This window comes from Culex quinquefasciatus, chromosome 3, assembly GCF_015732765.1.
Source record: "Culex quinquefasciatus strain JHB chromosome 3, VPISU_Cqui_1.0_pri_paternal, whole genome shotgun sequence".
Lineage (NCBI taxonomy): Eukaryota > Metazoa > Arthropoda > Insecta > Diptera > Culicidae > Culex > Culex quinquefasciatus.
The window spans coordinates 170272105-170416283 of record NC_051863.1 but is presented as its reverse complement, the minus strand read 5'-3'; the positions used below and the strand labels follow the sequence as shown (position 1 = coordinate 170416283).

The following is a 144179-nucleotide window of genomic DNA, read 5'->3' as shown; positions in this document are numbered from 1 at the left end:
CTTGTTGACACTCAGCGTCAGGGTTTTCATCGCTCAGCACATGAATGAGAGCCGTCCCCCAAATCTCCAACCACCGGCAATGTGTTTTTATTGGTGGGTTGCACAATCCCATTGCAAAAACAATCACTAAACTGCCACCAAATCAATAAAATAACTAATTAAAGTTGCTTCGTCCATATCGGAGAGAAATGGATATATTTTCGGTACATTTGACAATTCTACAAACTGTGGCAGTGTGTGTGCGCTTCTCGAATTCTACAGTCTTTCTTGCATATTACGAGCTCGTTGTTTGGCTACGCAACAATTGTTTAATTATGTTTAAAACTCGTAAAGAATAATATAAATCATGTCCAAGCTAATTATGCACGTAATGCAAGTGAAATCAATCATTCTAATGTTTATTTGTGGCTTAAAACATCACAATGAATTAGCATATTTGTCGACCGAATTTGTGCGGCTGTACTGTACGATCTGGGGCTGAACCGTACGTCAAAAAAGTTCGCCACGTGCTTCGAGATTTCAACCAATCAGAAGGTAGGCCGAAAATATGCACAAAGAAGGTCGTATGCTAGGAGCAGTATCCCCAAAATAGGGGCAAAAAGTGTTTTAGTTTTTCGTGCTTTTACAGCGATATAAGGTATTTTTATCAAAATGTTGATAATGTACGAGCTTAAGCATTAAAAATCCAACTTATTCATGTATAACAAACTAGGCAGCCAATAGCAGTCTTTGAGAATTCATGAAATTAAAAGTGCGCTCTGCTTAGTAGGCCCAAAATAGGGACAAATACCCTACTAATATTGTAAAAAAACTGAAATTTTGAGTATTTTTTTTAAATACGTAGTTTTGTGAAAATTTGGAGTTTTTTCAAAAAATGGTGTTATTACGTTCGAAATGTATGAAAAAATCCGATCATTTGATACCCATATTGCAATAACAATAATTTTGAGTATTTTTGAGAAACATTGCAATTTCAAAATACAGGAAAAATACGTATTTTTTGAAAATGTTCATTGAAGTATAATTGCAATGGATAGCTGACATCATCCCGCTTCCAAACACTATAATTTTTTGAAGTTTGGATGATTTTTCATAGGACTATCGCCAATGTCTCCAATATAGCCCAAATCCCATAAGCTCTGTGTTTCAGTTAAGCACTGGGCCGTGCTTAACCGAAGCAGCTGAACGGTGCAAAACCGGGGCAGTGCAAAACCGAGGCGTGCAAAACCGGGGAATGACTGTACTTGTTTTGAATGACTTGACCATTTACTGCCTTTTGTCATTTAATCTTTTGAGCTATGTCAAAGAGTTCTGACAATTTGTTTTCCCAAGTCAATTTTTTTTTGAAAAAATGCTGAAAATCAAAAATCATTTTCGAAAAAAATACATCATGATTTTTACATGCAAATATTGAATATGTAATCCAAAAGCACTCTACATTATTTTTCCAAAAAAATCCTTTACAGAATTTTTGATAACGTCCATCGTTTTGGAGATATGGCAACTTAAAGTTTGATTTTAACTAAAAAATTGCAGCTATCCATTTTTTTTCTATGGAGCCCATGAGTGACCATTTCTTTTAAAAAAAAATTAAAGTTCAGAAAAACTAACAAAAAAAAACAAATTTTCAAAAGTTCTAAAAAAAAAAATATTTTTGAAAAAAAATAACGATCGAATAGAAATCCCCATGTCAATTTTTTCTGAACAGTCCTTATGCAACTTTACCGAAGACACCAAATTTATCAGAAAATTCCATTCATGGCTGCCAAAACCAGTACCACAAAATGACTTCTTTGGTAACAGGGAAGGACCCCAAAAAATGTTTGAGCCAATTCAAAAAATACAAAAATAAAAATACATAGAATCGGCCATTTTCGTTTAGAATTGCTCAAGGAAGCTTTTTTTAATCAAAGAATCACATACTCTATTCGAAAACCATGTCTTGATTTTCAATATTTCCGTCTGATACCTGAAACTCACATCTTCACGCTTCCAGCTGTAGGAACACGCGTTCCACGCATTGTCAGTTTGATTTTGTCAATATTTGCTTTCGTTGGTAACGGTTTCAGCAGAATCCAGTCAGGCAGCCAATATCTGCGAATGTTTGCTTTCGGAGAATAAATACAGTTTGGTGCTCAAATTCTTTTTTTAAAGTTGTTATATTTTTTTAAATAACTTCAACTTACTGAAAAATATGTCATTTCAAAGAGCACCTTATTTTGTATGCACCAAAAAAATATTTTCAGGAATACTGAATATTTCAATTCATAATGAAATTGCAAATTTCAAATTAAATTGCTCCCAAAATGTTATGCACATTTCTAGCAGCTTGCTTCAATATAGGCCCAAATTGCGTTGAACCGTTTCCTCCGAAATAAATAAATTCCACTTCATGCCTTCCAAAATCTATTCCCACATCGCAGAGAGTGGGAAACAAAATTTTGAATTTAACATAACAGCCCCCCACTCCCTCCACTTAAAATTCCCTTCGAGACGATAAGGATTCAACTTCAAGCACAATAAAGTGGGAACGAGAGCAACCGAATCCTTTAGGGTTTACCCCTATTCTTAAAGCTTACTTCGCTGGCAATATTGTACTTTGCAAGGATTTATTTTTCTTTTTTTTATACAGACTGATGATCCTTGTCAGCGTAAGGGAAAACTGATATTCGTTATTGAGAGCCATCACGGAGGAAAAATAACGCAACATTTTTCGACATCTTTTTTGCCTGCAAAAAAATATGCTAAAAATTCACACGGTGCTGGAAATCAATTTCCCGAAAACAGGTGCCATTCATTTTCATGAAATTATGCGTCAAAAATGTTCCCCTCTCCATCATTTTTTTTATTTTTTGTCCTCTCGCTCTCTCTTCATTTTGGCACTCGACCATGCATTTCATTATCCCTTCTTTGCTCGGCGCGACAACGTGCTGACAGCCATTGTGACATTGATGAAGATCTAGAGGCACGCAGCCAAGCCGCTTCTGCTACGTTCCTCGGAGGGGTTTCTGTCGCCACGCGAAAAATGAGAAATTTCCACCACCGAAAATGGCGTCACAAAGCGTCGGATTGTTCATCTTTTGACACGGTGGCGCTTGAAGCTGCGGAAAATGGTTTGCAAGTGATATCTCATCAGACGGTTTCACAGAATTGTGAACCAAGTTTTACTATTGGAAGCAGTGTTAGTTTTGAAAAACCCATGGTGAAAAATATATCAGTTAATTTCATGCCAAATCCAAAAGTATATCGATGATATCGATGAATCTGAGATTGAAAAGTAGAGGTCCCAAAAAATTATAAATATTTAATAATGATAAGGCTTAGTGATTTTTCACACTCAAAAATTGCAAATTTCACGGAGACTTTAATTTCAAACCATCAAATTTCACGGAAATTTTGCGGAACGTGAAAATCATTAAAATAACTCTGAAAATCTTATGTTAAATAACAGAAACATTACAGTCATTACAGCAACATTTAACATGTTCTGCTTCATTTTATAATATTTTTTAATAAACTCAAAAAAAAGAAACTTTCCGCATGGTTTATGAAGATGATCCATATATATTTTGAAACGAAATTTTATTGAACTGTTTTACGTGCGTTACGTTTTTCTAATTTGGTAATTTCTATGGAACGACGCAACATTTTTACAGTTGTTTTAAAAGCAATTTGTAGGTTTTGTTCAGATCTACAAAACGCTTTTTGAAGCTTGGAAACATATTGTATAGTTTAAGAGCGATCTATGAAACAAAAAGCGTAACGCCACCGCGTAAAAAGAGTTTTCTCTGCATTCGACTAATATAGTTAAAAGTTGTCGCAGAATTGCTTCTTTTTTATCTTTTTAAAATCAATTGAATTTCATTTTACAGCAACATTTAACATCTTACCCAACCATAATACTTGAATTTTATACGACATTTTGCCAAGTAGATTTTTTTAAAGTTTTCATCTCACTTTTCAAAAACTACTTCCACTGAAACTATCCACTGAAATAATCAAATATCGTAAAAATTAAACACTTAGAAAAACTTAGATGTTCTTAAAACGAGATTACAAAAATCACTAATTCTATTAATTAAATCTTGAATAAACCAAGCCTGAATCTTAACATTTCTTTTCACATAAACCTTTAAAATAAAAAAAAAGTAGTCAAATTGTTATACGTGTGAATGGAAATATTAATAAATAATTTTAGTTTCCTAAGAAAAACTGTCATTGATTCTCTAAACTCAATTTTCATTCTATATTCTGGTTGCTTGCTCCTCCAGTCAATGATAAATTGACTCAGGGAAGAGAATGTTTCTACTGAATGTTACTTTTATATGAAAAAAAAATCTTTTATATGAATGTTTGCATTTAATTGATATCTAAAAATAAATTAATTCAAATTTAACAAAAATCTATGCAATCGCAATTAACTTGTTGAGTCCAGTCCAGTCCAGTCCAATTTTTGGTTGAAAAGGCAAAAATTTGTAAAAAATAAAACTTTCTGGTAAGAGAATAATTGCAATCAAATAATTGATAAGATTTATCATGCTTGTGATAAGCTGATGATTCCGAGAAAATGATTTACTGATTTTTGTTAACATCATATAAGTATTCAGCAGCATTCACTTCTAAGTAAATGTGGTAACAATCTTTTGTTAATGTTTGTTTTGCCAACAATTGTTAAAATGCTTCAAATCATGCTTTTAATTTAATACTAATAAAATTGATTTAATATGCCCTCATGGATAACATTATTATTATGTTGTTATTTCAAAGAATTGATTTGATAAAATTGATAAATTTCACGGGGTTTCACGGAAATCTTCAAATTTCACGAATTTCACGCTGTCCGTGAAATCGTTAAAAATTCACTAACCCTAATAATAGTCATGCATTTTAATTTGCAGCTGAATAAAAAAAAATGGGGCGAATTTTCTCCGCAAACCTTTTCAAAAACATTTAGTATGATTGGTTTAACTAAAAAAAAAATGAAAAATTCAAAACATTACATGACATAAAAAAACCTAACAATAAAGCCAAGATAGTTTCAGGATTTTAGATTAAAAACAATATTAATAGTCGTCTAAAAAATTAACTTTTATTACAGTATGTAATGAAAGTATTTACACCCCTTGGGCACTATGCACATATTGTGATGAAACATCTAAACAATTTAATGTTGACAGAAACTTAGTACTACGTTTTGTTCAGAAACTCAAGCCAAACATTTTGCTACAAAAAGCTAATGAAAAGATGATTTCTATAAAAAGTTATATAACAAATACTATTACAAAAATCAAAGAAGGTGCAAAAAAAATTTGTACACCTTTCAAAAAATTAACATAAATAAAGTTATGACAAATCACCATAAATCCAGTCTCCCAACTCCAAATAGGCATCCTTGACTGATTAAAAAAAATAATTTAGATTGAATATAAAGTTTACTAACAACTTAGTATAGAAGTTTGTATAAGTAAAAAAAGTAAATCTTTCCCAGTTCCTGAGGGGAACACCCTTGAAGAGTATCGGGGCCGGCATTTACAAAACGAAAAATCTATTTTTGCGATACAAAGACCCCCAAAACGGCGTTGTAGCCACTCCAAAATGTTTGTTTAGCAATTCTATGGTAATATATTAACATTTAGTTGAATTAAATGTTTGCAAAATCAAGTTTAGATAAGTTTTATATAGAATTTCCAGAGTTATATAAACTTTTATACTAAGTAGTTAGTAAACTTTATATTCAATCCAAATTATTTTTTTTAATCAGTCAAGGAAGCCTATTTGGAGTTGGAAGACTGGATTTATGGTGATTTGTCAACAAATAACATTATTTATGTTAATTTTTAGAAACTTTTTTTGCACCTTTTTTGATTTTTGTAATAGTATTTGTTATATAACTTTTTATAGAAATCATCTTTTCATGAGCTTTTTGTAGCAAAATGTTTGGCATGATTTTCTGAACAAAACGTAGTACTAGGTTCCTGTCAAACATGTTTTTACATGTTTCATCACAAAATGTGCATAGTGCCCAAGGGGTGTAAATACTTTTTTTTTCATACTGTATATTAATTTATTCTTGTTTGTTCAAATACAAATAAATAATAAAACGTCGAGGAGCGATTCTCCACGATTCTTTTTAATGAAAAATAAGATTTTTCGGAATTTTGAGTACGCTATGAAATTGGGCGTCCAATTTTACATAAGAGTCCCTGACACCAAATTTCCATCTCATCACCTTTTCAGTCATTTTTCGCATGGTTAAAAATTAATGGGGTCGTCCCTCCATCACGAGATTTCAAAAACGGATATCTGATTCGTGATCAGGGACAAAAATGACATCTTAGGACAAAGTTTCATGCAAATCGAAGAGGGGTCGGGGGAACTGCTGTGTGAGTTAGCGGAGAATGACCCATCAGTAAAAAAGATTTCACCACTTTTTGGCTTCAAAATATAAAAATATTTAAATTACTAAAATGTCATTCTCAAGTGCATCTGGCTTCATATCGTCAGCTGTGTGCTATCTTGTGACATAGACCATTTTGGTCGAAAATGAGTTAATGATGACGTTTTGCTATACTTAACAAACACTACAAGATGCTTTAACCCGATTTTGGAAATTGGGTCCTAAAATGAAGCTTCGATTGCTGATATTATTGTTTACAGCGATAAAGGTTATTTTTCTGAGTACAATGACCCTTTGTACGACCACAAAGAGTTTAAAATGGATTTTTAAATCAATTTTGAAAAATTGACTTCGCGGTCCTTCTTGACAGAAAAGCTCCTACTTGACAACTCGTTCCAAGGGGACCATAGTTGATCCATCGAAAAAATGTTGTCTTGTCGAAAAAAATTTTTGCATTAAAATGAAAAAAAGTTATCAGAAATGGTTTTTAATCGTGTTTTTTACTGTTGTACATAAACATTGACATAGGGCTTTAGTACCCAATTCGCTTCCGTTTCCCGGATATCGCAATACACACTTGTGACATAGACCATTTGTAACTTATGGGGTTGTCCGACTACTGAGCGTCACAGAGACTCCCAGAGTTCAAGGCCCTCAGGGTCGGCACGCCTTTAGTCAAGTCGCGCAGCTGGGGAATGCTTGTGATGTCCAATGTAAAACTCCAGGTGTGCGGTCCAAAACTCTACACACTTTATTCTCTCTCTCTACACTTCTCTTTATTCCTCCCACTTTCTTACAGACTAATCTGACCTTTTTCTTCACTTCTTCTTCGGGGCCCCGTCGTCGATCGCAGCTCGCCGGCGATGTCCACCTTCCTGTTCCTGTTACACACTTCCGCTCCCTCCTTCTTCTCCTTCTTCACTTCCGCTTCTTAAAGCTGGCGCACGCGTGCACGACCGCTTGCCGTCCAAGGTGGTTCTCCCACGGCGCGTCGTCGATGGACCCGTCCGCTGCTCGTCCTGGCCTCACCACAGATGGTTACGGCTGTGGCCTTCGGTACACCGTCGAGGGTGCCCGGAATCCCCGGATAGGCACAGGTCGAGCAGGTTATCCCGGTAAGGGTTGCGTTCGGGGAGACTCGAGGTGGTTTGAGTTCCCGGTAAGTGTCAGCGACACGGGTGAGCCGTCGTTGGTACTGAGACGGTTATCACCAAACACAAGGGGTCCTGGTGTCCTCCAAATCAACTCCTGCACTCTAGCAACTCGGTGTTGCTCTCTTACTGGTCCAGCTGGTGATGCTGGGCACTTCTGGGCACTGATGGGCACTATTGGGCACTATTAAAAATAACTTGGCGGAACAGATGGTAGTCGATCGATCTGTTCGCTTTGGCGTCGTCCGGGGAATAGAACGATTCCGCGGACTCCCAGAATAATGGCGGTCCTAGTTCTTCCCCTTGCCTCCCCATCTTCATCCGAGCCTTCACCCCTGATCCCCATCCTTCCTGTCACGACTCCTTTCGCCTCCCCGCCCACAGCTAACGGCTCCTCTGGTGACGGGTTATGGAAGTTCGTTGGTAGCGCTGGCTGCACACTGGGATGTTGTTGGTGGACGATGAGCCGGGTCTTCGCTGGGAGAAAACCACCAGACACACAAACACTACCCAAGCATGGTATTTTTACGAATTTACTACGCGATAGCCGCGGAGACCTTCACTAGTGAAGTCCCGACGGTTACACATTTTATCATCAAAATGATCATGCACACTTGTGACACGTCATACATGTTGTTGGAAAATGTGGAAAATTTTTCTTGTTTTTCACAAATTTATGTTGATACACATTTTCTGAAGGCAATGCAATCTTTTGTTTTTGAAAATATACTGATTAAATCGGTTAAACTATTGATTTGAGCTTATTTTAGTTTGTATGGGAATTCTGTGCACACTTGTGACACGTAGTACAATTTTACTTTCGAAACACACTTGTGACACGTGCTTTTCAGATTTTTGATTACATAATTTACTGTATCTTTTAACTGGTGTAACCAAATTAGTTGAAACTTGGAGCGTTTGTTTAGCGATAGTATACGAACCGATTGCTTCAAAAAGTTTGACTCTACCATTCATAGTTTTGAAAATATTTATCATCAAACTTTAAAAATCGATTTTCTCGAAAAGTATTAAAAGGTCGTTGTCACAAGATAGCACACAGCTGACGATATATTAAAAATGTAAAATAAATAAAATAGTACCTTACAATTTAATTTTCCAGCTTGAATTGAATCTTTATTTTTTTTAAATATTTCTTTGATATTTCTTGTTTTTTGCAGCTCTTTTAACTTTTGCTAGTTACTTAAAGTTAAACTGCATCAAAATATAATTTAAAAAAAAGTACAAAAGTATCAATATGGGTCTAGTCACTAAACTAACACTTTATCTATGGGTAGAATTGTTACAAAGTTACAAAAAGCATTATTACCGTTCCATACAACATCACAATAGCAACCAGTTTCACTTTTCCCACATTATCCGTTGGCACCGGCCACAATAAATTAAGTGGCTTTATTAAATTTCCCCCATTATAATTGATATTTTCAATTTGCAACCATCCTGTCACTCGTAAATGCCCACCGAGCTGTTATCATTCGATTTGTGCACTAATTATTCACTTGACCACCACCCGTTCAGACCAATAATCATAATTGTGCGTATGTGTGTGTGTCGGTGTGTTTATGTTGGCACCAATTATGGCAAACCAATTACAAATGCTGTGCAACAAAGCGTGTGATAACACTGTGTCAGTTTTCCCAGGACCTGAATAGGTAGGAAAATAATGTGATTCTCCCTTTCCATTCAAAAGCGCTTGAAAAGGGTCAGACATTCAAGCGCAAATAATACATTTTCAGGTACTTAGCAATTCACTGCACGCACATCAAAGTTCATCGATTCCAAAATGTCATCCTCAAAACTCTTGCCCAAACCTTACTCACCGTTGAAAGGAGCCCTCATTAAGGTGTGAAATTTAATTAATGCCCCATGAAATTACTTCAAAAATCTGATTAAGATCCGCGTACCAGCATCATCAGTCAATTAAAAGGGGAAAAGGGAACTTCAAAGGGTAGAAGAGAACGAGCATCTCATCACCTGAAAAGATAGACAGGACGGCCGCTAGGAGGCTCTGAGAGTTAATGGAATGCTCTGCATATTTCTCAAGACTTGACGAAAGCACCGAGGGAAGTTTAAAGCACTTTTTTGGCACGCTCGATGATGCACAGCACAAGAAATTATCACGTGTAAAGTTTTCCACTTAAATTAACATAAACATTGCTCGAGTCGAAAACCGCACGTGTACGTGAGCTGCTTAAGCTCTCGTCTTAATTTCGAGCAGACGTAATTCATCAGTCTAACGCTCATCATTGTTCGTGGAATTGGGTTACCTATCTTGACGAAGATAATTTTTTTTCTCATTTTAAATTTTGATTTGTGCAAGAAATAAAATCAACTTTTGTTTAAGACTAATCATTATCACATTTAGAAATGTCAAGAAAGTTACATCACCCTGCACAGTGCATTAGTCTCATCAAGTAGCGTCACGTTGTTTCAAAATGGTTTCTTAGAGAGTCATGTTAATGCATGCCAGCGACTCTCTTCTTCTGCTCCCTCAGGTTGAAGTTCAATGTTTGGATTTTCACTTAAATACACACACACATTTGGCAATATTCCTCCCACTCCCCCTTTAAGAGGCTTATTCCGCTAATTAATTGAACACTTTGGATGGTACTTTGCCGCCTCATTGAGGGTCCTTCACCCCTCCTTCATGGTGGTGCAAAATCAGGACAATGACGACGCTCTTTGGGCGCGCAAAATCGATCGTTTCTGGAAGGACGTGGAGAGGGTCCTGAAAGTGACGTGTCCAAGTATATTGTGAAATGGGACACTAACTTGTTCTGTATGTTCGTTCGGTCATTTTTTAAATATTAAAATTAACTTTGTCTTTGTCTTTGTCTTTGTCTTTGTCTTTGTCTTTGTCTTTGTCTTTGTCTTTGTCTTTGTCTTTGTCTTTGTCTTTGTCTTTGTCTTTGTCGTTGTCTTTGTCTTTGTCTTTGTCTTTGTCTCGGTCTCGGTCTCGGTCTCGGTCTCGGTCTCGGTCTCGGTCTCGGTCTCGGTCTCGGTCTCGGTCTCGGTGCAACGACCTCAAATTTAAATCATTAAATTTGTCCATTTTTCGAACCTCACCACAGTTCTGACCATGCGCGCTTACGCAAGCATAAATAATTTTACCCGTCGACTCGCGTTGCGCGACAAATAATTAAGCTTATGTACAGGTGTGGATCATGAGTCATCCTCACCTGAAAAGCCCTTTATTAAATTTCGCCAATTGTTAGGCAATCAAAAAAATGGTTAAGCTTTCAATTATGAATGTGCGATGTTATTACACAGGGGAAATTGAGGGTGTGGCTTAACCAAATTCATTGGCATGTTTGTTCAATGGAGAATTCGACTTTCTCATTATTGACCAACATTTTGAGAATGTTTTAGGAACATAATTTTGATATTCCAATAACATAATTTAAAGTTTCACGACAGTGGATCGAACCCATGACTTCCGATTTTGAGGTGTACTCACTACACCATACGGAAAGTCATGAAGAATCGCAGAGGTCTGCATAATTTAATTCATGAGGTTCATCGATGCTTCTCATCGAAACGGACCACTTTTAGTAGAACAAAATTTAGTAGAGTTTTCGGGGACTGACTATAAAAACCCCAAAATTCTTGAGGAGGGCAGTTAGTTCCAGTTAGTTCCAGCCAGTTCAAGCCCAGTCCAGTTCCAGATCCTGAAGAAGCCCCAGACCAGCCGGACCCGCCAGCAGCCACCAGTAGCAGAGGCCCCAGTCCAGCCGGACTTAGCGGTGGAGGCCGCAGTCCGCCGGGACTTAGCCGCTGTGAAGAGTCCGCCGGGACTTAGCCGCTGTGAAGAGTCCGCCGGGACTTAGCCGCCGTGAAGAGTCCACCCGGGACTTAGGAGTTCGGGGTCTGGCATGGCTCGGCGAAGAGGTCTGGAGGACAAGTCTGGCTTCAACGTAGAGAATTGGCTCGACGAAAGTCTTAATGAAATTAGCAACAAAAAGTTGAGTGATGTGATCGCGTAAAAGTTAAGAGTGTTACCAAAAAAATGTAATGTTTAAAAAAGTGTAATACACAAATAAGTGAAGTTTACTGATCTGTTTTGACTCTACAAGTAAATATCACAAAAATCCTGAAAGCCTAAACCGCTCGGGCCGTTCACTCGGTCTCGGTCTCGGTCTCGGTCTCGGTCTCGGTCTCGGTCTCGGTCTCGGTCTCGGTCTCGGTCTCGGTCTCGGTCTCGGTCTCGGTCTCGGTCTCGGTCTCGGTCTCGGTCTCGGTCTCGGTCTCGGTCTCGGTCTCGGTTTCGGTCGCGGTCTCGGTCTTTTTTTTTGTTTCTTCGGGGTCTTAGTATTTAGTATTATATGTTTTTTTTTGTCAGTCTTGGTCTCTATTATTTTGTATTTTTTTTGACTCAGTCTCGGCTTTTTTGTTTATTTTTTCTCGGTCTTGGTTTCGTATTTTTGATTATTTTTTGTATTTTTATTATTTTTGCCAGTCTTAAGGTTTTTTTTTTTGACTTGGTCTCGTCTTTTTGTTTTTTTTTCGGTCCGATATTTTTTAGTTTTTTTTTCAGTCACGGTCTCGTTCTTTTTTTTTTGTTTCTTCGCGGTCTCAGTCAGTATCTTATGTTTTTGTTTTGACAGTCTCGGTCTCTTTTTTGTATTGTTTTACTTGGTCTCGGCTTTTTTCTCGGTCTTGGTCTCGTCTTTTTTATTGTATTTATTTTTGTCAGCCTTTTGGTTTTTTTTTTTCGTTTTTTGGTCTTGGTTTCGTCTTTTTTTTCGGTTTTGGTCTTTTGTTTTTTTCGGTCTCGATTTCGGTCTCATCTTTTTTTTCTCTGTTTCAGTCTCGGTCTTTTTTAAAAAAAATTTCCCCTATCTCGGTCTCGTCTTTTTGTTTTTTTTTGTTTGTGTTTTTGTTTTGTTTTTTGGGTTTTTTCGTTTTTTTAGGTCTTGGTTTCGGTCTTGTGTTCTTGTTTTTTTTTCTCGGTCTCGGTCTTTTATTTTTTTGTTTTGTTTTTTTTTCTCACTTTCGGTTTTAGTCTCATCTTTATGTTTTTTTGTTTTTGTTTTTTTTTGGTTCGGTCTTTTCTTTTTTCTGATTTTTTGTGAACCGTGATTGTGATTCCTTCAACTACCCAAGTAACCGCGAGGCACTAAATAGCGGCATTAAATCAGCATTATATTGGCATTTAATACCAGCAAATAATGCTTCAAAACATTTATAAGCACTTTTCCCTTGAGAAATATTTCAAGTGGCGCACAGTGATGCCGATTTAATGCCTCACCGAAAGCTCAAACAAAAAAAACTGCTTTACCGACGTCAAGGCTGGGGGAAAAAAAAGGACAGCTAGCTGCTCCACACACTTGGTGGTGGGCCTCCTTTGTTTTTTTCTCCTGTTGCGTTTCATGTGTGAGTGTGACACTTTTATGTTATTCTTGCATTTTTCTCGTCGATCTCCAGGATGCGCGCCAGCCAACTGATGTATTCTGAAATGAGTGTTTGTTTTGAAAGTTTTAATCGATTTGGTTGATGCATCGAACATTAAGGAAGACTTTCTTTCTGCTGTTTCGAGTTTCTGGTTCATGAGAAAAACCCGTTGTCATTTTGTTGGACGAAAATTATTGACGAGTCACTCAGCAAATTGCGGCCATCCAGTCAAGTACAGTACAATCAGTTACGGAAGGCTTGGGGTTAATAGGGACAAGTAATGGCTAACGGCTAACCTAAACTGTTTTTCCGAGGAGTGCTTGGTCCACGGTTGGCAAAATTTCACAAAGTGTATCAGACTTCCAGATAGCAGCTTTTTGCTTGCGAGAAAAGTCATTCAATTTACCAGAGAACTTTTGATAATGTCCTTTGTGCTATGGGCATATGTTTTGAAAAATTTGGCTTAATTACAGGCTGCAGTTTTCCACAAAAAAAAATAAACAAAAAAAAACACTTCAGTCAGCGGGAATTGAACCCAGTTCACGCAAAAATAAAACTGTTGCACACTGGGGGAAATGCGCCTTAGCCCGCACGCTTATTGGAACAGTATAATGGGAGAAGGATAAAAGTCAATAACAGCGTGACTGGCTGAAATGTTTCCCGTATGGATGGGTTACTTTGTTGATAAAAATCAAATGCTTTGAAGCACATTTTCAAGGTCGTAAATGGTGATTTAATGCCAGTTGTAATGCTGCAAAGTTTTGGTAACGTCATGATTCGAATTCCCGGATGCTTCGAAACCCGGACACTTCATCTTGTTTTATCAATTATTTGGATATAAGTTCGCATTATGAATGTCAAAACTGTCTTATTTGATGAATTCCAACATCAACTTTCATTTAAAGTTTGTTTGAACGCTGTAGTTAATGCCAAAATAATTAAATATAATAAAATTATAAGTTTACCAAAAATGCGAAACATTTCACTTGAAATATTTCATAGGCGTTCGAAGCACAGGGAAGGCAAAGCATAAATTTATGGTTTCGATTTCCTTAAATTCTAGCAAATTTTTATATAAACTATCGATTGTTTTGATGTTAACAGCTTATTTGAGACCTACTGAATGCCATTCACTAACATTTCAGTCCAAATTTGTGCGATTCATAAGTAAAATCGAGTGTCCGGAATTCGAAGCAAAAGTGTCCGGATTTCGAATCAGCTTTTATCAGTGTCCGGGATTCGAAGCACAACAAGTCATTTTAATTTTAAAATTCTGATGAAAAATTGTTAGAAAAGACATATTTTGCATGCATTTTCTTGAAACTGACTGTTTATACTACATCCTTACGATATTTCTACATTTCCAACTTATTACATGATTTTTTGCCAGCTATAACAAAAATGATATGCTACTAAGTGTCCGGATTTCGAATCATGACGTTACTTTGAGGCATTCTCGAAGCTTATTTACTACTTCAAAGCATTCGAGTGCTGATTTAGTACTGAATAAATACTTCAATTTAGTGCTTGTGGTTACTTGGGTAGTTTGGAACCCAACCGAATTCCCCGTTCAACATTTAATCCTACCAATTCCCCCTCCCTCTTGACCAGCTCGAGGAATCTTCCCCAAAACCCCTCATTGAGATGACAAAATTACGGAATGATGGAAATTGTTTTGTAATCTTATTGCCCTGTGTGTATTGCTGGTGGGGGGAGAAAAGAGCAGCAAAAAAGCTTTTCCAGCAAGAATAAAAATACAACAACATTATCCGACCAAGTTTTCACGGATCATGGGGGAAAGAAACTTTTTTTGCGGGGTTTTCTTTGAATATGCTTCCTCCAGTCGAGGCGCTGTAGATAAAGCAGTTTTGAAAGGAAATGAAACAGCTGCTGGGCTGCAATAATAATAATTTTGGAGGAGAATACCGTCGCTGCTGTTGGAACATTAGTGCGGTGTTATTTCAGACAGGAGATTTTTTTGGGGGAGGAGCGAGAAATTAAGAGTTCGTTTTTATTTGGGGGTTTTCTTTAAATTAAATGACAGTTTATGCCAGATTAGGGTTGTTTCACGTTCGTATTTAAGTTTGAAGGTTTTGAAATATCAAAGCAAAAATGATTCAGCAACTTTGTATGCTTGATGGAAATCTTTATTCATATTTCCCTTTGCTGCGTTTCAATGAACGTGGCATGAATAATGTATCAAATTAAATATGGCAACACAAACAATCGTTAATTTTCTCTGAAATATCTTCCACGTAAGCTCAAATCGATGCATTTCATCCAAAATGATACCCGCCAACAGCGGCGTAATCCGCGAGGCCTGCAAACCGAATTACCATGATAATGGAATAATATTGATCGATTTATTTCTGCCACTCAATCAAGCTGAACCGAACAAGCTTGAACGGATAATCCATAGAAACTATCCGTCGACCGGATTCCGCGAGACAGACCGTTGAATTTCCACGTGGTGGTGGTGAAATGCCACGACCCACTCAACACCCACCCCACCACCCCCTAGGAAATAATAGAACATTTGATTGACATCGTTTTGCACGGTTTCTTCGCTCGTCGACGTTCACCTCCAGCAGTAGCGCAACTGTTGATTGGAATGTCCACCCTCCGTGGGTGGGGAAGTGGCAAATTTCTTTCCAGATATCGCACTAATCTGTGACGGGTTGTCACACAATTTGGATTGCGTTCGGTGTCGCTGTAGGATTTGGAGCTTTTGATTGAAATTTTGGGGGGTGTTGAAAAGACACGTGCTTGTTTGAAGATCAAGAGTGATGGAATGAAATTTTTGAACTTTTTGCTAAAACTTTTTCTGACACCAAAAATACCATGACAGATCTTTGACTTCTTTTCAGAACACGAAAAAAAAATTACGGAAATTTCTTCTAATGTACCATCATTAAATATGTCATTTCTTTCAACTAGATGTCCCATCATCACATCATTTCAGCATCCAAATTTAAGTACCTAGATGTCATCAACCTCCAAAAATAGAGCCTTTTTCCATGCCGATTCACTCACTTAATTCCGCCCTAAAAGCACTCTCATCAGACTCCCATCAACACAACTCAATCACCGCAAGGCATTTTCGACTTTGACTTTTTTTTTCTCCTTCTCACAGTAACTCATGTTCACTTTTTCTGGGAAGAAAGAAAAGCCTTTTTTCCCCGGTAAAAGAGTTACACACACAGGGAGAGATCGTTTCGTTCCCCAGACAGCTGGACGGCGTCTCCTCGGCAACCTGCAGAAGCCTCAGTGAAATCCTATCCCGGTGGCCATTCCATATGGGGACAAACTGGGTCACAGACCCATTAACAAGTCAACTGGAAGTGATTTGTTAAATGGCCGTCGTGTCCGTCGTGGTCTTTCGGGATGTGTCCTGGTCCCCAGGAGTGGAGTCCTTTTTAGAGACAGACTTGTAGAGAAAGATTTTTGGAATTTTGAGCAACGATTTTTTATCCAGTGTATTATTACTTATATAGGTAGTTAATTAACAAGTCCAAAAATATTCGCGATTCAAAGTTACCCAAACCAACATTACCCGAGCAGGGGTAAATAACACGGGAATACCAAATTTTGGTATTACTTGGGCAAATAACAGCGACCAAAATGTGCCCTTGGTTGCCCAGTAATAGATGGTAAAATACCATAAAATCATACCAAAGTCTTGTATGTGGAAGGGCACAACAATACCAAACCATGTTATTCCAAGGGTAAAATAATACCACAAAATAAAACCATTTCAATACCAAGTTGAGGTCTTCTGGATTTTTGAACAATGCTTGAATACCAAAACTTGGTATTGCCATGGTTTTATTTATAGGTATTCCCGCGCCCTTGGAAAATCAGATTTTGGTATTCCTGTGGTCTTCCACAAACATGATTTTGGTATGATTTCATGGTATTTTACCATCTATTACTGGGCAACCAAGAGCACATTTTGGTCGCTGGTATTTGCACAAGAAATACCCAAATTTGGTATTTTCTTACCATTTTTAGTGCAGCAGTTGCAGTTTGTGAAAAAACGGAAATGATCCATATGCAACAGTCAAATCTATTCACCTGATGATTCCATGTTGTTCTTAGTGATATTCTTCACCACACCGAATGCATTTGTCATTGATGAACGGCCTGTGCTTAAAGTTCTTGAAGCTTCTGAAAAATAACAAGATTGAAAAATAAGTGTTATTAAAATGAAACCGGATTGAAATTCACCAAAATTCAATAATCTGTTGATTGACTCGTTTTTCAAAGTATTTGGTTATCCCGACTTAAAGAAATTTCAACGTCTTTGAAAAAATTATTAGTGAGTATATCACAAAAAAAATCAGCTTTAACATTTTTATGTTTCAAGTCATTTTAGCGCAAAATAAATTATCTCGCCAAAATTTTTACAAAATTTCATAGTTTCAGAGAAAATTGATGAAACCTTTCAATACCAAAGTAATACCAAAATGTGGCATCCTGACTTAGAAAATTTTCCACAATTTCAAGTCATTTCTGTAGGGGGTATATCAAAAATATTTAAAATCAAGTTTGAAATTTCCGGTTTTCAATGAAAGCATTCGCTTTGAGACATCATTTTAGCGCAAAATTAATTATTTTGTCAAAATTGGTCAAAATTTTCCCATAGTTTCAGAGGAATTTGATAAAATACTGTAATACAAAAAGAATACCAAAATGTGGTGTTCGACCATTGACAAATTCTGCAATTTTTCAATATCAAAACAATACCTTAAATTGGTATGATACCACATTTTGCTCTTGCATAATCCTTAAGACAAATTTTCAAGAGTCCAGGAATACCAAAATTTGGGATTGATACCAGAGAAAGGTATTATTATGCATTTCCCTTGTTATTTACCCATGCTCGGGTACAAAACTAGCCATCAGTCCAAAAGGGACCTTTGTCTTCGAAGAAAAAACGAATGTGACAGCAGTTTAGCATCCTTTCAAAAGAGGAGTCGTTTTTGTATCGTTTTGCAATTCACACCAGTTGTACAAACACATACGGCTTTTTTTTACTGTTTGATTCAAAGGATTTTCAAGTGACGCTTTCCACACTCTCAAGAAGCCTAACAAAGCACCATCGGGAAATGTGGAAACAGGAAAGTGACCACGCAAACATAAAAGATTTTTACTTGGGAGTAACTTTTTCAATTTCCTGCAGACGCTTTAGCTGGAATCCACAGTTGAAGCAATTGATTGTGCAATGTTTGTTTTAAAAACGTCAGTCCAAACTGGATTTAAAATTAACTTACTGCATAAAAAAACATTTTTTGACATTTGAAATTTTATTAAATTAATATGGGATTACATTTCGTCGCCGTCGTGCTTACTTGTCGTTCGTGAATTTTGGGCCAAATTGAGTAAAGAACGCCATTTTGTGCAGCTCATAATGCCTCACCTTTTGATCTTCACAGATCCCCAAAATTCGATTTCAATCCCGTGCATTTTTGTCACTTTTCATATGAAAGAAGTTTCAATCTTTTCGTGCTATCTTGACACAGCCTGAAAATTGATGTAAGTGCGAAAATTGGCCAAAGGGATTTCAAGTCAGAACGCGTTTGACGCACGTACAAGTTAGATTACCGTAAACATTTGTAATTATAACTCGGGAAATTTCTAGAACGGGCAAAAAAACTTTGACCGAGTTATAATTTTTTGAATAAATACTGATTATTTCAAAAAAATCGAAATATTGGTCGCAAAAAAAAAATTATTGCGTTTTTCGATGCAAAATTGAATTTGCAATCAAAACGTACTGCAGTGCAGACGTGCATCCTTTCTAACTCCTCTTTTAGAAGAACTTGTTTGGCATTTCGCGTAGATGATTTACAGTATGTTGTGCCAGTGTTTAGAGTACACTATTTACGCTAATCTTTAAAGCTCCCGAAGACCCTGAGAGGCTATATTATAAACCAAGTGAGATATAGGGTAAGAACCGTTAAGTGCACGCAAAGAGCTTTAAAGAAGTTCTTCTTGAGAGCTTATGAGAACATTCACATGAAAATATACCTGAAGTCGGTTTTTCCAATGAACCAAAGTTTTCTACACATTATTCATGCTAAAAACAAGACGTTTTTAACTGGCAACAAGCATAACATTACTCTGAACGGAAATGCCAACTAGAACAAGCTGAGTGCCGTTGAAAAGAGCTCTTAGTGCCGATGCATGTCTGAAAATAGTCGCAGTTATTCATTTTGTATAATTAATGCTCATATTTGCCCACACCGGAAAAAAATATTTTTGAAAAGCTGAGAAAATTCTCTATATTTTGCTTTTTTGATCTTTGGTCCCTTAGTTTGAAAAAAAGAAAATTGATGTTTTCTAAGTCTCACTCAAACAATATTTTCTAAAAAAAAAATCTAGACTAACATTTCAAAAAGGCCAAACATACGCCCTTTTGAAATGTTAGGCTTGATTTTATTTGAAAATGTTGTTTTCGAAAAGATCGGGAAATTTCAAGAATGTTTCATATTTTAACATTGAAAATCGGACCATTAGTTGCTGAGATATCGACACTAGAAAATGGTGGGTTGTTTGGCTGAGACTTAGAAAACATAAATTTTTATGTTTTTAAACCTTTGCATGGCAATATCTCAGCAACTAAGGGTCGTATGGACAAAGTATAGATAATTTTCTCAGCTTTTCATAAACATTTTTTCATGACTCATAAAAAAAGATTTATATGAACAGAAATCCTTCGATTTTCAACAAAATTTTCTAAAGAAATATCCTTTAAAATTAAAAAAAAATAAAATAAAAATTTATCTAGACACTTCGACGAAACATTTCGATGCAGTCCGCCAAATGTCGAGAAAGAGCCTTTCTTCCATGTTGGCAAATATCAGACCTGCTGAAATTTTTATTTATCTTGGGCCGATGCAAATATAACTTGAAAAAATTTGTACCAGCCTTAATATTCTCGCAAAAAAATTGAACACCTCGAATTTTAAAACGTAACTGTGCCTTAATTTGATTATTTTTAATAAAAATATGCCTACTTTCAGAGTAGTACTCTGTGTATGAATTTTAACTACCATATTCCAATACAATAGTTTGATTTGCTTTGATTTTCAACTATAAATTACATCCTCATGATCACCCACTCACTTTTCCGAGTACTTCATGCACACAAGTGTACCAACAAGTCGAAAGTTTTCTGTTTTCTCCACCCAAACTTGCATTCGCTCAAAGCTCAACCGTCACAGCCAACTTTTCCTGAGGGGTTTGTTTACATTTGGTGATCGTGGGCAAACTTTCAACCGAAATTGTTCCTCTTCGGTCCACAAATGAGTGAGTGAGTCGAAGCAGTCGAAGCTTCTAGAAGAAGACGCAGTGGAAAATTTTCCCAAACACCCCCAGAAGCTATTTTGTTAGCTGCGAAGAAATACGCCAAACTTTTCCTTCGCCCAGTCTAAATGTCACCAAGAGTAAAGTGTGACACCAGAGAGAGAGAAGCAAGAAAAGTTCCACGAGACAGCGTACGAAAACAGCACTCAAATCAGTGTCATTGATTTGGGCTTGAATTTCAAATTACCGTGATGAGTTTTCGGAAGTTCATGGTCAAAGTTTGGACTCACGGATGAGTGAAGGCCGAAACGAGGGAGCTTTTGGTAATTTGTTATCGCTGACCGTCACAATAAAGTCACTTTAGGTAAAGTTGATTGGTTTGGGGCGAATTTGATGAAGCTTTTGTGAAGCACCACGCGCCCCCATTGTTTGGAAGATTTCAATAGAATACCATGGCGACGCAGGATGATTTCAAAGATAAGTTCTCAAACTGAAATCCTACACATTTGAAGTCAATAAATTAAAGCATTTTTACTCATCTTCAAAATCCAACCACACATCGAACACCAAAACCAAACAAAAAACTAGCAGAAAAAAAACTGGAAATCGTTCAACTCCAGCTGCGATAAAGTATGTCACTCCAGCGGTGCTGCCAGCAGAAGAGTATTTGTTTTGTCGTCCCCCCCTTGATGGACAGACATCCCCCGGGCGGGGAAGCCACTCCAGGGGACATGCATTCTTCGGCAAGGGCCACTGGCACACCACACTTGAAAATGTCTCGTTGTCATTTTGAAGGGTGGGTTCGCGAGGAAAAATGGGTCCAAAATAGGGTCGATAGGATTAGCAATAGAATTCTTCTAAATAATATTTTAACTAAAAAAAATTAAGTCTTTTCATCATGGGAGTGAAAATTTGTGTTAAACCCCAGTGGGCCCATACTATGTTCAGCAAATCTCAACAAAATGAATGAGTGATGTTGTTGTGTTTGGAAGTCGTGCTAACATATGCCTTCTCCAGAAAATAAAAGAAGATCAATTCAACTAAATTTGTTTACATAAGAAATACCAGTTTTTTTAGTATTACTGTAATATTTTTGAGTAGATAAAAAAAAACTTCCTGTGCAATTCTCTAGAATTTGACACAAATTGACTTTTCATTGTATTTGTTTTTATTTGTATTAAATTTTTTCATAGATTCTCTATTCAAATAAGCCATTTTGCATCAAGAAATTCTTCATAGAAGTCTCCATACAAATTTAGGAGCTGTCCATTGAAATATGCTATGAAAACATTCAAAAATCTGTATCTCGAGGTAGGATTTTCTAATAGAATTGGTGTTTTCGGCAAAGTTGTAGGTTATGATTAGGACTATTTAGAAAAAATAGTTATACTCTACAAAAAAATTACCCATTTTACAATAACTTTTTACTACAACACTTCGATTTTAATTAACTTTTACCCCTTTTGATTTTTTTTATTTAATTTTTCGATGTATTTTAGTAAATAGAAGATTTAAAGTAAAAATATATATTAGAAATTATTGAAAAAAATATATCTTTAGGTGTAAAATTGAATTCTAAATCAAATAGTACATTTATAAAATTTTGATGAGGTGCACCGTTTTAGTATTAGAGCCAATTTTAGGTTAAATTGTTCATAAAAGTTGTCTTCTTCTTCTTTAAAAGTAGTTTAAAAGTCTTTTGAAAAAAATATATTCAAAAATCTGCGAAAATTCAAAGTGTGCATATTAGGGTGACAGTAAAAAAAAATACATCAGGGATACCTTCTGATTCGATTCCTTAGGCAAAAATAAGTATCTGTGCAAATTTTGAGCCAAATTGGTAAAGGTAAAGGGGTCGCTTTTTACCGTTGATATTTATATGGGGAAAATCGCAAAAATGTATGCAGAAAAACATCGTTTTAATATTTTTCTGCCAGGTGGCGCGGGTCTCGCCCAAATTTTTCCAAGAGTGAGATTCTTGTAGGAAATTTAATTTCCTACAACTTTGTCGTAGAGTGCAAAACGATCCGAGTTGATCCTGATTTTTGATGATTTTTCTAGTAAAAAATATTTTCTTATGTACTTCTTATATACCCCTTATATTCTTTCAAGTATAAAAATCAATTTCTTTTCATCGCATTGCTAATAACTCATCAGGATCAACTCGGATCTGTTTGCACCCTTCGACAAAGTTGCAGGAAATTAAATTTCCTACAAGAATCTTACACTTGGACAATTTTGGGCGAGACCTGCGCCACCTGCTGCCAAAATCCTGAAGCGATGTTTTTCCCCATACATTTTAGCGATTTTCCCCATATAAACTTCAACGATAAAAAGCGACCGATTTGACTCAAAATTGGCACAGTAACTTATTATTGCCTAAAGAATCGATCCAGGAGGTATCTCTTCAGATTTCCCAAAATTGTCATTTTTTCTTGTCACCCTAGTGCACATTTCTATTATTTATCAAAAATGTCAACTAAAATAGAGTAACAAAATAAAAAGTAAACAGTTCTGATCATTTCCTAACTTTTTATTTTATTTTAATTAATGTTTGTTTCTTTAATAAAATCTTTTCCATCCATTCTTATGTACATAGAAGATATGTCGGATTACACTTAAAAAACTAATTTCACTTTAACTTTTTTGTAACAAAAAGTCGTTTTTATTTTGGGAATGTATGATATGTGTAGTGAAAATACCATCTATTAACCTGCAGTACATTACTGACATGCTTTTTGGCCAAGATTTTGAATGAAATCATAATTTTAAAAAAAGTCAAGCAAAGTTAAAAATATTTTTGGGGTTAGAATTGACAAGCAATCGAAAAATACACGTGTATGATTTTGACCGAGAGTTTCATTTTGATGTCTCAGAAAATTCTGAGATTTTTTAAAGTATGCATTTGTTTAATTCTATAATATAATATATTTTTCCGAATCGTGAGAATGTTTTTAACAGAAAAGAGATGTTCGTAGTATTATCCATTTTGTCCTCATTTTTCAATTGACGATATCTTTAAAACAATTAATGAAATTATTTTTGTGAAATTTCTCTTACATTACAACAAATCAGAATATTTAAAATGCCTATCATTTCCAATGCTCTCATACCTTTTTTGCGCTTTGGAAATGTCAGGCAAAATTTAATTTACCAACCAAAGGTTTAATTAACAATGTCAAACAAACGGTAGAGAACTTTTTTTTTACTTTTCTAGAAACATTTTGGAAAAAATAGTATGGAAAAAAACAAAAATTATGTTCAAATACAAAATGCTGTGAAATCGTCAAAAATATTTTACCGTCATCTGGGGCGAATCGGGACTACAGTATGAATAGGGACAGCAGTTTTTAGAGCACTTAAAGCTTTTAAATTAGGAAATGGATTTACACATTTTGTTGGCCTGAATCTGTTCTAACCGAAACCAACCAGAAAAATCAAAATATTGTGCTCTGACATGGTTAAAACTACTGTCCCAATTCGCCCCAGTTGACGGTACGTTTGATTAAATAAGACTGCTGAAAATATTTGTTTGATTATATAAAATCTTCTTCAATCACTAGTCAACAAGTTTGAATTTAATGGTCACGACATCATGCTTATTTGGCAGTATTTTTTTTAATTGGCATAACATTAATTTTTAATTAAATTAATTCAAATTGATTAATTTTGTTTAAAGATATACTAACATTGTTTTGAAACCTATCAATTTTGATTCAGCTAAAAATTAATATTTGATGCTCAACCAATAATCAACAAACAACAAAACTTTTCCAAATTTTATAAAGAAAGTTACCAAATCCTGCCACATCGCGTATTTTGGGACAACGCCATCACCCTGCGCACTCCTGCGGCTTCCAGCTGGTTTGACAGATGAGTAGGAGTGGACAGAAAAAAAGCTGGCACCACATCGTAATGTGTGGTGCTGTCCGTCAAGGATTTGTGGGCGATGTGTGTGTTCCCACCGTCGGAAACGATTTGAATCGAAATAGCTTCATTTTTTTTGGTGGTGCTTGTGGAACTGAAGAAGCGGACCAAAAATCTGCTAACGTTTGCAAAGGGACTTTTTTGTAAGGTGAGAGTGAAGTTTGCTTTTTCATCGAAATTTCTAGGTAGCCTCCCAGTCGAGGGAGTGCTCAGCAGAGTCAGATAGCTATAAATTTGGGCATAAATTTGGGGGGCCCGTAAGTGCGTGTAATTTGCATTAAATCTCCAAGGGCTGGAAAGGTGTGCCAACTTGGCACTGCCAAGCTGATGATGTCTCTCTTTATGCCGAGTGGATTAAGAGTCCTGTGGGGAGCTTTATCACAATTTAACAGGGATGTTAGTTTTGAGGATAAGTTTCTACATGATGTAGAATATTTCGAAGTAAATTGGTAAAGAAAGCAATGTTATATATGACCAGTTCTCTCAGATTTCGGTCATTCGATTTTTTTGTATTTTTTAATCCGACTGAAACTTTTTTGATGCTTTCGGTATGCCCAAAGAAGCCATTTTGCATCATTAGTTTGTCCATATAATTTTCCATACAAATTTGGCAGCTGTCCATACAAAAACGATGCATGAAAATTCAAAAATCTGTATCTTTTGAAGGAATTTTTTGATCGATTTGGTATCTTCGGCAAAGTTGTAGGTATGGATGTGGACTACACTGAAAAAAAATTGATGCAGGGGGAAAATTTTTTTGGTGATTTTTTATTTAACTTTTTCTCACTAAACTCGACTTGCAAAAAAATAATATTTTTATTTTTTTTCATTTTTTGATATGTTTTAGAGGACATCAAATGCCAACTTTTCAGAAATTTCCAGGTTGTGCAAAAGATGTTTCACCGAGTTATGATTTTTTTAATCAATACTGATTTTTTTCAATTTATCGAAATATTGGTCACAACTTCATTTTTCGGTGTAAAATCAAAATTGCAATCAAAAAGTACTTTTGGGAAATTTTGATAAAGTGCACCGTTTTCAAGTTAAAGCCATTTTTAGGTAACTTTTTTGAAAATAGTCAAAGTTTTTAATTTTTTTAAATTAGTGCACATGTTTGCCCAGTTTTGAAAAAAATATTTTTGAAAAGCTGAGAAAATTCTCTATATTTTGCTTCTTTGAACTTTGTTGATACGACCCTTAGTTGCTGAGATATTGTCATGCAAGTATTTAAAACAGGAAAATTGATGTTTTCTAAGTCTCACCCAAACAACCCACCATTTTCGAATATCAATATCTCAGCAACTAATGGTCCGATTTGCAATGTTAAAATTTGAAACATTTGTGAAATTTTCCAATCTTTTCGAAAAAAATATTTTCAAAATTTTTAAACCAAGACTAACATTTTAAAAGGGCGTAATATTCAATATTTGGCCCTTTTGAAATGTGAGTCTTCATTTAAAATTTCAGAAAATATTGTTTTCGAAAAGATCGGAAAATTTCACGAATGTTTCATATTTTAAAATTGTGAATCGGACCATCAGTTGCTGAGATATCGACGTTAGAAAATGGTGGGTTGTTTGGCTGAGACTTGGAAAACATAAATTTTCATGCTTTTAAACCTTCGCATGGCAATATCTCAGCAACTGAGGGTAATATCAACAAAGTTCAGAAAAGCAAAATATAGAGAATTTTCTCAGCTTTTCAAAAATATTTTTTTTTCAAAACTGGGCAAACATGTGCACTAATTTAAAAAAAATGAAAAACTGCGACTATTTTCAAAAAAGTTACCTTAAAATGGATTTAACTTGAAAATGGTGCACTTTATCAAAATTTAACTAAAGTACTTTTTGATTGCAAATTTGATTTAACATCAAAAAATGAAGTTGAAAAATTTTTTGCGACTAATATTTCATTGTGTGTGTGTGTGTGTGCAACCAACCAAACGGGACCACGCGGTCACTTCTTACAAATTGAGTTGTTTCCATGTATTTTTTTTAAGATCTACACTCTATACATGCAAATAACTCGCATAGGCATTTGGAAGGTGTTAGCTCTGCTGAGCTTCGGTGACCCATTTCTACGCTGGCTAGCCGAGCGCGAGGTACTTCTGCTTTATCGACAAGCCCCGCCCTGAAGAACGTTTGCACCAATCGGGTTCAAACGTTATTTAGAACTTCCGAACCCTTGCCAAATGGACAAGGACCCAGCGCGTATATAGTTGATAGTAACAGTATTCCTAATTCCAGTCATAGCTCACCAAGCCGTGATGGCCTAGTGGTTAGCATTTTTGCTTACCGATCCAAAGGACGGGGGATCGAACCCCGACTCGAGTGACTTTGATTTTTCGTTCATGTTCAGAGTTTCAAGATTAATATTTCCTATACTTTCTCGTTGGGAGCAGATGGGAATCGAACCCAGAACCATTCGCTTACAAAGCGAACACCGTAACCAGTCAGCCACGGCCGCTTCCCTTTGCGACTAATATTTCATTTTTTTTCAAAAATCAGCATTGATTAAAAAATTCATAACTCGGTCAAAGATTTTTTGCACAACTTGGAAATTTCTGAAAAGTTGGCATTTGATGTCTTTAATAACATATCAAATAATGAAAAAAAATAAAAATTGTGTTTTTTCGCAAATCAAGTTTTAGTGACAAAAAGTTAAATAAAAAATTACCAAAAATTTTTTTACCGTGTAACATTTTTTTCCAGTGTAGTCCATATTCATACCTACAACTTTTCCCAAGACACCAAATCGATCAAAAAATGCCTTCTAAAGATACACATTTTTGAACTTTCAAACATCATTTTTGTATGGACAGCTGCCAAATTTGTATGGAAAATTATATGGACAAACTAATGATGCAAAATGGCTTCTTTGGGCATACTAAAGGCACCTAAAAAGTTTCAGTCGGATAAAAAAATACAAAAAAAAATTAATAACCGAAATCTGAGAGAGCTGCTCATGTGCCACATTTTTTATGTTAAGTTGCGAAAAATAGCAGAATTTTGTAAAAAAATATTGTTTTGTTTTTGATGAAAAATAAGTTTATTCGGAATGCTCAATACGTCATCAAACCGGGCGTCCAATTTTACATAAAAGTCTTTTTGAACACCTCATTCCTATTTCATTACCATATCAAGCTGAAAATCATTTAAAAAAACACTTCATGATGTCACAAGATATCTTAAAATGGAGCGTAGATTCGTGATCCGGAACATAAATGACCTCTTAGGACAAAGTTTCACGCAAATTGAAGAAGGGTCGGGACAACATTTTCCGATTTCGTGTGAGTTGGCGGAGAATTACCTAATTAGTTTTAATCGATTGCAAAATACTAATATCAATTACATGGTTTGATTATTTTCATTTTTCGATTGATTCTAGCGGTCACCTCTCAATCAGATCAATAAACATAATTGGAATTGTTCATCTAATAACACTCCATTGTCTTTCCCAGAATTCAATTGATGTCAGCCACAATCGAATCTCAATCATCTCATTATTCACACCATCTCGATTTCAAAACACAATAAACTGATTAAACTATTTCAATCAAACTCACCTGGCTTTTGATTATCCGTCTGAATGCTTCTCATTCGTCCTCGTTTCCACCACCTGCAGCACTGCACCACTTCCACGTGGCTCAAAACAGCACTACCACCAAAACCAGTCCCCGGAAGCCATTCTCGGGGAGCAACAGTCTAATTAAAACAAATCCAATTACCTCAGCCCACCAATCAAATCCAGACTTAATGCAGACTAGGCAAAATGACGAACTCGACGAACGTAAATTGGGTCACAATTTATGGCCGGTGCCTCCGTCAGCTAAACACACACACAAAATAGAACTAAACTAACATTCCCTCCCTGTTCTCTCATTTCACCACCCCCAGGGGAGCAGCAAACATCATTGAGTTAAAAATAAAATAAATTCCACCTTCTTCTTTTTTTCGCTGAGCTCCACTCTATTTCACCTTTTTTTCACTGCATCTTCTTCTAAAACCCCAGGTAAATACAAACACTCACACAAACGACGATACTATTTTATTTCACCACCAAGATCCTTTTTACCACCCCACAGACAGTACACACAACAATCGCCTTATTTATTGGGTTATTCCGTCAGAGCGTGCACAACTATCCCGTCCTGGAATCACCTTCCGGAAAGTGGGTGGTGGAGAGGGTTGGGGAAGGTGGCCTTGTCTAATCCCAAATCCTATTAGTGGCGACGGCGACGTTGGCGGGGACTGAATCACGGCCACAAATTGTTGTGGTGGTGGTGGCACACACGTGGGTTCACTGCTGAAAAAAAGGGAGAGGAAAATTTGTGTGAGAAAAAAATACTAAGGAAAAGTTGCAAGTTTTCCACCGGAAGTGGATTGGATGGGATGGAAACCGATCCCAGCTGAGACAGACAAGAAGGTAAAAACTGTCACGAGTGGTTTTTCGGGAGTTGGTTTGAAGCGAACAAAATGCAATAAAATCTAGAAGAAAATCAAACAAACACAAAGTTGACAAAGTTTCTACAAAAAAATGAAAAAAAAGAAAAAAAATCTTAAAAGTATCTGTGAAACTTTTTTCCACAACGATTGCAAGCAAGTTGTGCATGCGGAAAAAATTACAAATTACATTACAAATATTTTCCAAGTTCCGTAATTTTGGAGCAAAAAACTTCTAACGCGCTTCTAAATGTGATTGTTCAAGTCAGCTAAAAATTACCTTTAATTTTTTTTAATATTTTAAATATTTATAAAATTTTGGTGAACATAAAAATTTTCAACAAATTTTTATTGATCATTTTACAGCTCTTATTTCATTAAAATTTCAAAAACATGGCTTAAATTTCATTTCACGTTTTTTATTTATAAAACCCTTCATTGACATGTTAGTTTTGATTTTTTTTTCAAAATTACAAAAACTGATAATAACAAAATGTCCAATAAATTATGTCGAGAAAACCAAACCATCATTTAAGATCACTGAGATATGATCATGTGATTTGAAATATATCCATATTCAACAATCAACGAAATTACTTTTTACTAAAAACTGTAAATTTTCAATTGAAGTATATATTTTCTATGTTTTCAAAAAACATCTTCTTTAGATTAACACCTGAATTGGTAAAGTTTGTCAAAAATAACAAACTCAAGTTTTTAATCATTTCAAATATGCGTTTCTAAATCAAAATTTAAAATTGATGAAAAGCATTAATTTATTTTTGTATTGTATTTTGTTGGAAATCAGTTTTGTTTCCAACATTAACATGTTTTAGAATCCTATTTGTTTTTAAAGATTCAAAGAGCAACTCAACAGCAATTTTTGACATTAAGTGTAATTTTTTTCATTATTCGATTTTTTTCAAATAAATTTACTTCCTTTTTGTAAGTTTAAGGTATTTCGCCTCTTCAGGTAGGCCTTCAATTTTGTAATAAGAAGACAACAACTAAACAAATTGACAAATGAAATACCGTAAACCGGGGTGACTTTGATAGGATTTCAATTTGTTTTTTGAATATTTTCCAACAGGTAAGATTTTTCTCAAGCTTATGATTTTTAAAACGGGTACTGGGGTAAGCCACACAAAGTTCATGCACTTTTATGGAATAAAAAGTTTTTTCAATAGTGTTCAAAAAAATAGTAACGTTAAAAAATCTTAGTTTAAATTCCGGGGTGACTTTGACAGCAATAGTTTTTCTTGTTAAAATCATATTTAAGATGATCAAACTTTATTTGTACGTTAAATGTATAATCACTAAAGTAGCTGATATGTTTTTAAGATAAAAAAAAAATCAATGTTTATATTTAGTAAACAAATTTTATAAGCTTTTAAACAAAATTCATAAAAATTTAAGGTAAAATTGTCAAAAGGTCGGAATTTTGCCTGAAATTTGTTTAAACTAGTTTTGATTATAAAATTATCGATTTATATTGCATTTTATACTGAAATCGAAGCAAGAATCGATAGTTTCCACATTTTACATGAAGTTTGTTCTACTGAAAATGCCTATAAATTGGGAGATTTTTTTGAATTATGTTTCCAAAACACATAATATCAATTATTTACAAATTTATTTTACCTTCTCTTAGTAGAAAATTGTCCAAGGAATCCGAAAATACATTCCATTTTTTGATTCAAAATTAGGTTCGTTGAGAAAATCATGACACTTTGAGAATATAAAAAAATAATGCTATTTATCGACATTTTCTTAATTATAGTTAACTAACTATAAAAACTTTTCAAAATTTTATGAAAAATTCTTTTTGAGGTACTTTGAACACTTCTCTGCCACGGTCAGTATGATTCTAAACAATTCCGTACGTATTTTAATTGTATTTTTCATTTTGCGAAAAAATCGCAAACCTATCAAAGTCACCTCGTTTTACGGTACAAAAAAAAAAGAAAAAAATATGTCAAATCCAAACTTTACATACACTAAAATACATGAAGTATTAGCAAGAATCATAAAAATCTAATCAATGCATGAATTTATTGAATTAATAGTAAAACAAAAAATTAACCTGTTAAAATTTTCATGTAAATAACAAGAATCTTCAACAAATGTGATTAAAATATTTTTGAAATAATTTGTTTAAAAAACTGAAATCTAGAAAAAAAAATTTTTTTTGAAAAGGTAATTTAAACTGTTGTGTTTCATTTGTTTATAGGACCTAATTAAAAAAGTCAAGAAATTTACTTTTTAGTGAATAACATCGCAATTTAAAATCATAAGCATCATTACTAAGAATGACCTTAATAATATTGCAATTAAAAAAAAACATATTATATGCCATTTTCTAGGGTTTTGCAATTTTTCACGATTTTTAATTTCTATTTTGTTTTATCCACTTTTATTTTGGTTTTATTTCACGTTTGAGTAGACTTAAAGGGAAAAACTGCTGAGCTATAGTAATACAGTTTTTAAAATTGATTTTTGAAATATAAAACAAACACTAGACAAATGCAATAAAAAATAAGTATAAAATTAATTTAAAAAAATACCCACATTATTTAGTTGTTATTTGAAGTTTTTTTTTAAGGATTGCCCATGAAAAAATATATTGCATTAAAAATTTCCTCAAATTTCTTCTTATAACATTGTTGTTTTCATCTTTTTTAAATTATTTTTCTCTTAAATTAAAATCACGAAAAACACTTCAAAAGCGTTACAAACGTATTTTTGAGCCTGAATGTTAGTTCTAAATTTAACATTTTGAAAAAAAAATCAAAGGGTTCCAAAAATGTACAAAGGTCAAAGCTACAAAGCTGAACATATTTGAACACTGGGTTTAAATGAACAAAAAGATCCTTAATGATTTTTTTTGCAATTCCGTCGTGAAACTACTTACGTTTCCTGTCATTCTTGAACGACGAAATAGCGTACTTTTCTGTAAAAAAAAATAACAGAATCGAATAGCAACACTTTTCAAAATAAATGCTGAAAAGTTCTACTTTTCAGCACTGAAATGGGTGCTGAAAAGTTGAACTTTTCCGCACTTGTTTCGAAAAGTAACACTTTTCAACATTTTTTTGATTTCAACGATTTATTGACAAAATACATAAAATTTTACTTTAAATTTCACTCAATGGGTGTTTTTCGGAATTGCAAAAAATGTTGTATGGAACTCGTTGCAAAACTCAATTTTTTCAGCACTCGTCGTATTTATCCGTCTCGGTGAATCTCGTTGGATAAATGTACGACTCGTGCTGAAAAAATCTTCTTTTTGCAACTTGTTGCATAAACTACTATTTTATTCGAAAAGGGTGGTAAAGTAAAGTAAATCTTTCCCAGTTCCTGAGGGGAACACCCGTGAAGAGTATCGGGGCCGGCATTTACAAAGTGGATTTAGTGGCAGTTTTTCACTCAACTAATGTCAACATGTTTAGGTTAATGTTAACATTCCATAGGTCGCCTCCCTAAGGTGTCGTGATAAGGTCCAGTTTGTGACGATACACTACCTTCCCTTTACTAAGCAATCGAATCCAGAAGGGAAAAGATCACCAGTTGTGTTGGTCCGAGCCGGGATTTGAACCCCGATCTACCGCTTACGAGGCGGAAGCGTTACCACTAGGCTACGTGGCTCGGGTGGACTTTTTCAAAATTATTTACAAGTACTTAGATTGCTTTTCAAATTTAATATAAAAAAATATTTTTGGTATTTTTTCAGATCACCGTTATTTTTCAAAAATCATAAGACAAAAAAGCAAATTTTGCACAGTATTTTTGAAGGGGTGGCATTTAATATGAAAGGATTCATTTTTAAATAAATATTTAATTACAAATATAACGAATCTTGCTATTTAAGATTATTTTCAAAATGATAGAGCAAAAATAAATAGTTTTTGATACGATCGTTCCTTTTAAAAAAAATCGTTCAACTAATCACTCACCTAAACAATTCCGTTCTAGAAAAGCTATTCCTACCACACTTTCACCCCAAGGTAGATGCAAAAAATTGCTTCACACACCGCCTTAACAAACTCGACTTGTCGGAAGAAATGGAACGCGTGTATCCACGGGAAGCGCTCGCGAGGAACTGTTGAACTTGGTCCACTGCGTGACCCACTGAAGGTCCTCCACATCGGAGGAAGATGTTTGATGTTTGTTTTCTTCTTCCTACACTTGCCAGCTAGAGAGGGAATCTTTGTCATGCTCTCGTTCTCTCAAAATTGTGCTTTTCTCTCACCCACGTGGAAAATTTTTGGGGGGAAATTTTCCCGATGAGAGGAGAGCGATGCCGGCTCAGTTCGAAAGAGAAAGAGAGAGCGGTTTGTTTATGTTTACATTCGAATTTCGAACAACGGATGTGATGGAGGAAGGTGAAATTCCCATGGGATGGGTGAGGAAAGTGCGGAAAATGGGGTCGCACACGTGTACACAGCAGCAGTGGGACCAACTGTTGGCAGTCTGTTGTGTAGTGTAGGGCAGTATAAAGTGTTTGTTTAGAAAAAGGGAGGAAAACATACAACAAGGAAAATTTTCACTGAACATTCCGTGTGTTAGGAGAAGCTTAGTAGAATAAAGGAGTTGAGTATAATACCGTAGTAACAGTTCAATAGGGCGAATCTGCGTTTGTAAACATGCAGTCTATCCCCCTCTTACTTGACGTGAACTGCCACTTGAGTAAAAGGGATAGACTGCTTGTTTACAAACGCAGATTCACCCTATTGAACTGTTAACCTAAAAACCCTTCGTGTACATACACGCAATACTTGTTACGTAGATAACTCTATGAGAGACTTTTGTTTAATGTAACAACAAGATCCTTCAGAAGCCTGTTGCTTATCATTACAATCGTCGATTGACACACTTTCTGTTCTTTTCAAACCCATCGACTATTGATGTTGAAGAACGACGGCACCTGCTTGTAGAGATGCATCCTCAGAACCAGCACCCTTTTGGAATCTCGGAGAAAAAGTTCTTCCAAACGTCGTTCGTAATGGTCAGCACTCCTTCATACTGCACCATCGGACGTCGACGGACTGTATCGTCAATGTACACCAACGGAATCAGGAAACTCTACTCACCCGAACCCGAACCACCCCCCGGTGACTCATGGCTGTTGCTAGGTCAGCCATCTCGATGAGGATGCCGTTGAAGGCAATTGAACACGGCAGAATTAAGGCCCATGCTAAGGTTTTTTTTTACGGAATCAAAATCAACGAATGCAAAATTTTAAGATTTTATTTATATCCCCAGACAAAAAATATGAACTTTGTTTTGTGAAATTTTGCAAATTTTCATCAGCAGAATTTATGATTCAGCTATCCTATTTTACAAAGACATTTAAACTTAAGTTTGCCTAAATATCTTAAGAACTAAACAAAAAATCCACCAAAAGTAAAGTTACAAAAACAAAATGTTGGTTGGAAAATTTAATATTTCAAAAAAAAATTGGCAAAATTCCTCTTATAAAAGGGTTGTTTTTTTTTTTATTTCCTATGATAAACCAAGTGGTCACTTTTTTGAAATCTCAGACCACCCCCCCCCCCTTCCCCCCCTCGTGGACGAGTTCAATACAAAACAAATAACACATTCACTGCCCCCCTCCCCTCCCCCCTTTAGGTGTCCACGTGGTTTATGGATGGTCCCTATTGATAATTCCAGAATTCAAATTGAAATCAGTTGATAAGACTTCTATTTCCATTTAAAAAATGTTTTTTTTAATGTTTTCTAGCCCCCTGATTAAACGGGCTGATGATCACCTTGTTTCAAAAGAAATGCAATGCAAAATACTAAGAAATTAAAAAAAAAACAGAGCTTAATACTTTTAAAGATCAACTGAAAACTTTGTTGGCTTTGAAAAGTTTTGGTTTTCAGTACGGTCTTTGAGAACTAATTTCGATGGAAAAGCATGGTACTTTTAGTTCGATTAATAGACCGAAATCAGATATTTTTATTTTTTTCAAAAAATCATATCTCGGAATAGAGGATTTGCAGCAAAGCTAAAAGACACATGTCGCCACCTATGAACAAATAACATAAGCCTATGATTTTTTTAAAAAATGTGTTTTTTCCTTCATAATCAACATTTTTATAAAACTTATGCCGGATTCGGATGAGAAAAATTATTTTCAACAATTTGATGTACAACTTTCCAATATTTTTTTGATTTTTCTATGAGAAAACTGTGAATTTATAAAAAGATAGTAATTTGGACTATTTGGCAACAAAGTCTGTCAAAAATCAATACAAATTGTTGAATATACGTTAACACATCTGTTATCAACTATATAACTGTTTATTTCATTGATATATACGGGGAAATTCATTTTGTCGTGTTCCAAAACATGTTTTTTAAAGAAAAAGGTCACAAATTTTTGCGCGCCCAAAAAATGATGTTCATTATTTTAAAGCAAACAAATTTTCTAGTCTTTTGCAACCAGTTTCACTAAAATTGATGCAGGGAATCATGAGAAATAAGCGATTTTGTTCTTCAATCCAGCAGAAATGAATACGATTTTTGGCAAGTAACCTAATTTTGGCACCACCTACATTTGAAACACAGGCGCGCTGCAAAACCTCAATGCTGTTAATAGATTTTCACTATTTTTGGATAAAATATGTTGAACATTCTGAAAAATCATTAAAAAATATATTTTATTAATTTCTCAATATTTTTGACTAAAAAAGCCCAACTAGTCACCTTTCGTTTGCAACGATTTGATCTGAAATTGGTTCAGCCGTTCCGGAGATATCATTTGTTGGAAAATATTGTTTTGCGAAAATCGTTCAAATTTTAGCATGATCTGAAAACGTTAAGTGGCATGACTCATATTTAAATAATTTTATCATTTTTTTATTATAACTGTTACTTTCAAAGCAACGAACTAGTGATGCACTTAGTTCTACTAAGACAACTTCCATCAAGACAACATCAAGTAACAGCAAACGAAGTCACACAAATGCTCCACGTCCTTATTTCAACTAGCTTAACCCCCTTCAGCACCATTTCCCACCGTTTTGCATAATCTATTCGAGAAAAAAATAAACCAGTTGCAGCTTCCTTCGGCAGCTCTCTCTACCTTTCAACAGGGCGATCTTTCAAACCACACTCACAAGTGTCTTCTAATGGTTGAAAATACTCTTGAAGTTTTGCTCGACCGGCTGGCAGAGTCTGAGTGCAGAAAAAACGACTTACTTGTTGCGGCTGCCCCACGATGCACACGATGTGGTGAGCAACCGGAAAGCACACCGGTACGGAATTCAATTACGGAAGGTTAGAAAAGTGAATTTGGAGCAATTTGCCTAACCTCCTGCAAACTTTGACCGCCGGTGATCTAACGGGATTGAGTAAAATGGAGTGCAAATTGCGGTGATTTGTGAGGTTAGGTTTGAATTGCAATACACGTGTAGATCTGATATTTCTAATTGAAATGTATTTATTTTCAAATTCCATTGAATATCTTGATGACGTCTGCCTGTCTGGAATAACCACTGTTAATTGCAGCTGACGAAAGGGAAAACTTTGTTTGTGCAAATGCTTGCCGGTCCCATGTTTACACGCAGCTCACAGAATGTTTATCATTTGAATTTGCGAGCAAATGTGTACACATTTATTAGTTTGCACAGAGTTTATTAGACTGATGCCGAGTGGGGTAAAATGGATATATTTTGCAGTGAATGGGTATGGTAAAAATAACACGATTTTTTGGTTGGATTCAGTTTAACTTTATTTTAAACTTTTCAATTTGAAACTCTCATTTCACCCTGGCCGACCTAGCAGTGGCTGAAATTGATGTAATTTATAAATAGTGCCAGACAAGTATGGCAAAGGAAAATAAAGTTGTGAAGTAAGCTGTAATTGTTTGACATTTTCTAGGATAAATGTTTTTAAAACAATTGAAAACAATTAGACGGCTCAAAGCTTCGTTTTAGATTATGAACGAGGACAGTAGATGAAAAAGAATAGTTTTGACCTAGTTGTATATATCGATTGCTTATAAATTATGCATGTACTGCAAGTAAATTTAATAAAATAGGATTTAGGCCGTGGCAAATATTTTTTGAAGTTTATGTCACTCGACTCTTACCAAAGTCAAGGGGGGGGGAGGTTTAAAAAATAAAAAAAGTATAATAATTAAAATAACGAGCCATGGTTTCAACATTATAATGAAAAAAGTGTTTTAAAATGCATTATACACCTATTCAGTTGTTTTGCAATCATTAGTTTCCAAATTATCTAAGCAATAAGGCCGATGCAAATATTTAAAAAGTTTTTGTCCCTCGGCCCTGGCCGAGGTCAAGGGGGGGGGGCAAAAAAATAAAAAAAAAATAAAAATTTAAATAACAAGCCATAGTCTTCACATTTAAATGAAAAAAGTGTTTTAAAATGCATTTTACACTAGTTCAGTTGTTTTGCAATCATTAGTTTTCAAAAAATCTAAGATCTGACAAAAACAAAAATTTTATCGAAAAAAAAGATTTTGCATCGAAAATTTTCAAAAAAATTTAAGATTTTTTAATAAATTCAAACATGCTAAAAATGATTTTAAACGCAGGAGAATGTATTTTAATTTGATTTCAGCTGGTTGCACTTGAATTTTCATTGAAATTTTGAAGTTTATTGTAAAAATATTTTTTTGCCCCCTGATTTTTCGGGCCAATTTTGAAGGGGGGGGGGGGGTGACAAAAACTTTTAAAAATATTTGTACCAGCCTAACGAAATTATTTTATTGGGAGAAAAAAAAGTTTTTGCGTTGCTGTACATCGGAATTTTATAAAAATTCTAAATATTTATAAACGAGCACAAACATGCTAAATATGATTATCAATGCAGAAAAATGCATTTTAATTGTTTTCAGATGATTAGACTCTTATTTTCTTGATTTCATATGAAAATATTTGCAACGGCCTTATTCGAAAACGTCAGTGATATAATTTTTGTTCAGGCAAAAATATTAGCTAACTTTATGGAAAAAAGTTGTTTATTACTAATAAACAAGCTTACGAAAAAAAATCTTCTTGATATTCCCTACCATAATGGACAATCGTTTTTTTATTGTATTTTTTACGTTAAGCAAATCATTAACATTCTGCTTCAGTGCTATAACTGTCCTACCTGCCTCCATAATAATTACATTATGTTTTGAATATTCCAGCTATTTTTGAAAGAAATTTTTTAAATGCTACATTATATACGAAAAAAAAATATCATATATTATAACATTATAAATTATTATACAAAATAAAAAAATTTACATTCAATATTATTACACTCACCATTGAGATTCTGTGAATTTTGATCAATTCGCAAAATCCTCTCTGCGTTGAATACAACGCAGTAGGGCTGACAATTTTAAGGCACGTTTTCAATTGAAAATTTGGATATTGTCACTCTGGTGTTAATTTTGACTTCTTAATTTCCTGTAAATAATTGATGCGAAATTCAAGTAAGTTTTTTTATTGGGCAACATTGAAAAACTAAATGTAATTATTTTATTAACCGAGGTGAGCAATTGCATTTTTCTATCATGATTTGATTAACATTCATAACATCATTTTTAAAATCTGTAAAAAAAGTGCATCGAAATTATCTGTAAATTACCGTCTGTAAATCTGAATACATTAAAGATCAAGTAATCATTCAAATTAAATGTAAATTTATAAAGGTTATTTGAAATAAAACAATAAATGCAGTTCAAAAATTAAAACAGAAACTTGCGGAAATCGCTTATTTTAGGGGTTACATACATGTAGAAAATCACAAAATTTCATATTACAGAAAATTCACTAAATTTACTAAAAAGATGATTTTCAATCACTCCTGAAAGTTTCACGAAGATATTTCATGACCGAACTGAGTAAGAGACGATTTAAGTTCAGAATTTTGCCATGCGCAAAGCGAACTGTCAAATTTTGTGAACGTTTTTCTCTAAACAAGCAGTTGATTTACGGGTGCCACGATATCTCGAGTTGGGATGGACCAAATTGGCTGAAATTTGGGGTGAAGACTCCCAAGACATATCCCGTGTGCATGACGAAGCCCGATTTTGAAATTTTGCTTTTTTTTAAATAAAAAATCAAAAACTGACGTATTTTTTTACGTAAAATATAAAAATATTTTTAACTTTTTATTAAATTAAGTTTTTAAAAATCGGCCTTCGTCATGCACACAGGACTGGTTTAACGAGTCTTCACCAAAATTTTGAGCTGATTTGGTCAAAGCAGTGTTGAAATATCGTGGCACCCGTTTTTTGAAACTGCTAACTTAAAAAAGCTATAACTCGATAATGGTACATCCAAATGTCTTCATATTTTTTTTGTTAATAGATGAAAATGTAAATTTAAATTCCATGAAAAAAAATTATAAAAAAGTTTTAAAGTGTGCTCACACCAACCTCGGATATTTTTGACGAATTACATGTATGTAACCCCTTAATTAGTCAAGGAAAGGATTAGAAAGTTATAAAAGGTTAAAGTGATTTTTCTTTATTACCCAAATGTATTCGATTCAATGCAAAAATGTAAAACAATTTGAAGTAAATATATGAATATGAACAATTAATAATAAAACGAAAAATACAATAAAGATGAAGAACATTTAACCATACCACTTAGAATGTAATTAAAATGTAATTATTATAAAAAAAGTTCAATAAAGACATATTTAATTTCAAAAAAAATCAAAAAAAAAGTTATAAAAAGTACTATACTCAAAATTGAATAAAATATCAAGAGAAGATACTGATACAAGGTTATACTGAAAATTAAAAACGTGTATACTTATTTTAAAGTAGGATTTCTTTTCTTCTATCAATAAAACGTGCAATTATCCATCGAGACACATAAAATATAGGATTTTTATTTCTTTTCCGATATTTACAAATATACATACATTCCACCTATTTAAACAGCTAAGACTTTGGCAATGTGTTTACGGTATACAAACAGTAGAAAATGTTATTCTCTAGTATACGGCCGTTGTACTTCAAAAAGTTTTTATTTATTTTCAGCATACAGTTCCGTCTGTGTTTAACACAAACTCACACACGCACATGTAGATAAATAGACAGATCCCTTGAATTTTGCGCCTTCTATGCCGTGTGTAATCTTCACCACATCTTATGTGGCGCCTTTTTTAATTTAGCTACACAACAAGTCACAAATATTTACTCTTTCTCCTCGACTGCGTCGTCTTCGTCATCATCGCCGTTTTCAGCAACTTTCCAGACTTTTCCACAATTGAAATTCAATCTCAACCTTGCACAAGTTATTTGGAATGTTCTGTTCACTAGTTCACACACACATCCACTCAATCACACGCATTCGAAAGGGGAATCACCCCGTTCAAATTGTAAGATGAGACCCATTCAAGAAAAAACGTTCAAATATTAACCCTCACTCTAGCGACTCACAGGTCCCTCAAAAGACTCAATCACCCACGTGTCAACTTCACGTGGAAAAGCTGTCAAGTGTGTGTGTGAATTGGTGTGTGCGTTTTGTTTACACCATCTCACCACACCACTGCTGCGAAAAGTGTTGAATTTAATTCGATTTGCTGTCACTTTTGTCGGCGGTGGTGGCGCTCCCGTCTGTGATGAACGAAGTAGTCGTTGAGATTTGCCAAGCTGGCTGCGGTTGGAGCGGGGGAGCTGCCATTGGAATTGACGATATTGGTGGTCCTGCCTCAGCGGCAGGTGAATGCCAATCTCAGTTGCGGGACGCCGAGCTCTTCATTATCACGATGCTGTACTCCAGGGTGCTGGCAGAGGAGGGGAGAGGGGTAGAGTTAATTGAGTCAGTTTCAAAAGCTAATTCAAGCAAAAGCTAAAATATTTCTTTATTATTGCTTTTAAAAATTAAACCTTGAAACATTTTACAGTGTCCTTAATAAAAATATTGTTTTAGGAAAATTTTACTTTTCTTGTTAAATTTTGAAAATTTTAATTTGCATTTATCTTGTTAAGTTTATGTTTGTTTTTGAAAGTAGCCTATTCTATCTAGTTTTTTCATATGTTTACAGTCACAATTTTTTGCTTATTTTTCACATTTTCTGCATTATCATTTAAATTGGAAAAAAATGCATAGAGGCATAGACAAAACAAAAGTTGCTGTATACTTATTTAATCTAAAAACATAGCCCAAGTTGAAACCTAAAAAATTTTTAGAGTTTTGTGTCAAAATAGGTGTAATTTTACAACAGGATCTGGAGAAATTTTCATCAGTTTCCGTTGAATTTCACACGTTTACTTGTTATTTTAGCTAAAATTACTAAAAAAAGAGGCAATCTTCAACTAACCAAATTTTCATCCTTCCAAAATTCACGTTTAGGAGAATCTAGCAACTAAAGTATGATTTTCTTTTTAAAAAAATTAGTTTTTTTGGAAATAATCAAAACTGTTGTCAACAAAATTCATAGTTGTAATTTCAAAAATCATTTATTGATTCAAAATTAGAATTGCCAACGAAATTGAATTTACATTTTTTAAATGACCTTAACCATTTCAAATTAAATAAACAAAATAAATGTTTATTAGTTTTCAGCATATTTGATTTTTTTTACTTAGTTGCTCGATGGCACTATTTGTTTGATTATCAATGTTCAAAAAGAAACTTTTAGAGTTGTTTGCACTTTTGAATAAAAATTATTTTGAGATGAATATTGAAGAAACGATTATTGCATTCCGTATATTTTTTGCTCAGAATTTTAACATAATTTTATCAATCTCTATTTGCATCAAAGGATTTAATCCGCTAATTCCTCTTATCGACGAGAATTTTCCAAATTTGACTCTCGATTCTCAGGAATTTAATAATGGATGTAGGGGGAGAGGGGGTAATATGCACCCCCGGGGCAAAATGCACCCCCTGCTTTTCTCGGTATTTGGAAGAATTTTCCGGGGAAAAAATCATAGAAATTGGAAGCTTAACATTGCTAAACCATGCTGGAAAAATTTAAGCATCGCAGTATAAAAACAGCTCAAGTTATTTGCAAAACTTTAAAATGTTGTGTTTTCATCTAATTTTCATTGAACTTTCATTATGATTTTTGGACAAGTTGCTGTATACTTATAGATAGATGAGTCCAAAAACATCAAAAATGCATTTTTAATTAAATTTTCTGCAGAAAGCGTGATCGGGGCAAAATGCACCGCTGTGAAGCTCCTTTGTAAAAACAGCGGTGTCATCTAGTGGCGACTAGTGAAAACTGCTTTTACCCGGTGCATTTTGCACCATGTTGTGGTGCATTTTGCCCCGTTGTTGTAGTGCATTTTGCCCCAATGTTGCGGTGCATATTGCCCCGCATGGTTGTTTAAAATGATTCAAAAATGTTTTTAGAAATTTGATATTTTCGAACAATTTTGAGGTTTTTTAAGACTTTTTTCACATGGATGACGAAGAATAATAGTTGTTTTAGAACATCGAACAAAATTCTTCCACAGCAATGCTGTAACATTACAAATCACAGTTTTCCCTTAGGGGGTGCATATTACCCCCTCTCCCCCTATAAGAATCAATTTACAATTTTACATGTTAAAGATTAATTGTACTTTGTCATTTCAATTCAGTTTTGTTCATGAATATTATGTTATGAATATTATGAGTATTCAAGCCTTTTATCAAAACATTGTAAGAAAAACACATTTTCTATTAGTTTAATGTCTTTTAAGGTCTGTCTTGTTTAATTTAAAACTAATCATAAAATTTTTAAATTGCATTAAAAAAAATTATAGTTGATTTCACAAAAAAATAAACGAAAGTTTCTCTTATTAGGTACTAAACATATTTTGTTTTAAACGGTTTAAAATTGGGGGTTGGGGGTTCAATAAAAAATAATCTATTGAGTTTAATTTACTCACCTTTAAATTTTGTTAAGTTACAAGATACTTAATAAAAAAAAACTTTTATTTAATCATGTTACATAAGTTGAAAGTGTAACTGTGTATTTTTTTCAACATAAGACATACAAAAACAATCTTTTGATTTGTTAAAAAAAATAATTGAGGCGTGGTTTTTCCTCTAAATGCTTTTCAAAATAAAGACCTTTTAAGAGCGAGTCCACGAGCAAAGCATACCCATCTCGCATCGACCTCACCAATCTGCCTGAAATTTTCAGGGGTTGTTTGTACATATGAAACTAGCATCTGGCCAAAATATGAGCACTCTAGGTCAACGGGAAGTGGGGCAAATCGGGACACAAAGTTTGAAGGTTCAAAAACGTCAAAAATCTTAAAAAGGCTATAACTTTGGCAAAATTCAATATAATTTCAAAATTTAAAATGCATCTGAAAGGGCTTAAAAAATGCAACAAAATGCAGGGAGAAGCATCCCAATTGGTTAAATCTAAAGGGAGTTATTGGCATTTTAGTGAAATAATAGCATAATTTTCAAACTCAAATAAAAAAGTGTTCCATCCAGATATCAACTCGGTTCGACCTGCAGCTTGTAGGGGACATCTGGGACTACCATCTGAGACTGCGAACGCTTTGGGTAAGGCAGTTTAACATATTAAATAGACACTTTTCCTTTCAGTGAATTTTTTGGTTGTAAATTTTTGCTCGGGGGACCCCTTAGATACCATTTTTTGGTGATAATTTTATCATATTCGTGTTCCTGAGACAATTTCACAATAGAAACATGCATAAAAATGTTTATTTTCATTCATTTTAACTCTTTAAAAATGAAAGTTAAAAAAAATTAAGAAGCTACTTTTTTTCTGGTGTCATCTAGTATCCTTGGAAACGCACTTGATTTTTAATAAATGTGAATCGAAGATTTTTTTAACTTTCATTTTTTAAAGGGTTAAAATGAATGAAAATAAAAATTTTTTTGCATGTTTCAATTGTGAAATTGTCTCAGGAACACGAATATGATAAAATTATCACCGGAAAATTTGATCTAAGGGGTCTCCCGAGCAAAAATGTACAACCAACAAATTCACTTAAAGTAAAAGTGTCTATTTAATATGTTAAACTGCCTTACCCAAAGCGGTCTCAGTCTCAGATGGTAGTCCCAGATGTCCCCTACAAGCTGCAGTTCGAACCGAGTTGATATCTGGATGGAACACTTTTTTATTTGAGTTTGAAAATTATGCTATTTTTTCACTAAAATGCCAATAACTCCTTTTAGATTTAACCAATTGGGATGCTTCTCCCTGCATTTTGTTGCATTTTTTAAGCCCTTTCAGATGCATTTTGAATTTTGAAATTAAATTGAATTTTGCCTGAGTTATAGCCTTTTTAAGATTTTTGACGTTTTTGAACCTTCAAACTTTGTGTCCCGATTTGCCCCACTTCCCGTTGACCTCGAGTGCTCATATTTTGGCCAGATGCTAGTTTCATATGTACAAACAACCCCTGAAAATTTCAGGCAGATTGGTGAGGTCCAAACGACGTCCCATACAAAGGGGTATGCCCTGTGCGTGGACTCGCTCTTAAAAATATAAAATTGCTATTTCCCATATGCGGTGCACTCTATCAAACAGTTCAGAACAGATCCTGTTTCGTTGCCAATTTAATCTTCAAAAAATGCTTCAAAAAAATATTTTGTTTTTTTTTCTGCAAAAAAACCTTCGGATGGTTACAGAAATGCAAAGTTACATAAATTCAATAATTTAAAAATCTAGATGATTCTACAGTGGACTCTCTCGTTGTCGATATTAAAGGGACCGTCGAGAACGGGGGTTATCAAATTATAGAATGAAAAATCAAAGCAATCTATTTGAAGGGACTGAAAAATTTATCGACAGCTGGAGCAATATTGATATCGAGAAGATCGACGGCCAGAGAGTCCACTGTATTAAAATTCTTTGTTCATTCTTTGAACAAAGAAACAAATCTAGCGCTACATTTAACTGAACAATACACAGAAATCAAAAAATCAACGTCAAACTTACTTTTAAATGCATTTTCGAATGCATAGATTTTGTAGTAACAGGTGCTATTTACAAAAGGAAAAATAATAAACAAATTCGCATGCATTCAAGCGCTGGAAACAGAAACCGAGGATAATATTTGCAAAAATGAAAGAGAGATCAAATCAAATTAACGGCGCCGACGTGGTTGTCACACTGGAAATAAAATAAATGAAAAATAATAATAAATCTCATTCGATCAACCAACCAAAGTCAAGTTTAAATAACACACGCACACAACCAGAGTGGACAGTGAGGATGAAAAACAAACATTTGAACCAATTGATTTACGATAACAGTAAATGGGAGCGAGAAACACAGAGTTACACTGGCAAACGGACAAATTGACAAACAAGTGCTCAAAACTAATAAACATCGAAAACACTCACGATACTCTACTAGCAATTAGTTTGGGATTGTGGAGAGAGGGTGGTATTTACGTAGTGGTTTTGCTAAAAGCACTGTTGTTGGTCCCGGGATCATGTTTGCAAAATTTATGCTGACCTCCGCTGACCATCGCGCACTTGGGCTCAGGCTAAATCAGGCTGTTTTACGAGTGGAGCAAATTGATGAGGGATTTTCCCGGAAGGATAACATTACGCGCGAGGGTGCAATTGAAAATTGTGACCGCAATCAAATTTACGTCGAATTTTGAGAGCGGTTAAGCTTAAGCGGATAAAGCTGCAACAAATTTTGGCAGAAAATAATAATTGATGGCTCATGGCTTATCAGTCTAATGATGGGGAACACCCATGGTCGTTGCAGAGAAAATGCGTCGCCATTGGGAAAAAAGCTGGTAATCAATCATTCGGAATTTTTTTTCTTCTTGAGAAGGACAGCGTCCAATGATTCTAGACGTTATTTGTGCGAAGATCGGTGAAAAATTGAGCAAAGAAAAATATGTTTTTTTGCTACATGACTTTTTTTTATTTTTGCTTTTATTGCTCTTTTGCCATTTTAAGCCTTATTTTTTATGTTCAAGGTTTTTTTCATTCGATAATTTTATTAACGATCTGAAATTGATCATTTTTTATCTCGTTTAATCAAGTTTTCTTTTTCAAAGTTACCTATTCTTTACGTTTCAATTATGTTTTATTTTTAATATTTGCATGGAAATCGGATTTGGAATTAGAGCCCTTGTCCCGGGCAGACGGTAATAACAAAATTCATGCCATTTCAATAACAAATACTGTTAAAATAAAAAAAAGTGTAAAAATAGCGTCATGAATCGAATAGTTCAGAAAATTTCCAATAAAATTTTCTAAGAGACATTGAAGATTGAACCTCTGGTTGCTAAAATACATAGAATTAAATAAAAAGAAACACGAAAATTAAAGCTTTTTTACCCTCATCGAAACCTTCAACACATTTTCTAATGTCAATATCTTAAAAAAATATGGTCATATTTTCAATGTTTGAAAATTTAAGATTTGTGAAATTTTCTGATCTTCTCGAAAAAATATTTTTGTGTTTTTGGACTCAAACCAAACATTTCAGAATGTCGGATATATGAACTTTTTGAAAGGTTAGTCTTGACTGAAAAATTTTAAAAATATTTTTTCTGAAGGATCAGAAAATTTTACAATTGCTTCTTTTTTGAACATTGAATACATGACTATTATTTAGGTTGTTGAAATGAGACTTATAAAACTTAAATTTTCTTGTTTTTTTTTCTTTAATTTGCTGTAATTTCATTTGAAACGTTCTAAACTTATCGAAAATAAAATATTCAGGATTGAGCAATCATGGACAGTATTTAGAAAAATCGAAAAACCGTAATTTTGCATCTTTAATTAAACTTAAAGTGGTTATATTTTGAAAATCTTAGATGACCTCTAACCTGATTATTGCAAGTGATCCTTTAACTCCGATCGTAATATCATGGATCATAAAGGAAAGAGAAAGCATGCAATAAAAATAAAATGAAACAAAAATAATAGTTTATACCTGCTTTTTATATTTGAAATTTACTTTTTAAATTATCAAAAAATCAACAAATTCAACTATTTTTTTATGCATTAACAATAAATTGAACAATTCAAACTTTTTTTTTATACGAAAAAATCTCAGATTTTTAAGAAAAACATTTAAGAATTAAAAAAAACCGAGAATGAAAAAAAGCAATATCAAATTTAAAAATCAAGTGTTACGAATCTTTTTTTGTTTCATTTAATCTTTTAATCATATTTCCTCCCCTTTTCCATTTCATTTTCCACTTTGATATTTTTACCGAATTTGTTAGTTGAAAAATCGGTAAAGTTTAGATCAGTAAACCATGAACCATGAACAAAATTTTACCGAAGAACATCATCCACTGAATTCCGGTATGTTTTTACCGAATTTTGGAATTTTCAGTTTACCGAACTGTTCAAATTCGGCAGAAAAATCTAAGTGTTTTTACCGAATTTTGGAATTTTCAGTTTACCGAACTGTTCAAATTCGGCAGAAAAATCTAAGTGTGTAGGCTATTGAAACAAATGTTTACAGCATCTATGAAATTTTTAAATTCTAAACAATAAAAAACTTTGTCCAGACTCAAGGAACATTAACTGCAAAAACGGTTTGCAACTATTTTCAACCTAAATTTGGATTTTTCATAATTTTTTATAGACCTTGTTTTTCAAAAAAAAAAAAAAGTTTGAGATCTTCATAAAATTGTATTACCTACACCCAAACGGCGATCGCATGATTGTGATGCATGGTGGCATGAAAGTATACCAGATTCTGCATGAAATCTGTCATCATGCATTTTTTGCGATATTACCGACTGCCATTGAAAAAAAAAACATTTTAAAACGAGGCTCGAGGCTTTACTTTGAGCAGTTTCTCGCGAAAGCCTCAGCATTTATATGTATTGGTGGGAACCGCAGGTCACCGACAGGTTTACACTAAGGCAAAAATGATATATGAGCTTGCTGCAAAAAATACTATAAAATATAAAATTTTCTGTAGCAAATCTTCTGTTGCAGATTTTGATATACATTTTTCCTGTGGGTGTAAGATATTTTTGAAATTAGGAAATTAACTTAAAATAATTAAAAATTGATTTGTCTAAAAGAAACAGATTTTTTCTCAATCTTCAAAAGGTCTTTTAGAAACTTCAAATTCTGAAGTCAACATTAGTTGCTTAATCGGACTACATGCTTGTCCCCTACATGAATTACATAAAACAAACATTTAAACATTAAGTTATTGAAGTTACAGCAAACACTAAACATACAAAATAACAAAACTCCCAAAAAAAAAAAAAAAAAAAACTCACCGTATGCTCTCGGTCCGTGACCTCGGCGAGTAGTCTTTGCTGATGGTTGGTCTTTCGAAAGCCAACATTAGATGGAAACCATTTTGTGTTAAAGTTTACGACGTCAACGACGACGACACACACACACGCACACATTTATTTACAGCAGAAGAAGAAGAACGCCAATCGATGATGATTGATTTTTCCGTCAATCAACCAGTCCACCATCCAAGTTCGATGCAATCGGCAATATTTGCGGTTTCGTCGTCCATCGCAGACGAAGCGGACGATGATGATGTTGCACAAATGTTGGAAAGAAATGAGAAAAAAAACCACAAGGATTAGTTTGAAATATTGTGCTGACAACGGCGCCACACGCCAAGGACATGATGTAATGGGTTGGAAAATTGGTCGATTTATTGAAAAAATAATAAATTGAGTTAATTTTAAAGTAACCAAATAAAAATTAAAAATAAGACTGAACCTTTAGATCAGTTTTTACATTTTGACTACAGCTTCAGAACCAAATCATCTCTGTTTGGTCACATGTCCTGGCTTGAGGTTGATGGATGAAACGAGAACTACTGTAATCTATTCCCAGAGATCCACATTGGCTTCCCAAAGGACAACAGACAACAGTGAGTAAGGTACTCCACATGCTCATACCTGCGATGGTTGTTGGCCGCTTTGTTGCCACCGCCGGGCCGCAGGATGTTCCGTTCGTCACGCCAGCGGTAAAAATGGTGCCGCAGCGTTTGGCGCACCTCCGAGTTCAGGAAGCAGTACAGCAGTGACACGACGAAGCCCTGAGTAGAGAAGCAGTCGATGATGATGGTTGAGTATAGAGCAATTCCATCTCAAATCAGGAATTTTTCTGGTACTTTTGTACCCGACCCTCTCCGATTTCAATGAAACTTTGTATACATGTTATCCTAGGCCTATATAAGCCATTTTTGTGTATATGGAGTCAATTGTACTCGAAAATGGCATGTGAGAAGGGCGTAAGTTTTTAGATATTTTTGTATTCTGTAATTTAAAAATGACCTTATCTCGAAGGCGTTGCATCGTACTAAAAAGTGGTCAAAGACAAACTTGTAGGAAATTGGACGGGCTTTCTGGAAAAAACACACTGAAAGAAAAATACATGCCACTTCTATGGGATTTTCCTATTTTTATGTTTAAATGTTAGATTTTAAGGTGAAGTCACTATTTTTTTTCGTTCAAAATTTTTAAAGAAATAGTCTAAAATGTTACAAAAAGACTCACGAAAAATGCATGATGGTATGTCTCTCCTAAAAAAATACAAAAATCATTTTTTTAAACTGTTTTTTTGAATAGTCGTCAAAATTTTCAAACACCGATGGTCGGAATCGATTCTCCAGACTGTTTTACATAAAAGTCTCCATATTGACCAAGTTATAGCGGTTTTAAAAATAAAAAGGTTGAAAAAATAGGTTTTTTGGTGGTTTATGCCATTTTCCATATGACAGACTTGATTTTTCAGTCTCGAAAATATTTTCACCGGAAAGCTCGTCCAATTTCCCATAAGATTGCCTTTGACAGACTTTCAATTGAATGCATTGGCTTACAGATATAAGCTTAATTACATGCTCATAATTGAAAAAAGAATATATTTTTCAGTGTAGTAGAAATCTGGATAGTAAATCATCTTACGTAAATATTAAAACGAGTCAAATTGAAAAGCTGTCAGAGGCAATCGTATGGAAAACTGGACGAGCTTTCCGGTAAAAATATTTACGAGACTGAAAAATAAAGTCTGTCTTATGGAAAATGCCAAAAACCACCAAAAAACCTATTTTTTCAACACTTTTATTTTTAAAACCGCTGTAACTTCGCAAGGATTGGACTTAGGACAATGGTCAATATGGAGACTTTTATGTAAAATTGTCTGGAGAATCGACTATCGACCCCACTATCAGTTTTTGAAAATTTTGACGTTTAGACCACTTTTCAAAAAAAAAACAGTTTTAGTAAATGATTTTTGTATTTTTTCAGGAGAGACATACCATCCTGCATTTTTCGACTATTTCCTCAAAAATTTTGAACGAAAAAAAATCGTGACTTCACCTTAAAATCTAACTTTTAAACATAAAAATAAGAAAATCCCATAGAAGTGGCGTGTATTTTTCTTTCAGTGTATTATTTTCAGAAAGCCCGTCCAATTCCCACAAGTTTGTCTCTGACTTTTTTTTGATACGATGCAACTCCTTCGAGATACAGTCATTTTTAAATTACAGAATGCAAAAACATCTAATTAACTTACGCCCTTCTCACATGTCATTTTTGAGTAAAATTGGCTCCATATACACAAAAATGGTTTATATAGGCCTAGGATAACATGTATACAAAGTTTCATTGAAATCGGAGAGGGTCGGGTACAAAAGTACCAGAAAAATTCCTGATTTGAGATGGAATTGCTCTATACACAAAAAATGATATAAATGAGACTGTTATCGAGCTGGAACTGTAAACAATTTTTTGTTTAGGATTAAAATAGAAGAAGGCACGTGGTTTATTGGATGAGGAGGACATTGTAATCGATTTTGAAGCAAAAGAGAAAATGTCTATTTTTGAGCATTTTTCTGGATAAAGAATTAACAATTTAAGATAATTCATCAGTTTGTTGTAAGTCAAACAAAACAAACTCCAAATATGTAGAATATAAATACAGAAAACGTTTTTGTTTAGCACTTCGAGTTTTGTTAAATAGTTACCTCGGAATATTTTAAGTTAGATAGTTGTCTCGAAATTTATGAAATTGTTCTAGCTGTCAAAATGCTTATGTACCCTATTCAGGGATGGAATAATCGCAAAAAAATCAATTTTGCTTGCGAACTTTCTTCACCCGCGAAAGAGAGGGGAGGCAAATCACGCAAAAGAAAATCGCTCCCGAACTTCTCCAAGAAAATCAATCTGCTGATGATTTTTTGTGATTTTCCTTGTCAGCACCACTTATTTCATTCATTTCACTTTGTTTACACACATTGACCATCTACAAAATGTGACAGGTCATATTTTGACGTGTGACGTTACACTTGCAAGTGTAGTAGTGAAAAAGATGTTCCGCCGAATAATCAAGATGATGATTTTTTTTAGATTCCTTTTACCGATCTTTCGTGCGCGAGAGAGAAGAGCCATGCTCCCTTCGGATTTTTTCTCTTGATGAACATCCAATGATTTTCTTTTGATGATGATTATTCCATCGCTGACCCTATTCAAATGTTGCTCCCGATTTATAAGATGATTTTATTAATTTCGGGGAGTTTTCAGTTCGTTTCAACATCACCAGTTCCCTGAAAATTAATTGGTTTTTCAACATAAAAAATGTGTGTTTTTTGAATCCTTTCAAATATAGCCAGTTCTTTGGATAACATAAAAGATGATTTTATTAATTTCTGGAAGTATTTGCATTGTATTAAAAAAAACAGTTTTCGAATGCAATTCGTTGAAAAAACCTTTTGTTTTTTTTTTAATTTATGACCAGCTCTTTAAAAAAATAGTAGTTTATGCAACAATTTGCAAAAAGAAGATTTTTTCAGCACGAGTCGTACATTTGTCCAACGAGGTTCACCGAGTTGGATAAATACGACAAGTGCTGAAAAAATCAAGTTTTGCAACGAGTTTCATACAACATTTTTTGCAATTCCAAAAAACACCTTTTGAATGTAATTGTAAGTGAAATGTCCATGAAACAATGTTGAAAAGTATTACTTTTCAAAACAAGTGCTGAAAAGTTCAACTTTCCAGCACCCATTACAGTGCTGAAAAGTAGAACTTTTTAGCATTTGTTTTGAAATGTGTTTCTATTCGATTCTGTTATTTTCAGTAGAGTAAAGTAGGCTGTTTCGTCATTCGAGAATGACAGGAAAAGTAGGAAGTTTCAAGACGGTACGTAAAAAAAATATTACTGATATTTCTTCTAAATAATTCTGCGACATTTTTTTTAATAATATGCAGTTCAATTTTATTGTAAAATTCAAAGATGATTTGTAAGTAATGTTCAGCCAAATATAAAAAAAGCAATCCCTTCGATTTTTATAACAAAAACATTCGGCAAAATGACCTTCAGCAAAATGTCTATTCGGCGAAACGACTTTCGGCGAAATGAACCAAACGCCTAAATTTGCTCCAATTCATCACATTATAGAGTAGTTCTCTTAGTTTTCTCAAATCGATGTTTATTTATTAGAATGGAATTTTGACCAGAGGCATTCTTTAAAAAACGCAATTTTTCATCAGTAATTTATTAACACCAGTCTCAATAGAAATTTGTTTGCTGGTCATACAAAATAGCCCTTTTTTACGATCATCTTTTATTTTTTTTTCGGTAGGCTGAACGCTGAAAAACTACAATTTTCATGGGGACCATAATTCGAACACACAAAATTTAACGGAAAGTGAAAATTTGCTAAAATAACATAAAGTTTTAGTGCTAAAAAAACAAAAAGATTTATTTACACTGAAATTTATAATAATCATGAAATAGGCAGAAATTAACGGGGCCCACCATATCAAATCATCAAATTTGGTAGAAATTTCATGAAACTCACAAAACATCAAAAATTTTCCAGAAATTTCAAGATTTTCAAGGTTAAAAATAATATTTCGAATTCCAATTCATTTAATCTTGAATAAACAAAGTTAAAATCTTGAATTTTCTTTTAGAATTCTAACTTTAAACTAAAATGGTGGTCATGTTGTTATTCAGTATGTTTTCGATTAAAGTTGATAAAACCCAACTGATGCTACTGATGGCGATTTCCGATTTTTCAATAGGTAATCTCCAGTTTATTTTAATTATATTATTCTATAACCTGATTCCTTCCTCTAATCCTAGTCCAAGAATGTTTTAAAATAATTTTATATATTAATTGATATTTCGTGAATTTTTGGTAGTAACATAACTATAATAATGTTTAAAGAATTGTGTGACAGTTAAATAATGATTTAAAATTTTGGAAAATGGAATTGAAATTTAAAATTTTGGTTTTTTTTTAAATTGTTTTTTTCGGATAGATTTAATGAACTTAAAACTCCGACATGAACTTGAATAAACTTTACTTAACATCAATAAGAAAAGCTATTTCGAAGAATATTTTAGTGACTTTTTTCACTCAGTAGATTTAATACTCGATTCTTCAAGCACCCACAAATTCTATTCCCAACATTGAATTAATCAGCTGTTTAAAGGTAGTCCTTGTCTCAGCTCAGGATAGTAACTGTATACGAGTAATGGTTCAACCAGGGATGCCTCGTGTTTTTTTAAATGTCTAAAAAAAAGTCTGTGTATGTCTGTGCATTTGTCTAAAATTCAAATATATCAATTTACAGTCGTAGAAGTCCATTTTTAAAAGTCTGTGCAACTCAAAAAATGTCTGACACAAGCTCAAAAGTCTGTAAAACACAGACAAATCTGTGCATCTGGCATCTTAAATTTCAACAGCAAAATTAATTAAACTAAATTGAACTGCAATAAAAAAAACTAAGACTTCTTCGTCATTTAAAATTGAAATTCAATCAAATAACTGGTAACTGTGTACTATTTCCATTCTTTTCAAGGGATATGTCACTGACCAGCACAACCGGAAATTGTTTTGAAAGCTTTTCCTTCATAAAGGCCACAAAATTGTAGGTGGAAGAAAAAACATGTAGGGTTTTCCAAAAGTACACCTTTCAACCCCATTTCAAAACCAGACACTAGTTTTCACTCCTTTTCCAATATAATAAATACCTTCCCCATCCCCCACCTGAACCTCTCTCCTTACCTGTGTGCTCAGCAGAATCGCCCTGGTGACCGCAAAGATGTGGCTTCCGACGCCGCCCTCCTCCGGTCCGTAGATCACGATGAGGTACGTGATGCCCAGCAGCGGGATAAGTACGAGCAGCGCCTTCGAAGCCTTCCGGTACTGGCGCGTCTCGAGCGTGTTCGCCGACCGGAGCTTCGTGATCAGGACCTGCGTTCGAGGAGGGGGGGAATCGACAGAATTCGATTAGTATGAGTGTGTACATGTGTGGAAGTTGTCATGAAAAGAGATTTTGTTCAATTGTTTGTCAAGTGATTCGATTTTGAACTTTACAATAGAGCTGAAGATTGCTGGCTTTACTTCCGAAACGAAAGAGTAGGTACAACTAGAAAGGGTTGGTTAAAAGGATTTGTAAGAGGATACTGGGCTTGGGCTGTTCGAATGGTGCTTCTGCATTAGATGATGTGGATATCGCTGAAAAACACTAACAGAGCAGAAGATTCAATTCAAAACTGTTGAATCGAGTTTTCCATTAATTTTTACCAGATGTACAGAATTTTTGTGGTTACATGCTTTAATTCGAAAAGTAAAATCGAAGAAAATATTAGTAAATTATAATATCTACATAATAAGAGGTAATATTCAACCATCAAATTTTTATCCTTTCAAAGCTCATCTTTTGTTTTCCTTTCTTTAGACCGTTGCAAATACTATTTGATGATTATTTCTCTCGGCCCTCACCAAAGTACAAGGGGAGGAGAGAGACGTCGAGGGGAAATAAAAAAATATAAATTACACGCCATGGTTTTAACATTTAAATAAAAAAAAAGTGTTTTAATAGAAGTTTATGCAACAAGTTGCAGAAAGAGGATTTTTCAGCACGAGTCGTACATTAATCCAACGTGGTTCACCGAGATGATGAAAAAATCAAGTTTTGCATCGAATTCCATACAACGTTTTTTGCAATTCCGGAAAACACTCTTTGAACAGAATTAGGGGAAGGTGGGGCAAGACGACCATATGGGGCAAGAGGAACAATCACTCGTACGGCCGTAATTTTTACAATTTTGATTATTTCCAGTATGAGGAATAGCAATGCAATTAGCTGATTCTACTACCACATAACCGCCAAAACGACGTAAACGCCACGGGGCATAAGATTTAATGAAGTTTTTTTCAAAACCTTTGTTTTCTTTTAATATTTGGAAAGTACAAAATAAGGCTTAGGGTTCGTTTTAAGGCTCATTTTACCAAAATGCTATTTTTCCTAGACCAGTAGTACCAATGACATACACCAATTACAAAGTTTGATTTAACTTTTGGTTATTTTTGTTGAGAGCTTTTAAAAAATCTTGTTCAGGTGGGGCAAGTGTACCATATTGATTTTTAGTATGGTAAAAATTACGAATTGCTGCAACAACATATTTTATTGGGAAATAAATATATGAAAGTACTTAAAAACTGATAAACAATTGTTTAAAAAAAATTGTTCATGCAAAGTATGATGATATTATGAAAATTTATTATTTATCATCTTAGTAATATTTTTTTTCGTAAAAACGATAAAATTTTTAGTAAATTATTATTATTTAATCTAAAAATGGAAAAAAAAAACCTTTCAAATACATTCTAATCTGATGTATCTAAGTGATAACAGTTCAATTGTTAGCAAATTAACATGTTTTTTCATGCATTGTTCCTCTTGCCCCAACGGGTTGTTCGTCTTGCCCCACTAGTTGAGTAGAACGTACGGAAAATCAAAAATTTTAAAATCAATTTTTTACATTAAAAAACAGGATTTTTGAAAAACTTGTTCTAACAAAGTCTTAGTCAAGACCTAGAATAAGATGATTATAAAAAAATCCGACAAATTTTTAAACTTTTTAATGGGTTATAACGAGCATTTCCTTAGCTTGTTACACTTGCCCCACTTTCCCCTATTGGACAAATGTACATGCATTGAGTCAATGAATCGTTAAAAGCAAAAACACTGTTGAAAAGTATAACTTTTTCTAACAAGTGCTGAAATGTTCAACTTTTCAGCATTCCATTTTGTTTTGAAAAGGGTTACTATTCGAATCTGTTATTTTTGGTACAGAAAAGTAGGCTGTTTCGTCGTTCAAGAATGACAGAAAAAGGAAGTAGTTTCACGACGGAATTACAAAAATGCATTTTACATTATTCCTATCATTAGTTTTCAAATATCTAAGTTTTGAGGAAAAAAAATTCGCAAAAAAAACTTGTGGGTTACACTATATAGGAATTTCACCAAAAAAAAATATGAATATTTTCAAACGAGCCCAAACCTATTTTCTTAACATTTTTGTCCCCAGTTTTTTAGGATGATTTTGATGGCGGAGGTAACATAAACTGAAAAATAATTCCAATCTGTTTTGCTTTTCTTATTGTTTAAATCTGTTGTTTAACAAATGAGTTTCACTGAGTTTTGGCCGAGGAATATTTTATAGAATTTACCAACATTTATAACTTGACAACATGTCTATAATAGTCCTTCAATTCTTGAAATAAATGTTAGTATGTACCATAAACCGGGATTTTTTGCTAAATTTTAAATACAAATTAAATACGAACTAAATGGTATGAAATCATACTAAGCTTGGTGAAGCAGTGTTTAAAATCCCCAAAAAGTTGTTTTCAAAAAACTTTGAAGGTAAGTCAAGGCCAACGAATTTTCGGAGGTCGAGGACACGCAAATTGCGGAAGTGATAAAGAAGTACGGAACAGTTCAATGTCATGTTAGGGAACGGTACGGTGAGGAAACGGGATTTCCAATATGGAACGGGGTAAGAGGATTATTCATGGAGGTTAGGGCTGAAATCCCAGCTCGGTTGCAGATTCTTCACGTGGAAGCTCGCATATATTATGACGGATTGCAAAATAAATGTTTTGGTTGCGGTAAAACGGATCATTTGAAGGTGACTTGTCCGTACAAAGCCAAAGTAAAGGAAAAGAAGGAGAAAACTTCCGGAAATGACACCTTTGCGAAGGTGTTAATTCACGGGAAGTCAAGTTCACTAGAAATAATGCCGGGATTAGGAGAAGAAGAAAAACAAACAACTTTTGGAGAAGAAAAGATCGTAGAACCCAGTTCATACAATGAACAATGCGTACACATGGAAGATCACCAGAAATTCATGGAAATATTTGATCCTGAAAAAATGATAATCCCACCGTTCAGAGGAAAGAACAAGTCAAATCAAAGAAGATCCCGTTCTAGATCAGCTAGGAGACCAGAGAATAATGATCAATAGGAACAGCTGAACTTGTAAAGTCATTGTATATGTGAACAGACTTAATGTAAATAAAAACCTATTTTGATAAAAAAAAAGGGAGCATGGCTCTCCTCTCTCGCACACGAAAGATCGGTATAAGGAATCTAAAAAAAACATCATCTTGATTATTCAGCGGAACATCTTTTTCACTACTACACTTACAAGTGTAACGTCACACCGCGAAAAATGACCTGTCACATTTTGTAGATGGGCAATGTGTGTAAACAAAGTGAAATAAATATGTATAAGTGGTGCTGACAAGGAAATTCACAAGAAATCATCCGCAGATTGATTTTCTTGAAGAATTTCGGAAGCGATTTTCTTTTGCGTGATTTGCCTCCTCTCTTTTTTGCGGTTGAAGAAAGTTCGCCAGCGAAATTGATTTTTTTGCGATTATTCCAGTCCTGCTTGGGATACATTTTTACAAAAAAACGAAAAAAAAATGATGTGAAAAGACCCGTATAAATACTAAAAAAATGGTTTGATTACACGAAAAAAAAGAGTTCCCAAAATTGGGAATAAGGAAATTTGAACACTTTGTTCGTGGCTTCCATTTTCATGAGCGCATGTTCACGTTTTTGGGAACTCTTTTTTCTCCGTGTAGAAACAAACAAAAACAATCAATTTCAATTCCGTTCTCCGATTTGCGGCTAAAATCACGACCATTGCATGAATAATTTGTCGAAATCAAATAAAGGGTCAACTGAAATCAATCCACCCACCCCCTTCAAACTCACCCACATTATCCGGAGCAGGAAAATCAGATTGATCACCAGCACGGTACAGGTCGGGCCCTGAATTATCCAATCGATGTGAGATTCCCGCATCCAAGAGCATTCAATTTCGAGCTATGAATAAATCACACGTAATTAACTTACGTCAGCATTGAGCTCGCCTCGCAACTGGACCCGTCATACCTTGTTGGGATGTTCCGCCGTTGGTGTGATGGTGGCTTCTGTTAAGTAAAATGGCCTGGTCAGTGCCCACGCTCCAACGAAGATCACGGGACCACCTGGAAATGCGTGCAACAAGAAAAAAAACAAGAAGTAAAATTACTTTTAATTAGCGAAATAACACATTCAGGGTCACCGAAGGTGGTCGCGGGGTTTGGGGGGACAGATGCTCTCAATTGAATTAATTTTCTCCGTGCCAAGAATCCGCTCATCCATTAGTTAGAAGGACCCAGTGAGACAAAATCCAGATGAGCGATGTCTTTCGTTGAGAAATCACTCTTAAAGTCCTCTCAATTTATCTCTCCGAGGCGAATGCTGTTTGGCCTTGCACGTGCTCGTCTGGCCTTAAGTGATTGATGAGACAGTTATTTGTTCAAATTTGTACAATTAGCTATGAATTTCAAATTTCAAACTGTGTCCTTCCGGCATCAAAATACAGAGTTCTAGTTTCTGCTTAAGTCCGGAGGCTGCTTTAATTTAATCAAGCTCCCACACTGGTCTTTGTCGTTCGTGTATATCCACCGACCATCGTCATCGTCAAGCTTGACGGAGAAAGCTTCCGCAGAATTTTACACAAAGTACTGCTGTTGTGGTTTTGTCTGCCAGGACTTTCAGCTCATCATGTGAGATGTGGGTATTGATCTGGATGCGTGGGAATAGCTTCTAAGCGACTGCCCGGAGAACTTGTGCTTGCTAATATTATTGTGTTTTCTGAGATGAAAACGGTGTTTGAAACATAAAAAAAAATCATTAAAAAATTGATTAGAAAAATATGAATCGTTTCTTGCCTTACAAACTTTTATCATCAACTTCAATGAACATATGTCGCATTCTCCAGTGACAAAAAAGAACTCGTTTTGGCAGATAGGTCTTTTTAATTTAATTATTTGTTCAGTTTTTTATTGGTCCAATCACAGCTCGATTAACAATTGGAATTGCTTATAATAACATGACTTATTAATTTGTATAAAACCAAAAAGGGTCAAAATTTCGCTATTTCACTGTGGCGAATGAAAAGTTGAACTTAAAATCTGATTTCCAAAGTCACTTCTTGCAGAAAATTAAATTTCCAATCTGAATCTGTAATAATATTTAAATTTGGGACAGGTTTTGATATCAAACGAGACATATTTCGAAAAAAAAATGAAAAATATAGCCGGAATGTGTCATATATGAGCAACTCTCTACGAAATCGGCCGATTTCGACCATTTTTATTTTTTGTATTTTTTGATTTGGCTCAAACTTTGTGGGGGCCTTCCCTATGACCAAAGAAGCTATTTTGCATCATTGGTTCACCCATACAAGTCTCCATACAATTTTGGCTGCTGTCCATACAAAAATGGTATGTAAATATTCAAACAGCTGTAACTGCCGCTCTAATCTAGTCCGTCCCATATGTATTTTTGTCAAAATTGAGATAAACTTGATAAAAGTTTTAATTTTACATGTACTTTTAGCCTATTGAATAAAAAAGTAGTGCTTGTTCTAAAAAATCCAAAATAAATATGACTTTCTTGCTGTCCCATATGCAAAATAAAGGCAAATCGTTTAAATGGCTGCGAAATTATTTGAAATCTACAGAGTATGTTTTTAAGAGTACGTATAACTTGAAAATATCATTAATTGTTCATTTCTGAAGAAATATTTGAAGATTTAAAACCAAGATACTCCAAACCTTTAGTGACTTTTTTCTTTTGAAATGTACAACCACGGAAAGAAAATATAAAATACATACCGTTATGGCTAATATCTAAACCATAAAATTAGATATATTTTTTCTTGAATGAATAAGTTTGACCCTGGTTCTCGGAGAGACTCCACCAACGATAAGCGTAGTTTTTTAAATTATTTTCGAGGGCTTAGCAGTTGAGAATTTGCCTCTGTAATATAATTCCAATTTCCTGGTGTCGTTGCAGATCACATTTTTATATCTAGAAATTTTATTAAATACATTATTTAAAGCAAATAAACCTGAAATTAACATTTTTTATAATTATTTACTTAGAAAACTACCAAAACAAACCTGGAAATGACAGTTGAACCAGGTTGAAACTGTGTTGTAAATGTTCAAGCCTACCTTGATATCATAACTGACTTGCCTTTATTTATGGACAAATAAAGTAAAGTTGGTCTCTTGCTGTAAATTTCTCAAATTTACCTCCAAATTGTTAATTTTTTTAATCAAATTTATGGTACTTGCGTTTTTAAGACTGATATTGAAATAACTGTATAAATAATTATATAGAAATATTTAGTTTAGAACGGGAAAAATGGTGAAACTTTTTTTGGGTTTCTCACAGCGTTATCTCAGCACTCACTTTTTACATATGGGACGGACCAGATTAGAGCGGCAGTGTAACTTTTGAGTGAATTTTCTGATCAATTTGGTGTCTGCGGCAAAGTTGTAGGTATTGTTGAGGACTATAGAGGAGAAAATCGTGACGTCAGAAATGAACTCAAATCACTCAAAGTTCATTTTGTGAGTGACTTTAACATTTTGGCCTAGTTTGACAGCTACCTCGTTCCCAAGTTTTCTGTGGGAGAGAAAAGGAGGCGAATACTTTATGAAAATCATACCTGTCAAAATTCCTAGCCTCAAAATTTTGTCGCGAGTTGCTTTTCTCCTCTATTGAGAAAAAAATAGGTACACGGAAAAAAAATTGCAGATTTTTTAATCAACTTTTTTTTTTCACAAAAACTCAATTTCCCAAAATACGTATTTTTTTATTTTCGAGATTTTTTGATATGTTTTAGGGGACAAAAATCCACAACTTTTGAGCTATAGAGAAACATGGTCAAAAAATCTGCCGCCGAGTTATGAATTTTTGAAAAAAGGTGATTTTTGGAAAAAAAATCGAAAATTCATGCAAAAAAAAATTGACGAAATTTTTAAATGTAAAATTGAATTTCCAATAGAAAAAATCTTCACAGATTTTTTGATTAAACGCTCTGTTTTCAAGATATAGCCACCGAAAGTTTGATTTTAGCGAAATATTTGCAGTTTTTTGATTTTTAAAAATAGCAACGAAATATTTTTCTGTGTATTTTCGAGATACAGTGGACTCTCTCGTTGTCAATATTGAAGGGACCGTCGAGAGCGGGATTTATCAAATTATAGAACAAAAAATCAAAGCAATCTTCTTGAAGGGACTGAAAAATTTATTGACAGCTGGAGTAATATTGATATCGAGAAGATCGACAGCCAGAGAGTTGACTGTATTTGGTAGAACAGATGTTTACAGATTTAGTGTATTTTCTATGCAATGTTACCACAATTTATGTGAAAAGTGTAATTTCACATGTAAATATGTGAATTTACATGTTTTTCTGGCAAAAAAAAATCTGTCCACATTTCTAGACGTAATAAATATGTTTTTACTGTTTATATTTTAAGTTAAAAAATATCATGGTGATATTACAACTAGGAACGGAAAAAAACTTAATTTTAGATGGTTGCAAATTTGATGGTTAAATATCCCTTTCTTTGTGTAATGTTACCAAAAATACTGTGAGTAAAATTTCACAGATACTTGCTGTTAATTGAACCAGTTCCTTGTGTAAAATGACACTATTTTTAACAAGAATGCTTTCATGAAAGATTTTGTGTCATATCTAATTTTTAACCATCGAAAATTTAATATTTTTTGTCGCAAAAATTAATGCAATTAATTAGCTGAATGCTAAGATTACATCAGATGAAATGAATTTCGTTAGCAAATTAGAGAAGGGTTTGCTGAAAATAATCACTTCAATGATCTTTTTTTTTTCAAGTGTTTCACGAAATTCATGAACAGTTCTAGTGCGCCTTTTATTTGTTTAAAAAGAATAATGAGTAATTTTCGATCTTTCAAATCAAATTTAAAAAAAAAAATGTTTAAAGTTTCTTTTTCTTTGATTTTGATTAAGAGATACAAAATCGTTATTTCAAAGAACTCAACAAGTCCGTTGCAAATATTTTTTGATGTTTATGTCCCTCGACTCTGATCAATATCAATTAACAAAAAAAAAAGAACCGTGATTTTTTTGAATCTGCGGTCTTTTGAAAGAACCGTATTCTCTGCATTCCTAACAAATTGTAGTAATCCCATTTTTCAATTTTCTTATTCTTTACTTTTCTATTAAGTTACTCTAAAAAAGTAACGTTGAATGATTCTGTAAACAAATTAAAAACCTTCTTATTGCACAACTGATCATAAAGATACACCTAAGTGTTACTCGAATACAAAATTGAGACTTTTAAAATGCCCAACATGATAAAAAAAACAAGAAACAACTACTAAGTAGCCCATGGATATTGGAAAAATATAAATCCTCCTACTCGATTGAACTATGCAATTAATTGCCTTTATCGATGAAATCTGAATGTAGAAAAACAGTTCGTAGAAAATTTCCTCAAAATAAAACATCACCTTTTTTTAAAAAAAAAAACTTTAGATTTGTTAAATTTTAGCAGAAATAATCGCAATTTTGTAAATTTAATAGCAACTTTCTCGAAAATCCTACATTAAAGTCTTGACATAGAGTTTGTCAAGACATGAAGGTCCTTGATTTTTAGCATATATTATTTTCAAATAATTAAGAAAAATCCAATAAAAAATACGTAAAAATCAAAACATGCATTAAAATAGCCTTTTCATTTAGTTTTTAAAAGAGAGAAAGATCAGTTAATTTTAATAAGCGAGCGAATATTTTTCACTCGCTTATTTAAAAATAATCATAGATATGTAATCGATATTTCTTAAAAAATATATTTTAATGAACTCATTTTGTTGAACCCCCTGAGAAAAATGAACTCCTTGCACTTTTATTAAAAATAGGTGTATGGGAATTTGTACATCTTTTATGTCAGAAGAAAAAGGTTAATGTTGGACGATTGAAAAAATATAGTTGATTTAATGTAATCTCAATTTATGTAGAATAAATAAACTTGCACATTAAACGATGTACATTTTTCGAACTATTCGGATGTATTATTACCATGAAAGAGGCACACACCTAAAATTTTAACGCCTTTCAAATGTACTCTTTTTTTCATTTAAATGCTGAATATACTCATAATTTGTAATAGATGTTAAAATCGCAAACTGACGCATCGTTTATGATCTCAAACAAACAACAGCTAAGGAAAAGGCCAAGTGTTGTCTTCTTGTCAGAAGTGGAAGCACAGTGAAACCTCTGAATCTTTGAGGTTTTACAGCCAACTCCAAGCACACAGAACACACATAGCATTCCATCTTCATCACTCACACCTCCTACAACCTTAATCATACATACATTAGGGTGGTCCAAATCCGGGTTCCTCCGAAATTAAAGATGGGCCTGAATTCCAAATTTGAGCTTATTCTGATCACCAACTCCTCTCTCTAATCGCTTGATGTTTGTATGGTAACAGTTTTTTACCTGTGTACAGTAATTTTTTTTGTAAATTTTGAAGGTGTAATTTTGGAAGTTGAATATTACCTCCTTTATGATGTAATTTTACCTCAAAACACCTTCCCAGTTGTAATATCACCATGATTTTCTTTTTACTTTGTGGAGGATGCCATAGTTATCCAGTTCTTACCATTTCTCGGATGTAGAAACTTATTTAAATTTGGAAAAAAAAAACTTTACCGAAGCCACGAAAAAGCCCGGATTTGGACCACCCTAACATACATATGTGCACAAACAAACAGTGAAACTCACCCCATCCGATGATGGCGTACTTTCGAAAACGCAAATTGTCTCCGGAAAACGTTTGCACCACCAGCATGTACAGGTACAGACCTACAACGAGGGAAAGAGAGGGTATTAGTGTTGGAGGGAAAACATTATTATTAACCATAAGATGGCAGAGCACCTAAACATCAAGGGGATTGGAAATTATGAGCACATTTCAGATGATAGTCTAAGGAAAGACAAATGATGATCTTGAAAGATAATAAATTTTTGCTTTTGGGATAACATGTCTTAAGAGGTTTAGCTTTAGACTTCTCAATTTGCTAGTTTGGTACAAACGGACAGAGGTCTTGTTACAAAATTGATGTAGAGACTAAATATCATGACAGTTCATTTAAACCAGACTGCTTTCCAGATTTGCTAAACATTGTAAACGTATCTTAGAGTTATATCAAAATAAATTATTTTAAAATTAAATAAGTTAATTTTCCCAGTGTTCCAAAACCACAAATACTAAAAATTCAAGCTGGATTATCAAGCAGCTACAGTTTCTAACCGGCTCCAAATGTGGTGTTGGCCAGCGCAAATTAATTTCAATTTTACAGCGTTACCAACCAGGATCTCCGACAGTAACCTGTGACAACAGTGTCGCCAACAACAACAACATCGTTTATCGGCAAACTCATCTGTAATTCATGAGATCAGCATCAGGGTCGGAGCCTTCCCGTGGGCTAGTGATACAAATTTAACAGCTGTGAGCTTAGTCACAGCGATTGCTACTAAATTGACCTGGTGTTTCAGATTATACTAACAGATCTGGGAAACTACGGTCATCAACGATTTATTCGCGGTTGAACCGACCTATCAAGATGCTTATATTGAAGCACCATTATCAAGGATAATTGCTCGATAATCTCCTGTTGAAAATGAGATTTACTTTAACAGCAATTTCAATCGCATTTTCCACCATTACCGAAATCCACACTTAAAATCAACACTGCAACATAATTACCAATAAAAAAGCTCCAACACTTGACCGGTTTAATTACCGTGTCGTAAATCATTCCGCAGGACGAAAGTGTCCGTTCAACGTCCAAGAAACAATTAAACGCAATTAGAGACGCGAACCCGGAGCACAGAAGTGCAGCCAGCGCAAAATTGCGGTAATAAAGTTAAGCATTTCTTCAAGGTTTGGACGCGCGCCAAAGTGGGAAATGTTGTTTCTGGTTCCACGGTACATTTGCTTGGGCAGTTTTAAGTGATGTTTCAATTTGAGATGTCCTTTTACCCTTTGTATCGTAAAAAAATCATGTTTTTTCAACTCAGCATTAAATTTCAAACTACTGAACTGCTAATCAGATTAATTTTTACGTAGAACATGTTTTGTTTAGTGAAGAATAAAATTTCTCTTGTTTATGTTTTAATTCTGCCATTATTATTCATACAGTTGGCCGAAATAATTAGACCATTATTTTTTTGATTGACCATTATGCTGACCTACGCCGTGTTAGGGTAGTCTGAAAAATGGCAATTTTCGTCGATTTTTGCAAAAACCACATTTTTCAAAAAATTATAACTCCGCACCGTTTCAAACGATTTTAGCTATCTTGGACGCAAATGTAAAGGTATCAGATAGGCTTTTAAGGAAAAATAGTTAAAAATTTCAAACATCTATCCTAACATTTGAAAAGTTCGTATGAAAATTTAAAAACATGTTTTGAAGGGTTCGGGGCCAAAGAGCCTATGCCTGAAAATATTTTTTTAAGATTCCTCGGATAATTTTACAGAAAATATAAAAAAATGGTGAAGTTATGTTTTCAATATTCAGATATACGATTTTTGAAAATAAAAACTGGGTTTTTCGACGCGACACAATTTTTTTGGAAAAATGTGGTTTTTGCAAAAATCAATGAAAATGGCAATTTTTCGGACCACCCTAACAACGGCGTAGGTCATCCTAATGGCCAAACAAAAAAAATACGGGTCTTATTATTTCGGCCAAGGAACCCCCAGAAAAAATTTGAGCCAGATCGGAGAACTTTTTTTTCGATTCATGCTGCTTTCGTGGAGAATTGCTTTTTAATAAATTTAAATATTCTCATCGGAAAGATAAAAAGTTTCCATGAATATTTTACATTTATATATTGAAAATCGATCTCTTTGGAATCATATATATTTTCTAGGAAGGTCGGCTTGAACATGACTTCTAGAGGTTAAAAAAACACTTTTATACAAAATTTCACAATTCATTAGGTAGCTCAAAGAACAAACAAAAGCTTCAGCTGGTATGGATACTAGGGTGGCTCGACATGGTCGATTTTACAGAACAGGCATTTTCCGGTCTAATTTGGGCCCCCAAACAACCCCCCAAAATTTGGGAGCGATAGGGTTTGACCCGGCTTTCCGCAAAGCGATTCAAAGTTGTATGGAAATTTGCATGGGAAAACCCTCTTTTTTACATTTTGATTTTTATAATTTTTATTTTTCACTCAATTTAAAAAATAACACCATAGAAGTATAGTCCTGAATGTCCTCTAAAACATTCCCGAAGAGAGTATGGTGCTATCTTGCTTCTGGAAAAAGATACAGAGTTTTTAAAAGAGGCATTTCAAAATAAGTGCTGAAAATTATATTTCTTGCCAACACTGCCAGTACTTCGGTAGATATTTCGAAATCTTATTTGTTAACGTTATAAGGAAGCAACCTAGCAAAATGGTGTCTTAGGAAAAGTTGTTGTATACGAATGTGGCTTTTATTTAAAAATTATTGACATGCAGGGTGACGCAACTACAGGGTGTCAACCAAGCCTAACTTCTACTGGTGACCTTTTAAAGCGTTGGTGTCTTAGGAAAAGTTGTTAAGCTACTTAAGAAGAAGAAATTTTGACATGTTTGGAAGACAGGTTGGCACATCTACAGGGTGTCAACTCATTTCTAGCTTTCTATCTAAGACATTTTTGATCACGGTGGGCGAAAAAGGGTGCAAATCGCAAATTAGGCCTGCCACGTAAAAAGAGGCTTAACAAAAATTCTTTTAAAAAACAGTTTCCTGGAGTATCGATTGCGTCTGATTAAAAACATTTTCCGATCTTGCAAATTTAATTTGAAATTTAAAAAAATGAGGTCAACAAATTTTAAGTACAAGATTTATATTTCTCTACAAAAATCACTATTTAAAAAAACCATAACTCGTCGGAAAAATTTTGATCCAAACTTCTGAATGGCTTAAAAAATGCATACACATAAAAAATCAAAAATAACAAAATACTGATTTCGGGAAACAGATTTTTTGTGAAAAAAAGTTAAGGCCGTTGCAAATATTTTTTGAAGTTTATGTCCCTCGACTCTGACCAAAGTCGAGGGGGGGGGGCAAAAAAATAAAAAAGTATACAAATTGAAATTACGAGCAATGGTTTCAATATTTTAATGAAAAAAGTGTTTAAAAATGCATTATACACCTGTCCAGTTGTTTTGCCATCATTTATTTCCAAAATATCCAAGTATTGACGAAAATTTTATTTATTGCGAAAAATAATTTTTTTGCGGTGCTGTGTATTGGAATTTTATAAAAATTCAAAACATTTTCAAACAAGCCCAAACATGCTGAATATTACTATCAATGCAGAAAAATGCATTTTAGAATGTTTTCAGTTGATTCGACTTCTATTTTCATGAAAATTTTGAAGTTTTTTGGAAAAATATTTTTTTTGTCCCCTGCTTTTTCAGACCAATTTTGAAGGGGGGGGGGGGGGGCGACATAAACTTTGAAAAATATTTGCAACGGCCTTATTAAAAAAAAACATTTTTTTCGTGTGTCTATTTTTTTCCGAACCTACAACTTTGCCCAAGACACCAAATCAATAAAAAAAAATCATGGAAATTTCTAAATTTCCATACAACTTTGAATCGCTTTGCGGAAAGCCGGGTCAAACCCTATCGCTCCCAAATTTTGGGGGGTTGTTTGGGGGCCCAAATGGGACCGAAAAATGCCTGTTGTGATTGAATTAGTCCATTTAGAAATTTTCCCATACAACTTCAAGCCACCCTAATGGATACTTAACACCTAAACTCCCAAGCTCGAAAAAAGAGGGAATTTACATATAAATTCCCCTTTTTCTCAAGCGTGGGACTTTAGGTGTTAATAAAATCATTTTATTCAGAAATTTCATAACTTGTCCTAAAATATTGCATCCGTCATCGTCGACCTGCATCAGTATAATTTATTTGTCAGAAAAAAAGTCAACAATGAAAAAAAATGGAGGAAAAATGGTAAAAAAATACTTTATGTAATAAATAATTTCATTCAAAGAATTCTTTTTTCTTATAAAATTGTGAATTTTGCCCAAAATTCAAATGCGACAAGATAAGACAATCACGACGAACTGAAATGGTGATGAAAATTTTTAACAATCTCCTGTAGCACTAATTGCGAAACTCTCAATCGCCCCAATTAACTCACCTTCCACCAGCATCCAGAAGAAGTTTGTCGTGCTAAAGTAATGGAACAGGGTAACTAAAAATATACAGTCGACGATTTCCGTCTTGGTTGTCATCTGAAACAAAGCACCACAAGACCCAAAGAGAAAGAAAAGTAAATAAAACAAACTCATTATTGATTCCGTCTGTCCTATTTCGGAATCTGGACCACCGGGTTCGCAACCTTCAACCTTCTTCCTTGTAGTCCTTCCCGCTTACCTGTAGAGAGAGTATCAGCATCCACAGGCTGGACGACATAATGTACGTTAGAAATAGGTTGATGTGAATTGTGTTTCTGAGACATCGCAGATCCCTGGTTCAAGAAGGTTCAAGCGAGGGCGAATAAAAAAAGTAGAATTAGGTCTGACCTTAAATCCAACACGATTGACATCGGTGACAGCTGATTGAGGGAGACGTCCATAAATTACGTTTGAATTTTGAGCTACAAATATTCTTCGAACATTTAACGTAATTTATGGACGATCCCATTCACTCACTTGAAGTTAACCAGCACCGTGACGGCGAGCACCAGTGCTGCCAGACTAATACTGTAGCCGACAAAGTACACGATGGTTGGCAGCTCGATGTGCAGCTCGAACTCGGGCAGGGCGGACGTGCCCACGTGCTGGCACTCGCCGTAGTTGGTGTAGTTGTCCCACGTGCCGTTGATGTTGCAGTACCGGCTGGCGTTCTCTGTCGAATACGGAAAAAATGCTTCAATTAGATATTTTATTAACTCTTTCAATGGGCTGGGAAAAGGTTGTGAAGGTTTTTGAAAACTTCAGTGCAGAGCAAATTTGAAGAATTGTATAAAAGTTAGTTCTCCTTACGTTTTGCTGGAGACGCATGGTTTTTTTACTCGATGGATGTCCTTCAAATCAGCATTGTTTTATGCTCCGATGACAACACCGTCCTGAACTTAATTGAATCAAATTATCAAAATTAATCGCTCTACAGCATTGCCTTGGAGATTCCTACTCGAAACTAGGTGTTCGAAGGCTTGATTGTTGAGGCAATTGCAAACCACTTTTTACACCTTAGCTTCCAACCACCCCGGGATTCGAACTGACGACCTTTGGATTGTTAGTCCAACTGCCTACCAGCGACTCCACCGAGACAGGACCCAGGGAGACGACTCCTACACCTGGACTGAGCTATCGACCTAACCTTTAGGTTAGACCGGGGCCAACATTTACTTCCCGTCCGACGGAAGGCGTGATCAGACAAATCTCGTCTCAAAATTTGCCACCGGGATCTTCTGGGATCGAACCCAGGCCGACTGGGTGAGAGGCAATCACGCTTACCCCAACACCATGGTCCCGGCTTGAACTTAATTGAACAACCTTTAAATTTCCAACTTATAGAATCAAAAAAACATTTTAAAAAAATCCATCTCTCAGCGGAAACCAACCGTTTAACAATCCATTGTCAGGAGCCTTGCAATGATAATGGAAATTTGTCATGCCATGAATCTGTGTCTGTCTGGGAGTGGGTGGACCCCCCTTTGAAAAGGTCAACCTTTTCCGGCGAAGTCCCCCCACGTGGTTCCCAGAAAGAAAGATGCTCCATTACAGATGGGCTGCCGACGACTGCAATGAGTTTCGAGTAGAGAAAAAGTAGATTAAAAGAACATTTTGGGGTATAAATATCCATTACAGCGAAATACGACCGTGGGTTCCGGCTGAGAATTTGATCTGGTAGGCTTTTCGCCTGAAAATTTGGTGGAATTTTCCACATTCAAGCAAAGTTGAGCCTAGATGTTTTAAATCAAAACCATCTGATAACACGAGGAACTCAATTTAGTCAGACAATGGGGAAGAATACAAATCACACCACTTGAAAAACAGACAAAAAAAACAAGATTCCAGGCAGCCCTTTCCCTTTTCTTAATCTTAATAACGCCGAGCAAATCCCCAGCAATCATCCTTTATTAACTCCCCTGTCTCGGGCTCCCGTTTCGCTTCCACATCAGATCAGACTCAGTTACTTCGCTCTCCTTTTATAGAGAAGCTGGTATGTGGAATGTTAACCCTCAAATGTTCAGCAGACGTTTCAATACTACTGCATACATTTCGCATTGTTAGAGTATTTTCATCATAAAACAGCTCACTATAATGTAATGTAAAATACTTAAAATACTTAAAATACTTAAAATACTTAAAATACTTAAAATACTTAAAATACTTAAAATACTTAAAATACTTAAAATACTTAAAATACTTAAAATACTTAAAATACTTAAAATACTTAAAATACTTAAAATACTTAAAATACTTAAAATACTTAAAATACATAAAATACTTAAAATACTTAAAATACTTAAAATACTTAAAATACTTAAAATACTTAAAACAAGCCTTACCCGAAAAACTTCGTCTTTTCCTTTTTTCGTTTGTTGACGTTTTTAGCTTTTTCCTTGTTCAGCCTCCTATGATCAAAATTAGATTTTACGCAACTTTTTCCATACAATCTGCAGATTTTCCGGAATCGGTTCCAGAGTGGCCAAAGTGGAAATTTCTTGGCGTAAGAACCTTCCTTGGGCTTATACGAACCCAACGCAACAAAGAGCGCCTTGATCCGACGCTCCGTATTGAACTGATTCGCGTTCAAACAAAACCGTCAAAATTTTTTATATATATAGATACTTAAAATACCTAAAATACTTAAAATACTTAAAATACTTAAAATACTTAAAATACTTAAAATACTTAAAATACTTAAAATACTTAAAATACTTAAAATACTTAAAATACTTAAAATACTTAAAATACTTAAAATACTTAAAATACTTAAAAAAATACTTAAAATACTTAAAATACTTAAAATACTTAAAATACTTAAAATACTTAAAATACTTAAAATACTTAAAATACTTAAAATACTTAAAATACTTAAAATACTTAAAATACTTAAAAACCTTAAAATACTTAAAATACTTAAAACACTAAAAAAAACTTAAAATACTTAAAATACTTCAAATACTTCAAATACTTAAAATACTTAAAATATTTGAAATACTTAAAATACTTAAAATACTTAAAATACTTAAAATACTTAAAATACTTAAAATACTTAAAATACTTAAAATACTTTAAATACTTCAAATACTTCAAATACTTCAAATACTTCAAATACTTCAAATACTTCAAATACTTCAAATACTTAAAATACTTAAAAAACTTAAAAAACTTAAAATACTTAAAATACTTGAAAAACTTAAAATACTTCAAATACTTCAAATACTTCAAACACTTCAAATACTTTAACTACTTTAAATACAAAAAAATAATTTTTAAGAAAATTAGAAGCTTCAGTTAAAGTTCGATTTAACAAAATTTTGCATAAAAATATAAAGCTTGATTTTTTTCTTGATTTGAAACAGAAATCCATCAGAAATTTACGCCACTAAATTTGAAGCGCTTCCCTACAAGGGTCCGCAAGAAGAAAGGGGTGTCAGTTGGAATTTTCTTTTCACCCCCATAGTCATGCTTGCTAACTTCGTGTGGTGGCCCACTTTTTTACGGCACTTCATTTCAAAAGGAAAGCTGCCAAAGCTTCCGCTTCTTGGTGAAAAGCAGACACAGTAATAAAGCGTACGCTGGAGGAATTTCCCTCTGGGGGAGGGAAAGTTGACGCCGGAGAAACCCTTCCAGCCAGCCTTTTCCATCATGCGAGCTCGAGTTAAAGCGTTTAATCTTGTACGTCCCATCTCGACATAACTGGAAGCCACTTCTTGGGAGATTTTGCTTGAAAGGGGGTTTAACTTGAATTTGTAAACATTTGTTTGATGGTGCTCTTTGCTGGTTGATGACTTGAGCACTTCATTAAGAGGGTGTTAACAATATCTTGTTTGGAAAATTGCAGATAAATTAATTTCAACTCTTCCTATCAATACTCTGCATAAGCCATCTAGAAAACGCATAGCTTTCTGACATTTGATTTCCTTTTTCCACACCCAAAATGAAATTCTTTCTAAATTGGATTCGCAGCAGATTGTTCTTTGACACCCACCCACCTATTTCAACCCACTCCCGGTCGCTCAAATATTCATATGACATGGTGGAAATGAGTGTTCCTTCCCCCCACCCCACCCTCAAGGCCCCATTTTCTGCGACACCATTGGCAGATGCTTTTCATCTGCTTTTAATTCACTTTGGCTCATTTTACACGGCTCGAGCGAACGATTTGTGCCCACCCACTTTGAGCTGGGAAATCTCTTTTCTGGTGCTGAAACTGGTGGGAGTGCGGGATAAATTCAATTAGATTATTTTTTTTTCTTTTGTGCTGCACTGTAGGCAGAAAGGGCTTAAATATTCTTTGATTATTTGCAATAACAAATCTTAATCATAAATAATTGGAACAGAATTTTGTTATTATTGTTTTACAGTTTGTGGAGTTCTAACTGTCGAAAATAATTCAACAAAAAAAAAATCAACAAAACGATCAGAAATTTATTTGTTCCGTGAATCAATTATGGTACTGCTAATAATTTGCAGATCATCAATAAATTAATGAAAAAAAAAATCCTAAAATTTACATCATTTCCAACCAACAAATGTTGAAATGTTAGTATTGATTTTTTTTAATATAGCTTTCGAAAAGATCGGAAAATTTCACGAATGTTTCATGTTTTAAAATTGAAAATCGGACCATAAGTTGCTGAGATATCGACATTAGAAAATGGTGGGTTGTTTGGGTGAGACTTAGAAAACTACAATTTCCAAGTTTCTTTTTCTTTAAGCCGCTGTATCTGACCGCCATAGGTCAAATCTTCAATGTCTCTTAAACAATTTTATAGAAAATTTTCTGAACTTCAAAAAAAATAGTTTTAGTTGCTATTTCTTGAAAACGGAGCTTTTTATCAAAAAAACTGTGAGGTACTTTTCGATTGTATATTCTATTTTACATTAAAAAAATTAGGTCAAAATTTGTTTTGTATTTCATTTCGATTTTTTCCAAAAATCATTACTTTTTTAAAAAGTTAAAAGAAAAACTCGGGGGCAGATTTTTTGACCATTTTTCTCTATGGCTCAAAAGTTGCTGATTTTGGTCCTCTAAAACATATCAAAAAATCTCGAGAATAATAAAATACGTATTTTGGGAAATTGAGTTTTTGTAAAAAAAACGTTCATAAAAAATCGGCAATTGTTTTCCGTGTACCTATTTTTCTCAATAGTCCTCAACAATACCTACAACTTTGCCAAATTGATCAGAAAATTCACTCAAAAGTTACAATTGGGTCCTAAAATGAAGCTTACATTGCTGATATTATTGTTTACAGCGATAAACCTTATTTTTCTGAGTGCAATGACCCTTTGTACGACCACAAAGAGTTTAAAATGGATTTTTAAATCAATTTTGAAAAATTAATCTCGCGGTCCTTGACAGAAAAGTTCCTACTTGACAGCTCGTTCCAAGGGGACCATAGTTGATCCATCGAAAAAATGTTGTCATGTCATTTTTTTTTTGCTTTAAAATGAAAAAAAGTGATCAGAAATGGGTTTTGATCGTGTTTTTTACCGTTGTACATAAAAATTGACATAGGGCTTTAGTACCCAATTGTTTGAATATTTACGAACCATTTTTGTATGGACAGCTGCTAAAATTGTATGGTGACTTGTATGGGTGAACCAATGACACAAAATAGCTTCTTTGGCCATCAAAAAATACAAATAAAATCCATTTCCGGTTTTGGTAGAGAATTGCTCATGTTTAAAAAAGAAACTTTTGTGATATTTTCTGATCCTTTCCATACAAATATTTAATTTTTTTTTATAATTTGGTGTTATCTAATCTTTTTTAAGACCTTTTCAAAAGTAAAGATTTTGATATTTCGAAACAATTGTTATTGATAAGATCAGAAAATTTTACAAAAGTTTCAATTTTTAACATTGAACATCGGACCAATACTTTCCGAAATGTCATCAGTTGAAAATTGTAGGTGAATTTAAAAAAAAAAACATTTTCTTCGATTTTTTTTTGTGAGGCTAACTGTCCGATTTTCAAAGTTCCAGAGACAAAATGGTAGGAAATTTTCTCAGCAATTAAAAAAAATTAAGGGTGCTTTACTTTCAACCCGCATAAACGAGAACCTTAAAAAAACTTTGTGTTAAATGGTTTTCTCACCATTTCAGAGATCGTAACCACTATTTGAAAAATGGTAGGAAAACCTTAAAAATACCATATCGGAAATGGTACCAAACCATTTTTCATAAAGTTCGACCATCTGAATTGAGGGTGGTTAGCAACGGTAACCTTAAAAATCCCCGAACAACGTTTCGTCAAATTACCATTTGTGTAATGGTAAAAATAAAGTAAATTTTCGCGAAAAAGCGACCTTTTTCTCTCGGTTTTTACTGTTTAAGAAATGGTTTTTAAATAGTATTTTAAGGTTTTTCTGACAATTTTTAACCTTGCGTCTACTATTTTAGAAAGGGTTCGTGAATGGTTTTTTAGGGTTTTTCTTGCTATTTTTACCTAGCGCTACTATTTTGGAAATAGTTTTCATATGGTTATTTAAGGTTTATCCTACATTTTTTCCCAGTTTCACTATTTCAGAAATAGTTTTCAAATGGTTTTTTAAGGTTTGTCGAACAATGCCGACCAGTTTTTACTTTTTGATACATGGTTATCAAATGGTAAATTAAAGTTTATCATACAAATTGGTTCACTTTTTGACGGATGGTTCACAACAATAATATTTGAACTTTTTCGGCTTTAATTCTAGTTGATTGCCGATTCTGTTCGGTTGATCATACTGCCAAAGTCGTCCAAACCTGAAAAAATAAGAAAAAAAATCACAAAGTATCGAGTAGAATGTAACATTCAAATATGTGTACTTATCTGATCAAATGATTTCCTTGATTAATGCCAATCGTGCGTTCGCTTCGATTTTGTTTTGTCGGTCGGCTGCCGCCGAATCCTCCAGCACCATCTGTTCCGTTGTTTCAAGTTCTCCACGGCGCTGAAATGATCAACAAGAAAAAAGTAAACAAAGTATCTGGTAAATCAAATGATTTGTTTGAAAATTATACCTGCGCACAAAACGTAGACAACAACCAGCCGCACAAACGTTTCACTTCAGACTGTTTTTGCCTGCGCCTGCCTGCAACGAGTACAGGTAACGAGCATAGCGAGAGAAGAGAAACGAGAGAGCGCGCAAGGCAGATTATTAATACTCTGGTTTGCGCGCTCTCTCATTTTTTTCTCTTGCTACGCTCGTTACCTGCTCTCGCAAATATGCCGTAAATCCAAAATTATCAACTATTGAAAAATGATTCGCTCAAACAATTGAAATAAAGTAACAATTATCAAAAACATGATATGCTTAAAATTGAATCGTCAACGAAACTCAAAAGAATTGTAGCGCATCAAAAGGAACCGACATTTTCGAGCCTTTTTGTTCTTGAGCTCCTCCGTTTGTTTTCGCTTTTTGTTGGTATAGATTCTGTCAATTAAAATTGGTAAACTCCGGATTGGCTTTCTTTGGCAGCTCAAATGTGGGTGAAATCCAGGGTCAAGTAAGCCAAATGATGTCCACCTAACTTGGTAAATCGTAAATTTGAAAAGTTGAAAGGCATGTAATTGTATTTGTAACGTAAAATTTTCTAAATGTAAACTTATTTCAATAAAAAGTTTGTTTTGCGAAATCACACCTCAAGCTGAAGACAAAAACAAATCAGATTGATGGTCTGATGTTTGTTGCGCATTGAAGTGGAAGTGTTTTTAAGATAAATTCGGGATTTTGCTACAAAATTCACATCGATTTCGGCAAAACAATCATGGATTCAAACTGGAACTTGCTAGTTTCGGCTGATGCTCAGAAAACCGTAAAATATGAGTATAAAAACAACATGAAATGAAACCCAAAAAACTTAATCAAACTTCACGTTTTAAAAATTGCTGTCCGTTTTTAGTGAGGAACCGGGACGTGCCTGGCCAGCGGCGCTCAATGCCACCAGTGATCTGCTGGCCATTCTTGGTGTTAAGCAGAATGTTATGCTTGCCAGCTTCGACGGCACTTTTACGCCAACGGCCAAGAGGAATTCCAAGCTATTTCTAATCCGCAGCGGCTTCAAGTTGGACAATGTCTTCGACTGAGGTGAGCAGCTCGTTTTTAACCGGATCTGACCCTTCCTCGCCGACAGGGCACAGATAGAAAAGTTTTGCAAGTTCTCCGAAGATTTCCGGCGGTACGGCAACCAGATGTGCCAATGCGTACGGCTTTCTGCATTTTCTTCCTGATGAGATGGCTTTCCCTTGACTGCCCACTACAACCTCGACTGGTGCTTCACTCGGCGTCGGTATATTTGAACCAGAACCTTTCCGGTTTTTGTAAGTTTGAGCAGAATACTGTTAGCTCGCAGCATATCGTTGAAAAAGGTAAAATTGAGGTGTAAATTTTTGTTCAAATTTAAAATAAAAGTAAATAGCAACTTGTTTTAGCAAAGTTTTCTAAACTTGTTTGACAGCTTTGACAGCCAGCGAGTTTAACCTGCAGGTCAGGTGAGAATCCCTGTGACTGAAAAAGTCACTGTTTTAAATTATGAAGGAGGTTTTATTGAAGGTAACGAAATAATGGGGGAAATGGGAAAATTATTTCAAGCGAAACTATGTAAATGGGCCAATGTAGGATTGTAAACAAGCAGCCTTTTCTGCTTATTACTAATGCATGAATTCACTTACTTGAGGATATACTGATGGTTCACAAGTCCTCAAAAGCCCATTAACATGTTTTAGACGAAAGTTAAACAAAACTTCCATATTTACTTTTCAATAGGGCGAATCTGTAGATGTAAACAAATAGTCATCCCACTCGCTCTAGTGACAGTTCACGTTGAGTAATAAATAGGATAGGCCGCTTGTTTACATCTACGGATTCGCCCTATTGAAAAGTTAATACGGACATATCGTGATCTTTCCAAATAAAATAAAGGAATAATCACTCCTCTCCTGCTCACATTTTATTTTGAAGTATTTTGAAAAGCAGCAGTCTGCTATTTAGGGGGAGAGGGAGTGTGGACTAGAGAATTTTCAGTTTTTGCTTTTTGGGTGTTTTTAATAGACAAATCCAGCGAAAGCTCAAAGCTGCTTTTTGATGGTGAGAGATTTGACAGCTCCCATACTAAATGTCTCGATTTTCATACTTTTTGTTAATTTTCTTTTAAAATAAAATACTTAACATATGGAAACTATATATTTTTGGTGCCCAAAATTCCTGCTGAATCGAATGGTGTACTTATCTCGATTGAAATTTTTTCGAACAGATTTTATTTTAATAATATTCTAGACACATTTTGTGCACCTAATCAATCAATACATCTATATATATAAAAAATTTCGACGGTTTTGTTCGAACGCGAATCAATTCAAAACGGAACGTCGGATCGGGGTTCTCTTTGTTGCGTTGGGTTCGTATAAGTCCAAAGAAGGTTCTTACGCCAAAAAGTTACAACTTTGGCCACTCTGGAACCGATTCCTGAAAATCTGCAGATTGTATGGGAAAATTTACGTAAATTCAAATTTTGATCATAGGAGGCTGAACCAGCAAACAGAACCAGAAAAAAGGAAAAGACGAAGTTTTTCGGGTAAGGCTTGTTTATCATAAATAATCATTTTATTGCTTAAAAATTGAGTTTTCCTGAGCTCCCATATTCAACTACATGGAAGCTGTGGAACACCATTGGCCACCTAGCGGCCATTTCAAACTGGATTCGTCTATACCCCAGACTCAAGGCGGTTTCTCCCTCACCTTATCTGATCTATTAAGGTGACGGCAACCTGCAGTAAAACATGGCGTTTTCTACGAATGATCATTACATATGTGACTGTATGTGTGTACCACGCGGTCTATTTTTGAAAATAAGTTTTTTTAAATAAATACCTGATAAAACTCCATGAAAATGAATCATCAAATGCAGCAACCCATTTATAGCCGATTCCTTTCATCACCTATGAAAAATTTGCAGTTCTGAATGTTTTTTATAAACTTTTCCATCTTTCTTCTTATTATCACTTCTAATCTTATTTTTCTTCTTGTAGCCAGGCAGCATATTCTTCTTGGTCTTCTTTTTTCATGCAAAAAATATTTTCTCGTTTTTAAGCTACTTCCACCAATCAAATTGTCGTCAAAATGAATCACAGTATACTTAATAACACTACAATCACGAATCAATCAAGAGAAATCATTTCCATCCACTAATTATTAAAAGTTTTATCACACAAAGTTTTGATAACCGCGTGGTCGGCGAGAAAATCGAATGAAAACTTGGTCACCAACACTTTGCATTTGTGTATCTGTGGTGGTAACAAATCAATGATTGATTTTCCAGTGGTGCCATTTTTCAAATGTTTTTTTTAAACTTTGTCAATGCCCGAAACATCGATTTTGTATGGAATTCGAGCTGAAAATTTATTTTTATTAATACATAAACTAATTGTTAATATACCTATAACTGAAACATCAATATGTGGCTTATAATAATCATGGAATGATAACTTATAAATCATACCCGTTTTTTTTATCTGCGATCAGGCAACACTGATCGATGCCAAAAACATAAACAAACTATTCCACGGTGTGTTTTCCGGCTGATTTTAATCGTAATGATTAGTTAATCAACCAATCGATGTAATTGGGTCTAAGATTCTCGTGATAAACTCAGTAGAATGGCTTTTTTATGTTTGAATGATTTTAAAATAATTTAGAATATAAGACGAAACTATAGGAGGAAAATCTTAAATATCTATTTGGAATTCGTGTTATTGTTTCTAACAGTAGTTACTATACCCCACCGTGTAAGCAACAGCACAAAGTTTGTTGTCAAATTGAACGTGTGCGACAGAAAAAAATATCAAGCAAATCGGATTGTTTCAGTATTTTCGCGTATCAAAAAATGCCAAAAGTGAATAAAAAACAAAAAGCCGCTCGCGACAGGTGGACACTTCGCAAAAAAAAGGAAATCCCGGAAGACACATCACAATCGGAGCAGCAACAACTTCCGGATTGCCTCGACAACGAAGAGAACCAGTTTGACCATGAACATAACGAGTTCTACAACACATCACAACCACAGCACCAACAACTACCGGAATGTTCAACAACCGAGCAGTACCAGTTTGATCAAAGATTCAGTGAATGCGGAACCGTCGATCATCTTCGGAGTTATGATGACCTTGAAGAAGGAACTTTTTTCCGGCAACTGGAAATGGTCGGAAGTTATATGCACAGAGTTCCCTCTATCGAGGACATACGGCCGGTTCCGTGCATAGATATTGACGCTTTTCGGGATTCACCGTTGGTTGACGGGTTCTCACCTCCGGAACCGGAAGAACAACAGTTATTTGCGTCGTACGAAGTGCTGCCGGAACATTTAAGTTTGTCCGACGAATCTGAAGGTTTGCATGATCTTTTCAGCGAAAGAAAAGGAAGTAATTTTTTGTAACTTTATTACTAGGCCATCAAGCGAGACGTGGGGTGGCACAGACCCAAGTTGCTCGCTTTTCGTACTATCCTGAGGCTAGCGACGCATCCTATGGGTCGACACCGGTCGGCCAGCTCGGCGAGAACGCTGCTGCTCCAGAATCTTTTGTTCAACTACACGCTGTGCCAGGGCCTTCTGCCGACCAATCAAGCCCAGGTTTGTCAACGCCGGTCGGCCAGATTGGCGTGAACGCTGCTGTGGCAGGGCCTTCTGGCGATCTAGGCGATGTGCTACAAGTTTCCGCTGGAGAGTACCAATCAAGCCCAGGTTTGTCAACGCCGGTCGGCCAGTTCGGCGCGAACGCTGCTGTGGCAGGACCTTCTGGCGATCTGGGCGGTGTGCTACAAGTTTCCGCTGGCGAGTACCAATCAAGCTCAGGCTTGTCAACGCCGGTCGGCCAGCTCGGCGTGAACGCTGCTGTGGCAGGGCCTTCTGCCGACCTACACGATGCGCTTCAAGTTTCCGCTGGCGAGTACCAATTAAGCCCAGGTTTGTCAACGCCGGTCGGCCAGTTCGGCGCGAACGCTGCTGTGGCAGGACCTTCTGGCGATCTAGGCGGTGTGCTACAAGTTTCCGCTGGCGAGTACCAACTAAGCTCAGGCTTGTCAACGCCGGTCGGTCAGCTCGGCACGAACGCTGCTGCTCCAGGATCTTCCGATGTGCCGCCGCCGAAGGAAGGTCAGCTCGGAAATAAAAGCGCTGCGCTACACCAGGGATTGCCACGGACTGCGTCCAACGTTGACACTGGGTAAGTTATGAAGAATTCGGATCTTCCAAGATGAATTTCTCATTAATTTCTCAACGCAGTATCGGCGTGTGCAGTCGGATTGATCTGAGCACAACAGTACGCAATGGTGATCGTTGTTCGAGGTCTCGTCAGACATCCTCCGGGCCACGACAGCACCAGAACCGGTACAGTTCGTCCAGATCGCGATCGCATTCCAGGTTACAATCCGGTTTTTATGCTGTCTCGAATATTTCTAACTAAACCATTCCATGCAGATCCCCAGCGAAGCGTACATCAACCGATATTACTCATTTAGAAGGAGAGTTCTTTGATGCGCCTCGAGTGGGTGACAGTTCTTCAGGGAAGCCGGATGTTTTGCAGCATTCGAAGTCCTCACCGGAAAACTCCCGGCCACTTCCGGAAAGTTCAACAATCTTTGTCAAAAGCTCACGATCGATCAAGCTGACGCGATCAAAGCTCTTCGTTCTGGAGATTCCCGGCAAAGAACAGCTGGAATCGAAATGCGAATGTTCAGCATGCATCGATAAGGAGCGTTACGAGGCATCTTTGCCGAAACCATGTAAAGTTAAAGACATGGATGCTGAAGAAAACCCGGCTGCAGCAGTCATGAATAATATTTATACAAACATGACCACAGATTCGAGGCTAACAACTAAAGCGGCGTATGCAAAGAGTATTGCTAACATGCAACTTCCGGGGTGGGAGTCTTTCAAGGGTAGACGTATTGTTGATTACGACTTTTTCATGAAATGGCTAGTATTATCACAAGCCTCCCACTCCAGACTGTGCATGGGATTGTTATGCCCTCAGCAAGAGCAATTTCAATCCATGATTTCGACCATTTGGATGAAGTGCAACGTTTGCGGCCTAATGTTGAAAGGATCTTCAGAAATGCCGTCCAACAATCCAACAAAGTTGCGCTTTAGTTTGGCCTGGGCCATTCTGTGTAGTGGTACAACGTACAACTTGGCCTACGAACTGTTTTCCTTTTTGGACATACCAATAATAAGCAGCAAAACGTATTTCCTCGATGAGGCTCGCATGGATAGTGTCCTAGAAAACGCGCTGGAGGAGTCGACGTACAGAGCAGGAGAAGAAGAGTTAAAACTCACCAAGGAAGAAAACAAGTCCCTCGGTTTGCCAGAAGATACGCCGGCCAAAATTGTCTGTGAGATCGATGGGTCTTGGGCCCAAAGAAGCAACGGAACGAGATTCACTTCATCTTCTGGGTGCGCTGCGATCGTAGGATCACGATCAAAGAGAGTTCTACATGTTGGAATGCGGAACAAGCGTTGTTCGGTTTGTTCGCAAAATATCAAGCGAGCCAAAATGAACCGTCCACTCCTCAAACATAAATGTTATAAAAACTTTACTGGGAGCTCTGGAGCCATGGAAAGTTCGATCATCGTGGAAGGATTTAAGTTGTTGCTCCGTAGAGGAATTAAATGCGGCACGATCATCACAGATGGAGACTCAACAACGGTTTATAAAGTCAAAAATCAGCTATCGTACGGACGAGAAATCGGGCATCAGCTGTGTTGTAATCACACGTTGAAAGGAACTGGCAAAAAGCTGCGAGAGGTAATTTAATTAAAAAAAACTATAGTCATGATATTTTCCGACACGACTAAACTAAAAACTAAAAATTAAAAAGTATAAAGTAAAAACTAAAAACTTAAAATTAAAAACTAAAAACTAAAAACTAAAAACTAAAAACTAAAAACTAAAAACTAAAAACTAAAAACTAAAAACTAAAAACTAAAAACTAAAAACTAAAAACTAAAAACTAAAAACTAAAAACTAAAAACTAGTTTTTTGCAATTCCATCGTGAAACTACTTACTTTTCCTGTCATTCTTGAACGACGAAATAGCCTACTTTTCTGTACCAAAAATAACAGAATCGAATAGCAACACTTTTCAAAATAAATGCTGAAAAGTTCTACTTTTCAGCACTGAAATGGGTGCTGAAAAGTTGAACTTTTCAGCACTTGTTTCGAAAAGTAACACTTTTCAACATTTTTTTTGATTTAAACGATTTATTGACAAAATACATGAAAATTTGACTTAAAATTTCACTCAATGGGTGTTTTTCGGAATTGCAAAAAATGTTGTATGGAACTCGTTGCAAAACTTGATTTTTTCAGCACTCGTCGTATTTATCGACTCGTGCTGAAAAAATCCTCTTTTTGCAACTTGTTGCATAAACTACTATTAGTTTTTAGTTTTTAGTTTTTAGTTTTTAGTTTTTATTTTTTAGTTTTTAGTTTTTAGTTTTTAGTTTTTATTTTTTAGTTTTTAGTTTTTAGTTTTTAGTTTTTAGTTTTTAGTTTTTAGTTTTTAGTTTTTAGTTTTAGTTTTTAGTTTTTAGTTTTAGTTTTTAGTTTTTAGTTTTTAGTTTTTAGTTTTTAGTTTTTAGTTTTTAGTTTTTAGTTTTTAGTTTTAGTTTTTAGTTTTTAGTTTTTAGTTTTTAGTTCTAAGTTTTTAGTTTTTAGTTTTTAGTTTTTAGTTTTTAGTTTTTAGTTTTAGTTTTTAGTTTTTAGTTTTTAGTTTTTAGTTTTTAGTTTTTAGTTTTTAGTTTTTAGTTTTTAGTTTTTAGTTTTTAGTTTTTAGTTTTTAGTTTTTAGTTTTTAGTTTTTAGTTTTTAGTTTTTAGTTTTTAGTTTTTAGTTTTTAGTTTTAGTTTTAGTTTTTAGTTTTTAGTTTTTAGTTTTTAGTTTTTAGTTTTTAGTTTTTAGTTTTTAGTTTTTAGTTTTTAGTTTTTAGTTTTTAGTTTTTAGTTTTTAGTTTTTAGTTTTTAGTTTTTAGTTTTTAGTTTTTAGTTTTTAGTTTCTTGTTTCTTGTTTTCAGTTTTTAGTTTTCTTTCCATTTTGGATTTGAATTTGAATTGTTTGTTGTTAGTTTTAATTTTGTTTTGTTTTCAATGTTTAAGGTTTCACAAATCTTCAACGCAATGTTATTTTTTATTGATTTAAGATTTATTTATTTATTTTTAGGTTAAATGCCGAAAGAAACCGTTGGCCGATATTTTTATGTCTAAGGTCGAACGGATCCCGAAAGGATGTCGCGGTGCAATTAAGCATTGTTCTGAATCAACAGACCCCAAAGCCTTGGATCAGCTACGCAAAGAAATTAGAAACGCTCCGTACCACGTGTATGGTTATCATCGTGACTGCCGAAACTATTTTTGCCCACGTGCAGGAGAGGATGGTGCAATGCCAAGCGTAATTATTGATTTACAAAACGAAGGAGTTTGGCAACAAGTTATGCTCATAATGGAAAAACTCGCTGCTAAAGCAGAACAGCTATGCGAGCATCGCACAAGCAATTTGTATGTATTTTTTATGCCTTCAAGATAATCATGTTGTTTTATAATTACTTATTTTTTCAGGGCGGAAAACGTTTTCTGTCGCCTTTGCAAGTACAATTTGGGCAAGCGGATGAATCTAATGTCTCGTGGTTCGTGGAACCGCCGTGTTATCATAACGGTCCTTCAGTGTAATGAAAACTACAAGTGGCATGAGTCCTATATGGAGGCTTACACCGGACAATCCCCGGGATATTGGACGAAAAAAATGTTCGACGAAAAACACAAAAAACTGCAATCTACACGCATGGCACAAAACTCTCCAGATTTTTGTCGAAAATCTGCAAAACAAACAGAAAAGGAAGAAGATTATGGTGCCGACGCCGTTGAAGCTGCCGAAACCTCAGCAGCGGAATATATTGTGGACATTGAAAGTTTTGAGAAATTTTATCAGGTATTTTAAATTAACTTATCTCAAGAAAAAGTTCTTCACTTATGGCCATTTCTTTTTCCTAAACACTAGTTTGAGAAAAAAAAGTTTTGTGTATTGTTAAATCAAGAAAGTGTCATAACAATTTCAATGAACATTTTCTAGTTTTTTATTTTTTATTTGCAAAACATATAGCAAATACTTTTTTTTAATTACAGATCACTCCTCAAATCAGAAAACAATTAGAAAACTGCCTCTCGATAAAGGAAATGGATGTTTTGTCCGAAGGTCGGATTTTTTGTAATTTTGTTGGGGATGTCATAAACTGCCAAAGCATCACAAAAACTAAAAAAGCTCAAAACATGTTGTTGGCTACCACAAATCACAACTACCTCAAATTTAATCGCTCTATAACTGGCCTAGTTGTTAGCCAAGTCCAAAGCGACTTTAAACTGAAGTTGGAAGAAAATTTGTTTTTATTGACCCGTGTCATCCTTATATTTGCTGCGCGCCAGATGGTAAATATTTTATTTTTTAATCGTTTACTTTTAATTATTTATTTTCTAATATTTTCAGCTGTATCAGTTGACAGAAACACAATTCTCATAATAAAAAGAAAAGACTCAAAATCGGACCTGAAGAAAGACATATATAGTTCGGCTGGCACACTTGGCGTTAAAGTGAAAAATAATGACTTAGTGTTAGATCGGAATACAACTGTCCAGGTGCAATCAGCTTTGCACGTTACGCAAGCAAATTCGTGTCTCGTTTTGTTATGTACGGAACCGACGTGAATAATTACTTTCACAAGATGGTTCAGCATGAACCAGATTTTTAAGGATAAGGTGGCTGAAAAAATTGACACATTTGTAAAAAAACACATTTGCAAAGAAATGCAACTTTAAATGAACCAAATGCCAAAATAGAGTTTTTTTTATTACCACCTATAAACCTGATCAAATTAGATAATTGAAATTTGATTTCATTTCCGAAATTAAACTAAATAAATAAAACCACACATTGCTACCGTAAACCGGGGTGGCTTTGGCAGGTTTTTGATAAAACAATAATAAAGAGTTAAAACTACATAAGTAAGGAATGACATGGAATCAATCTGATCTACAACGGTCAGTATGATTCCATACATTTTATACGTATTTAATTTAAACTATTTATTTTACCGATAAATCTAAAACCTAGCAAAGTCACCCCAGTTTACGGTATGTATTTTTAAATTATGTAAATTGATTGAGACTCTACCTTTGACTGGTAACTTTAAAATATGTATTTCCAGAGTTTTTTTATATGGTCCATAAAACCACAAACATATGAAAGACAAACGCTTTTAGGTCCTTTTAAAAAAACTCTAGACTTGAACTTCTTTTTATTATCCAACGCAAAATCAAATAAAAAAAATTTAAACTTTCATTATTTTATTTTAAAAAAGTACCTGGGATTGGCTACACCTTTAAAGATTTAGATGCCATGAATATGACAGAAGCAAAACATTGTTTACAGTCGCATTATAGTAGTATTGCGAACAGCTGATCAAGACATCACGCATACTAGTAAGCATTGATGATGGTTGATGATAATTGATTCACAACTACATACGAAGAACGCTGCACTACGGCTTCACCTTAACCTTGTTTGTGATTATTGCCAAGACTCAAACCTTTTAACTTATCTAGTTCAGTATTTTACCAGCTTACTGTACCCTCAGTCGCAGGGCTTCAAACGTCATTTACCCAAATACAAAACAGATCAAAACATTCAACTGTTCATGTGTTGCGACGGTTGCGACAAGATTGATTATAATCGCGAGTGCCGCCTCCATCCGGAAATACAGACCGGCGTACCTGGACATTCTGTACCCGGATCGAAACCTGCAGGAGTGACTCGGGTTCCAAAAGGAAATGTGATTGTTGGCGCAGCGTGGCAAGTATCGAGAGCGGCTGGGCGAGGGCTGAGGCAACATGATTAAGGAGTTAAAAAGATGAAGGAGGAACTCGAGGCGGAATATCTGGCGACGTTCAAGAAGACGGTGGCCATGCACGAAGTGTTCCTCACGCAAATGACCACCCATCCGGTGTTCCGGAACGATTCCCACTTAAAAGTTTTTCTCGAATTCGACCAGGATCTGTGCGCCAATCTGAAGAAGAAGATTGACGTGTTTGGCGGGCTGATGCGCCGCATAGGCAAAACCACTGACGAAATCCTCCTGGGCACAACCGTGAAATACGTGAAGGACTTCTTCGAGCACGAGCTACAATTCCTCGGCCCCTCAAGGAACCGGCACTGCGCACGGAAAAAATAACCAAAATATACAAGGAGGTGGCCAACGCACACATCCGCTTCTCGTCGGTGCTGACGACGCTGTCCACGGCCGAACACGGCACCTTGGAGATGTTCCTGGCCAAGACGTAGGATATTTTCGAAAAGATTCGAGTAAGTTCGTAGCAGCAACAACCTTTCAGCTCGCTCTAATCCCGCTTTAATTTCCAGAACATAGAAGGCCGCGTCGCCAGCGGCCAGGACCTCATGCTCAGCGACACGCTCCGGTACTACCAGCAACGCCGCCAAGGCCCTGCCGATTCGTCGGCTGCGCTGCCTCGCAGCGTACGAGGCCGCTTACCGGAATCTGGAGAATAGCGCGCGCCAAAAACAAGGACGTTTACGCGGTAAGTCTGGTTACTTTGAGCTATTTCCAAAGGTGCGCAAAATCATTCATTCAACTCGATTTTTTTTCGGCTGACGATCAGACAAGCCAGATGATGCTGGCGCAGGACGTCGACGGGCAGAAACAGCAGATCGATGCTGCTGAATGCCAATGGAAGTAACCTCAAGAAGGACGTACGCCAAGAGGACCAACAAGGAACACCAAACTACAAAGTCGGGCACATTCAGCAACTCAAAAAAAGTGGACCAGGACGGTAACCTCACGGCGTTTTTTCGCGTCGGCTGATGACAACATGCAATGAATTATTAATCGAGTAAGTTATTTATTTATCAAAGATATTTATTTGTAATTCTTCGCTTTTATCAGCCCCACCATCGTTGAGTAGATCGTACACTTTTCCGGCAACTTAGTCAGACAAAATCTTGTTCCGGAAGTTGCCCAAACCCGACTCCAGTACCAACCCAACCCCTTATGAAGCTATAGACAAAAAAGTTTAATTATTTCATTTGAAAACAGAATTTATTCAAATTTGGTAAACGCTTTTGCAAATTGCAAACTATTTTTTAAATGGTTATTTAATGTTTCTATATGGTACTCGTGAATCAATATGAACCATTTGAACTTCAAAATTACCTTATGATTTAGGGTAACCATTTGAGTAAACATCCTCAAATAGTTTTTTAAAGTCATCAAGAAAATAGTTGACCATTACAAACATTAAAATAACTCTATTACTTATGGTGACCATTTGACAAATAGTTTTCAAGGTCCGCCAAATAACATTATTACAAATGGTGACCATGACTCATAAGGTTGTTTTAAGGTCATCACTAGAATTCATATAGTTTTCGTTTATCCGGGAACAAATCAACGAATGTATGACAAAAGGTCGAAAGACATAAGGTCGAATGGACAAAAGGTCGAATGCCAAAAGGTCGAATGGACAAAAGGTCGAATGGACAAAAGGTCGAAAGTGGACAAAAGGTCGAATGGACAAAACGTCCAAAGGACAAAAGGTCGAATTAAAAAAAAACATTACAAAACAAAACTTTTGATTTGAGCCTAAAAACACAAGTACTGATTTGAACGGTTTTATTTACTTTCACTTGTATAATGTACCTCCAAAAATATTTAAAAAACGAGACTTTTTCATTTTTCGAAACTATTTAAATTTGAAAGAATTTAATAGTCTCTAAAATATTCCAATTTTTATAAATAAAATAAAAACTTCCAAAAATTTAAGAAAAAGTATTTTTAAAAAAGAACCGCTAATTTTTGAAACAATGGAAAAAATTACAAAATCATTACGACAGTCAAGAATCAGTTTTTTTTAATTAAACAAAAACTTTAAAAAATATTTTAGAAGTCGAATTTTTTTTGGGAAGAACTGCTCATGTTTGAAAGAATGGACAAACTCACACAAGTATTTTGACAATCAAGAATAGGTTGCTTTCAAAAATAAAATTAAACTTCCAAAATATTTCAGAAGTTGAACTGTTGTTTTAAGGAACTGCTCAGGTTTGAAAGAATGGAAAAACTCACAAAAATATTTTGACAATCAAGAATAGGTTGTTTTTTAAAATAAAATTCAAAGCTAAAAAAATATTTTAGCAGTCGGACTTTTTTTGAAAGAACAGCTCATGTTTGAAAGAATGGAAAAACTTACAAAAATATTACGACAAACAAGAAAATCAGTCTTGTTTGTAAGAAAAAAAAAATTTCAAGATTTTTTTTTAAGTTTATAATTATAATTATTAATTCTAATTTTTTACATTCGACCTTTTGTCTTTTCGACGTTTTGTCCATTAGACCTTTTGTCCACTTTCGACCTTTTGTCCATTCGACCTTATATCTTTCGACCTTTTGGCATTCGACCTTTTGTCCATTCGACCTTATGTCTTTCGACCTTATGTCTTTCGACCTTTTGTCGCACATCCCATCTACTACTTTGCCGAAGACACCAAAAGATCACAATTTTTTTAACAGGATTTCATACATTTTCATACCAGCCCCCAAAATTGTATGGAGACTTGTATGAAAAAACTATAAATGCAAAATTGCTTCTTTCAACAATGGGTCTAACATTTGAAATTTAAATCACTGTAAAAAACATTTTTTACCAGTGTTAAAGCCAAACACGGCAAATAGATTTCCGACGAAGGGTGTCAAAATTTGAGTTGCATTAGTGTGCCATCATTGCTAAGCTATTGTACCATATCACGAACGTCGAGGGGGTGTCGCTTAGTAAACAACACTCCTACTCTCAACTTCGACGATGCCAGTTGCAAAAATGACAGCCGTATATAATTTCCTCATGTCATTCCCATCTCACTTTCCAAATACAGACACGATTTGTGCACGTGTGGGAGGAATAGATTTTTCCAACTCGGGAAACGGGCTGGTTTCCGGGAAAATTCCACAATTTAATTTTCGCAGTGTGAAACCGGGCTGGATAGGGCAACGAACTAATTATGGAGGCAACTAATTAAGTTTTGTGTCAAGCTGGCATGTGGTTAACCTATTAATTGACTACAGGTTAGACATCGTGGAGAGAGGTGGTATTTTTAGTATTCTGGCAACGCAATTTGGCACCACATTGGCTGATGGATTTTGTAAAGCTAGTGTACTTTTGAAAATTGAAACAAAATATTTATAATGTAGAAAATGATGTTTCAATCTAAACATAATCAAATAAAACTCATTAATTTTCATTATCCACTTCCATTGCCTACAGGCCCCTAAACCCCCCATTAGTATGCAACCACCACAACCCTAACCGCACAACCCCATTGTCCCCACTTTTTTTTGTTCGGCTTTACTTACGTGTGCTGTCATACTGAACGCCCTTAAATTCGGTCATGCACGGCAGGATGGCCAACGTGGCCGGTGGCGTCCGCGGCCAGCAGGAAACCGAGTCGAAAAACGTCGGGCAGGCCAAATCCGTCAGCAGCTCTTCGGCGGTCCGCTGCAGCAAGCAAAGTTCCTCGACGGAAGCGTTGACCTCGGCCGCCGCCGCCAGCAGCATACTGTCCGCAAACGGTAGTTGAGATAGGTCACCGGCACCACTTCCGGAACCGCCGGCATTCCAGAACGGGGTAGATTCTAGCATTTCTGGTTTAATTTCACTGTTTCACTTTAAATTGTAGTTTTTGTCACATTTATTTTCCTCTAGCCATTTTCCTCCTGAAAATCAAAACAATTTGGCAACACTGCACTTTTTTTCCGTTAATTGATCCCACCCAAATTAATTTCCACTTCCTTCCAATCTTGACCCAATCTCAAATAGTCCAAATGACTAATCGCGTTTCCGGTCCGTTCAAGACTGAATTGTTTGGTGGCGGCTCGGCCCAAGAAAAGCCCGTCTTTTTGTTTTAATGGCTTGGTCCGCATACGACTTCGTAATTCCCGGAAAATAGCAGCAAGCGAGAAGGACCCGCCGACCGGTCTGGGGAGAGAGCAAACATCAAGCGATAACAAGGGCCTTCCCTTTCCAGCCGTCCGTCCCCAGAGAATACCACCCCCACCAGCATTGGAGAGTATAACCGGCCGGTGGAATGGAACTGACTTTTTGGAGTCCTTCTGCGTTCACTTTAGAGGATGGGGTGCGCATTGTAGGAATAACGAAAGAAATAATAAAAAATCGTTGAAGTTATGCTTTAAAACTCAAAAGATATCCTCTGGTATCTATACCATGAAAAATAACCAGACAATTAAAAAAACAAACGTAAAACAAAAAAAATATTCCAGATATTAAAAAAAAAATCTTAAAATTAAATCAATTAGAAAAAATCAGAAAAAAAATCATACTAGAGTTTTTTTTTGTAATAGGTCCTATAAACATATGAAAGACAATAGTTTATAGGTCCTTTTCAAAAAAAAAACTCTGGAATTTATGTGTAAAGCAGAGAAATGCTACTGAGAAAGAGCATTTTTGCACATTTAAATTTTGTACTTTGATATAGATGAAAATTTGTGGGTACCTTTTTTATAACCAAAAAAGACATTTTGCATCATCAGTTCGTTCATACAAGTATCCATTAAAAATTAAGCAGCTATCCATAGAAAAAAGTTATTAAAATATTCAAAAATCTGCATTTTGAAAAAGTTCTTAAACCATATCAAATGTTATGGTTCAATGAAACATTCGAAAATATGTTTTTCGTAAGATTGGAAAATGTATGATAGTTTCATTAAAAAATACCTCTGCATTTAATGTCAAAATATTGTCAGATATGGTAAAGCTTGGGCATGACTTTTAGAGATTGATAATGAAATATGTAAATAATATAAATTGCGGAATTCAGAAAACATTGAAAATTTTAAAATAGCTTGATATTTAAGATCAAAATAATATTAGACCGATTCTTAGCACTTGTTTACCAAGCAGTCATTTTTTCAAGTTGAACTTTGGATGGTTCTGATAATTTTCCATGTTTTCCAACTATTTGAACCACACAAAAAACTTATTTCCACACCAAAGTTCCTATTATAAACATATCTGTGAGCAGAAATTGTAAAATTTCTAAACGCTCGAAATTTTTAGTTTTCCCAAATTTTTTAAATAATTGCTCAAATTAATGAATGGAATGCAGATGCAGATTTAATCATTCTTAACAGAATTTTATAGTAAAATGACTCTTTTATAAGCCCTCGTATTGACAAAAGCAGATTCTGTAGGTATAAAATTATACAAGAACATTTAAAAAGGGGGGTATATGGAAGCGATGTCCAATGAATTTTATAATTTAGTTAGTAAATGTAAACATGGTCAAATTGTTATTACAGGAGATGATAATAAGATTTTGTTTAATAAGTTTATAAATATAAATGCAGATTAAAAAAAAACTTCAAAGCTCCAAACAGCAATCACTGATTATATACTCAATATTTTGCTTTATTGAAATGGAAAACTTACTCACTTCAATTATTTAATTCTCTTTCCTGATTGCTTCCTCCGACTCAAAGAAAGTCGACTGTCCACTGGATGTTAATTTTACAGGGCTTTTTGCTTTATTTCTATCATTAAAAGTAAACAAATTATTTGAAAAAAGTGAGCAATTTTGTTTAAACAACTCACAATAGACTTTTTAAATAAATTTAAAAAGTTCTGATTGAAACTATAAAGTAGTAACAAAATTAACATAGAGTTTTGAACTTGTTGTAGCGCTATACACGGAAAAAAATCAATTCTCGAAATCGTGATTTGTGTTCATGAATTTGAGAACCCCGAAGAAATATATTCACGTTTATAGTGCAAATGCACCATACTCATGAATACATTCCTTGATTTTTTTTTCTGTAAAACCACGACAAATAGTGTCCAGGGCATTCGTGGAAATACTTGTTTAATGCTGTTATTTAAAAAATATTATTGTTTGGACAGCTGTAAATTATATACCGTGCATGCAACTATCGTGTACAAGGTGTGTATAAGTTTCAAATACATTTAAATACATTTGTTAAGGTGAATGTTCCACTCATTCATATGTCGGTTCAAATCATGGTAAAGAAAAAATAATTCAAAATTTCAAGCCTTTTTATAACAAGAAAATCTCAAAATACTTTAAACATGATATCTTAAACTCAATTTTTTTAGATAGGTTGAAATAACCTTATATCATCAAAAATGAAAAAAATTAGATTGTGAAAGGTATTATTTATAGTTTACAATCGTGTGTAGTAGTTTTTCATTAAAAATATAATTTTTATACAATATTCAATTTTGATGAGGGTGACGAAAAAAATCGTTAGTTAAAACATGTATCAATCTTATATGACTATTTCGTTTCATTTATAAAACTAAAAAAAAATACAAAGATTGAATTAAGAAGCCACAATTTCAACAATTTAATAAAAAAAAGTATGCAAAATGCATAAGACAGCATTATACAGTTAGTTTGCAATAATTTGTTTAAATCATTTTTGGCAGTACTGTATATCGAATATTCACTTAAACTCAAAATATTGATAAATTAATAACTCTGAAAAAACAGATAGCTCTAAAACTAATCAATGAATTTTTGAGGTCTCTTTGAAAAATCAATTGTTTGCCCCCAGATTTTTCGGGACGAATTTTAAGGTAGACAAAAACAATGAAAAATGAGCCGAACTGTAATAATGTGAAGCATTTTTTTAAATCTAAAAAAATGAAATTGGGCTTCAAATTTGAAGCAAAGCTTTATTTTTTTAAATTTTTGCATTAAACAGCATAAAAAACATAGTGTAAATTTGTAATTATTATATCATTAACCCTCTACAATCCAACCCCGCCTTTAGACAGGCTTCGAATAAAAAAATCGTCAAAAAACAATTTTTCAACCAATTTTAGAACTTTAAAAAGCAACTCTTTTAGAAAATTTATGGGTTGCATGTTTGACTTGTTTTATGTGACTTTGCCAATGTTTTTGAAAATGTAATTTTTTTAGGGGTCAACTTTGGCTATGTTTTTTACTAATTTTTCCTATATTTTAAGTAAAAAGAAGTATGCAGTAATTTTTCTAGTGTCCCAGACTTACAATTTTAATGATAATGGTGCCATTTTATAGCAGAAAATGTGAGAAACAACCGAAAAATTGAAAAGTGACTGTAAAAACTTGAAAAAAAATAGATAGGCAAAATGTAATGATAGGCGGTGGTAGAATAGGCAAAATACTTCCAAAATCAAACATAAACTAAACAAGATAAATGCAAATAAAAACACTAAAAATAAAACAAGACAAGTTAAGTTTTTCCTATAACAAAAGTTGCTCAAAATGACCTCCTAAACTCAGGAAAAATGAAAAATTACGAAAAAAAAAATGGACAGTAGAGAGTTAAACTCCAAATGCTTTCAAATGATTTCTTTTTTTACAGGTGAAAAAACTTAATTACAACTTTTGAAATTTGAAGGTTTCGGTGAAATTTCTGAAAAAAATATTAAGATAATTTCTATCATTTGCTTGGTAAAGCAAACAAGGTAGCAACAGTATAAAAACAAATCTAGAGTTTTGTTGATTAGGTCCTATAAACATATGAAAGACAATAGTTTATTGGTCCTTTTCAAAAAAAAACTCTGGAAATATATTTCATGCTCAATGACAAACGAAACGAATATCACAATAAAACAAATGAAATCTCCCCGCCATCTCTTTCCACCACAGCGTTACCACTGACAATTTTCCAGAAATTTTCCACTTTTTGTTTGCACCATCCCACCATGAGTTCATAGTAATGTGAGCCTAACGATTATTTCGACCAGTCCGACTGGTTGGCCTATTGTTTCGCTCTTTTCTCCTCCGTCACATACTCGCGACACTACACAACGACACTTACAACATTTCGACCGTGCTCGTCGTTGAGTGTCACGTTCGTTTTCTTTGTGATAATTTCCCCCCAGTCAACCACTACGTAACGCACCCATCATCACACTTTTCCGAACGTTTTTGCACTCGCACGTGTCACCACTCACACTAATCAAATGATGATGCTTTTGGGGGCCGATGATCACGGAGTCTGAAAGTGCAAAACAAGAGAGAGCGAAAAAAAACAAGACATAAGAATTGATGGTCAAGAAAGGTGGGGGAAAGGTTGGCACAGAAGATCACGTTACGGTGCCAGTTCAAGTGTACGAAAATTGGCCGTTTTATTTTCTCGTTAGCAAATTACTTTCCGCGAACATTGTTTCCAAGTGGCAATTGTGGAGCGTTCTTCGGGTGAGAGCCAGGTAGCAGCAGATTGAGCTGTTTTAAATTGGCTACTTAAAAGGTCGTTAAACTTTAGTGTTTTCGCTTTTAAAAGGAAAATATCATATTCAATTAGAATTTTGCTTTAAAATTTCTGAATAACAACTCAAACATTTTCAAGGGTAATTTTTGGATAAAAATGACACGGTTCATACAAAAGCTGTCAAACGGATTAAAGAGAATGAAAAATACTAAAAGACTATGGCCAAAATTAAGTATCCTCCTTAGAGCATTTTCAACCATTTACACGCTCAATTTCCACCCAGACAGCTTGTCGGTCTTCTAACAAAGTGTTGCGACAGCAGAAGCAGCAGGAGGCAGCATCCGGCAGGATTGCCGGAAGTTAATCGTCGACAGCTGACTCATCGTCAGCGGAGAGTTGCAACACTTTCCACATGCACAGGCAACATAATCCTGAACCTAAGCCCACCCCACAAGAAAATGTCGTGCCCACCGTGTGACATTGTTGAACAGTTCTCTGGAGATTTTTTTTTTGTATTTTTTTATTTTTTATTTTTGTATTTTTGTATTTTTGTATTTTTGTATTTTTGTATTTTTGTATTTTTGTATTTTTGTATTTTTGTATTTTTGTATTTTTGTATTTTTGTATTTTTGTATTTTTGTATTTTTGTATTTTTGTATTTTGTATTTTTTGTATTTTTGTATTTTTGTATTTTGTATTTTTGTATTTTTGTATTTTTGTATTTTGTATTTTTGTATTTTGTATTTTGTATTTTGTATTTTGTATTTTTGTATTTTGTATTTTTGTATTTTGTATTTTTGTATTTTTGTATTTTTGTATTTTTGTATTTTTGTATTTTTGTATTTTTGTATTTTGTATTTTGTATTTTGTATTTTTGTATTTTTGTATTTTGTATTTTGTATTTTTGTATTTTTGTATTTTTGTATTTTTGTATTTTTGTATTTTTGTATTTTTGTATTTTGTATTTTTGTATTTTTGTATTTTTGTATTTTTGTATTTTGTATTTTTGTATTTTTGTTTTGTATTTTTGTATTTTGTATTTTGTATTTTGTATTTTTGTATTTTTGTATTTTGTATTTTTGTATTTTGTATTTTTGTATTTTTGTATTTTTGTATTTTTGTATTTTTGTATTTTTGTATTTTTGTATTTTTGTATTTTGTATTTTTGTATTTTGTATTTTTGTATTTTTGTATTTTGTATTTTGTATTTTTGTATTTTTGTATTTTTGTATTTTTGTATTTTTGTATTTTTGTATTTTTGTATTTTTGTATTTTGTATTTTTGTATTTTGTATTTTTGTATTTTTGTATTTTTGTATTTTGTATTTTTGTATTTTTGTATTTTTGTATTTTTGTATTTTGTATTTTGTATTTTTGTATTTTTGTATTTTTGTATTTTGTATTTTGTATTTTTGTATTTTTGTATTTTTGTATTTTTGTATTTTTGTATTTTTGTATTTTGTATTTTGTATTTTGTATTTTTGTATTTTGTATTTTGTATTTTTGTATTTTTGTATTTTTGTATTTTTGTATTTTGTATTTTGTATTTTGCATTTGTGTATTTTTGTATTTTGTATTTTGTATTTTTGTATTTTTGTATTTTTGTATTTTTGTATTTTGTATTTTTGTATTTTTGTATTTTGTATTTTTGTATTTTTGTATTTTGTATTTTGTATTTTTGTATTTTTGTATTTTGTATTTTTGTATTTTTGTATTTTTGTATTTTTGTATTTTGTATTTTTGTATTTTTGTATTTTGTATTTTGTATTTTTGTATTTTTGTATTTTTGTATTTTTGTATTTTGTATTTTTGTATTTTGTATTTTTGTATTTTGTATTTTGTATTTTTGTATTTTTGTATTTTTGTATTTTGTATTTTTGTATTTTGTATTTTTGTATTTTGTATTTTGTATTTTTGTATTTTGTATTTTGTATTTTTGTATTTTTATTTTGTATTTTGTATTTTTGTATTTTTGTATTTTGTATTTTTGTATTTTTGTATTTTTGTATTTTGTATTTTTGTATTTTGTATTTTGTATTTTTGTATTTTGTATTTTGTATTTTTGTATTTTTGTATTTTTGTAATTTTGTATTTTTGTATTTTGTATTTTTGTATTTTTGTATTTTGTATTTTTGTATTTTGTATTTTTGTATTTTGTATTTTTGTATTTTTGTATTTTTGTATTTTGTATTTTGTATTTTTGTATTTTTGTATTTTTGTATTTTTGTATTTTTGTATTTTTTTGTATTTTGTATTTTGTATTTTTGTATTTTTGTATTTTGTATTTTTGTATTTTTGTATTTTGTATTTTTGTATTTTTGTATTTTTGTATTTTGTATTTTGTATTTTGTATTTTTGTATTTTTGTATTTTTGTATTTTGTATTTTGTATTTTGTATTTTTGTATTTTTGTATTTTTGTATTTTGTATTTTTGTATTTTGTATTTTTGTATTTTTGTATTTTGTATTTTGTATTTTTGTATTTTTGTATTTTGTATTTTTGTATTTTTGTATTTTGTATTTTTGTATTTTGTATTTTTGTATTTTTGTATTTTTGTATTTTTGTATTTTTGTATTTTTGTATTTTTGTATTTTGTATTTTGTATTTTTGTATTTTTGTATTTTGTATTTTTGTATTTTTGTATTTTTGTATTTTGTATTTTTGTATTTTGTATTTTGTATTTTTGTATTTTTGTATTTTTGTATTTTGTATTTTTGTATTTTGTATTTTGTATTTTGTATTTTTGTATTTTTGTATTTTTGTATTTTTGTATTTTTGTATTTTTGTATTTTTGTATTTTTGTATTTTTGTATTTTTGTATTTTTGTATTTTTGCATTTGTGTATTTTTGTATTTTTGTATTTTTGTATTTTTGTATTTTTGCATTTTTTGTATTTTTGTATTTTTGTATTTTTGTATTTTTGTATTTTTGCATTTTTTGTATTTTTGTATTTTTGTATTTTTGTATTTTTGTATTTTTGTATTTTTGTATTTTTGTTTTTTGTATTTTTGTATTTTGTATTTTGTATTTTTGTATTTTTGTATTTTGTATTTTTATTTTTGTATTTTGTATTTTTGTATTTTGTATTTTTGTATTTTTGTATTTTTGTATTTTTGTATTTTTGTATTTTGTATTTTGTATTTTGTATTTTTGTATTTTTGTATTTTTGTATTTTTGTATTTTGTATTTTTGTATTTTGTATTTTTGTATTTTTGTATTTTGTATTTTTGTATTTTTGTATTTTGTATTTTTGTATTTTTGTATTTTGTATTTTTGTATTTTTGTATTTTTGTATTTTTGTATTTTTGTATTTTTGTATTTTTGTATTTTGTATTTTTGTATTTTGTATTTTTGTATTTTTGTATTTTGTATTTTTGTATTTTTGTATTTTTGTATTTTTGTATTTTGTATTTTTGTATTTTTGTATTTTGTATTTTGTATTTTTGTATTTTTGTATTTTGTATTTTGTATTTTTGTATTTTTGTATTTTGTATTTTTGTATTTTTGTATTTTTGTATTTTTGTATTTTTGTATTTTTGTATTTTTGTATTTTTGTATTTTGTATTTTGTATTTTGTATTTTTGTATTTTGTATTTTTGTATTTTGTATTTTTGTATTTTGTATTTTTGTATTTTGTATTTTGTATTTTTGTATTTTGTATTTTTGTATTTTGTATTTTTGTATTTTTGTATTTTGTATTTTTGTATTTTTGTATTTTGTATTTTTGTATTTTTGTATTTTTGTATTTTTGTATTTTTGTATTTTTGTATTTTGTATTTTTGTATTTTTGTATTTTGTATTTTTGTATTTTGTATTTTTGTATTTTTGTATTTTTGTATTTTTGTATTTTTGTATTTTGTATTTTTGTATTTTTGTATTTTTGTATTTTTGTATTTTTGTATTTTTGTATTTTGTATTTTTGTATTTTTGTATTTTGTATTTTGTATTTTGTATTTTTGTATTTTTGTATTTTGTATTTTGTATTTTTGTATTTTTGTATTTTTGTATTTTGTATTTTTGTATTTTGTATTTTTGTATTTTTGTATTTTTGTATTTTGTATTTTTGTATTTTTGTATTTTTGTATTTTTGTATTTTTGTATTTTTGTATTTTTGTATTTTTGTATTTTTGTATTTTTGTATTTTTGTATTTTTGTATTTTTGTATTTTTGTATTTTTGTATTTTTGTATTTTTGTATTTTTGTATTTTTGTATTTTTGTATTTTTGTTTTTTTTTTTTTTGAACAATCGTTTTCGCAAAGAAATCACCTCACGTTCGTCGCCGGGCGGAAGTTTTCCACCACTTGACAGCTTTTGTTCTTGGCGTTGAATGGGTTTTGTTGTTGTCTGGTGAAAAGTGCACAATTTCATGCGAACCCATCCGACTCAGGTAGTACGGGCGTAAAACGATACTAAGTCTACCATTTTTAGAGACATTGTTCGAAGATTCAAGCAAAGTGCAACTTAAAAGGTGCGGACTTCAACGTGGGCTAGTCTTGTGAAGAAAAGTAACGAAATGAAGTTAATTTATGTGGTGAGATTGATCAATTTCCGGTTCAAGGTATGTACCGAATCGGTGCAATTAACAAGTCAACTGTCAACTGTCAAAATAAAAATCTATTCTATCCTTTCGAGATTCAACATGTTTGAATTGAATTGATTGTTGGAAAGCTTTGACGATTTGCCGCTTATTATGACACGGAAAAAACGAAGTTGCCTTCAAAATTTTCTGAAGTTTATTTTAATATTTTATAAATTAGAAGTTTTTTTGCAGAAAAAGAAATCCAGGAAACCGCCAAAAAACTACAAAATATATGAGAATTTTTTAAAATGAATAAGAATGAGTCAGTCTGAGTGCTTTTCCCTCTCAGATGAGTACTGCTATGGGTGTTTTTCAGAAAAGTAGATTTTTCCGTGCAATACCAGAGCTAGTACTTTCCGGTGAGTTTATTTAGATTTGCGCCAAGTGCTGAAAGCTGTGAGTAAACTGTTATCACTCAATAAATGGCAACAATGAAGATCGCGCACTATAACTCATATTTACCGGAGGGCGCATCTCTTGGGCTAGCATCTTTCAAATAAACGAGTTAGCATGTGTTTGTGAAGTGAGTTTTGATAGGATTGTGTGTAGTAATTGAATGTACGGCTCTCTCAAGTGGTTGAGTGCGGTAAACAAATTCTACTCTGCGCTGGTTGAGTGGCGTTTTGCGCGCGCGCTGGTTGATTCGATTTACTTCGGTGCAGAACACTCTTTCAAAGGTTCCCTGTTGTGACGTACTGTCCCGGTGTCATGCAAATCTATATCAGTTGAGCGCGGTTGGTCAAGTCGGTGTCGATGATACGGCGTGACGACGCGGCGTCGTAACCGGTTTGTGTGGACGTAAGCACTTGTCAGTTAATTGACACTCCTCTTCTCAACAGCTGTTTTACTTGATTGATTAAGTGGATGTAATGAAACAAGGGAAAATTGCTGTTAATTTTTTTTTTGAATAATCTTATTTTTGATGAAATTATCATTTTTATTTTATCAAGCTCGAAAAAAAAAATACTTCAATTATTTGATAATTTCTAATTTACCCCATTTTGAATAAGCAAAGGTGATTGATTAAAAGCGGCACCTTATCGGCACAAGGAAATTGTCTGTTTCACGCGACTTCCGAAACTTGTGCGTAAATATAAAGTCATTCAGAAATCGCGATTGTAAGCATTCATTGTGCGTGCTAAATTTGGTACTTTTATCAGCAGATCGATTGAGATGTCTGATGAGTTTGATGTTGTTTTGTTTTCAGTTTACTGAAGGTTTTGCTAATTGCAGTTTTTTAGATTTTATTATATATTTTTTTCTATGTATCTTGAGAAGATACTTTTCAAATAATAAAAAAAAATTATGAAAACATTAAATTGCAGAAAAATACTTCACCGTTGCTGATTCATACCATTTTGTGTAAAACTTTGCCGCAGGTTTTGCAGCTCTTTTGTGTGCACACATAATTGCATTGTTTTCAACTTTTCAACTTCAGGTTGAAGCTAGGAGGCTTCATAAAATATAATAGAAACACTCAGTTTTTTCAAACAATTAACCTCAGTTTGCCTTATTGTGTCTTACTTTTCCAGAGATGATTTTTTTTTCACCCAACTTGAAATCACTTTTATTCACGCCAGATAGCCACTAAGAAGTGTGTTCTGTTTTCGGTTTATCATAGTTCAAATATTAATTATTCACCGCCTAATTACTTATCTCTGCGTTTGTTTGCGTTAGTTCTCATCTCAATTTTGGAAGCTCTTCGCAGCATAGCTGCGACGCATTTTTGTCTGTTTAAAGAGGGAACAAAGCATGTAAAGTTTTGTAAGAAGCGGTTTGTTTTTTTTTTAAATTATTTTTCTTTGTTCGTTTCTTTGTGCTCAATTTCTCGGATGTTTTTTCCTTAAAAGAAAAATAAAATAACGTTGAAAAAAAACAAAAGAGCAGACTCGATGGAAAGCTCGAGCAAAGTTTTGTAGAGTTTGTAAATGTTTGCCCCCTTCTGTGCGGAGAACGGAAGAGATAAGACTCTGGGGAGATTTTGTATTTTTCAAAAGTGATAATGAGAATCAGATAAGTTTGGGAACTTAACCTTCTCTGCAGCCTGTATTATGCTGTTGGCAAACGGGGCAGACTTCCGTGCGCCTGAGCTGAACTGGGTAAATTAATTAATCAAAAAGTCGTATCTAGAATCAACAAAAGATAAAATACAACATCCGATTTCGAAATGCATCGTACATGAAGATATGTATAACTTATTCGTAGATCATCGTAGAAATTCTTATTGATGTTTCAAGAAAAAAAATCAATAAAATAAATGATATTTTAGAAATGATGCCATTGCAAATATTAGTCAACAAATATGTCATCCCCATTCCCATCCTCTTATCTCTGTTAGAACATGTTTCAAATATCAGGAGGCAAACTCAATATCTTTTATTTTATTTTTACAAAATTTATTGAAAATAGCATTGAAAGAAAAAGATATTATTTCGATCCACAATATTTTTTGGGCTCTTTTTATTTTATTTCGAATATAAGTAATATCATGCTTTTGACACAACCAAAAAAAAGTTAATTTTTTGAAGCTAATACAAATATGGTGGGTAATTTTCTACCAACTCACACGAAATCGGAAAAAGTTGCCCCGACCCCTCATTGATTTGCGTGAAACTTCACGAATCCGAGGTTCGTTTTTTTGATATCTCGTGGAGGAGGGGCGGTACGACCCGTTTCAATAGTTGTGTTTTTCAATAATTTGCAGCTCAAAACGGTACTCAGATAGAAATTTGGTGTCAAAGCGACTTTTATGTAAAATTAGACGCCCGATTTGATGCCGTACTCAGGATTCCGAAAAAACGTATTTTTCATCGAAAAAAACACTAAAAAAGTTTTAAAAACTCTGCCATTTTTCGTTACTCGACTGTAATTTTTTTTGGAACATGTCATTTAATGGGAAATTTAATGTTCTTTTCGAATCTACATTGACCCAGAAGGGTCATTTTTTTCATTTAGAACAATTTTTTTCATTTTAAAATTTCATGTTTTTTCTAACTTTGCAGGGTTATTTTTTAGAGCGTAACAATGTTCTACAAAGTTGTAGAGCAGACAATTACAAAAAAAAATTATATATAAACATAAGGGGTTTGCTTATAAACAACACGAGTTATCGCGATTTAACGAAAAAATGTTTTGAAAAAGTTACTTTTTGCGTTTTTCTTTGTTTTGTCGTCCGTGTCTGTCGCGAGTGACCATGAACGGCCATGATCAACGACGACCAACTTTTTCAAAACTTTTTTTTTTTGTAAAATCGCGGTAACTCGTGATGTTTATAAGCAAACCCCTTATGTTTATATATCAAATTTTTTGTAATTGTCTGCTCTACAACTTTGTAGAACATTGTTACACTCTAAAAAATAACCCTGCAAAGTTAGAAAAAACAAGAAATTTTAAAATCAAAAACTGTGTTCTAAATGAAAAAATTACCCTTCTGGGACAGTGTAGATTCGAAAAGTACATTAAATTTCCCATTAAATGACATGTTCCAAAAAAAATTACAGTTGAGTAACGGAAAATGGCAGAGTTTTTAAAACTTTTTTAGTGTTATTTTCGATGAAAAATACGTTTTTTTTTCTGAATTCTGAGTACGCCATCAAATCGGTCGTCCAATTTTACATAAAAGTCCCTTTGACACAAAATTTCGTTTCAGGCGGCAAATTATTGAAAAATACCTCTTTTTCGTATGTGAGCAATTCTCTACAAAACCGGCCGATTTCGACCATTTTTATTTTTTGTATTTTTTGATTTGGCTCAAACTTTGTGGGGGCCTTCCCTATGACCAAAGAAGCCATTTTGCATCATTAGTTTGTCCATATAAATTTCCATACAAATTTGGCAGCTGTTCATACAAAATGGTACGTAAATATTCGAAAATCTGTAACTTTTGAAGGAATTTTTGATCAATTTGGTGTCTTCGGCAAAGTTGTAGGTATTGTTAAGGACTATTTAGAAAAATAGGTACACTGAACAAAATTCCCGATTTTTTATTAACTTTTTTCACAAAACTCAAATTCCCAAAATACGTATTTTTGATTTTCGAGATTTTTGATATGTTTTAGGACAAAAATCCGCAACTTTTGAGCTATAGAGAAACATGGTCAAAAATCTGCCGCCGAGTTATAATTTTTGAAAAACTGGTGATTTTGGAAAAATCGAAATTTCATACATAAAATTTTTGACCTCCTTAATGCAAAATTGAATTTGCAATCGAAAAGTACTTACAGATTTTTGATAAAGGGCTCCGTTTTCAAGATATAGCCACCGAAAGTTTGATTTTAGCGAAATATTTGCAGTTTTTCAATTTTTAAAAATAGTGACCATGAGTGACCATTTCTAAAAATATTTTTTTTGAAAAGTTCAGAAAATTTGCTATAAAATTGTCTAAGAGACATTGAAGATTGGACCTCTGGTTGTTGAGATACAGCGGCTTAAAGAAAAAGAAACACGAAAATTGAAGTTTTCTGAGTCTCACCCAAACAGCCCACCATTTTCTAATGACGATATCTCAGCAATTAATGGTCCGATTTTCAATGTTAATACATGAAACATTCGTGAAATTTTCCGATCTTTTCGAAAAAAATATTTTGAAAAAAATTAAATCAATACTAGCATTTTTAATGGGCATAATATTCAAAGTTTTGCCCTTTTAAAATGTTAGTCTTGATTTAATTTTTTTCAAAATATTTTTTTCGAAAAGATCGGAAAATTTCACGAATGTTTCATGTATTAACATTGAAAATCGGACCATTAATTGCTGAGATATCGTCATTAGAAAATGGTGGGCTGTTTGGGTGAGACTCAGAAAACTTCAATTTTCGTGTTTCTTTTCTTTAAGCATCTCAACAACCAGAGGTCCAATCTTCAATGTCTCTTAGACAATTTTATAGCAAATTTTCTGAACTTTTCAAAAAATATTTTAGAAATGGTCACTCATGGTCACTATTTTTAAAAATTGAAAAACGCAAATAAACTTCGGTGGCTATATCTTGAAAACGGAGCCCTTTATCAAAAATCTGTAAAGTACTTTTCGATTGCAAATTCAATTTTGCATTAAAAAGGAAAAAAATTTTATGTATGAAATTTCGATTTTTCCAAAATCACCAGTTTTTCAAAAATCATAACTCGGCGGCAGATTTTGACCATGTTTCTATAGCTCAAAAGTTGCGGATTTTGTCCCTAAAACATATCAAAAATCTCGAAAATCAAAAAATACGTATTTTGGGAATTTGAGTTTTAAAAAAAGTTAATAAAAAATCGGGAATTTTTTCAGTGTACCTATTTTTTCTAAATAGTCCTTAACAATACCTACAACTTTGCCGAAGACACCAAATTGATCAAAATTCCTTCAAAAGTTACAGATTTTCGAATATTTACGTACCATTTTGTATGAACAGCTGCCAAATTTGTATGGAAATTTATATGGACAAACTAATGATGCAAAATGGCTTCTTTGGTCATAGGGAAGGCCCCCACAAAGTTTGAGCCAAATCAAAAAATACAAATAAAATCCATTTCCGGTTTTGGTAGAGAATTGCTCATGTTCAAAACTGAAAGGGGTCGTACCGCCCCTCCGTCACGAGATATCAAAAAACGGACCTCAGATTCGTGATCAGGGACAAAAGTTACCCCTTAGGACAAAGTTTCACGCAAATCGAAGAGGGGTCAGGGCAACTGCTGTGTGAGTTGGCGGAGATAAAATATATTTTATTTAAATGCATTTTTTTTTTGACAAAAAACTACGTATTTTGAAAAAAAAACTAACTTAATCCACCTATGTGGTTGATGCCTTCCTCATTTTTTACCAATAATGGGTAATATGAATGGTTTGGAGACATATTTCAGCTATTTTTTTTAGATCCACAAAAATAAGTACACATAAATAACTGAAGTGGTCATAACTCGAGACAGGGTTGCCAGATCATCAATGTTGTGGACTCGTTGGAAAGGGTTTTCGATTACCTAACCAACGATGGGTCGGAAGATGGATCCGGACATCGTTTACATACATTTAAGTGAGATCCGGCTTCAAAAGTACATAAATGTCACTTAAGTGGTCTTAACTCAAGACAGGGTTGCCAGATCTTTAATGTTGCGGAATCGTTGGAAAGATCTCTCGATTACCTAACCAACGATGGGTTGGATGATGGATCCGGACATCGTTTACATACATTTAAGTGAGATCCGGCTTCAAAAAAGTACATAAATATCACTTAAGTGGTCATAACTCGAGACAGGGACGCCAGATCTTCAATGTTGCGGACTCGTTGGAAAGGTCTTTCGATTATCTAACCAACGATGGGTTGGATGATGGATCCGGACATCGTTTACATACATTTAAGTGAGATCCGGCTTCAAAAAGTACATAAATATCACTTAAGTGGTCTTAACTCAAGACAGGGTTGCCAGATCTTCAATGTTGTGGACTCGTTGGAAAAGTCTCTCGATTACCTAACCAACGATGGGTTGGATGATGGATCCGGACATCGTTTACATACATTTAAGTGAGATCCGGCTTCAAAAAGTACATAAATGTCACTTAAGTGGTCATAACTCGATACAGGGTTCCCAGATCTTCAATGTTGTGGACTCTTTGGAAAGGTCTCTCGATTACCTAACCAACGATGGGTCGGATGATGGATCCGGACATCGTTTACATACATTTAAGTGAGATCCGGTTTCAAAAAGTACATAAATGTCACTTAAGTGGTCTTAACTCAAGACAGGGTTGCCAGATCTTTAATGTTGCGGAATCGTTGGAAAGATCTCTCGATTACCTAACCAACGATGGGTTGGATGATGGATCCGGACATCGTTTACATACATTTAAGTGAGATCCGGCTTCAAAAAAGTACATAAATATCACTTAAGTGGTCATAACTCGAGACAGGGACGCCAGATCTTCAATGTTGCGGACTCGTTGCAAAGGTCTCTCGATTACCTAACATACGATGGGTTGGATGATGGATCCGGACATCGTTTACATACATTTAAGTGAGATCCGGCTTCAAAAAAGTACCTAAATGTCACTTAAGTGGTCATAACTCGATACAGGGTTCCCAGATCTTCAATGTTGTGGACTCTTTGGAAAGGTCTCTCGATTACCTAACCAACGATGGGTCGGATGATGGATCCGGACATCGTTTACATACATTTAAGTGAGATCCGGCTTCAAAAAGTACATAATTGTCACTTAAGTGGTCTTAACTCAAGACAGGGTTGCCAGATCTTCAATGTTTTGGACTCGTTGGAAAGATCTCTCGATTACCTAACCAACGATGGGTTGGATGATGGATCCGGACATCGTTTACATACATTTAAGTGAGATCCGGCTTCAAAAAAGTACATAAATATCACTTAAGTGGTCATAACTCGAGACAGGGACGCCAGATCTTCAATGTTGCGGACTCGTTGCAAAGGTCTCTCGATTACCTAACATACGATGGGTTGGATGATGGATCCGGACATCGTTTACATACATTTAAGTGAGATCCGGCTTCAAAAAGTACATAAATGTCACTTAAGTGGTCATAACTCGATACAGGGTTCCCAGATCTTCAATGTTGTGGACTCTTTGGAAAGGTCTCTCGATTACCTAACCAACGATGGGTCGGATGATGAATCCGGACATCGTTTACATACATTTAAGTGAGATCCGGTTTCAAAAAGTACATAAATGTCACTTAAGTGGTCTTAACTCAAGACAGGGTTGCCAGATCTTTAATGTTGCGGAATCGTTGGAAAGATCTCTCGATTACCTAACCAACGATGGGTTGGATGATGGATCCGGACATCGTTTACATACATTTAAGTGAGATCCGGCTTCAAAAAGTACATAAATGTCACTTAAGTGGTCTTAACTCAAGACAGGGTTGCCAGATCTTCAATGTTGTGGACTCGTTGGAAAAGTCTCTCGATTACCTAACCTACGATGGGTTGGATGATGGATCCGGACATCGTTTACATACATTTAAGTGAGATCCGGCTTCAAAAAAGTACAAAAATATCACTTAATTGGTCATAACTCGAGCCAGGGTTGCCAGATCTTCAATGTTGTGGACTCGTTGGAAAAGTCTCTCGATTACCTAACCAACGATGGGTTGGATGATGGATCCGGACATCGTTTACATACATTTAAGTGAGATCCGGCTTCAAAAAAGTACAAAAATATCACTTAAGTGGTCATAACTAGAGCCAGGGTTGCCAGATCTTCAATGTTGTGGACTCGCTGGAAAAGTCTCTCGATTACCTAACCTACGATGGGTTGGATGATGGATCCGGACATCGTTTACATACATTTAAGTGAGATCCGGCTTCAAAAAAGTACATAAATATCACTTAAGTGGTCATAACTCGAGACAGGGTTGCCAGATCTTCAATGTTTTGGACTCATTGGAAAGGCCTTTCAATTACCTAACCAACGATGGGTCGGATGATGGATCCGGACATCGTTTACATGCATATAATTGAGATCCGGATATTTGTGAAAACACATTTTTATACATAACTTTTGAACTACTTATCGAAACTTCAAACAATTCAATAGCGATGTATGGGACCCTAAACCAAGTCGAATGCAACTGGTTTGATCAAATTCGGTTCAGCCAGTGCTGAGAAAACTCAGTGAGAATTTTGGTCACATACATACATACACACACACATACACACACACAGACATTTGTTCAGTTTTCGATTCTGAGTCGATATGTATACATGAAGGTGGGTCTAGGAGCTTTTAATAAAAAGTTCATTCTTAAAGCAGGATTATAGCCTTACCTCAGTGAGGAAGGCAAAAAAAAGAACTCAGATATTATGTTTTTGTGGTTTGACTATCAATTAATTTTGCAAGTAATTTTGAAAATGCTCAAAATGTTCAGAATACTCTGTATCATCGAAAAAAAATCAATTCCAATAATGTATTTTTAGCCAAATCAAATAAATATGGGTCATTCCAGGTCAACTGAGTACACTTTTGGACTCGACCTTCACCGATTTGGACCAAACTTGGAGAGAACGTTCATCTATCGATAGTTAACAGAAATCCCAAGTTTGGTGCTGATTGGACCATCCCTCTAATTCTTTTAATCATAACTTTGCAACTATTTGAGCAAAAGACTTTCTACAGGTTGCGTTTTATAGAAAATTGTCCAAGAAATTCGATAAAAATATAATTTTAACCCTTAAATGCCCACTAATATTATATTTTAACGATTTAAGTATTAAAATTCAGTTTTGACCAATTCCTTACATTTTTATTTGTTTTATTTTATCACCATCGTGTTCTCCGGACAATTTTACATAATAATCAATGTAGACCTCAAACTAAAATGAACTATTGGCGAGATACAGCGATTTTACTGAAAAAAGTTTGATTTTGCACAGCACTCGGAAGTACACGGTGTACTTTTCAACATAAAGGGATGAATCCCGTATAGTTCGGTTTTTATATGTGAGAAACTTATTTTGGAATTGAATTCATAGCACAGAGTGCAGCGCAAAATCAAACTTTTTTCAGTAAAATCGCTGTATCTCGCCGATAGTTCATTTTAGTTTTAGGTCTACATTGATTATTATGTAAAATTGTCCGGGGAACACGATGGTGATAAAATAAACCAAATAAAAATATAAGGAATTGGTCAAAACTGAATTTTAATACTTAAATCATTAAAATATGGGTAATTCTCTACCAACTCACACGAAATCGGGAAAAGTTGCCCCGTAACTTTTGTCCTTGATCACGAATCCGAGGTCCGTTTCTTTGATATCTCGTGACGGAGGGGCGGTACGACCCCTTCCATTTTTGAACATGCGAAAAAAGACGTATTTTTCAATAATTTGCAGCCTGAAACGGTGATGAGATAGAAATTTGGTGTCAAAGGTACTTTTATGTAAAATTAGACGCCCGATTTGATGGCGTACTCAGATTTCCGAAACAACGTATTTTTCATCGAAAAAAATACTAAAAAAGTATAAAAAATTCTCCCATTTTCCGTTACTTGACTGTAAATTTTTTTGGAACATGTCATTTTATGGGAAATTTAATGTACTTTTCGAATCTACATTGACCCAGAAGGGTCATTTTTCATTTAGAACAAAATTTTTCATTTCAAAATTTCGTGTTTTTTTTCTAACTTTGCAGGGTTATTTTTTAGAGTGTAACAATGTTCTACAAAGTTGTAGAGCAGACAATTACAAAAATTTTGATATATAGACATAAGGGGTTTGCTTATAAACATCACGAGTTATCGCGATTTTACGAAAAAAAGTTTTGAAAAAGTTACTTTTTGCGTTTCTCTTTGTCGTCGTCCGTGTCTGTCGCGGGTGACCAGTGACCATGAACGGCCATGATCGATGACGACCAACTTTTTCAAAACTTTTTTTAGAAAAAATACGAAATTTTAAATTGAAAAATTTTGTTCTAAATGAAAAAATGACCCTTCTGGGTCAATGTAGATTCGAAAAGTACATTAAATTTCCCATAAAATGACATGTTCCAAAAAAATTTACAGTCAAGTAACGGAAAATGGGAGAATTTTTTAAACTGTTTTAGTGTTTTTTTCGATGAAAAATACGTTTTTTTCGGAATTCTGAGTACGCCATCAAATCGGGCGTCTAATTTTACACAAAAGTCCCTTTGACATCAAATTTCTATCTCATCCCCGTTTCAGGCTGCAAATTATTGAAAAACAACTCTTTTTTCGCATGTTCAAAAATGGAGATATCAAAAAACGGACCTCGGATTCGTGATCAGGGACAAAAGGGCTAACTTTAGGACAAAGTTTCACGTAAATCGAAGAGGGGTCGGGGCAACTGCTGTGTGAGTTGGCGGAGAATTACCCATATAATATTAGTGGGCATTTAAGGGTTGACATTTTATTTTTATCGAATTCCTTGGACATTTTTTTATAAAGCGCAACCTGTAGAAAGTCTTTTGCTCAAATAGTTGCAAAGTTATGATTAAAAGAAATTCCTTGGACAATTTTCTATAAAATGCAACCTGTAGAGAGTCTTTTGCTCAAATAGTTACAAAGTTATGATTAAAAGAAAAAAAATAGAAAATCGTCAAAAAAGAGAGCGGTGCCAAAAATAGAGGGATGGTCCAATCAGCACCAAACTTGAGATTTCTGTTAACTATCGATAGATGAACGTTCCCTCCAAGTTTGGTCCAAATCGGTGAAGGTCGAGTCCAAAAGTGTACTCAGTTGACCTGGAATGACCCATATGTAATAACATATAAATCTTTTTGTGACACTTCTTGCTTGAATTGTTTGAATACTTTAAGATTTTGAATATTTGAAGTACAGTCTAGACTCAATTAATCTCACTAAAACATATATTTTTTATTACTACGAAAACAAAATCTTCCGGCTTTTGTGTTTTTTTAATGGTGCAAAAAAAAGCTATCAAAAATTACGAGTTCGTTATTATTTTTTTTTGTAATATATTTTATAAAATAATAAAATTTCATCCCTGTTTCTTCATAATGATGCAATTACATTAGTCTAATAGTACCGGTTAGTAACAAAGGGACAAAGTTACGAGAAACAAGTACGAAGGATAAAAAAACAAAAACAAACATCGTTACGCATCATTGTCCTGACTTTGTTCGTAAACATCGTTAAACAAATTTGGAAAGACTAATTTCGTAAGTACTCTCCGTTATGAATACAAAGAGACGAGTTGTTCCTTTTAATTCCGCTATATATCATATATAGCGGAATTAAAAGGAACAACTCGTCTCTTTGCATTCATAGTAATGCATTCTGCTAAAACGCTCAACCAAACCACAATTAGGGGAATTATACCCTTTCTCAGCCTATTTCTATTATCGGCCTATCAGCACTTTGATCATGAATTAAAGCTGTAATAAAGTGTTTTTGACTTTTCCAAAGTAATAACTAGCTCAAAAAAAAGTGAGCAAGCAACTCTCTATTGTTAATACATCTGAAAATGTGGATTTTAATAGCCGAAAACGGCAAAAGTGATGAGAATTGGTCGAACGGCTTAGAGTGATTAAAATGGGCATATTTCCCCTACTCTCCGTTCTCCGGACCTTCGAAAGAAAGCAGGCAGGGAAAGTTCAACGAACGGAGCGTTTATGTACTGGAAAGTGATATCAGTGTCTTGCGAACCTTCGTGGTGAACGGACACTAGAGCTGCGGTATTTTTTACTACCTAAGCTCAGAGTTATTTTAAACCAAATTCACAGTCTTTTTAAAGACTACCTGAGTTGTTTTCCAAAATTCTAAACAGTCTTTTCAAGACTAACCCCACCTGAAATTTTGTTGTATTTTACAAACGAAGCCATCTTTTTAAGAGAACTTTGCTTGCAAAATGCGTCAAAACAAAGGTAAACGCAAATCTTCTGAAGATTTGGTCGTTACGTCGGTGAAGCGTTTGAACGCTAAATCGGCTAACGGAAACAGAAAAAGAAAACAGCCTCATCCGAGGTCTGATTCTGATTCTGAAAGTGAGGTCAATCCTCCAATTCCATTGGCAAATAGTTTCGGTGTTTGTTTATGAATGGGCTTGGGCGGAAAGGTTCCGGAATGAAACACACTCGCGATTTTTCTTAACAAACTAAAAAGCTTTATTCGCGTCTTCACTCTCCGAACTCGTGGACTGTAATGCTGCTCGTCGCTGTTGCTGCGCGCTGAGCGCGCGCTTTTTCTCTCGTTCTCTCTCCACAAATCTCCGCTAACGGCGCGCGTTTCTCGAGGGGTTCGTCGATGGGTTTGGCTGGGCGATCGTAGTAGACTTGGGGATGGACACTGCGCAAATTTTCACTTTTCTTCAAAACTTCAAACAATTCGGTAGCAGGACCGAACATCCTCCCGCCGGCGAAGCGGCAACTCAAGACTCGATCGGAAGCGGAGAAATCTTCGAGATGGGGCGCCGGAAGCTTGAATCTGCAGTCTTCAAGTCCACAACCCTGACTGCTCCGTCCTCCCTGGGTGAGTTTTGATGATCACGGCGAGCTTCCAGGTTTGTGGCGGCAAATTGTCCTCCCGCAAGAGAACGACCATGCCTTCCTTCACGTTCGGGGTCCGGGTGGACCACTTCGCTCGATTCTGCAGCTGGGTGAGGTACTCGGCGGACCAACGCTTCCAGAAGTGGTCTCGCATGGCCTGTAGGTGCTTCCAGCGGCACCTCAAGTTTCGATTGTCGTCGTGCATTGGCTCCGGGACTGCAGTCAGCTCTCTGCCGATCAGGAAATGGCCGGGGTTATGGCAGTCGGTTCTGTTGGGTCACTGCTGTGAGCGAAAAGCGGCCGAGAGTTTAAGATCGCCTCCACCTGCGTCAAGACGGTGGCGTACTCTTCGAAGCTGAGTGGCGTCTTTCCAAGAACTCGTTTGAGGTGAGTCTTAACACTCTTTACTCCGGCCTCCCAGTATCCACCAAAGTTTGGGGCTCTTGGCGGAATGAAGTTCCATTCGATTTCTCGTGGCTCACAGAACTCGTTTATCTCTTTCAGCGTCTGTTTCTCCTTGAAGAGCCTCACCAGTTCCTTCAAGTCCTTGTTGGCGCCAACGAAATTCAGACCGTTGTCGGACAGCATTTGACGGGGGTATCCTCTGCGGCACGTGAAGCGACGGAGCGCAGCCAGGAAGGCCTCCGAGGTCAAGTCGGAAACCAGCTCTAGGTGGATGGCCCTCGTCGTCATACAGATGAACACGGAGATATAAGCTTTCACGACGGCGGGACGCCGAATTCCGTACTTGATGTACACCGGCCCAGCGAAGTCTACCCCGGTAGACTCGAACGGTGCCGACGGGACAACACGGCACTCTGGAAGATTTCCCATCAGCTGGTGCGATCCACTCGGGTTGGAACGAAAGCACGTCATGCACCTGTGCGTGACTTCTCGTACGGCGGATCTTCCGTTGATCAGCCAGAACCGCTGGCGGACGGCCGCGAGCAACCCGGACGGGCCCACGTGAAGATGCTCCTTGTGGAGTGCTCGGATGAGGCTTGTCACGATGGGGTGCTTGTGAGGTAGTATCATCGGATGTTTGGTCTCGTACGATAGTTTTGATTTTTGTATTCTCCCACCAACTCGAATCACGCCGTCCTCGATGAATGGATTGAGCGACTGAACCTGCTTGCAAGGGTCACCTCGCTCCACCCGCTTGATGTCGCTTCCAATTGAGCTGGTATGCTGCGCCAAGCGGACCAACGCCTTGAGGGACCGCCGAAGCTCTCCAATCGTCAGATGGTCCGACACGACCCTGTTGTCCTTGCGGCGGCAGTTGTCTACGAACCGGAGCACGAAGCCAAACACCCTCTGGAGTTTTCGAAAGCTGCTGATTTTGGTAAGAACGGGAAGTCTTCCAACGTTGGCGATAAAAGTGGTGCACTGGCCACGACGGGTTTGAGCTCGGGTATTTCTTCGTCTGGCAGCTCAGGTGGGCTCTCGGCTTGGTAGTTTGGTTGGCCTAGTAGAACTAGTCCGTGCCTCCAGAGATTGTCCTTCTTCAGCTCTCTGGCCGGCTTTCCTCGGGAAACAATGTCTGCAGGGTTCTCCTTCGATCTGACGTACTTCCACGTGAACTGGTTTGTTAGGGCGACGATGTCGGCAACTCGATTCTTGACAAAGGATCCTGACAGCTGGTGTAGGTCCTTTTTCAACCAAGCAAGGACAATCTGGCTGTCAGACCAGAGGACGATGTCGTCGAAATCCATCTTCACTGCTTCGATTACCTTCACCATCAGTTCCGCCAGAAGCTTCGCGGCACAGAGTTCCAATTTTGGGATGGTGATCTCTGGTGTAGGTGCGTTCCGGGATTTGCTGCACAGCAGGTGCATGGTGACCGATCCGTCGGGGTTCACGCACCGCAGGTAAACACTTGCGCCGTAGGCTCGCTTGGAAGCGTCGGCGAAACCGTGCAGCTCTCTGCGCACGGCGTTTGTGCTGTTGACCAACCGTGGGAAGCTTATCTCCGACACTTGACGTAGAGAACTCCGAATCTCGATCCACCGTTGCAGCAACTTTCCTTGAACCGGCTGGTCCCAATCCAGGCCCTTTGCCCAGATGTCCTGTATCAGCAACTTTGCTTCCACGATCACGGGAGAGATCAAACCGAGTGGGTCGAAGATCCTGGCAACCGTCGACAAAATCAGACGCTTTGTGGTTGGACAATCGTCGAAGGTTGTGTCCATGCTTGAGCGAAACAGAAACTGGTCGGTTTCGGGCTCCCACAGTAACCCTAACGTCTTCACGGTTTGATTGACGCTAGAGTGCAGTATCTCCGCTCGCTTCTCCCACTCGTCCTTGGGCACCAAATCCAGTAGCTGCTGCGAGTTTGAACACCACTTATGAATGGGAAACCCACCTTTGCTAAGGATTCCCCTGAGCTCGTCGATAGCTTGTGCAGCCTCTTCCAACGTCTCGAATCCACACAGACAATCGTCCACGTAGAAACTCTCTTTCAGTAATTTAGCGCCGATGGGAAACTCTTTCTGTTCGTCTTCTGCCAGCTGGACCAGAGTGCGAGTAGCCAGGAAGGGTGCCGACGCCGTTCCGTACGTGACCGTGCTCAGACCAAACACCTTGAGTGGGTCACCGGGCTTCTCCCGCCAGAAGATTCGTTGGAAGCTCGAGTGGTCTGGGTCGATGCGAATTTGCCGATACATCTTAGAGAGATCGGCACTGAAGACATACGGACAGAGGCGAAAGCGCAGTAGGATGGCGAACAGACTGTCTTGAACCGGGGACCAACCATCAGCAGATCGTTCAACGATGTTCCAGACGAAGACTTGGCGGATGCGTCAAATACCACACGCAGTTTGGTTGAGGTGCTCGACGGTCGCAATACCGCGTGGTGCGGCATGTAGTAGGCCTTGGTCCCAGGTTTGTCCTTAGTCTCATCCACCAGCTCACAGTGACCCAACTCTTCGTATTCCCGCAGGAACTTCGAATACTCGTGCTTGAGCTCAGGATCCTTCTCCAACCGCCGTTCCAGGAACAAGAATCGTCGCAATGCCATTGAACGACTCTCACCCAACTCAACCACACCTTCTTTGAACGGCAGACCAACGACGTAACGCCCAGCACCGTCCCGCTTGTGGGAACGCTGGTAGAACTCTTCACATGACTCTTCTTCGGACGACAAGGTAGGACTTTCGGGGACCTGCTCCATCTTCCAGAACTGCTGGACCGCACTGTTGAGATCATCGAGCGAGAGAACGTTGCAGCTCAACGTTTGGACAGCGGAGAACCCCTTCGAGCGAGCCCCACTACCACCCAGCCAAATTGTGTCTCCCGCAGCTCCGGAAATCCAGGACCAAGTTTGCGTTTGCCACTCTTCATGGCACTCCAGAAGTGTTTGGCCCCCAGAAGGAGGTCCACCTCCCCAGGGACGAAGAACGAGGGATCCGCCAGCTGAATCCCGGATGGAAGTTCCCAGGAGGAAACGTCCTCCAGCACGGTTGGTAGATTGCTGGTTACCTCCTCCATGACCAGGCAGTCCACAGTGGCCCGGAAATTGTCGTACATGGATTGCAAGGATACGCTTACCTCGTGAGTGATGTTGCTGCGCTTACCGTTCACACCGACGACTACAGTGTTCACCGATCTTGTAGGTAGATCTAGCTTCGCGGCAAGGCCTGCACGGATGGTGCTAACCTGCGAGGCGCAGTCCAGGAGGATGCGACACTGATGCTCTACGCCGCTGTTGTCCACTACCTGCGCGATGGCTGTCATCAGGAACACCTGGGAGTCTTGAGGCTGGTTGCAAACACACGACGTTGCGGATGATCCGCTTGGTAGCGGCTCCACGGACTCGGGCTTTGGTGACACGTTCGGTTTCGACTCCTCCTGCTTGGGCGCCGACTGGGCGTGTGACGATCTGGCTGGCTGAGCGTTCTCGAAGTGCAGCAACGTGTGGTGGCGCTTCTCACACTTTCTGCAAGAGTTCTTCGACCTGCACTCTTTGGCGCTGTGCCCCTTCTGCAGGCAGTTGAAACACAGTCGGTGCGCCTTCACCTTCTCGGTTCTCTGGTTGGTTGATAGCTTGGCGAAATCGGGGCAACTGAAGTTAATGTGATCGCCGGCGCAGAAGTCGCACTGCGTGGATGTCTTCTCTGCTGTCGTGGCCGCGTGTGACTTGTACGACGTCGTTTTTGGCGCCGCAGTAGATTTTGTTTGTGGACTCTTTGTCGACGCACTTGCAGCCTCGCACCGCTCCAACACGTTGCACTGCGCCTTGAGGTAAGCCACGGTGTCCTCGTAGGTTGGCAACTCACCGCGAGCGAGCGTCGACTCCCAATTCTTGCGCGTTCCCTTGTCCAGGGCTTCCGACAGTAGATTTACTACCATCAACTCCGACACTCCGGTCAGCTCTTGACCGTGGTACTCGAGGTTCGCGACGTGCCGCGTGCACTCGTCCAGTAGCTCTTTCAGCTCCTTGTACGACTCCTTGGTCATCTTCTTGAGACTGAGGAGGCCACGAATGTGGGTATCCACGATGATCCGCAAGTTCTCGTATTGCTCCTCCAGCATGTTCCATGCGTGCTCGTAGTTGTTGTCGTTGATTGTCTTCGCGTCGATGAAGCCGGCAGCTGATCCAACGAGAGCCTTGTCGAGGTGGTACAGCTTGATTGCGTCGGAGTCTCGCGATCGGCTCATCAGGTCGAGAAACATCGACTTAAATTTCGGCCAATTCTCGTACTTGCCGTCGAAGCTCGGCATCGGAACTTTCAGCGGCTGCTGCTGAAAGACGACTTTCTCTTCTTGCCGGGCCGGAGCTGCTTGCGCCAGGGACACGGTCTCCAGGACGGTCAGCACCACCGCGTAGTGCTCCTCGAATTTGTTACAGTTGTCCATGTGGTCCTGCACCTGCTCATCATCGACCAGATCCAGTATCTGGTCGTGGAAGAAGTGCCACTCCGAGTAGTAGTTGTTGAGCTGCTTCTGGAACACGAGCAGCTGCGCTGGGGTTAGGTCGTTTCCGATCGTGTCGACGGTTTTCTTGGTGTTGGTCACCTTCGCCATCGCTTGGCCACGCTTCCGGACAAGCAATTTCACTTTGTTCGCCACCTCCTCTTCCTCTTTGTTCTTGGCGCTTTTTGCGCTTTTCACGCTCTTTGCGCTCTTCCCGCTCTTTGTGCTTGCCGCGCTCGAAACCACCGACATTGCTCAATTGAAGAATACCACCAAGAAGAAAACGAACGCAAACTGGTTGCCGTTCACCACCACACTTTGAGCAATGCCGGGACCACTTTTCACTTGCCGGGCTCTTCCTTTTGCAGGAACCACTTTTTTTGCACTTTTTCTTACAAGACGCTGGCAGCCATCTTGTTTCTCACTTTTCACAAGGCCTTCTGGCCGCCATCTTGGCTTGCGCTTTGTCCACACTTTTTCACCACCACGGTTTCCACCGGATTCCGGAAGATTTCCGTCCAACCCGTGCTCGCGGAACTTATCCGGCTCGAAGGACCAAATGTTTATGAATGGGCTTGGGCGGAAAGGTTCCGGAATGAAACACACTCGCGATTTTTCTTAACAAACTAAAAAGCTTTATTCGCGTCTTCACTCTCCGAACTCGTGGACTGTAATGCTGCTCGTCGCTGTTGCTGCGCGCTGAGCGCGCGCTTTTTTCTCTCTCGTTCTCTCTCCACAAATCTCCGCTAACGGCGCGCGTTTCTCGAGGGGTTCGTCGATGGGTTTGGCTGGGCGATCGTAGTAGACTTGGGGATGGACACTGCGCAAATTTTCACTTTTCTTCAAAACTTCAAACAATTCGGTAGCAGGACCGAACAACAGTGTTTTATCCGAAACTGTTGACAAGGATCCTTCTCCTCGTACTGAGCCTTCTGCCGTCGAGAAACGAGTAAAGGCTCCGCCAATTGTAGTGACTTCCGTCTCCGATTTGGCCAGCTTTCGAACGCAACTGAAGAATTGCAAGGAAACTTGCAATTTGAAGGTTTCGTACCAGCTTGGTCGAAGAGGAGAATGTCGCTTGTTGACGGAATCTTTACAAGATCACCAAACTTTTGTTGGCTATTTGAAAAACCACAAACACAATTTCTACACGTATGAGACCAAGAATGCTCGTCCATTCAAAGCGGTCCTGAAAGGTCTCTCCAACGACTTGTCGGTGGATGAGATCAAAAACGAACTTAAGGTGTTGCTTGGCTTTGCCCCATCCCAAGTAATGAAGAAAAAATCAAACGGGAATATTTCTCGCTTTGGTTTGACTTCACAATTTTATCTGATTCATTTCAACAGAAATGAAATCAACAATTTGAAACTTTTGGACAAAGTACAGTTTTTGTTCCATGTACGGGTAAAGTGGGAGCATTTTAAGAAACATGGCGGTAATGGCCAGAATCTGACCCAGTGCCGGCGTTGCCAGGCATTCGGTCACGGTACTGATCATTGCGCCATGATTCCAAAATGCATGGTTTGCGGGGATTCTTCTCACGACAAGGACAATTGTCCCGTGAAAGAAGTCACCCAATTTAAATGTGCAAATTGTGGTGGAAATCACAAATCTAATTTCTGGGATTGCCCCATCAGAAAAAAGGTTTTGGATTCTCGTGCTAAGCATCAGCCGAAATCCAAACCGAAATTTTCTCAAAGTCAGGTTTTACCTGCATCTTTAAATCAAACGTTCGTGATGTCTCACTCGAACAATACCCCTACCATGGAAAAGTTAGGTAACAGCAATGGTATTTCTTATGCCAACGTCGTTTCGGGTTCGGGTTCATCCACGAATTTTAAATCCTCTACCAATTTTCAAATTGGGCAGGTACCTCAAATTTCATTTGAAAATTTTTCTGCTGGCAACGCTTTGGGATCTTCTGATCTCGGCGATGTTACGTTTGAAAAAATGACTTTTTTGCAAAACTCACTGTTTGGTTTGATTCAAACAATGAGTAATGCTACATCCATGATGGAAGCAATCCAGATTGGATTAAAATTCGCGAATGATGTTGTTCTTACCCTGAAGTTTAATCATGGATCTAAGTAATTCCATCAATATTATGAATTTTAATGCTCGCTCTTTAAAAGCGAAAGAAAATGAATTTTTCAACTTTTTACGAGTTCATAACGTGCATGTTGCTGTTATAACCGAAACATTTTTAAAAACTGGCACTTATTTGAAAAGTGATCCAGATTATAAAGTTATAACCAATAACAGAATGAATCGAAATGGCGGTGGAGTTGCAATAGTTATCCACCGTAGTATGACTTATAGCACGTTACGTGACTTTAAGTTGAAAGTTATTGAAAGTTTGGGCATTGAACTTGAAACTTCTTTTGGGAAAATTATGATTGCAGCTGCATATTTGCCTTTCCAATGCACTGGGGAAAATAAAAATTATTTCAAAGGGGATTTGAATAAACTTACTCGGCATAGATCTCGATTTTTGATCATCGGTGATTTTAATGCCAAACACCAATCTTGGAATAATTCAAAAGTAAATTCCAATTCGCAATTCGCAATTCGCAATTTTCAGTGTAAGAACGGGCCTTGACCGATCTTATGCACCAGGTTCCCGACGAACACGCACTGCCCTTACACCTACATCTCACCCTTGCTCTGAGTCAGTACGAGCAGCACGCTAGAACACGCTTTGAGTGTTCGTGCCAGGCATGCACACCTTCTTTTCCGGTTACGCATTTTAACTCGGCCGGGGGTGGTACATTACGTAGGGTTTGATGTAAGTATAAGCGCCTAACCATTTATAGTGTGCCTATCAACGTTCATTAAAGCAAAAACTGTTTTATTTTAGTTTGAATTCAAAAACTAATTGTTATTTACTGTGTATTGTTTTCTCCTGAAGTTTTTCCTAGTGTTGAGTCGTGTTTATCTGTTGCTATTTCTTCTGTCGCGGTGTTTTGTTACAATGTTTTGAACCTAAGCATGTTATTCAAAAGTTTACCAAAAGTACAATAGTAATATTTGTGTTAATCCTTCAATCATTCTATAAATTGAGTAAGGGCTTGAACCTCACTTGTTAGAACAAAAGGGTGAAGGTTGAAAACAATAGACAGTAAAGGAGAATATACTTTATAAAGAATCATTAGTAAGAGAATCATAATTGTATGTAAAAAAGTAAAAACTATAAGCTTGATGTAGTAGATCTAGAAATAGGCAATAGTTAATAAATAGAGATAACAAACAAGCTTAGATTATTGTTATGATGGACTAGATAAAAAATTAATCAAATAAATAAATAAAGAAGGAAATCAACAAAGAATAGGCAAATGATAAATAGACTTTGTATTACTAGTACATTAGGGAAGGTTTATTCTAAAGAAAACACACAGTTTGTTAAAGCAGCATTATTTGGAAGAAAAAAAGAGTGCAAGCATTGAGAGATACGAGAATCAAGAGTTAATAAATCAAAACCAAAATGGTAAACAGAGGAATTAGTGAAGAAGTACGAATCAGTAGAGCAAAATAAAAACAGGAGATAGATGGTAGCTGGAAATGGAAAGGAGAGAAACCCCGTTCTGCGACGTTCAGGTACATCCACAGCAGTTGACTCAACATACTGCGAATCAAAACAATACCGTCTACAATCACAAATTACTTCCCTTTCCCACATTGTCGCGCCCCTTTCTTTTAGCCGTCTCGACTCTGACCCTCGCTGGTCAAAGGTTTACGATCCGTTTCCACAGGCCACCAGCTAGGTCATCATGAAAACCAAGCCAACGTGGAGGTAAGAAAATAGGACACTCGCAAGGAACCAGAGCTATACTGTTCTGATCAAGATAATTCGGATGATCTAACAGAACTACGGATGTAGTTAGTTGCGCTCCTTCCAGGATGTTCCTTACGTGGACGTCAACCGAAGAGCACGCAACAAGGTCAATGCCATTGCATGCTCTTAGGTATCAATCCTTGGCCTGCTTCAAAAGTAAATTCCAATGGTAAAATTCTATTCAGAGATTGCACTTCTGGTCTTTATTCGGTTTTATACCCGAATGGGCCAACTTGCTTTTCTTCTGTTAGAAATCCATCAACAATTGATTTGGTTTTGACAAATCAAAGTCAGTATTGTGGTTCTTTAGTGACTCATGCTGATTTTGATTCTGATCACCTTCCAGTAACATTTTCACTTTCTCATGAAGCAGTTACCAGACCCAATAGTTCTGTGTTTAATTACCACAAAGCTAATTGGGACAGGTATCAGCATCATATTGAGAATAATTTAAATCATGATTTTGTTTTAGAAACCAAAGCTGATATTGATTCAGCCTTGGAATCTTTAACTAATGCAATTTTGGATGCTAGGAATATTGCTATTCCTAAAGTTCAAGTCAAATTTGATTCTCCCATTATTGATGACGATCTTCAGCTTCTGATTCGTCTGAAAAATGTTCGCCGAAGACAGTATCAACGTTCTCGTGATCCTGCACTGAAGCGAATTCAAAAAGATTTGCAAAAGGTTATTGACCACAGATTCACTCTCCTGCGAAATGAAAAGTTCGCAAGAGATGTCGAACAAATTAAACCTTATTCCAAACCTTTTTGGAAACTTTCAAAGGTTCTTAAGAAACCTCAAAAACCAATCCCTTCTTTAAAAGATGGTGATAATATTCTATTAACTAATGGGGAGAAAGCTCAAAAACTTGCTCAGCAGTTTGAGAGTGCTCATAATTTCAACTTAAATGTTTTGAGTCCTATTGAAGATCAAATTTCAATAGAATTTCAGAATATTGTTGAACAAGAGTTTTCATCAGATGATGTTTTTAATACGGATCTGAATGAAATAAAATCTATTATCAAAAAATTTAAAAATATGAAAGCCCCTGGTGAGGATGGCATTTTTTACATTTTAATTAAAAAATTACCTGAAGCAACTTTAAGTAGCTTGGTCAAAATTTGCAACAAATGTTTTGATTTGGCATATTTTCCCAGTAGTTGGAAAAATGCCAAAGTAGTTCCGATTTTGAAACCAAATAAAAATCCTGCTGAAGCCTCAAGCTATCGGCCCATTAGTTTGCTTTCATCTATTAGTAAATTATTCGAAAGAATAATTCTTAATAGAATGATGACACACATCAATGAAAATTCAATTTTCGCTGATGAGCAGTTTGGATTTCGCCTTGGGCATTCAACTACTCATCAGTTGTTGAGAGTTTCAAATTTAATTCGAAGCAACAAATCTGAGGGCTATTCTACTGGCGCTGCTCTTCTAGACATAGAAAAAGCATTTGACAGTGTTTGGCATAAAGGTTTGATTGCGAAATTGAAAAGGTTTAATTTTCCGATTTACATCGTGAAAATTATTCAAAATTATTTGACGGATCGTACTCTGCAGGTATGTTATCAGAACAGCAAATCTGATCAACTACCTGTACGTGCTGGCGTCCCTCAAGGAAGCATTTTGGGTCCAATTTTATACAATATTTTTACTTCTGACTTGCCTGATTTGCCCCCAGGATGTCAGAAATCACTTTTTGCTGATGATACAAGCATCTCCGCCAAAGGTAGAAGCCTTCGTGTCATCACAAGAAGATTACAAAAAGCTTGGATATTTTCAATTCTTATTTGAAAGAATGGAAAATTACTCCAAATGCTGCAAAAACTCAACTTATTATTTTCCCTCACAAACCAAGGGCTGATTTTCTTAAACCAAAAAAACATCACATTATAAAGATGAATGAGGTAAATTTAAAGTGGGAGGATCAAGTGAAATATCTTGGACTTGCTTTTGACAAAAACCTTACTTACAAGGATCACATTGAAAGTATCCAGGTTAAATGTAACAAATATATTAAATGTTTGTATCCACTTATAAACAGGAATTCTAGACTTTGTCTCAAGAATAAACTGTTAATTTATAAACAAATTTTCAGACCTGCCATGCTTTATGCTGTGCCGATCTGGACAAGCTGTTGCCTAACCAGGAAGAAAAAACTTCAGAGGATTCAGAACAAAATTCTGAAAATGATTCTGAAACTTCCTCCCTGGTTCAGCACCAGTGAACTTCATCAATTAGCCGAAGTTGACACTTTGGATGTTATGTCCAATAAGATAATTGATGCATTTCGACAAAAATCATTGCAGTCTTCAGCTGCATTGATCAGCTCTTTATATAGTTTATAAGTTAGTTTTAAGGTATCCCTTTTCCCTTTTGTACATGTAGGACCTCCTACATTTGAAATCACTGAATAGCGAAAGCTACAATATTTCATGAATAAATGAAAGTTGCTAGTATTTAAAATTGAGGTGAAAAGTCATCGATTGTGATTGGACACTCAATAATATTTTAACTGAATGAATGTACATGGAAAAGAAAAACTGAATAAATATAAATTAAAAAAAAAAAAAAACTGGAAAGTGATATTTTTGGATCAAATTCAGTAAGACGTTGTTTGAACAACTGTTTCTCTCTCATTCAGTCCAAGAAACACCGCATCAATTGACCTTTAACCGAACAGGAAATTGATTCCCAGCTATAGCAAAGCAATCAACATTCCTTCCGACTTTGGTTTGGTTTGATGCAGTCAGTGCTGTTTACAAGCGCAGGAAATCAGTTTGGAAAATTTATTCACCGCTCGGCAATCAACAACACTCTTCTAAATTCAATCAGACCTGTGTCGTTATCAATCATGATTCATACCACCCGAGGCAAATAACAAAACAGTTTGTGTAAATAGAGCAGGAAAGATCAGGCAATTTGCATCGCGTTTGTTCCCCACTTCGGGGAACCAGTTTGAGTTCAATCGTTACAAAGTCCTATTTGCAGCAGTTTGAATTAGACTATGTGAAAATGATCAGATTCGACAACTTTTCGATTAGATTGGTTGACTTCATCCAAGTTTACCAAAGCAATTTCCCAGAGTAAAAAGTTCCTCTCACCAGCGTCATAATCGTAGCCTCATATTTTCCCTCATTTTATGCATGAAGACGTGGATAAACATCATCTCCGCCGTTTTTTTCCAATGTTTACCTGCCCTTACTGGAACTACTCCCAAGTTGTGCATCCTTATAAAGTAAAAACGACAAATGCACTTTAGGTGCACACATTTCCCACAACCCACCTTAAAAGTAAACACACACCATCATTGTCTGTTGCTCCCGTTTTTTGTGAGGAAAAACTCTCAAAAGTGTGGAACGAGTATGTTAGGGCATCATTACACCGACAGCTGACGTGCTTTTACTGGGATACCGTGTTGATCCTTGTTCCCTCTCATATTCGTCGTGATCGTCCTATCTTGTCATATGAATTTGAATTTGGTTGCAAGAGTCCAGCTTCTGCCTAAATTCCTTTTGGCCAATTATCGCTCTTGCAGGGTGTGACAAGATAGCATGATCTATTCGCAACTAAAAACTTATGTATAATACATCATTGTAAGGGTTTTTTTACAGCATTAAATATCGATTGAAATCGAGTTCTGTGGAACTATAAAGGTCACAATAACTCAATTTGGCCCAAAATGCACGCGCGACAAGGTAGCACGATCACGACAATATGAAGCTCATTTTTCCAGCTGTTCTATATCCCGTGAACTCCGGGGGCTAAGGAGGGATAAAGACAATGTATAAAACCGTATGGTTACGAGACAATGTTGACATGGTGTTGAAAAAAAGAATGCTTTGATTAAAAAAAAAACATTTCAGAATATGAGCATTTTTAATTTGTCTAGCTGAATATTAGTAGTTGAAGTGTATAAAATTTAATCGTTTTTCGTTTAAATTGATCAAAGACTACCAGAACACATAAAAAAAGAATTATAAAAACATGTTAAAGGGGTAAAAGTTGCCCCGACCCCTCTTCGATTTGCGTGAAACTTTGTCCTAAGGGGTAACTTTTGTCCCTGATCACGAATCCGAGGTCCGTTTTTTGATATCTCGTGACGGAGGGGTGGTACGACCCCTTCCATTTTTGAACATGCGAAAAAAGACATGTTTTTCAATAATTTGCAGCCTGAAACGGTGATGAGATAGAAATTTGGTGTCAAAGGGACTTTTATGTAAAATTAGACGCCCGATTTGATGGCGTACTTAGAATTCCGAAAAAACGTATTTTTCATCGAAAAAAACACTAAAAAAGTTTCAAAAATTCTACCATTTTCCGTTACTCGACTGTAAAATTTTTTGGAACATGTCATTTTATGGGAAATTTAATGTACATTTCGAATCTACATTGACCCAGAAGGGTCATTTTTTTCATTTAGAACAAAATTTTTCATTTTAAAATTTCTTATAAACATCACGAGTTATCGCGATTTTACGAAAAAAAGTTGGTCGTCATCGATCATGGCCGTTCATGGTCACCCGCGACAGACACGGACGACAAAACAAAGAGAAACGCAAAAAGTAACTTTTTCAAAACTTTTTTTTTCGTAAAATCGCGATAACTCGTGATGTTTATAAGCAAACCTCTTATGTCTATATATCAAAATTTTTGTAATTGTCTGCTCTACAACTTTGTAGAACATTGTAACACTCTTAAAAATAACCCTGCAATGTTAGAAAAAACACGAAATTTTAAAATGAAAAATGTTGTTCTAAATGAAAAAATGACCCTTCTGGGTCAATGTAGATTCGAAATGCACATTAAATTTCCCATGAAATGACATGTTCCAAAAATTTTTACAGTCGAGTAACGGAAAATGGGAGAATTTTTAAAACTTTTTTAGTGTTTTTTTCGAAGAAAAATACGTTTTTTCGGAATTCTGAGTACGCTATCAAATCGGGCGTCTAATTTTACATAAAAGTCCCTTTGACACCAAATTTCTATCTCATCACCGTTTCAGGCTGCAAATTATTGAAAAACACCTCTTTTTTCGCATGCTCAAAACTGGAAGGGGTCGTACCGCCCCTCCGTCACGAGATATCAAAGAAACGGACCTCGGATTCGTGATCAGGGACAAAAGTTACCCCTTAGGACAAAGTTTCACGCAAATCGAAGAGGGGTCGGGGCAACTGCTGTGTGAGTTGGCGGAGAATTACCCAAAGCAAATTTTTGTCATATGTTCTGACTTCTATAGCTTCGACATACAAAATTGAAATAACAGGCCCAACATTTAAATGAAGAACGTGTATTAAAATTAATTTTACATTAGTTCAGTTGACATGCAATCCTTTGTTTTCAAAAAATGTAAGATTAGACGATTTTTTTTGCGATTTTGTACATCGAAAATTTTCAAAAATTCGATAATTTTTTAGCAAGCCAAGAATGCTAAAAATTATTCTTCACCAAGTCATGGTTTTAATTTTTAATTTTGAGGTTAGGTGCAATCATTTCAATAAAATAGAGCAACTCTCTACGAAATCGACCGATTTCGACCATTTATTTTTTTGAATTTTTTGATTTGGCTCAAACTTTGTGGGGGCCTTCCCTATGACCAAATAAGCTATTTTGTGCCATTGATTCATCCATACAAGTTTCCATACAATTTTGGCCGCTGTCCATACAAAAATGGTATGTAAATATTCAAACAGCTGTAACTTTTGAGTGAATTTTCTGATCAATTTGGTGTCTTAGGCAAAGTTGTAGGTATTGTTGAGGACTATTGAGAAAAAAAATAGGTACACGGAAAAAAAATTGCACATTTTTTAATCAACTTTTTTTTTCACTAAAACTCAATTTCCCAAAATACGTATTTTTTGATTTTCGAGATTTTTTTATATGTTTTAGGGGATAAAAATCCGCAACTTTTGAGCCATAGAGAAACATGGTCAAAAAATCTGCCGCTGAGTTATAAATTTTTGAAAAAATAGTGATTTTTGGAAAAATTCGGAATCTCATGCAAATACAAATTTGACGTATTTTTTTTTGTTAACTTACTGTTACTTTACAGATTTTTTTATAAAGGGCTCTGTTTTCAAGATAAAGCCACCGGAAGTTTGATTTTAGCGAAATATTTGCAGTTTTTCGATTTTTAAAAATAGTGACCATGACCATTTCCAAAAAAGTTTTTTTGAAAAACAAGCCTTACCCGACAAACTTCGTTCTGCCCTTTTTTAGTTTGTTGACGTTTTTACTTTGTTGCCTATTCAGCCTCCTGTGATCAAAATTTGAGTTTACGTAACTTTTCCCTTACAATCTGCAGATTCTCCGGAATCGGTTCCAGATTGGACAAAGTTGTAACTTTTTGGCGTAAGAACCTTCCTTGGGCTTATACGAACCCAACGCAGCAAAGAGCACCTAGATCCGACGCTCCGTATTGAACTGATTCGCGTTCGAACAAAACCGTCGAAATTTTTTATATATATAGATAGAAGATTGAGAAAATTTGCTATAAAATTGTCCAGAAGACATTTTCTAAGTCTCCAAAACAACCCACCATTTTCTAATGCCGATATCTCAGCAACTAATGGTCCGACTTATAAAACTAAAATTTTCGTATTTCTTTTTCTTTAAGCGCAAAAATCACTATTTTTTCAAAAAATCATAACTCGGCTGCAGATTCTCTCTATGTTTCTCTATGGCTCAATAGTTGCGGATTTTTGTACCTTAAAACATATCAAAAAATCTCGAAAATAAAAAATACGTCAATTGTCCTCAACAATACCTACAACTTTGCCAAAGACACTAAATTGATCAGAAAATTTACTCAAAAGTTACAGCTGTTTGAATATTTACTTACCATTTATGTATGGACAGCAGCCAAAATTGTATGGAAACTTGTATGGATGACACAAAATAGCTTATTTGGTCATAGGGAAGGCCCCCACAAAGTTTGAGCCAAATCAAAAAATACTAATAAAACCCATTTCCGGTTTTGGTAGAGAATTGCTCAATATTTAACTTCATTTTGTAATGTTATTACAAATTTTTAATTTCAATTTATTTTTAAAATTTTTTTTTAATTTTTTTGATAAAATCATTTTAAAAAAAAAAACCTGTTTTAAGCTAAAATAAGAGCAAACTTGGGAATAATATTGCTTTTTTTAAAGTTTTATCCATCATTGTCCATTTCTGAAAATGTTTATTTATTCAAAAAACAGATAAATTCCATATGATTCTCGTTTATAAAAAAAAAGATAATTAGTAGTTGAGATACAGTGGTAATTGATAAAGTTAGGTTTATTTAAGTTGCCGTAAAAAAAAAGATTTTCGAAGTTAAAAAACGCAATCGTGAAACTTTTCAATCCCTTCGAAAAAAATACATATTTCCCAAATTTAAAAATCCAGAGTTGCATTGTTAATTTGATTCCGGTGGATACTTTTCTACCACAGTTTTTTGTGTGATCAATGTGGTAGATGCTTTGGTGGATTTTTGACAGTTCGAATTATTTCAAGAAAATCCACCGCGTTGATATATAATTTTGAAATATTTTTTGGAAGGGTTGTTGCCAATCTTTTTCTTCTGCAAAACAAAGTAACTGTTACGAATATAAATAAAATTCATTACCGGAATTCGGCGAAAATTGCTCCAATTTAAAATTTAATTTTGACAGAATTCATCAAAAATCATTAAACCTTAAATCTTCGGTTTGAAAATTAAATCTTAAAACTTATTAAGCTAACTAGGTTGATTAAAGGTTATAATACCACCAACTCAAACATGACTCCAAAATTGTCAATTTCTGCAATTGCATTTGAGCGAAAAAAAAGAAAAAATAAATAAAACTAATTTGTTATTTACATAAAAGTTCATATTGATTTTTTTTTCGAGTGATGATCGTAGTAATCGGAGCGCGCGGGCGTGGAAAATTTTTGCTGCGTCATGTTTTTGTCCTTCAATTTCAAATTATTTTTTTCGACATTGTGATATTATAAGTGAATTTACGGGAATTTCTTCACCTGTTCCGTTGGCCATCCATACCAGGAAGTGGCAGAAGAGAATTACTGGTAGTTTCGGTGAAATTGAAAAAAAAATTTCACGGTTTGTCGTTAGCGGAAAGGAAGAGACAACTAAAAACAGCGACCATCGGCGAAGACATTTTGTGGTTCTAGCCTGGTGCAGCCCGAATTCAGTGAACAGCCTGCATTTGTTTGAGGGATGGTTTCAGCAGTTCGTTCCAAGAACTGCTTCCCATTTGCATAAGCGCCACAAATCCTAGCAGCAGAAGAAATTGCCGAGTGATGACCATCTAACGGGTGATGCATGCAGTCGATCGTGCAGTACGTACCAGATGAGCTGCAGGGACTGCAGATGGATTTTGGATATTTCAACCTTGAACATTTGAAGATTCTGGCAAAATGTGACGACATGTGACACGAAACGATCAAATGGGCTGAAGTCAAAGATTCCTGATTTGGTGAGATCTTTCCATTTTGAATATCAGAATATTCTTTTATTTACACTGACATACACTCATTCCATTTAAGACAACATTTCTATCATTTCAAATTAATTGTTGAATATTTTTTATATCTTTGTGAGCGGAGATTGCAATTTGCCCTCCATTCGCATTTACTATTTCTTTTTACTGATTTTCTGTTCTTCTTTTTCTCTCCCTAACTTCTGTTTCTTTTATTTCCTTGTGAGGGGATCATCGATCCATCCGCATTGACACACTATCTTTTCCTTTTTTCTTCTTGTCTTTCTTTCTATTTTCACCGCTTTTTCACACTTACTACCAGTCTTTGTGAGGGGATACTGAGCTCGATTTGCTCTCCATCCGCATTGACCTTTTCTCATCTATGATTTTCCTTTTTATCAGTAGTTAGAACCAAAGCCGGGGATTGGGGAGGGAGCATCAGGGCAGTGGACAGTATGCTGTAATGGCGGAAACTGGACGTGGATAGTGGAAGACCAGAACTACGTCGCAAGGGGAAAATAGTGTATTAAATGAACAATTCTTAAGGATTGTTTAATTACTGCACTTATTGACTTCTGTCAGTTTCCAGCTGTCTGCCGCGCCCTTTTAGGCCCCCAACAGGGTGCGAGCCCTGTTTTCCAGCTTTGTCAGACTTTTTTCGGAGTTATTGGAGGTTACTGTCGGAAGGAGATTCTCTTCCCCTGAGGACACCGTGAGTGATTTTGCTTGTTCGCGTCCAACCACCCCCTTTTGGCCCTTCATACGGCAGTAATTTGAAGATGCTTCTTTTAAGTCTGAGCCACTGTAATTCTAGGCAACCGCTACATAGGTCATCCTTGTGGCCCTGTTGGTTATCTCATCAAATCAAATAAAAAAAAAAAAAAAAAAAAGTTCATATTGATTTTCGAACTCCGGATAATCGAACTTTGGATAATCGAAACGTTGGACAATCCAGGTTTCGTATAATCGGGTCTGGACTAAATTATAGTTTTAATATTTTTTTTATAACGATGTTATGGAATACAAAGATTTATTGATAAGTTTAAAACAATCCCGCCCGTGTGGATCAATCGGACCGCGCACTGGACTCCCAATCCAGAGGTTGCTGGCTCGAATCCCGCGGCGGGTGCTCTAAAATTCTTTGTATAAATATGGGTATCCGGCGCCGTTGTCCGTGCCGTACTCAAACACTTAGGAGCCCAGGGAGGCGAAGTCCTTGTAGATAAAAGGAAGACACTAGTGGTTGGTACTAGCAATAGTGGCCGACAGCTATAAAGTCAACTTTGTTTTTTAAAACAATAACTCTGTTAACAATCCTGATTCACCCTCAATTCAATCCGTTCAAACTCCATCACTTCGCATGAATAACGAATCGCCGCAGCAGATCACTTCAAATTCAATCAAAACTTTGTCCTCAACTTCCTTGCGCAAAGGTCTGCAACGCTTGAACGCACAGACTCTTCCACCCTCTCTCTATCCCTGCCAAACTTTGACCCACCCCACGTGGCTTTCACGTGCGTGCCAGTGGCACTTTCCATTCGTGAAGCTTTTCCAGCCCTCCGCAGGATCCAAGCAAGCCGGCGAAAGTTTGACTTCCGTTTTTCGCTTTGTTCTCCTCATGCGCTGAGCTCCTGGTGCGAGGAAAATTTCCGAGAAGCTTTTTGCCACCGGCTGCCCCAGATGTGTAAAGCTTTGGCTGAAAGATTCCATCTCTCATGGCTTGCTGTGCTGTGCAATCTGGAATGCTGCGGAACTTTCAATCATCTTGATAGGTTCCCTCTCTGGAAGAATGCGGGAAATCTGAGTGTGGGGGAAATGCTTTGATGGGATATCATCGGAACCATTAGATTTTGGTACCACGTGGGCTTTTACCTTAACATAGTTATAAACCAGGATTTCAAGTCAAAAACAGATTTTTGCAAAAAAATAAATAAACTTTTCACATCGTTTTGATACGTAGGGAGTTAATCCAGCACTAACAAAAAAGATTGAACAGTTGACAGCAACAAAAAAATAAAGTCCCTAACGCCAACGTCAAGTGAGACGACAAAGCCCTTTCAAATACATACAATCTGCAGCATGTGGGTTTTTGTGACGATGGAAAAGTTTCCCCACTTTTATGTCATGATCGATGACAGCAAAGTGCACAAGTTGCATACTTTCATCCATTTATCCGTTCAGGTTAAATTTACGCTCGGAAATCTCCATCAAACGATCGAGGATGATTGATTTTATTTCTCGTTCAAAATGGATGTAAAAAATCCGTGGAATTTTATATCAGATTCCTGGAAAATTTAATGAAGCTCGGAAAACATGCACAAATGATTGAAGTTGAATGATAGTACAAGTTTTTTTTGTCAGTTTCATTACCAATTTCCAATCGATTTTTTTTGGGTTTATTTTGTTGTTTTGAAGCGTGGTTCAAAATGACAAAACTATATACAGTAAATCTGCAAAAAAGCACGAAGTTCAAAAGTGCTTCAATTGGCTTCTCTATGGTTATGGTACCTATGTAAATATTCGAAATTCTTCATCTCGGGAAGAAATTTTGCTAATCGATGAAGTGTCTTCGGCAAAGTTTTAGATTATAATGAAGAAAATTCACAAAAAAAAACAGTTTATTTCAAAACAAATACAAAAACGAAAAAATCCGATTGCAGGGGTGGCATTGGGTCTGGGGAGTAAGATTGGTTAAAAATGCTCAATTATGTATGACTCAATCTCACCCTTGATGACGGTAGACCAAAATAATGTTACTTTGGAACCACATAAAAGTGTGCAGATCTCAAGAATTTCACATAAAATTCCTGATTTTAACTTTAGTATTATTTGTATGATTCCTTAAAAAGCCATTTTCCATCATAAGTTTCTTCATGCAAGACTCCATTAAAGTGCCCAGAAAATGGGACTTTTTCTCAAAACCTAGCTCCACAAGCTGAATATTGTTCCTTGAGCTATTTTAGGACTCTGGGCCAAATATGATTAAGGAAATATGAAGGTGAAGCTTATATGGGAAAAACCAAAAAATTGTATGGAAAACCAAATTTTCTTACGGTGTGGTCTGCAGGGTGCGCTAATTCCATCAAAATATTCCCAAAAGTGAGATTCCCATTGTAAATTAAATGCTCTACAACTTTGTAGAACATACCAAAGCTGTAAAACTCGATCCTGAAAAGTTATAAGCGATTTAAAAAAGTCATTTATGTATGAAAAACATTTTTTTCACCAATTTTAGAATCGGGTATCAATGGGTTAATCGCAATCAATTTCGCTCAAAATTTGCACAGATGCTTAAAATAACCCAGAAACCCGTTTTCCGCTTGTGGAGCAGGGGGTCATTATTTCTGGGCACCCTAGTCTCCATAATAGTAAAGTGCTACGAAAACATTCAAAAATCTGTATCTTGAGAAGATGTTTTCTGATCTAATTGGTGTCTTCGACAAAGTTGTACGTTATGATTAGAACCATTCAGTTATTCATTTATTTAACGAAATTGTATTTTTTTAATTTAATGAAATTTTCATATATGTGTCTCTTGAAAAAAATATATTCGAAAAGCTGAAAAAAATATCTACAATTTGCTTTTTTAGACATTGTTTATCCAACCATTACCTTCCGAGATGCCTTACAAAGAATGAAAATAATCATACATAAGTTTTTGAAAGGTCTATCCGATTGACCATGAATTTTCGATTTCTAAGAAATCATTAATCAGATTTTCAATGTTAGATAGTAAAACTTTTGTGTGAAATTTTCTCAACTCATTGAAAAACGATATTTTCTGATTTTTAAAATCATGACTTTTCAAAAAGGGTTAAATCATATTATTTGGCAAATATTCATGTTTTATCCCTTTTAAAATGTTGCATGTTTATGTAATTTTTATCATCATAATATTTTGAACAAAATAACATTCTTTGCTGTTGTTCGATATTTGGGCCTCAAAAGGAAAATTCTAGAGAAGTTTCTCAGCAATTTGAAAAAAAGAAACTTCAAAATATGAACTCACAGAAAAAAAAGAACATACTTGTTTATATTTTGAAGCAAACCCTTGAACGGCTTTAACTTGAAAACGGTACACTTTGCTTTTCGATTGCAAATTTAATTGTTTGATCCAAACCGATTTTTTTTGAAATAAGTTTAAAGTATACTATTTATTATATTTAATAAATCATAATAAAAAAAACAGTCCAAACTTTTCAGTGGCTCAAAAGCTGCCATTTTGGGTAAACTAAAACATTTAAAAAATTAAAGAAATAAAAAATACGGCTTTGAGCAATTTTCCTTTCGCATTCGCATTCGCATGGAGATGGTGATCTTAGCGGGTTGCAGACTGGATTTCGTCATGTATATGTGATTATTGTCTTGTCCAGGTTGCTTAGAAATTGATTTAAAGGAATTAAAACCAATTCTACCAGAACAGGACAGGCAGCACCATGAAAGCCATCCATTGCCGGCCGCTCCCATCTCCACCATTCACCGGGGCAGGAATAAAGATTAGGAGCACGGGAAGTGTTGATACAAACTTAATTAGAAAAAGGTAGCGAAACCGCAGGCTCTTTTTCCCAACCCTATTGTGGAACTTGATCAAACTGACCGTTTGACCAAATTTGATCGAATTTAAACAACAAGGTTGCGTAAGTGTCGCGGGGAGTTGGTAGTTGTGATGGGTAAAGGTCTGGGAGTCGCCCTAAGCAAGCAATACGACCATTGGCATAAATGAAGTTTACTGTTAGGTTATTATTCTCAAGGCAAGCAAACGGATGCTGCTGTTGAGACAATTACGGCTTTGGGCAATTTTCCTTTATCAGAAAACAGTTAATTTTTTTTTTTAAATACTGTTTTTTTCTGAATTATCCTCATCATACCTACATTTTTTGCTGAAGATAAGAAATTGGATAATTTTTTATCGAGTCTTGTATAAGAGAACCAATGATACAAAATGCCTTTATGTGAAGATAAAATTATAATATTATTAATTTTTTTTTTTTTTTTTTTTTGAAATCGCTAAACTGGAACTGGAACAGAATTTTATTCGAATTTGCCCTATTTTAAAACCTCAAACCTGGGCGCCAGGTTATCTGAATAAAAACAAATAAAGAATTGGCTATTTGTTTTATTTGCTGGAAATATATAATCCATGATGGTGGCCGAAAATAAAATATCTCTCCAATTTGACTAATTTAAAAAAGTAAATTAAAACAAAAATTAGACGATAAAAAATTATCCGATTATCCGATATTTCTTTGCAGACTTTCGGACAATCAGGGTTGCACTGTAGTAAAAGGGCATGGATTGAAAGGGAAAGATCAAATGTTTCTAACAGATTTTTAAGAAGGCTTATTTAAAAAAAAATAATTTTAAACAATTCATTTCACTGCAATAGGTTTATCGCTGTACTTTCTATCAACATGGTGTTTGAAAAGCTAAGCATGTAATGTTTATGTATTTCAGACAAACAAAGTATCACGCGGCTCCATCAATCAAAGAATAAACAACAACATTGGATTCAGAGAAGCTTGGAGTTTTAAAACTGAATCAAATCAAATTTACCTTGAACAACTCATCACTTTATTTTACTACATATCACACAAACTTTCAATTGCTGATTCTTCTTCCGCCCACAGTTTTCAAATTTCACTTCCAAAACTAGTTCATCTCTCACTGAGAATTTGACTCCACCCACGAAGACGGAGAAGGTCACCCGCACTCGGTTAATCCAATTATCTCCTCAAGCATAATCTGGACTGGAATTGTTCGCCGCAAGTGAGACGCAACTCAATGTCGTATAGCTGTCACTGCCTCGACTCAAATCTCCTCTGGCACAACTGATCACTTTGAGTCAGGAGAAAAAAAAGAGAAAAGAAAACAAGAGCACACGCCTCCACCTTAACACCCCAACTCACTCACACTAAACGCCGAAACTTTCGCGCGAAAATTACTCCAGAAACCGAACTCAGTCGCGATTTGAAGAAGCGTTCTGCCGTTGCCGCCACTCCGTATGCAGATTCCTCGACGGTCATCCAGCAACTGCTGATAAGAGCAGCATCACCAATCTCAACCCACTCGCCGCGCGCACCGCCGTGTTTGTTGGATCCCACGCAAGGTGGAGGAGGTGGAGCTGAGTTAGTTAGAGTGTGTGGGGGGGGGGGGGGGATACCGGTGTAAGTACTTGTGAGTGCGGAATAGGGTGGTGCTGGGTGGGCAAAATTGATGATGGTTTGGTTGAACTCAGCGGTCATATAATCATGTCTTTTTTATTTTCAACATTGATCCCACATTTTATTCGATCCCGGATTACTTTTTTTGTATATGCCCTTAACTTTGTAAGGGCCTTCCCTATGTCCAAGAAGCCTTGTTGTGCCACTGGTAAATTTCATCAGGAACGGTAAATTTTCATCAGGTTTACATTTTTACACGTTTGTTAAGGAAAAATTACTCAAAAAGAGGTAATATGCAACCAAACAAATTTTCAACCTTACAAAATTCAACCTTTTTATTTCACAATATGTGTACCAAAAACAACGGTTTGTGCAATAAAGCTACATTGGCTCGTTTAAAAATATTTTATTTTTCTATTAAATTCCTATGTTAACACTCAAACGCTCGGGTAGTCATTTGACCCCTATTTTTTTTCTTAAAAATCTCATAACTTTTGGTAGAATTGACCAAATTAGATGCTTCCGGTTGCAAAAGATCCAGATTTGTCTATATTTTGAACTGTCAGATGGGGGACAAATATGGTCCACTTTTACCGGAGATATTCCGGATTCCGTTGGGGTACCTCGGCCCTCTTATTTGGGGTTTTGGTCAATAGAACAAAAACCATTGCACAGAACAATGCCGGAAATGATGCAAAACTTCAAGGCATAATTCTAATACATCATCTAGCAAAAATAATTTACATGGTAAAGTCCTACGAGGCACCGGAACCGGTTTCATTTGGGCACCAATCGACATCAGCTCAGTAAACCGTTTCCGGTTGGAACCTGTTTCGGTGCCCGAAGGTCTAGGCCATGCCATGTATCTATGCAGGATGATGTATTAGAATGATGCCTTGGCGTTTTGCATCATTTCCGGCATTGTTCTGTGCAATGGTTTTTATTTTTTTGACCAAAACCCCAAATAGGAGGGCCGAGGTACCCCAACGGAATCCGGAATATCTCCGGTAAAAGTGGACCATATTTGTCCCCCATCTGACAGTTCAAAATATAGACAAATCTGGATCTTTTGCAACCGGAAGCATCTAATTCGGTCAATTCTACCAAAAGTTATGAGATTTTTAAGAAAAAAAATAGGGGTCAAATGACTACCCGAGCGTTTGAGTGTTAAGTACAGCAAAAAAAAAAATGGATCAAAAAATCGTCAATTCTTAAATATTTCAAAACATATGACGGCAAAGCAACTGGACAGGTGTATGATTCTTTTTAAAACATTGTTTTGATGAATTATCAACTACCATAAGCCTTTTAGAATTCCATTTCGCATTAGAATATTTGTCTTCAATCAAGTAAATCAGCATGCTGTTCCCTTTTTGTACAGGCTTTTGGTTCTCTTTAAGAGAACATTCATAAATGCTTCATGCTTTGCTAAAACTTTCAGGAGTTTCTAAAGGTTGCTACAAAAATCTTTTCCAAACTAGAAAGTTTTATTCGAGCATTGAAGAGCTTCATAAAGATTTTTTTAGGTACCGTAAACTGGGGTAACATTGATAGCCCGGGGTGACTTTGATAGGTTTTTCAAATGCCCGTCAACTTCATAGCTCAACATTTTTGAGAATTTTGAGTTTATTAGCACTAAGGGCTACCTTAATTTCGAACATATATGCAAAAATGTGACTGTTATATCTGATCTGATGATGATTTTTTTGTGAATTTCCTTGTCAGCACCACTCAAAAGTTTTTATTCCACTTTGTTTACACACATTGCCCATCTACAAAATGTGACAGGTCATTTTTCGACGTGTGACGTTACCCTTGCAAGTGTAGTAGTGAAAAAGATGTTCCGCCGAATAATCAAAAGGATTTTTTAGATTTTTTTTACCGATCTTTCGTGCGCGAGAGAGGAGAGCCATGCTCCCATCGGATTTTTTCTCTTGATGAACATCCAAAGATTTTCTTTTGATGATGATTATTCCATCGCTGGTTATATTGGATGTATCCAAATTAGTGGCCAAATCAAATTTCTATCAATGTCACCCCGGGCTATCAATCTCAACCCAATTTATGGTACACAATAAAATTATAATGTCTCTTGATTTTTCTCTGGCTAACCTCCTAAAGTGATCCATTTTAGCTTTATTGCTGATTTAACACTTATTTAGCACAGCATGTGGGACTAAAACGCATCTCGCATACATTTTCTCACGAATTCTACATAACTTCTCCAAAACTACAATAAAAATAAAATTGTTACTTGGTATTTAAAATATGGTCACCCTTTTTGCCTTCCTCACCTTCCTGAGGAAAGGCTATAAAATCACTCGAAAAATGAACTGCTTGATTTGACAACCTAGACCCACCTTCACGTATACATATCGACTCAGAATCATGTTCTGAGCAAATGTCTGTGTTGATGTGTGTAGATGGGTGGACAAAAAATTGTCACTCGATTATCTCCGGACTGGATGAACGGATTTTAACCGTATTAGTCTTATTCGATCCGTCTTGGGGTCCCATAGGTCTCTATTTAAAATCAGCAAGTTTAATAGAGTACTTCAAAAGTTATGAGCATGAGCATGAGCATGAGAGATCACCCATGGTTGCCCCTCCGTTGCTGAACAGAACCGTAATATCCTTTCAGCACTACTGATTATAGGCTTCGACGATCTAGTGGTGTTTCTCTTATCAACAGCATGTATGAATGCGCTGAAAAGATAAAACACCATGATTGCTAAAGCTAGATCAGTTGCGAATAGGTAACAGTCATTGGCCACCAACGGCGCCCGCCATGTCAGTTTGTAGACCTCGATTTTAAGGGACGGGAATGTTAGTTAGCGCAGGTTGCTACTAGGGCAGCTGATTTACTCTGTGCTTACACCCCACGAGCGCCAGGAACCTGAAAACTTGTTAGTAGGATAGGGTGTTTGGTCAGGATTCATCATAGAAGATGATGATGCGACCCAAAATCATAGTGTTTGTTTAAAGATACTATATTTTATTCTCAAGGCAAACAATCGGATGCTGCGGATGAGACATTTCCCGTTTAGCTGTTGTTAAATTTTAAATGAAATGGTTTCATCTTAGACAGCCGGCTGTGGAAAGATAAAGCCAAATAATGTTTATTTAAAGAATGAGGTGTTAAACGCAATGCTGCAATGATAGCGTAGTCTGATTCTTAATTATATAACCATTTAATTCATAAATTTGTTACGGAAACGATGCTACGAACTCAACCATCAAATGTCTTCCGATCTTCTTTCTGTTAACTAGATGAGGTATTGATTATCGTTGCCTCTCGAGCTACGATGCTATGGAGAGGGCTTAACACATAAACAACCGACGTCGAGCCCTCCGAGCTACGGAGCTATGGGAAGGTCTTTTCAACACAAAAATAAGACTCGCACACCACACAACGTTCTTGATGAATCAAAATATTATTTTATGCAGTAAAACTAACGAACTCAACCGTCAAATTGCCTGCCAACCAGCGATGATGAAGAAAGGATACTTTGCACACAAACACAACCATCCGCTTGCACTGACGGAACATTACGCACAAACAGCCACACAAAAGAGACGAAAATTATCGCGAAAAAACAGGACTGCGCGTCCCCAGAAGCACTGAACTTATGATGGCATTATTCAATTATACTGACCAATCACCCCATGCACACAAACAGCCACACAAAAGAGACGAAATTATCGCGAAAAAAACACGACTGCGCGTCCCCAGAAGCACTGAACTTATCTTAATAGAGTACTTCAAAAGTTATGCTAAAAAAACGATTTTGGCGTATGTCCGGAAGATTGTAAAAAGGGTGTTTTTTGCAAGAAAACCTATCATGTTATACATTTTCAGAAAGGTATTAAAAAGACCTTTCCAATGAGCCCAAAACATTGAAGATCTTACAACCTTATCAAAAGTCATTAGCACTTAAGTGTTATTTAACACTTTTTGGATGCCGGATCTCAGATATTTCAATGAAAATGATTTCCGGGTCCATCATGCGACCTGTCGTTAGTTAGATAATCGAAAGGCCATTCAAATGTGCCTAAAGCATCGAGGATCTGACAACCCTATCAAAAATTTTTAGCACTTAAGTGTTATTTGTACACTTTTTGGAGGCCGGATTTCAGATATTGTGATAGAAATATTGTTTTAATCTTCCATGTGAACTATCGTTGGATAGGTTTTTTATCAGACCTTGCCAATGAGTCAGAAATATTGAAGGTCTGCGAACCCTATCAAACGAAATGAGTAATAAAGTTGATTTGTTAAACATGTTAAGGGGGAATGTTGCTATTTTTAACATTCCAACGCTCAAGGTTCCAAAAAAGTTGGAACGGTAACTTCAACTCAACCAATGCATTGGTTCTCGGGCCTAACTCAACCAATCAAGATGATTCTTTTTTCCAGTGATTTGTTAGGTTGTCTAGATGATTCTAGAACTTTGCAGAACTTTATTCGATCAAATCTGTAATTTTTGCGATCAAAAACATCGTTCCAACTTTTTTTTTCACGTGTAAAAAAAAATCGCCAAACATTCCACGGAGGCAGTCGTTTTTAAAAAAGGTGGAACGATGTTTTCGGTCACAGAAATTACAGATTTTTTCAAATCAAGTTCTGCAAAACTTGAGGATCATCTAGACATTCTTACAAATCACTGGAAACAAGAATCGTCCCGATTGGTTGAGTAAAGTTCGAGAACCAGCGAGTTGAAGTTACCGTTCCACCTTTTTTGGGAGGCTTGGGCGTCCGTGTAAGTTGGACATGCGTTGGGCGTTCCAGTGTTAATGAATATATTGACATTATGAATATGAGGAAGGCACCAACAACCTAAAGGTGGATTAAGTAACGTTTTTAAGTTATTGTCACTTAAACCACTACTACCAATTTTTTTTAATATTTGAATTAGCTGTTTCTTTTTGTTTTGGTGTTTTTTTCATTAAAAAAATAAACCCTTTTTAATTTGCAAAATAGTTTGTCAAAATTTAATCATACACACTACAATTATTTAAAGAAGAGGATATAAGTTTGAAGCACGGCCAAGTTTGAACCCAAACATTGGCATAGTCACAAGTATAATGATCAAACTTAAGATTTTGTAAAAATTTAAGATTTCTTCTTTCCGATGCTTTTTGAACATTGAAAATTAGTTGAAAAAATGTGTTTTGTTGTTGTTTGTTGTTTGTTGTTTGTTGTTTGTTGTTTGTTGTTTGTTGTTTGTTGTTTGTTGTTTGTTGTTTGTTGTTTGTTGTTTGTTGTTTGTTGTTTGTTGTTTGTTGTTTGTTGTTTGTTGTTTGTTGTTTGTTGTTTGTTGTTTGTTGTTTGTTGTTTGTTGTTTGTTGTTTGTTGTTTGTTGTTTGTTGTTTGTTGTTTGTTGTTTGTTGTTTGTTGTTTGTTGTTTGTTGTTTGTTGTTTGTTGTTTGTTGTTTGTTGTTTGTTGTTTGTTGTTTGTTGTTTGTTGTTTGTTGTTTGTTGTTTGTTGTTTGTTGTTTGTTGTTTGTTGTTTGTTGTTTGTTGTTTGTTGTTTGTTGTTTGTTGTTTGTTGTTTGTTGTTTGTTGTTTGTTGTTTGTTGTTTGTTGTTTGTTGTTTGTTGTTTGTTGTTTGTTGTTTGTTGTTTGTTGTTTGTTGTTTGTTGTTTGTTGTTTGTTGTTTGTTGTTTGTTGTTTGTTGTTTGTTGTTTGTTGTTTGTTGTTTGTTGTTTGTTGTTTGTTGTTTGTTGTTTGTTGTTTGTTGTTTGTTGTTTGTTGTTTGTTGTTTGTTGTTTGTTCATTGTTTTTTTTAAGCAGTCAGTAGATTTATCATTTAAAGCTGCTCAAAATGGAGTCCTACCCCAGGTTTCGATCTCACTAGGTTTTTTTGGCCAAATTTTCCCTAGTTGTTGTTTAATTGCATTTGAAGAACCTTCTGTTACCAAACGGTTATTGAAAAGGAAATAGTTGCAAGGAACACCAAATCTCTATGAACCAGTTATTCACACAAATTGTAAAATTGTTATTTCGGTAAATAAAATGAATTGAATTGAAAAATGGAGTCCTCAACTCAATTGTGATAATGATCCACCCTGGTTCACCACTGTTCAAACATCAACTCACCCGAGTGGGCTCACATACATAATGTTGATACCTGCGGACATCAAACTGACTCTCACCGAGACAGTCACATTCACAATCATCATCATCATCGGGAAATCGTTACGAAGTCCCCACAGATCACAGACCTGACCCCGGCAACAGGTTAACGCATTCACGGACAGTGAGTGAATTCATATCTGTGAATTTCATATGAACCTTTCTACTGGTGGAAATCTTTGGGAAAATTTGGGCGATGTTCTTTTTGTTCATTTGAAAAAAAAAAAAAAATCAGTTTCGGAAGATGAGGACAGGCACACTTTCACCGGTGAACATTTCTCTGGGGAAAATTCATAATATGAAAGATAGAGTTATAATTGGAAGAATTCTCGGACAGTGGGGAAACCTGAAAAATAACAAAAGAGTTAATGGTTGTTAAAAATTTCTATATAAACTTTTGACAAAAAAAAAAAAGCTCACCAGCATGCAAACTTCCTAGAGTACATTGTTAACAAGTACATCAAAGCATAAATGTAGGCGCCCCCACATCATCATTCATCGTACAGAGATTTTCCAGCATGAACTGAACACGTCATCCCACATATTCGGAACACCCACAAATTCGGAACACTTTGGTGGTAATTTGTCAATAGGATGCCAAATGCAACTTTTCTGTCGACCCTGCTATTTTTAGGACCTTTATTTGTACATTATCTTGCTATTCCACTAGTAAAAGTAGTACTTTTTCAACAAAAAACTGCATTTCAAGATTATTTTATCCAGAGCAGCAAATACTGCCTCCAAATTGCCTGTTCCATGATTGTGGGATGTTATTGTGCCTCCCACAGTTGTGGAACACCTGAATTTAACTGATATTTTCACAAAAAAGTTATCAGACCATTCATAAAACATTACTAAGCATGTGTTTTATTGGTTTCAGAGTGTGAAGTTAGTATTTTGTAAAAAATATGTACTCCTGGCGAGAAAAAAAAGTTTGTTTACATCGTAAGAAAAAAGTGTTCCGAATTTGTGGATTTCAAGGGTCAATGTTTTTCTTTAAAAACTTGATATAAAACGTAAAAATGTACAGCCGGTCTATACATCAATCGAAAGATCGCAAGAAAAGCTTTCACATGAAGGTAAAAGCAAATCATTATGTTCAATTAATGATTTTCTATGATTTGTTGAACATTGGCCGATCTGTAAACCGTTCCGAATATGTGGGATGACTGTACCAAATGTGATATTTTCGGTGTGTTGTTTTATCCCGAGAACGAACGTGCGTGATGGAAAATGTTCAAGATTTTGGAGCCCACTTTCCCAGAAAAGAAACAAAAATCTCACATTTACTTGCGAGGCACATCAACTTCAGGTCGAACTTTATGTATGTATGTATGTATGTATTAGTACCCCCGTCTTGGCAGGACTTGGCCATGACCACAGTATGTTTCAACTGAGACGGTTTGGTTAGTAACCGACTTATATCTTAAGGACCTTAAAAGATTATCATTCTCTATCCAACCATTTGTTATGATATGATTAAATATACAATGACATTCATGTGACTTGGGCCAGGCGATCCACGACTCCCTCATCCAGTCCATAAAATATATGAAGGCCCTGGGATGTAACTTCAGGTCGAACTTTATGCTGTCAAACGCAAAAGTTTTCAACAGGGTGAAAGTAGTCCTAGGAGCTATCAAAATTATTTTATCAAATTACCCGCACTTTTGTGGTCCTGCATTAAATTATGATAATTATAGCCCCCATCCATATTGTGCCGGTTGGGGAAAAACTCCCTCGTCAAACGTCGACCCGATAAGCTTTTTGCGCTGGGAAACCTTCTTCGAACGAAGAAGAGCTGTTTGAGTGGGGGCGACTGTTGGTTTGTGAATGGCGTGAAAGATGGTATCGTTTTGGGTGAATCTACAAATTCTGAAAATTTCCACTGTCGAAGCTGGATGTTTTCTGTCTGAAGTGCTTCTGAGTTTCAATGCGCGTGTTCGACAAATCTTAAAGTTTATGAATGGAGAGCAGAATAATTACTAAGAATTAAGGATACAAGTTTAATTGAAACAAAAAAAAATCAGGATTTTTATAACTTTTACTAAATTTATCTTTCATCACCTTTTATCGATTTTTAAACATAACATTTGAAAATTATTATGAATAATTGGCATGCCATGGGGCATGGGAAAAACAACTTTTTTAATGAATAATTCAATTACTGAGCAATTCTCTGAGATTTCGGTTATTCGATTTTTTTGTATTTTTTAATCGGGCTGAAACTTTTTTGGTGCCTTTGGTATGCCCAAAGAAGTCATTTTGCATCATTAGCTTGTCCATATAATTTTTCATATAAATTTGGCAGCTGTCCATACAAAAATGATACAAAAAAATTAAAAAAATCTGTATTTTTTGAAGGAATTTCTTGATCGTCTTGGTGTCTTCGGCAAAGTTGTAGGTATGAATAAGGACTACACTGAAAAAAATGATACACGGTAAAAAAAATGGGTGATTTTTTATTTCACTTTTTGTCACTTAAACTATTTTTATTTCTTTTATTTTCTGATATGTTTTAGGGGACATCAAATGCCAACTTTTCAGAAATTTCCAGTTCAGAAATGACCAAGTTATGAATTTTTGAATCAATATAGATGTTTTCAAAAAATCAAATTATATTTTTTTTACCGTGTATCATTTTTTTCCACTGTAGTCTTTATCCATACCTACAACTTTGCCGAAGACACCAAATCTATCAAGAAATTCCTTCAAAAAATACAGATTTTTGAATTTTCATGGATCATTTTTGTATGGACAGCTGCCAAATTTGTATGGAAAATTATATGGACAAACTAATGATGCAAAATGGCTTCTTTGGGCATACCGAAGGCACCAA

The 144179-nt window shown here is 35.3% G+C and overlaps 2 protein-coding genes across 13 annotated transcripts; both read right to left on the bottom strand.

Moving 5' to 3' along the window:
- Nucleotides 1-39468: 39468 nt before the first annotated feature.
- On the bottom strand, nt 39469-135087 carry LOC6041453 (diuretic hormone receptor). 12 transcript variants are annotated; one of them, XR_005278282.1, is made up of 14 exons: nt 134597-135087; nt 93896-94075; nt 89408-89767; nt 68437-68632; nt 68159-68252; nt 67923-68016; nt 63492-63572; nt 57770-57864; nt 57590-57700; nt 53581-53769; nt 48461-48600; nt 47816-47866; nt 44536-44709; nt 39469-40401 (listed from the first exon to the last, which is right to left on the bottom strand). XR_005278282.1 is itself a non-coding variant. In XM_038260544.1 (13 exons), exons 3-13 carry the CDS (start codon nt 89691-89693, stop codon nt 40350-40352), a joined length of 1389 nt encoding a protein of 462 aa, XP_038116472.1. In that variant the 5' UTR covers nt 89694-89798; nt 93896-94075; nt 134597-135087; the 3' UTR covers nt 39469-40349. The 12 variants fall into 12 exon arrangements, 11 of the variants coding, with proteins under 11 accessions (XP_038116472.1, XP_038116471.1, XP_038116473.1 ...); XM_038260544.1 differs by lacking the exon at nt 44536-44709 and having other exon boundaries at nt 89408-89798; XM_038260543.1 differs by lacking the exon at nt 44536-44709.
- On the bottom strand, nt 112072-116997 carry LOC119769333. The gene is made up of 4 exons (XM_038261349.1): nt 115097-116997; nt 114526-115025; nt 113320-114469; nt 112072-113167 (listed from the first exon to the last, which is right to left on the bottom strand). The coding sequence occupies exons 1-4, from the start codon at nt 116995-116997 to the stop codon at nt 112072-112074; spliced, it is 4647 nt and encodes a 1548-aa protein (XP_038117277.1).
- Nucleotides 135088-144179: the final 9092 nt, after the last annotated feature.

Coding starts and splice junctions, on each gene's coding strand:
- LOC119769333 (XM_038261349.1), bottom strand. CDS start 116,997: ATGTCGGTGGTTTCGAGCGCGGCAAGCACAAAGAGCGGGAAGAGCGCA. Junction 115,026..115,096: donor TTTGGCTGGGTGGTAGTGGG/GCTCGCTCGAAG, acceptor TGATCTCAACAG/TGCGGTCCAGCAGTTCTGGA. Junction 114,470..114,525: donor CTGCGCTTTCGCCTCTGTCC/GTATGTCTTCAG, acceptor GCATCGACCCAG/ACCACTCGAGCTTCCAACGA.
- LOC6041453 (XM_038260544.1), bottom strand. CDS start 89,693: ATGCTAGAATCTACCCCGTTCTGGAATGCCGGCGGTTCCGGAAGTGGT. Junction 53,770..57,589: donor TCCTGCTCCGGATAATGTGG/GTGAGTTTGAAG, acceptor CCTCGAACGCAG/GTCCTGATCACGAAGCTCCG. Junction 48,601..53,580: donor CGATTCTGCTGAGCACACAG/GTAAGGAGAGAG, acceptor TTCTCTACTCAG/GGCTTCGTCGTGTCACTGCT.